This window comes from Cherax quadricarinatus, chromosome 13 (genome assembly GCF_038502225.1).
Source record: "Cherax quadricarinatus isolate ZL_2023a chromosome 13, ASM3850222v1, whole genome shotgun sequence".
Taxonomy (NCBI): Eukaryota; Metazoa; Arthropoda; class Malacostraca; order Decapoda; family Parastacidae; genus Cherax; species Cherax quadricarinatus.
Genome location: NC_091304.1, coordinates 12,271,206 through 12,409,539, shown reverse-complemented (window position 1 = coordinate 12,409,539; position 138,334 = coordinate 12,271,206). Strand labels below are relative to the sequence as shown.

At 41.4% G+C, this 138,334-nt stretch overlaps 2 protein-coding genes across 5 annotated transcripts; one reads left to right on the top strand and one right to left on the bottom strand.

Moving 5' to 3' along the window:
- The first annotated feature begins 21,120 nt into the window (after nt 1–21,120).
- Nucleotides 21,121–62,981, top strand: LOC128688634 (uncharacterized). Of its 4 annotated transcripts, XM_053776553.2 has the most exons (5): nt 21,155–21,276; nt 38,421–38,519; nt 55,268–55,359; nt 58,316–58,501; nt 58,690–62,981. In XM_053776553.2, the coding sequence occupies exons 4-5, from the start codon at nt 58,319–58,321 to the stop codon at nt 62,401–62,403; spliced, it is 3,897 nt and encodes a 1,298-aa protein (XP_053632528.2). In that variant the 5' UTR covers nt 21,155–21,276; nt 38,421–38,519; nt 55,268–55,359; nt 58,316–58,318; the 3' UTR covers nt 62,404–62,981. The 4 variants fall into 4 exon arrangements, with proteins under 4 accessions (XP_053632526.2, XP_053632527.2, XP_053632528.2 ...); XM_053776551.2 differs by lacking the exon at nt 38,421–38,519 and having other exon boundaries at nt 21,121–21,276; XM_053776554.2 differs by lacking the exons at nt 21,155–21,276; nt 38,421–38,519 and adding an exon at nt 21,401–21,501.
- An 18,986-nt stretch (nt 62,982–81,967) lies between these two features.
- On the bottom strand, nt 81,968–129,674 carry Cdc5 (cell division cycle protein 21). Its single transcript, XM_070084517.1, has 9 exons — nt 129,524–129,674; nt 122,052–122,317; nt 112,199–112,394; nt 109,856–110,263; nt 107,610–108,259; nt 105,333–105,565; nt 93,111–93,277; nt 83,292–83,489; nt 81,968–82,833 (listed from the first exon to the last, which is right to left on the bottom strand). The coding sequence occupies exons 1-9, from the start codon at nt 129,566–129,568 to the stop codon at nt 82,576–82,578; spliced, it is 2,421 nt and encodes an 806-aa protein (XP_069940618.1). The 5' UTR covers nt 129,569–129,674; the 3' UTR covers nt 81,968–82,575.
- Between the last annotated feature and the right edge of the window lie 8,660 nt (nt 129,675–138,334).

Here is a 138,334-nt window from a genome sequence, read left to right as displayed (position 1 = left end):
CAGTTACGGGGAAAGGTTGAAGCCTCTTGATTTGTACTCCTTGGAAAGCAGGCGAGAAAGATATATCATAATATACACCTAGGACTAATCCCAACTCTGCACACGGTAATGTTGCACGGCAGGCGGTGCAACATCCTCCTAATGAAAACCAGGGCACCATGCGATAAAATATGTGTCAGGGGGCCCAAGACTGTTCATCTGCCTCCCAGCATACATAAGAGGGATTACCAATAGACCCATATCCGCCTTCAAGATGGAGCTGGACAGACACTTGAAGTCAGTACCTGACCAGCCGGGCTGTGGCTCATTCGTTGGATTATATGCGGCAGGCAGTAACAGCCTGATCGATCAAGGCTTGATCCGTCGCTAGGTCTGGCCATGCACCGGGCTGCGGGTGCGTTGACCCCCCGGAACACCTTCCAGGTATACTCCAGGAAGAAAAAACAGATATCCCCGCTGGGATAGTTTAGATTTAGAAATAATAAAGGAAGCTATTTACCAATAGTTGTATAAGAGTGGAACAAACTATCAAACAACATAATAGAAATAAGTATTTTGGGTGGCATTAAAATAGCTTGGACAAATACAAGAGTGAGATTGGATGGATGTGAGTAAGATCTGCTTAGCATGGACCAGGACTAACAACGATGCTCCACTGTTATTATGTATGGCGGAGTGTGGCAGTGTGTATGTGTGTGGGAGCAGAGGATGCAGTTATCTAGACAGCACCGACACATATCTGCGATAAGGAGACCCAGACTTTCCAAGGCAAGTCCCGTCTCACACCACAACCACGTGTCTCCACACAGCTCCATGTGTATCATAAGAATCATTAGCAATGCCACTGCCTAAAATTCTAAACTCTTGCCTACATCTCCACTATTACCACTGCTTACATCTCCAATAGTACCACTGCCTACAGCTCTACTGTCTAAGGTTCTAACCGTTACGACTGTCTAAAGTTTTAAGCGCACCTCCACTGTATAAAGTTCTAAGCAGTTCCATCCCTTCTATAATGTTATATACAACATCAACAGATATTCCCTGCCTAAAGCTCTAAAATATAATTTTATTAGTTTAATATCTTTATTATGTACCCCATACCCATCCTGTGCACGGTAGCCAAATATATAACAGGCACATAATGAAGCCAGGGCCGCAAATTTTGATAGCCAAACAAGTTACAGTGGTAATGAAATATTGAACATCAAAATGGTATACAATACCGACAGGTTGGTAGGTAAGACACATAGGCAACAGTTAGGCAACTTTATTCCGAAACGTTTCGCCTACACAGTAGGCTTCTTCAGTCGAATACAGAAAGTAGGCAGGAACAGTAGAGATGTGAAGACGATGTAATCAGTCCATCACCCTTGAAGTCGTAGAATTTGAGGTTGTCAGTCCCTCAGCCTGGAGAAGTTCAGTTCCATAGTCAGGAACTATCTGAAGATCAAGCGACAGTGCGGAGACTTAAATACTGTCGGAAGGAGAGGTGCAGAGTAGTAGTAGTAGTGAGAATGTAGCCACTGAGAGGCCATGTCCCTCTCAGATCCGACAATTCTCACTTGAAAAGTTTGTCCAAGATGTTTTCAGTACCAAGATGCCATGTGTTGCAGTGTCGGTATTGTATACCATTTTGATGTTAATCTTGTCAGACACTGCAACACATGGCATCTTGGTACAGAAAACATCTTGGACAAACTTTTCAAGTGAGAATTGTCGGATCTAAGAGGGACATGACCTCTCAGTGGCTACATTCTCACTACTACTACTACTACTCTGCACCTCTCCTTCCGACAGTATTTAAGTCTCCGCACTGTCGCTTGATCTTCAGATAGTTCCTGACTATGGAACTGAACTTCTCCAGGCTGAGGGACTGACAACCTCAAATTCTACGACTTCAAGGGTGATGGACTGATTACATCGTCTTCACATCTCTACTGTTCCTGCCTACTTTCTGTATTCGACTGAAGAAGCCTACTGTGTAGGCGAAACGTTTCGGAATAAAGTTGCCTAACTGTTGCCTATGTGTCTTACCTACCAATGAAATATTGGTGTATATGGACTTCAGTAAGGCTTTTGACAGAGTCCCACATCAGAAACTATTGAGGAAAATTAAGGCACATGGAATAGGAAAAAAATTTTCCTGGATAGAGGCATGGTTGACAAACAGGCAGCAGAGAGTTTACATAAATGGGGAGAAATCAGAGTGGGGAAGCGTTGCAAGCGGTGTTCCACAGGGGTCAGTGTTGGGTCCCCTGTTGTTCACAATCTATATAAACGACATAGATGAGGGCATAGAGAGCGACATAAGCAAGTTTGCCGATGACACCAAAATAGGTCATCGAATTCATTCTGGCGAGGACATTAGAACAGTCCAGGAAGATTTGAATAGACTGATGCAGTGGTCGGAGAAGTGGCAGATGCAGTTTAATATAGACAAATGCAAAGTTCTACACATACGATAGGAAAATAACCATGCCACATATAAACTTAATAATGTAGATCTTAATATTACTGATTGCGAAAAGGATTTGGGAGTTCGAGTTAACAGCAATCAGAAACCAAGATAACAGTTTACCTGGAGAGAGTTTCGGGGGTCAACGCCCCCGCGGCCCGGTCTATGACCAGGCCTCCTGGTGAATCAGAGCCTGATCAACCAGGCTGTTACTGCTGGCTGCACGCAAACCAACGTACGAGCCACAGCCCGGCTGGTCAGGAACCGACTTTAGGTGCTTGTCCAGTGCCAGCTTGAAGACTGCCAGGGGTCTATTGGTAATCCCCCTTATGTAATGTATGCTGGGAGGCAGTTGAACAGTCTTGGACCCCTGACACTTATTGTATGGTCTCTTAACGTGCTAGTGACACCCCTGCTTTTCATTGGGGGGATGTTGTATCGTCTGCCAAGTCTTTTGCTTTCGTTGTGAGTGATTTTCGTGTGCAAGTTTGGTACTAGTCCCTCTAGGATTTTCCAGGTGTATATTATCATGTATCTCTCCCGCCTGCGTTCCAGGGAATACAGGTTCAGGAACTTCAAGCACTCCCAGTAACTGAGGTGTTTTATCTCCGTTATGCGCGCCGTGAAGGCTCTCTGTACATTTTCTAGGTCAGCAATTTTACCGGCCTTGAAAGGTGCTGTTAGTGTGCAGCAATATTCCAGCCTAGATAGAACAAGTGACCTGAACAGTGTAATCATGGGCTTGGCATCCCTAGTTTTGAAGGTTCTCATTATCCATCCTGTCATTTTTCTAGCAGCTGTGTTCGCAATAAAGGTAACAGAATCCTTGGCTTCATATCAAGAGGCACAAATAATAGGAGTCCTCAGGTTGTTCTTCAACTCTGTATATCTTTGGTTAGACCTCATTTAGATTATGTTGCACAGTTTTGGTCACAGTATTACAGAATGGATATAAATGCTCTGGAAAATGTACAAAGGAGGATGACAAAGTTGATCCCATGTATCAGAAATCTTTCCTATGAGGACAGACTGAGGGTCCTGAATTTGCACTCTCTAGAAAGGCGTAGAATTGGGGGGGATGTGATTGAGGTGTATAAATGGAAGACAGGGATAAATAAAGGGGATGTTAATAGTCCTGTCTAGCCTAGACAGGACTCGCAGCGGTGGTTTTAAGTTGGAGGAGTTCAGATTCAGGAAGGATATAGGAAAGTACTGGTTTGGTAATAGAGTTGTGGATGAGTGGAACAAACTCCCAAGTACAGTTACTGAGGCTAAAACGTTGTGTAGTTTTAAAAATAGGTTAGATAAATGCATGAGTGGGTGTGGGTAGGTGCGAGTTGGACCTGATTAGCTTGTGCTATTAGGTCAGTTGCCGTGTTCCTTCCTAAAGTGACTGTGACCTGACCTGACTAGGTTGGGGCATTGGCTTAAGCCGGTAGGAGACTTGGACCTGCCTCGCATGGGCCAGTATGCCTGCTGCAGTGTTCCTTCTTTCTTTTGTTCTTTTGTTTAACAGTATTTATCCACATTTAAAGTTGTGAAACATATTTGTTGAACATTAAGTACAAAATTTATGATGCAGTTTAGTTAGTTTATTATTTTTATTATGTACCCCATACCCATCCTGTGGGCGGTAGTCACACCATACCCATGTGTGTGATGAATGGTTTGAAAAACCGACAAGTTGAAGATTGAGACACTTATGCAGCATATGGGAATCTTTATTCAGGAAACGTTTCGCCACACAGTGGCTTCATCAGTCCAATACAAAGAGGAAGGCGTAAGGAGAGGAGGAGTATGAGGTAATCAGTCCCTCAGCCTGGAGTCGATGTGTTCAGTCCATCAAGATTGATGGACTGAACACATCGACTCCAGGCTGAGGGACTGATTACCTCATACTCCTCCTCTCCTTACGCCTTCCTCTTTGTATTGGACTGATGAAGCCACTGTGTGGCGAAACGTTTCCTGAATAAAGATTCCCATATGCTGCATAAGTGTCTCAATCCACACCATACCCATCCTGTGGGCGGTAGTCAAAAGATTACAAAGGTACATAATGGGTCCAGTGACTGGACCCCAAAGTTATGATAGCTGAACTAGTTACAAAGGTATTGAGCTCCAGGTAGATCTGGTCACAATCATGGCAAATTACAAAGGTAATGAATCAGCCTCACTCCTATACATGGTTACAGTCGTGAACAAATTACAATGTAATGAACCTCTGATACGTCCACACCTGGTCACAATTGTAATGAGTTATAAATACAAATATTAAGTGGGTCATACACCCACACGAGCGCACGCGCACACACATACACACATGAGGGCGCACGCACGGACATGTGCACACGAGCGTACAAATATATGCATACACACAAGCACACACACACAAAGGTTTGCAACAAGGCTAGTCCCAGAGCTCAAGGGAATGTCGTACGAGGAAAGGTTAAGGGAAATCGGACTGACGACACTGGAGGACAGAAGGGTCAGGGGAGACATGATAACGACATACAAGATACTGCGGGGAATAGACAAGGTGGACAGAGATAGGATGTTCCAGAGAGGGGACACAGGGACAAGGGGTCACAACTGGAAGCTGAAGACTCAGACGAGTCACAGGGACGTTAGGAAGTATTTCTTCAGTCATAGAGTTGTCAGCAAGTGGAATAGCCTAGCAAGTGAAGTAGTGGAGGCAGGAACCATACATAGTTTTAAGAAGAGGTATGACAAAGCTCAGGAAGCAGAGAGAGAGAGGACCCAGTAGCGATCAGTGAAGAGGCGGGGCCAGGAGCTGAGTCTCGACCCCTGCAACCACAATTAGGTGAGTACAATTAGGTGAGTACACACACACACACACACACACACACACACACACACACACACACACACACACACACACACACACACAACACACACACACATAACACACATACACAACACACACACACACATAACACACACACACACACACACACATGCATGCAACACACACACAACACACACACACACACACACACAACATACACACACACACACACACACACATTGCCAGACTCACACATACACTCCCCCCATCCCCCACCGACATCTCACTCCTTCACCTGATCCCTCCCCTCCCTCTTTCACCCTCCCCCTCCCCACCTCTCCCTCCTTCCCCCTCTCCCTCTCCCACTCACCCACTTGCTTCTCCCTCCTTCCTACTCCCCCTCCCCACTACTCTCCCACATAGCCACAGTTTTTCCACTACCTCCCCCCCCACACTCTGACATACACAATACTAACATAACATACAGAATTACATAGGTTTCCCACTCTGAGGCAATCAGGATAAAACAAAAATGGGTTACCAGAGAGCAACAAGAAAAACCAAGGGACAGGAGGAGGAAACTGCAAAGGAAGATTGGGCAGCAGAGCTCACAAAAAGGGAACATACATGGGAAAAGAAACTAGAAGAACTTAGCATGAGAATGGAAGAGAGGATAGACATGGAAAGCAGGAAGTGGGAGGTGCAAGTCAAAGCAGCAGAGGCCAGGATACAGAGTTTAGAAGAGGAACTGAAAAATCTGAAACAGCCTAAAGAACTAAAGAACATTTTGGGATTGACAACAGAGACTGCTACCTCAGCCACAAATAAGGGGACTGTAGGGAAAGAAGGAGCAAAACTGCATGTAGAAGCTCAATCAATAGAGACTGTAGTAAATGAAAGAGCTAAGCTATATGTGGAGGCCGTAACAGACCACAGCAGAGCCCAGGGAAAGCCGAGAAGGGAAAATGACAGGCCACTGAGCCCAAGTACATTAGCTAGTGAAACTGAAGAAAGGAAAGCTGCAATGGAGGAAATCAAATTGAATGAGGGGATACACAGGGATATGCAGTGGGAGAATGAAAGGGTGAGGTCAGTCTTTGTGTATGGGCTCCAGGAAGTTGAAGGGGAAACATATGAAGCAAGAAAACAAGGGGAAAAAAAAGCAATTGAAAGCATCATGAAAGCAATAGGAGAAGACGACATGACCCAGCTGGAAAATTTTGGGAGAATAGGGGGGTTTGTACAAAAAAGAACCCGGCCAGTGAAAGTGACCTTCAAGGCAGAATCGACTCGGAACAGGATCCTGCAGGAGAAAGCACGATTAAGGGACATGCCAGCATACAGGAAGGTGTATCTCGACCGCGACAGAACACAAGCAGAAAGGCAGAAACAGAGAGAGATGGTACAAAGGCGAAAGGAGGAAAGAGAGGGGATGGAGAATACAGACAGGAGATCCCAGACACATATACAGCCTCCCTCACAACTTCCTATAGAAGCCTCTCAACCAGGTCAACCCCAGTGCAACCAAACACTCTAAACCAAAACACCCATGCCACATCCAATGCCCCCACCCACTGCATTACAAACTCCACCCCAACAGCAACCACCCATAGTTCCTTATCAGGTCTCCCACTTCCCCAACCCCAATACACCTCCCAGACCACAATCTTAGAAAAGAAGTTGAAGGTGTGGTATACAAATGCAGATGGAATAACAAATAAGTATGAGGAGTGGCACGAAAGAATCAAGGAGACATCCCCAGACATAATAGCACTCACAGAAACAAAACTCACCAGAATAATAACAGATTCAATCTTTCCATCCAGAAATCAAATCCTCAGGAAAGACAGAGGGAGGAGAAGGGGAGGAGGAGTTGCACTGCTCATTAAAAACCAGTGGGGGGTTGAGAAAATGGAAGGAATGGATGGCATGGGCGAAAGGAACTACTTAGTATGAAAAATCCAGTCTGAGGGACATAAGGTGATAATTGCAGTAATGTACAACCCACCACAGAACTGCAGGAGGCCAAGAGAAGAATACGATGAGAGCAACAGAGCAATGGTCGACACACTAGCCGAGGTGGCCAGGAGAGCACACATGGGGGGAGCAAAGTTACTAGTTATGGGTGATTTCAATCACAAGGAGATTGACTGGGAAGACTTGGAGCCCCATGGGGGTCCCGAAACATGGAGAGCCAAGATAATGGATGTGGTACTGGAAAACCTCATGCATCAACATGTTAGAGACACTACCAGAGAGAGAGGAGAGGATGAACCAGCAAGACTGGACCTTGTATTCACCTTGAGTAGTTCTGACATCGAGGATATCATGTATGAAAGGCCCCTGGGAGCTAGTGATCATGTGGTTCTGTGCTTCGACTACATAGTTGAGCTCCAAGTGGAGAGAGCAGCAGGAATAGGGTGGGAAAAACCAAACTACAAAAGGGGAAACTACTCAGGCTTGAGGAACTTCCTTCAAGACATTCAGTGGGAGAGGGAACTGACAGGAAAACCAGTACAAGAAATGATGGACTATGTGGCAACAAAATGCAAGGAGGCAGAGGAGAGGTTTGTTCCCAAGGGAAACAGAAATAACGGGAAGAACAGAACGAGTCCTTGGTTCACCCAAAGGTGTAGGGAGGCAAAAACTAGGTGTACTAGAGAATGGAAAAGGTACAGAAGACAGAGAACTCAGGAAAATAAAGAGATTAGCCGAAGAGCCAGAAACGAATATGCACAGATAAGAAGGGAGGCTCAGCGGCAATACGAAAATGACATAGCATCGAAAGTCAAGACTGACCCGAAGCTGTTGTACAGCCACATCAGAAGGAAAACAACAGTCAAGGACCAGGTAATCAGACTGAGGAAGGGTGATGAGGAATTCACAAGAAACGACCGGGAGGTATGTCAGGAGCTCAACACAAGATTTAAAGAAGTATTTACAGTGGAAACCAGTAGGACTCCAGGAAATCAGAGCAGGGGGGGTGCACCAGCAAGTGCTGGATGAGGTACATATAACCAAGGAGGAGGTGAAGAAGCTGCTATGCGAACTTGACACCTCAAAGGCGGTGGGACCAGACAACATCTCTCCGTGGGTCCTTAAAGAGGGAGCAGAGATATTGTGTGTACCGTTAACAAAGATCTTCAACACATCATTTGAAACTGGGCAACTCCCCGAGGTATGGAAGATGGCAAATGTAGTCCCAATTTTTAAAAAGGGAGACAGACATGAGGCACTAAACCACAGACCTGTATCACTAACGTGTATAGTATGCAAGGTCATGGAGAAGATCATCAGGAGGAGAGTGGTGGAGCACCTGGAAAGAAACAAGTGTATAATTGACAACCAGCATGGTTTCAGGGAGGGAAAATCCTGTGTCACAAACCTACTAGAGTTTTATGACAAGGTGACAGAAGTAAGACAAGAGAGAGAGGGGTGGATCGACTGCATTTTTTTGGACTGCAAGAAGGCCTTCGACACAGTTCCTCACAAGAGGTTACTGCAAAAGCTAGAGGATCAGGTACACATAACAGGAAAGGCACTGCAATGGATCAGAGAATACCTGACAGGGAGGCAACAACGAGTCATGGTACGTGACGAGGTGTCAGAGTGGGCGCCTGTGACAAGCGAGGTTCCACAGGGGTCAGTCCTAGGACCTGTGCTGTTCTTGGTATATGTGAATGACATAACGGAAGGGATAGACTCAGAAGTGTCCTTGTTTGCAGACGATGTGAAGTTAATGAGAAGAATCAAATCGGACAAGGATCAGGCAGGACTACAAAGAGACCTGGACAGGCTACAAGCCTGGTCCAGCAACTGGCTCCTTGAGTTTAACCCTGCCAAATGCAAAGTCATGAATATTGAGGAAGGGCAAAGAAGACCGCAGATACAATACAGTTTAGATGGCGAAAGTCTGCAAACCTCACTCAAGGAAAAAGATCTGGGGGTGAGTATAACACCGAGCATATCTCCCGAGGCGCACATCAATCAGATAACTGCTGCAGTATACGGGCGCCTGGCAAACCTACGGATAGCGTTCCGATACCTCAGTAAGGATTCGTTCAAGACTCTGTATACCATTTACGTCAGGCCCATACTGGAGTATGCAGCATCAGTTTGGAATCCACACCTAGTCAAGCACGTCAAGAAATTAGAGAAAGTGCAAAGGTTTGCAACAAGACTAGTCCCAGAGCTACGGGGATTGTCCTACGAAGAAAGGTTGAGGGAAATCGGCCTGACGACACTGGAGGCCAGGAGGGTCAGAGAAGACATGATAACGACATATAAAATACTGCGCAGAATAGACGAGGTGGACAAAGACGGGATGTTCCAGAGATGGGGCACAGACACAAGAGGTCACAATTGGAAGTTGAAGACTCAGATGAATCAAAGGGATGTTAGGAAGTATTTCTTCAGTCATAGAGTAGTCAAGCCGTGGAATAGCCTAGAAAGTGAAGTAGTGGAGGCGGGAACCATACATAGTTTTAAGGCGAGGTATGATAAAGCTCATGGAGCAGGGAGAGAGAGGACCTAGTAGCAATCAGTGAAGAGGCGGGGCCAGGAGCTATGACTAGACCCCTGCAACCACAAATAGGTGAGTACACACACACACACACACACACACACACACGTGGTAATGCATTATTTACAGCTAGCAAAGTCAGAGTATTTCTCCAGAATGGTCTGTAATATACCACTGTGGATAAAATACTTTGCCATTTCTTGAACATTTCTGAGTGAGTTGTCTCTAAATTCATTAATCTGATCACACTCCAATACATAATGACGCAAGGTGTGACAATAGTCCATCTGGCAAAGTTTACATTTCTTTTGGTCTACATCTGGTGGTGGTGGTGATTTAACCTGCAAACGATTGCAAACAAACCATACCACGGGCGGGATTTGAACCCGCGGTCAGAGAATCTCAAAACTCCAGACCGCTACAGTCGAATTTCCCGCTAGCGGGAGATTCGTCTGTAAAAACTTGCATTTGTGGACACAGTGGTGCCTATGCTAGCCTTCCTATGGTGTAGAAATACACCTAGTTGGACGAATCTTATTGAAGCTAGCTGGCGCAGTGGCTAACGCGACGGTCTGGAGTTTTGAGACTCCGACCGCGGGTTCAAATCCCACCCGTGGTATGGTTTTTTTTTTTCTGCCATAGATGCTTGTAACCCAGCCGGAGCCAGGCGGTAGTGACATCCAAGAGACTGCTTATCTTGTTGGTTGCACCGTAGACATGTGGCTCCTCCTGCATGATGGTATGATGATAGATGGACTGACTTGTGTCAATCTCCCTAAGTCTTAAGTCAATAAAGTTCAATTGAAGTTCTTTTCGTATTATTGTTCTCAAACTGCTAACTGACAACCCAAGATTGTAATCTACCCCCTCTTTGAAAGTATACAGCTTAGCCAATTTATCAGTTCTATCATGCATCTGAAGACCAATGTGAGATGGAATCCACAGCATGAGCAATCTGACTCCACTGTCCACAATCTTACCATACCTATGTCTGGCTTCTGACACAAGCATGCCACAATTTATACTTAATGAGTTGAGAGCATTTATGGATGACAGAGAATCAGTTACAATTAAAGTGTCAACCTTAGATACATGGACGTATTTGAGTGCAAGGAGTATGGCAAAAAGTTCTGTTTGAAGGGTAGAGACCCAGTTATTGATGCATGCTCCAATTTCTTTATGAGAGCCATCCTGTGGGCAGTAGTCAAAATATTACAGAGGTACATAATGGGTCCAGGCAGTGGGCCGCAAAGTTTTGATAATTAAACAATTTACAGTGGTAATGAACTATTTACATGTTTATTTCTGGTTACAATCGTATTGAGTTATTTATGCAGACATAAATAAGGCTACACACATAGGTGGCCAAAGACTGTAAACCTCGTTCAAGGAGAAAGATCTTGGGGTGAGTATAACACCGAGCACGTCTCCGGAAACACATATTAACCAGATAACTGCTACAGCATATGGGCGCCTGGCAAACCTGAGAAAAGCGTTCCGATACCTTAGTAAGGAATCGTTCAAGACACTGTACACCGTGTACGTCAGGCCCATGCTGGAATATGCAACACCTCTTTGGAACCCGCACTTGATCAAGCACGCCAAGAAATTAGAGAAAGTGCAAAGGTTTGCGACAAGGTTAGTTCCAGAGCTAAGGGAAATGTCCTACGAAGAAAGGTTAAGGGAAATAGGTCTGACGACACTGGAGGACAGGAGGGCTAGGGGAGACATGATAACGACATACAAAATACTGCGTGGAATAGACAAGGTGGAAAGAGACAGGATGTTCCAGAGAGGGGACACAGAAACAAGGGGCCAAAATTGGAAGTTGAAGACCCAGTTGAGTTTACCTGGAGAGAGTTCCGGGGGTCAACGCCCCCGTGGCCCGGTCTGTGACCGTGCCTTATGGTGGATCAGAGCCTGATCAACCAGGCTGTTACTGCTGGCTGCACGCAAACCAACGTACGAGCCACAGCCCGGTTGGTCAGGTACCGACTTTAGGTGCTTGTCCAGTGCCTGCTTGAAGACAGCCAGGGGTCTATTGGTAATCCCCCTTATGTATGCTGGGAGGCAGTTGAACAGTCTCGGGCTCCTGACACTTACTGTGTTGTCTCTTAACGTGCTAGTGATCGGCATCGTCTGCCGAATCTTTTGCTTTCGTAGTGAGTGATTTTCGTGTGCAAGTTCGGTACTAGTTCCTCTAGGGTTTTCCAGGTGTATATAATCATGTATCTCTCCTGCCTGCTTTCCAGGGAGTACAGGCTCAAGAACTTCAAGTGCTCCCAGTAATTGAGGTGTTTTATCTCCGTTATGCGCGCCGTGAAGGTTCTCTGTACATTTTCTAGGTCAGCAATTTCACCTGCCTTGAAAGGTGCTGTTAGTGTGCAGCAGTATTCCAGCCTAGATAGAACGAGCGACCTGAAGTGTCATCATGGGCTTGGCATCCCTAGTTTTGAGGGTTCTCATTATCCATCCTGTCATTTTTTAGCAGATGCGATTGATATAATGGTATGGCCCTTGAAGGTGAGATCCTCCGACATGAACACTCCCAGGTCTTTGACGTTGGTTTTTCGCTCTATTTTGTGGCTGGAATTTGTTTTGTACTCTGATGAAGTTTTAATTCCTCATATTTACCATATCGGAGTAATTGAAATTTCTCATCGTTGAACTTCATATTGTTTTCTGCAGCCCATTGATAGATTTGGTTGATGTCCTCCTGGAGCCTTGCAGTGTCTGCAATGGAAGACACTGCCATGCAGATTCGGGTGTCATCTGCAAAGGAAGACGCGGTGCTGTGGCTGACATCCTTGTCTATGTCAGATATGAGGACGAGAAACAAGATGGGAGAGAGTACTGTGCCTTGCGGAACAGAGCTTTTCATCGTAGCCGCCTCAGACTTTACTCTATTGACTACTACTCTTTGTGTTCTGTTTGTGAGGAAATTATAGATCCATCTACCAAATTTTCCTGTTATTCCTTTAGCACGCATTTTGTGCGCTATTACGCCATGGTCACACTTGTCGAAGATTAGATTTAGATTTTGCCACCGAAGTGGCTAGTTTATTGTGCACCCCATATCCATCCTGTGGACGGTAGCGCAAGAGCATATGGATACACAAAAGGCCCAGGAACTAGGCCCCAACAATACATAGCTTTAAGATGAGGTATAATAAAGCTCGTGGAGCAGGGAGAGAGAGAGAGGACCTAGTAGCACTCAGTGAATAGGCGGGGCCAGGAGCTAAGTCTCGACCCCTGCAACCACAATTAGGTGAGGACAATTAGGTGAGTACACAGAAAAAAAATCGTAATGCGTCATTTACAGTTTACCTGGAGTTTACCTGGAGAGAGTTCCGGGGGTCAACGCCCCCGCGGCCCGGTCTGTGACCAGGCCTCCTGGTGGACCAGAGCCTGATCAACCAGGCTGTTGCTGCTGGCTGCACGCAAACCAACGTACGAGCCACAGCCGGGCTGATCAGGAACTGACTTTAGGTGCTTGTCCAGTGCCAGCTTGAAGACTGCCATGGGTCTGTTGGTAATCCCCCTTATGTGTGCTGGGAGGCAGTTGAACAGTCTCGGGCCCTTGACACTTATTGTATGGTCTCTTAACGTGCTAGTGACACCCCTGCTTTTCATTGGGGGGATGGTGCATCGTCTGCCAAGTCTTTTGCTTTCGTAGTGAGTGATTTTCGTGTGCAAGTTCGGTACTAGTCCCTCTAGGATTTTCCAGGTGTATATAATCATGTATCTCTCCCTCCTGCGTTCCAGGGAATACAGGTTTAGGAACCTCAAGCGCTCCCAGTAATTGAGGTGTTTTATCTCCGTTATGCGCGCCGTGAAAGTTCTCTGTACATTTTCTAGGTCGGCAATTTCACCTGCCTTGAAAGGTGCTGTTAGTGTGCAGCAGTATTCCAGCCTAGATAGAACAAGTGACCTGAAGAGTGTCATCATGGGCTTGGCCTCCCTAGTTTTGAAGGTTCTCATTATCCATCCTGTCATTTTTCTAGCAGATGCGATTGATACAATGTTATGGTCCTTGAAGGTGAGATCCTCCGACATGATCACTCCCAGGTCTTTGACGTTGGTGTTTCGCTCTATTTTGTGGCCAGAATTTGTTTTGTACTCTGATGAAGATTTAATTTCCTCATATTTACCATATCTGAGTAATTGAAATTTCTCATCGTTGAACTTCATATTGTTTTCTGCAGCCCACTGAAAGATTTGGTTGATGTCCGCCTGGAGCCTTGCAGTGTCTGCAATGGAAGACACTGTCATGCAGATTCGGGTGTCATCTGCAAAGGAAGACACGGTGCTGTGGCTGACATCCTTGTCTATGTCGGATATGAGGATGAGGAACAAGATGGGAGCGAGTACTGTGCCTTGTGGAACAGAGCTTTTCACCGTAGCTGCCTCGGACTTTACTCTGTTGACGACTACTCTCTGTGTTCTGTTAGTGAAGAAATTATAGATCCATCGACCGACTTTTCCTGTTATTCCTTTAGCACGCATTTTGTGCGCTATTACGCCATGGTCACACTTGTCGAAGGCTTTTGCAAAGTCTGTATATATTACATCTGCATTCTTTTTGTCTTCTAGTGCATTTAGGACCTTGTCGTAGTGATCCAATAGTTGAGACAGACAGGAGCGACCTGTTCTAAACCCATGTTGCCCTGGGTTGTGTAACTGATGGGTTTCTAGATGGGTGGTGATCTTGCTTCTTAGGACCCTTTCAAAGATTTTTATGATATGGGATGTTAGTGCTATTGGTCTGTAGTTCTTTGCTGTTGCTTTACTGCCCCCTTTGTGGAGTGGGGCTATGTCTGTTGTTTTTAGTAACTGTGGGACGACCCCCGTGTCCATGCTCCCTCTCCATAGGATGGAAAAGGCTCGTGATAGGGGCTTTTTGCAGTTCTTGATGAACACAGAGTTCCATGAGTCTGGCCCTGGGGCAGAGTGCATGGACAAATCATTTATCGCCTGTTCGAAGTCATTTGGCGTCAGGATAACATTGGATAGGCTTGTGTTAATCAAATTTTGTGGCTCTCTCATAAAAATTCATTTTGATCTTCGACTCTCAGTCTGGTTAGCGGCTTGCTAAAAACTGAGTCATATTGGGACTTGAGTAGCTCACTCATTTCCTTGCTGTCATCTGTGTAGGACCCATCTTGTTTAAGTAGGGGCCCAATACTGGACGTTGTTCTCGATTTTGATTTGGCATAGGAGAAGAAATACTTTGGGTTTCTTTCGATTTCATTTATGGCTTTTAGTTCTTCCCGCGATTCCTGACTCCCAAAGGATTCTTTTAGCTTAAGTTCGATGCTTGCTATTTCTCTGACCAGTGTCTCCCTACGCATTTCAGATATATTGACCTCTTTTAGCCGCTCTGTTATTCTTTTCCGTCGCCTGTAAAGGGAGCGCCTGTCTCTTTCTATTTTACATCTACTCCTCCTTTTTCTTAGAGGAATAAGCCTTGTGCATACATCGAGTGCCACCGAGTTAATCTGTTCTAGGCATAAGTTGGGGTCTGTGTTGCTTAGTATATCTTCCCAGCTTATATCGGTTAGGACTTGGTTTACTTGATCCCACTTTATGTTTTTGTTATTGAAGTTGAATTTGGTGAATGCTCCCTCGTGACTAGTCTCATTATGTCGGTCTGGGGCTCCACGCATACATGTCTGAACCTCAATTATGTTGTGATCTGAGTATATTGTTTTTGATATGGTGACATTTCTTATCAGATCATCATTGTTAGTGAAGATGAGGTCTAGTGTATTCTCCAGTCTAGTAGGCTCTATTATTTGCTGGTTTAAATTGAATTTTGTGCAGAGATTTAAAAGCTCGTGTGAGTGTGAGTTTTCATCAGAGCTGCCTCCTGGTGTTATTACTGCAACAATATTATTTGCTATATTCCTCCATTTTAGGTGCCTTAAGTTGAAATCCCCCAGGAGCAAGATGTTGGGTGCAGGAGCTGGAAGATTTTCCAGACAGTGGTCAATTTTTAACAGCTGTTCCTGGAATTGCTGAGATGTTGCATCCGGAGGCTTGTAGACTACCACAATGACTAGGTTTTGGTTCTCGACCTTTACTGCTAAAACTTCCACTACATCATTTGAGGCATTAAGCAGTTCTGTGCAAACAAGTGACTCTGCAATGTACAGGCCAACCCCCCCCTTTTGCCTGTTCACTCTGTCACATCTGTATAGGTTGTAACCTGGGATCCATATTTCGTTGTCCAAGTGATCCTTTATGTGGGTCTCAGTGAAAGCCGCGAACATTGCCTTTGCCTCTGCAAGCAGTCCACGGATGAAAGGTATTTTGTTGTTTTGTTGCTGGCTTTAGACCCTTCATATTTGCAAAGAAGAATGTTATCGGACTGGTGGTATTGTTGGTACTGGGGGGGGATTTTTTTTCCGGCATTAGTATCTGTATCTGTTGGTTTGGAGTGGAGGCCATCGACTGTGGTTCCACTCCAGGAATGACTGGATTTGGTGTACGATTTCTGCCATTTCCTGCCAGTTTTTTTTCCTTCCTGGCACTAAAAAACCTCTCCCTCTTGAGTGGTTGTGGCTACCCAGGTTTTCCCATGGCCTGGATGTTTTGTATCTTTTTGTCCCCTTTAGATGGTATGCCTGGCAATTTAAGTTATAGCACAGTCTTTCCTGTACTGAAGAGGTACACAGTTCAGGGTGAAACAGCTTACAGGAAGGGAGTTTGCATTTTCCTGTTGTCATATGGGCATGGCATTTTCTAGGGTGGTCATAGTTGCACGTCCCATCTGTTTTTCCAGATTTCCCATGCCAGCAGATACCAAGTGCATAGTATGTGCACAGGCTTGGTTTCCGTTTGCCTTGGGTTTCTGTGACTGTATTCCCTGTTGGTGCATGTTTCCGTCTTACTTCTATCATCCCTAGCACCAACAATGGAGCTCCCACCCGTTGTTTTTGGTAATATATCCTCACTATTGCTAGTGGAGTCCTCTTGTTTGCTATTTCCTGCGGTATTTCTAGTTTGCAATATTGGTTTTATCTTATCTTTGACTACACTTGTTTCCCTACTATGGCTCCTGTCCCCTATGAGGTCATTTATATGTATTCCTTCCTGCGTATAATTCCCGACTACCTGGACAAAATCTCCAGCTTCACCACTACTGTCTCCCAGGACAGCATCTCCAGCTTCACCATTACTGTCTCCCAGGACAGCACCTCCAGCTTCACCATTACTGTCTCCCAGGACAGCACCTCCAGCTTCACCATTACTGTCTCCCAGGACAGCACCTCCAGCTTCACCATTACTGTCTCCCAGGACAGCACCTCCAGCTTCACCATTACTGTCTCCCAGGACAGCACTATCAGTGGGCAAAGTCAGGGTATTTTTTCAGTACAGTTGGTAATATACCACTGTGGATAAAGTAGATAAGATAAGATTTGTTTGGATTTTTAACCCAGAATGTTAGCCACCCAGGATAACAAGAAAGTCAGTGCGTCATGGGGATTGTCTGTCTTATTTCCTTTAGGGTCCTTCAATCTTGTCCTCCAGTATGCGACCCACACCACTCGACTAACACCCCGGTACCTACTCACTGCTAGGTAAATAGAGAGAGCAGGTGTAAAGAAACAAGCGCAATGTTTCCACCCATGCTGGGGATTGAACCTTAGACACTCAGTGTGTGAGGCTAGAGCGTTGCCAACATTTCTAAGTGAGTTGCCTCTGAACTCATTAATTTTATCAAATTCCAATACATAATGACGCAATGTGTAACAAATGTCCATCTGGCAAAGTTTACAATTCGTTTGGTCTACATTTGGTAGTGGTGATTTAACCTCCCAGAGGTACTGGTAACCCAGCCGAAGCTGGGCAGTAGTGCCATCCAAGAGTTTAGTTAGTTTAATATGTTTATTATGCACCCCATACCCATCCTGTGGGCGGCAATCAAAAGATTACAGAGGTACATAATGGGTCAAGAGACTGGACCCCAAAGTTTTGATTGTTTCCTGACAAATCTTACAAATCTGACAAATCTTATCTTATCTTATAACGTAGCGTAGTATCATTCCTTTGTATTTGCTGAAGAGGACCTCAGCTCTTGGTCGAAATATGTAGACAACTATTCTTCCTTGTTTTTTTATTCATTTGGGTTTCCTCTCATACGTAGCTCATATTCATATATACATATGTTAACAAAACCTTATAAGTTTTAAGAGGTGTTAGTATCAACACTACGGCAGAATTTTTTTTCCATGCCCTTTTTTTATCAGCTTGTCTGCTCTATAACATAATTTTCAGAGATATTAATAGCTAAGAGAATATGATATGCTTTATCACAACAGAAGCAAAGACGGAGCGATAAGTTAATAAAAATGTACATCGCTCTGGTATTTATATTAGGCAGTCATATGTCTTTATTAAACTCCCGGAGCCAGTTGTTGAACCAGGCTTGGAGCTTCTCCAGATTCCTTTGTAGTTCTACCTGATTGTGGGAAAATTTTGATAGTTTTCCAGTAATTTGTATGTAAGAACTGATGGGGATAATAATGTTTATATGAAATTGTGTAGATGTGTATCTTTAGTGCGACTTTTTAAAAAGTATTGTCACGTGGAAACCTATATTACCTATAATTTCCTTATATACTCTAAGGAGTTGATCATAATTTTTAATAAGTATACAGTCCACAATTATAATAAATAAGCTAGGTTTATTTGCTTGAAATTCCTTTATTAATCAATATTCAAGACCTATTTCAGGTTCGGAAGTGAGAATTGCAGGACCTGAGCCGATGGGCATTGAAGAAGGAAAAATATCAGACCTGTTGTTCCTAAAGTCCCACATCTCTCCGAGGTACATCAATATCAGTAAGTATAATCTGTAATAGATGTGTCAGAGTTCTTCCCAGTTATGTGGGTGAAAGTTAATTTAAGAATGTATTTGTAAAATTGTAAAAAATCATCCACATAATTTCTCACACTGATCCTCATCCACTTCAATTCTCCACATTAACTTCATGTCGTCTGCAAACAGGGACACCTCTGAATCTATCCCTACCGTCTTGTCATTCACATATACCAGAAATAGCACTGGCCCTAGAATTGACCCTTGGGAAAACCCGCTCGTCACAGGCGCCCACTCTGACACTTCGTCCTGTACCATCATTCGTTGTTTCCTTTCTGTCAGGTATTCGCTGATCCATTGCAGTGCTTTTCCTGTTTTTTTCCTGCTCCTTTAGCTTTTGCACCAATCTCTTGTGCGAAACTGTTGAAAGCCTTCTTATAGTCCAAGAAAATGCAGTCTACCTACCCCTTTTTCTCCTGCCTCTGTGTGTGTACTCACCTAATTGTGATCGTAGGGGTCGATTTACAGCTCCTGCCCCCGCCTCTTCATTGGTCGCTACTAGGTCCGCTCTGCTTCAAGAACCTTATTTTACCAGTAAATCACTTGCCACATTATTCCACTTCTGACAACTCTATGACTGAAGAAATACTTCCTAACATCCCCGTGACTCATCTGAGCCTTTAACTTCCAGTTGTAACCCTTTGTTTCTGTGTCCCTTCTCTAGAACATCCTGTCCCTATCCACCCTGTCAGTTCCCCTCAGTATCTTCTCTTATGTCATTATCATGTCTTCCCTATCCCTCCTCTCGTTCAGTGTCGTCAGGTCGATTTCCCTTAACCTCTGTCTCTGTCCGTGTCATAATGTGAAAAAAAAATGCCCAATGTATATTACGATCGTATTTGTTGTTTACCTGGAGTTTACCTGGAGAGAGTTTCGGGGGTCAATGCCCCCGCGGCCCGGTCTGTGACCAGGCCTCCTGGTGGATCAGCGCCTGATCAACCAGGCTGTTGCTGCTGGCTGCACGCAAACCAACGTACGAGCCACAGCCCGGCTGATCAGGAACTGACTTTAGGTGCTTGTCCAGTGCCAGCTTGAAGACTGCCAGGGGTCTGTTGGTAATCCCCCTTATGTGTGCTGGGAGGCAGTTGAACAGTCTCGGGCCCCTGACACTTATTGTATGGTCTCTTAACGTGCTAGTGACACCCCTGCTTTTCATTGGGGGGATGGTGCATCGTCTGCCAAGTCTTTTGCTTTCGTAGTGAGTGATTTTCGTGTGCAAGTTCGGTACTAGTCCCTCTAGGATTTTCCAGGTGTATATAATCATGTATCTCTCCCTCCTGCGTTCCAGGGAATACAGGTTTAGAAACCTCAAGCGCTCCCAGTAATTGAGGTGTTTTATCTCCGTTATGCGCGCCGTGAAAGTTCTCTGTACATTTTCTAGGTCGGCAATTTCACCTGCCTTGAAAGGTGCTGTTAGAGTGCAGCAATATTCCAGCCTAGATAGAACAAGTGACCTTATTTTCTTATACATTTTTTATTGTGCGGATGTGAGCCTTTGGGGCTTATGTCAATATATTATTCTAAATTAATAATAAAAAATAATTATTGATCCCCGTGATTAATGTAACTCATTACAATTGTAACCAGATATCAACATGTGGTAGTTCATTACGACTTGAACTTGTTAAGCTATCAAAACTTTTTGGCCCAGTTCTTAGACCCATTATGTGCCTCTAATCTTTTGACTACTAGTTACACTCATGGATAGACACTTATGCAACATATGGGGATCTTCATTGAAGAAACGTTTCGCCACACAGTGGCTGCATCAGTCCAATACAAAGCAGAAAGGTAATCAGTCCCTCAGCCTGGAATCGATGTGTTCAGTACATCAGTCTTGTAGAAAGTAAAGCATATGGCCGAAGACCTACGTACATTAGTGAATGGTTCCACTGTGATCCCGCCTCCTCCTGCTTCCACTCACCTGACTACAGTATATAAGCCACTTATCCGGCCATATGCTGTACTTTCTACAAGAGTGATGGACCGAACACATCGATTCCAGACTGAGGGACTGATTACCTCAAACTCCTATCCTTACACCTCTCTGCTTTGCACTGGACAGATGAAGCCATTCATCACACATGGATATGGACAGCATAATAATGATATTAAACTAATGAAAACAAACCAGGAACTCTGTGTCTCAGATAATATTGAGTTTTAAATTCCAAATCAGTTATCTGAGTATGTCATTAGTTTAGCATTTATGTCTGTATATTCAGTTACCCGCAATCGATAATGTTAATATGGATTTTTTTTTGCAACTTATGTCTTATGTTCCCATTTAAAAAAAAATGCTTGTAACTGTATAACGTTAACTCTCTGGACATACGTTATAATATATACCCATGCTATATAACAACAAAAGATGTAATTTGAACGTATCAGAGCAAGTTTATATGAAAAAAAAGGCATATTTTGAATCCATAGTAGGCGCCAGGTGACGTCAGTCTCGCAGGTTCTCGCTCAGCGCGAGACAACATCAGTGGCAGCCCAGTTTTGGTTTGTGTGCGTTGTGGGATGAAATATTTCTCCTCTTTTCAGCGGATTTACCCTCCATAGGTGGATTCCTCTGCTAGGAAGACGTCGAGGGGCATTAACCCGTAAGTATCCAGTAAAATAAAAGGATGTTGGAAACCGTTCTCTGTATTTTTTGTGTGAAAATGGGAAATGTTTTGAAGGGAGAGAGACTGGGATTCCTGACGACGGCGACGCCTGCCCAAAATGTCCATTACAGTGTGTCTATTGATTTTCAAGCTTCTAGGTCATGTTTTGGCTTAGTTACATTGGTATCCTGGTAATTTAGGATGTATAGATAACGTGTGCAGGTGAATGTAGCTTTCACATGTCTGTTTGTTTACTTTAATTTGGGATTTAAGGAGAACGGGAAACGAAGTTGTGAATTTTTCTTTCATTAAGCAAATGATCGAGAATGGGAACTTTAAGAAAATAAATGTTGTATTTTAACGTTGTGATAGTCGTGTAAGATCTCTTTCAGGTAATTAAAAGCTTTAATATACCGTAGGCTATAAGCAGAAACGCAAAAAAGGCCCAGAAAAGGAGAAACTAAGCGATAATAGACAATAAAATATTGTGCTGGGGAGAACGGTGGATAAGAAAGAAAATGGCGACCTCCTCCCCCCTAGGATATGATTTACGGGTAATGTAAATAAAATGGTATTACCCAGACTGAATCTTTCAGATTTGCACTCTATTAAAAGTTGAAGCCGATACTTTTAGTACGTTAATGAACAGCAGCTAAGACATTAAAAACCCTATTTATTTCCTAAACCGATACATTTTAAGGATTTTTCCTGTATATTTGTTATGATGTTTTGTGTTATAATTTTCACTGGATGAAGTGCAAGGCAAACGGTAACACTTTTAACCACCTGTCGAGTAGCAGATTTATTTGGCTAGTGTTTTCACTCTGTTGTAATGCCTTTCATATTTTTGTTCACTTAACAAATATATACCTTATCGCTTACCTTATCCTTAGCTTTATTTTATGCAGCCAGAAGCCTAGACATAACAATCTACATATGCTTTGGGAAAGGGGAAAGTTCTTTTGAGGCGAGGCTGTACATAAATTATTACTAGTTACTTTTTCATTACCTATTTGTGTCAGGTGAAGTCATCAAATTTCCAAGTCTTCAACGTCAGCAGGTTATCCAGCCAGCAGGCTCAGTGACTTCATAAACTCGAGACACCAATTTTCAACAGCATAATTTAGGTTAGGTAATGTTATATTAGGGCAGTGGTTGCTGATAATTTTATGAAATTTGTATATGGGAGAACTTTTTGCCTGTATGAGTATATTGTGGACTTCTTACTGATCAGTGACTTGGTAGTGTCAGTGAGATCACTGGAACTGTATTCTGTTATATGCTTAGCTATATTTTCTACAATGGTCTTGATGGCTGACAATTGCTATATCCACATATATAGTGCATCATGTAGATTTAACCTAAGATGACCCAGTTAAGTTAGTGTGATTTACAGTATTTCCATTTGTTTATGATACTTACAGGTTTTCTTTATCTATCCTTTTTTTGTTTATTAAGGTTAGTATTATCCAAAGGTAGTATAGAACATATATGGCCCCCAAGACAGATTCCTTGATGCCAGTGAGGGGTTCTTGATCCAAGAATTAGGACCTGACCTCGTGGCTTGGTAGGCAACACTCGCCTCACATACTTAGTGTCCATGGTTCAATCCCCAGCAAGGTTGGAAACATTGGGCATGTTTCTTACACCTGCTGTCCCCATTCATCTAGCAAGTAAATAGATACATAGGTGTTAGCTGAATGGTGTGGGTCGCATCCTGAGGGACTCCAATGGAAATAAGGTACAGTCTTCGATGACGCACTGACTTTCTTGGGTTATCCTGGGTGGCTAACCCTCTGGGTTAAAAAATCTGAGCAAAATCTTATCTAGCACAGTTGCTTCCCATTCCCTGGGCACTGTATAACCCCTGTAGGTTTAGTGCTCCCTCATGACTAATAATAAGCTCAGTCACACATATAAGCAATTTGTATTCATATTTGTATCATAATTATAGTACACCTACCATCCGACTTACGACCTGCTCGAGATACGTCCACTCGACTTACGACCGTGCATCTGGCAGCTGGGCTGGGCCGGCTGATGCACACTGCTGTACAGTATTTGACGATACTCGCGGCGGAAATGCGTCATGCAGGCAGCATCAGTCTGAGTAACCCTGCCCTATCAGCAGCATCATACTGTATTAACTGTACTAACTGGACAGTAAATTTCACCATGGCCCCTAAGATGAAGTCTGAATCTTGCACTGGAGATTGTGGCAAGAAAGGCTCTTACTCTTGAACTCTATTTGTTTTCACTGTTGCACATAAACATGTCTGTATCTGTCTGCCTGTATCTCTGTGTGTCTGTTTATCTGTTTACCTGTTTGTCTGTCTTTACGTCTACCAGTGTGTCTGTCTTTACATCTACCTGTGTGTCTGTCTTTACGTCTACCAGTGTGTCTGTCTTTACGTCTACCTGTGTGTCTGTCTTTACGTCTACCTGTGTGTCTGTCTTTACGTCTACCTGCGTGTCTGTCTTTACATCTACCTGCGTGTCTGTCTTTACGTCTACCTGCGTGTCTGTTTTTATGTCTACCTGTGTGTGTCTGTCTACCTGTGTGTCTGTCTGTCTACCTGTGTGTGTCTTTCTGTCTGCTTGTCTGTCTCAGAGCCACTCATTAAGAGTGTAATTGATCTCGAAGATGCCATATTAATAATGATAATAACACAATAATAATCACTGAGGCGCATTAATTGCGTATAAAACGTTAATATAGACATTTTGCTTAATCCATCTATGATTTTTTTTTCAAAATTATATAATACAGTAGAACCTCAAAAATCGAACTTAATCCATTCCAGGAGCTAGTTCTAAATTCGAAAAGTCGGAAATTCGATTCAATATTTCCCATAAGAAATAATGGAAATACAATTAGTCCGTTCCAGAAACCCAAAAATATTCACACAAAAAATACATTTTATAGAGATTAATTACAGTTTTACATACAACAAATACTTTAGTTTTTAATTATGTATAGTAATACATATAAAATAACATTTTTACTTACCTTTATTGAAGATTGGGGATGGCATCTGGAAGATAGGGAGGAGGAGAGAGGGAGTTGGGGTTAGTGTTTGGAAGGAGAATCCCCCTCCATGAGGACTTCAGGTAAAGCCCTCTCTGGGGTTACTTCCCTTCTCTGTCTTTTAATGCCACTAGAACCAGCTTGAGAGTCACTGGACCCCTGTCTCACAAAATAACTGTCCACAGTCCTGTTTCTGGCGCCTCTTTAACATTTCCCTAAAATGGGACATGGTTCTGTCACTGAACTTGTTGCAAAGATGGCTTGTTTCAGCTTGCTCAGGGTGGTACTTCTGCACAAACATTTGGACATCATTCCACTTGGCACAAATCTCCTTGATCTTTGAAGAAGGCACCTCATCCACTCCCTCTTCCTCCTCCTCTGAAGCAAGTTCCTCAGCTGTGGTCTGATACTGCTCCAGATGAAGCTCTTGCAGCTCTTCAGTGGTTAGCTCTTCCCTGTGGTCCTCCACCAACTCTTCCACATCCTCGCCACTCACCTCCAACCCCAGGGTGTTCCCCAATGCCACAATAGTCCACAACAGGCAGAGAGTGAGCCGGGTCAGGGTCAGCCTCAAACCCTTCAAAATCCCTCTTTTGGACACAATCTGGCCACAAATGTCTCCAAGCAGAGTTCAAAGTCCTTACCTATAAGGCTTATGGAGTTGTAGATGTTGAAGTGATTCCTCCAGAACTCTCTTAGGGTCAACTTAGTGTCTGTGGTCACTTCAAAGCACTTTTCAAACACTGCTTTTGTGTAGAGTTATTTGAAGTTAGAAATGACCTGCTGGTCAATGGGCTGGAGGAGAGGAGTGGTGTTAGGAGGCAAGAACTACACTTTTATAAAACTGAAGTCCTTAGACAAGAGGTCTAATAAGTGTGGAAGATGAGCAGGAGCATTGTCCATTAACAGGAGGCACTTGAGTGGCAATTTCTTTTCCTGGGGGTATTTTTTCACACTGGGGCCAAACACTTCATAGACCCACTCTTTGAAAATTTGTCTTGTGACCCATGCCTTATGATTAGCTTTCGACAAGACACTTAACTTGTTCTTAAAGACATTGTTTTTCTTAAACACACTGGGATTTTCTGAATGATACACAAGTAAAGGCTTCACTTTAAAATCGCCACTAGCATTAGCACAGAATAAGAGTAAGCCTGTCTTTCATAGGCTTGTGTCCTGGCAGTGCCTTTTCCTCCTGTGTGATGAAGGTCCTTTTTGGCATTTTCTTCCAAAACAAGCCTGTTTTGTCACAAACACTTGTTCAGGTTTGAATTCTTCACTGTCTATGTACCCCTTAAACTCCTGTACAAACTTCTCAGCCGCCCGTTTGTCTGAACTGGCTGCCTCACCATGTCGTACAACATTGTGTATGCCACTACGCTTCTTAAATCTGTCAAACCAGCCTCTGCTGGCCTTCAATTCACTATCAGCACTGGTTCCAGGAGTTTTCTGTACCAGATTGGCATGCAACTTCCTTGCCTTTTCGCAAATAATCGTCTCTGAAACACTATCACCTGCAATCTCTTTTATCCTTGATCCACACCAGCAACAACTTCTCAACCTCTTCAACTATTTGTGGTCTTTTTTTGGTTAGCATATTAACACCTTTTGCAACATCAGCTTCCTTGATTTGTTTTTTCTTTGACAGGATAGAACCGATGGTCGACTTGTTTTTCCCATACATCCTGGCAAGCTCAACAAGTCTTACACCACCCTCATACTTCTGTATTATTTTCTTCTTCACATCTATGGTGTTTCTCACTTTCTTTACCACAGGGGTACTTTGGACCCATGGCAGCTTATTTCACAGTCCCACAAGCACTAAACACAACTAAATAATCGTAAAATATGTGAATGAGAGCGCAGGCTAATGTTCACTCAAGCATAAACAAAGCTAGACTGCTCATGGCGCCTGCGGGGGACGCAGACAGAGCGGGCTGGCAGACAGGTCCCATACCCGGCGGTCCGAAATTAGGAGCACGTTTGATAATAGGGACACAGTTTGTCCGAAAAAATGGTCCTATTTTCGAAACGTTCGATATGTGATACGTTCGATTTTTGAGGTTCCACTGTAAACATGCTACATAACATATAAACATATGAATTAACAAATATGAGATGTTTTTCTGGTCGGCTTGACAGTGAACAAAAACCATTCGTGTCTGGGCTGGCAACAACAACAACAACGTTTGTTTACATAACTCGTGAACCTTCTACACACTCATTCTCTCTCTCGTTTATTCATTTAATCTTGTTTACTCACCTCACTTTACATTAAGACTACAGATATTTTAAGGTAAGTAATGAGTGGACATGATTATTATATTATTATAAAAGTAAATTATGGTAAAAAGAATGAAATAATGATTGTACATTACATTACAGTATAATGTAGGTAGTTTATATACGAAACGTTTGACATTATGCCCTACTCAGTATGTCGGCAATTTTCAAAGGTTCGACTTACGTCCATTTTGACTTACGACCGGTTGGTCGGAACCAAGCTTGGTCGTAAGTCGGATGGTACCTGTACTTAGTCTTTATATTTACTAAAATATTATGACATCCTTGGATATTGTTTCTGACAAAGTTGCTGTGTTTTCACTTTACTAGTGTCAATGTGTTATCCAGACAACAGGTTCTGTGACTCGCTAAACTATAACCATGAGTTATCCAATATCATTGTTCAGGTTTGTTTAAGGCTAGGTTATGTCAAGAGTTTCAGCCAAGTAAAAAGTTCATTACCTCAAGGCACTGTCCTAGCACCTTTACTGTTTCTTATTGTTATAGCAGACAGATAAAAGTGCTAATCACAGTTTCACATCATCCTTTGAGGACAATACCAAAATAAGTATGAAAGTTGCCTCAATATCAAATACAGAAACATTAAATATCAGCAAGGCCTTCCTGCAGGCAATAAAAATAACACAAGATTCATTTATGACAATATTCAATTTAGATATGGGAAGATTGAAGGGCTCACATTGTGAATATAATTAGAAGCTAGGTTGGTGAGCATATCAAAAGGGGCCATTTTTGCCTAATAAATTTAATTATTTTTAGTACTGTACTTTTATTTAAGACAATTGACCATGATAAAGAATACTTATACGTACAGTGGACCCCCGAGTTTCGTGATTAATCCGTTCCAGAGAGCCCACCAAAGGTCGAAATTCATGAAACTCGAAACCATTTTCCCCATAAGAAATACGTAATGGAATAAAATTAATCCGTTCCAGACACCCAAAAATATTAAAATAATTTTTTTTTTTCAAATTAAATAAAGATTTACATAATGAAAACAATCAGAAATCAAGTACATACATGCATTTAAAATAAATAATAACAACATTACACTTACCTTTACTGAAGACTTCTGGGTGGATGGAAGACGGGAGGAGGTGATAGGAGGAAGGTGTACACTATTGTTTGGGAGAATCTCCTTCCATTAGGACTTTAGGTAGCAAGTCCTTATCTGGGGTTACTTCCCTTCTTATTTTAATGCCACTGGGAACAACTTGAGAGTCACTAGACCCCTGGAGCACAAAATATCTATCCAGAGAGGTCTTTTTCTGGCGTTTCTTTAAGATTTCCCTGAAGCGGGACACAACACTGTCATTGTACATGTTGCAGATATGGCTTGTTTCAGCTTGGTCAGGGTGATACTTTTCAACAAAACTTTGCAACTCATTCCACATTCCACACATGTCCTTAATCACTAAAGAAGGCATCTCATCCACTCCTTCTTCCTCCTCCTCTGCAGCAAGTTCCTCGGCTGTGGTCTGATGCTGTTCCAGTTGAAGCTCTTGCAGTTCGTCAGTGGTTAGCTCTTCCCTGTGGTCCTCCACCAACTCTTCCACATCCCTGTCACTCACTTTATTTACCAAAGGGCTTGCACTAGCTTTCCTTGGGTCCATGATGACTGACTTAGCAGTTGCAAGCACAAAAAACAATGGATTATTATGAAATGTATTGTATGAACCCGCGGGGTGATGGTCACATGTTGGTAAACAATGGCACACTGAGCGAGAATGGCATGGGAGACTGGCTTTGTGTGTGCGGTGACGGGTGGACGAGTACCGGATGGTCGCCGAAACACGAATTTTTTCACAAAACTCGAGGCCAAATTTTTCCAAAAAAACTCGCCGAAGGTCAAATTTCACAAAAGTCGAGGCTGCCGAAACTCGAGGGTCCACTGTACTTGGATTTCAGTAAGGTTTTCATAAGAGTCCTGCACAGAAAACTTGAAAGTGGCAGCACATAGTATTGAAGGAGAATTCAATCATGGATCAAGGCCAGGTTGAAAAATGGACAGCAGACAGTTTGTATAAAGAGGGTGATATCACAAGTGACATTCCACAAGGATCAGTTTTGGGCTTCTTGTTATTCGTATGAGTTTTATTAAAAGTGGTTATGAATAAGTGACACAAATTTGCTGAGAACACAAAAATAGGCCAAGAAATAAATGCAGAGGAATGTACCATTGATCTTCAGAATGATTTAAACAAGTTGATGGTGTGGTCAGAAAAGTGGCAGATAAAGTGCACTGTGCATCAAACTTGCCAAGACAAGTTTCTTTCTCACTTAAGTGCAGTATGGAAAAGTGCCAGATCCTAATCATTGGGAATAAATATAACTTGCAGTTAGCTATAAACTAAATTGTGTATTGGTACAGTGGACCCTCAGTTATCGGCCGTAATTCGTTCCAGAAGGTCGGTCTGAAAGTGAAATGGCCTAAAACCGAAATAATATTTCCCATAAGAATTAATGTAAATACGTACAGTTAATCCGTTCCAGACACCCAAAAATATTAACAAAAAAATACATTTTTTGAAAATTAATTATAGTTTTACATACACAAAACAATGAGAACTAAATAAAATAAATAAGCGAATATTTAAATCACCATTACATACCTTTACTGAAGACTCTTTTTGGCTTATGGAAGACAAAGAGGAGGAGAGAGGGAATCCCCCTCCATAAGGACTTCAGATATCAAAGCCCTCTCTGGGGTTACTTCCTTCCCTGCCTGCTACACTTCCTGCCTCCCTTCCACACTCCCTCCCTCCCTTCCACACTCCCTCCCTCCCTGCTGCACTCACTCCCTCCCTCCCTGCTACACTCACTCCCTCCCTGCTACACTCCTTCCCTCCCTACTACACTCCCTCCCTCCCTACTACACTCCCTCCCTCCCTGCTACACTCCCTCCCTCCCTGCTACACTCCCTCCCTCCCTGCTACACTCCCTCCCTGCCTGCTACACTCCCTCCCTCCCTGCTACACTCCCTCCCTCCCTGCTACACTCCCTGCCTCCAAGCTACACTCCCTGCCTCCCACCTACACCCCTTGCCTCCCTGCTACACTCCCTGCCTCCCAGCTACACTCCCTGCACCCCTGCTACACTTCTTCCCTCCCTGCTACACTCCCTGCCTCCAAGCTTCACTCCCTACCTCCCAGCTACACCCCTTGCCTCCCTGCTACACTCCCTCCCTGCTACACTCACTGCCTCCTTGGTGTACTTGCCTGCTACACTTCCTGCCTCCCTTCCACACTCCCTGTTTCCCTGCCTCCCACACTCCCTGATTCCTTGCTACACTCCCTTCATGCTACACTCACCACCACTTTCATACTTTTCAACAGTTTTTCTTAACCCTTTGACTGTTTACGTCATATATATATGTCTTACGCGCCACTGTTTCTGATGTATTTATACACGTAAATTTTAGCGGCTTCAAATCAAGCAGGAGAAAGCTGGTAGGCCCACATGGGTCTGTGTGGTCAGTGTGCACCACATAAAAAAAATCCTGCAGCACGCAGTGCATAATGAGAAAAAGAAACTGACTTTTTTTTTTTATTAAAACTCCAACTTTGAGGTGTATTTTTGTATAGTATTTATCGTTGTATTCTTGTTTTCATTGTCTCAGGTGATAAAATGGAAAGCATATTACAGAAATAAAGATGATTTTCATTACTTTCACGATGAAAACGACCTTGAAATTGAGCTCAAAGTAGCGGAAATGTTCGATTTTTACCAATGTTCAGGATTAAGCAAATTACACCACACGTCCAATACACGTCAACTGGGGGGTCTAATATTCTTTCACTAGTGCACTGATATTATTTATACCATTTTCACAATAATGCAGTAGTCTGCATAACAAAATTTTGTATTTTTTGTATGAAAAAAAATAAAAATAGAAAGCAATAGTAATATAAGAGGGGCCTAGAGACGTGACTAATGAACAAAGGATATGTTATTTTAGTGCCAAGAATGTCTACATTGTTTATTCTGGACGCTATTTTGAAATTGGCATCATTTTTAATTTGCGTGAAATTGGCCAAATTGCCAATTTCTGACCACTTTATTGGGTAGTTCAAATCAGTAAATGGGCGGTTTCTTGTACTCATCTGATAGAAAAAAATGGAGTTCTAAAGAAATAGCTATGAGTTTGGTCAACTGGAACAACGGAATTGGCCAAAAACAGGGCTCAAAGTCGGCGAAATTACCGATGCGTATATGTCGCTGAGACTGCTAACTTCGCAGGAGCATAATTCCGTGAGTTTCCGACCAAATTTCGTACTTTTGGTGTCATTACCATCGGGAAAGGATTCTCTATCATTTCATAAGAAAAAAACATTTTTTTTTCCAAAACTTTTGCGACATAGAATGACAGTTTTAGAAAGGGGCTTGTGACAGTCAAAGGGTTAAATTCCATTGCGTTTCTCACTTTCTTTACCAAAGAAACTTTACTAGGCACTTCCTTTGGGCCCATGGTTGCTTATTTTGCAGTTGCAATCAATCAATAACCATAAAAAACAATTGATTATAGCGAAATGTTTGGATGAATGAGTGGAAGCTTCCTCACCCTCCCAGAAACACAGCTAGACTGACTCACGAACGCGTGAGAGGCTGACAGGCCTGCGGGTTGATGTGTCCCATATGGCCGATATGCAAAATAATGGCCAATAACCAAAAGCCGAAAAACCGGCTGATAAGCAAGTTGGCTGATAAGCAGAATGGCCCATAACCGAGGGTCCACTGTACATATATGGAACTTGAGTTAGGAGTTAGGGTAGGCAGAAATCTAAAGCCAAGGCAGCAGTGCCTTAGCATTTGTTACAAGGCTTACAGATTATTGTATTTGTTTGGCTGTTAATTGATTGTACACGTTTCGAAATAAAGATACCTAACTGTTGCATATGTGTCTTACCTAACAACCTGTCGGTATTTTATACCATTTTAATGTTCATTGTACACTGTACTGATTACACAAGTCATTAAGGGTGCATATAACCAATTTACCACAAGGCAAGAATACTTTAATCCCTAATATAGGGACTACCCCATTCACTATCTTTTAAGATGAGATGATATTTGTTCGGATTTTTAACCTGGAGGGTTAACCACCCAGGATAACCCAAGAAAATCAGTGTGTCATCAAGGACTGTCTTACTTCCACTGAGGCCCTTCAGAATCTTGTCCCCCAGGATGCAACCTACACCAGCTGACTAACACCCAAGTACCTACTTACTGCTGGGTGAGCAGGGACAGCAGGTGTAAGGAAACACGCCCAACATTATCCACATGGCTGGGGATTCAACCACACACACATTGTGTGTGAGGTGAGAGTGTTGCCTACCGAGTCATGATAGATATACAATATTGACATCCTCAAATGTGCTGTGAGCAGTAAATTTTGGCATAGACATGAGAGAACGGTTCTGTACTTATATCTTTGATACACCTTTCATGAGTTCTGAGCGTTTTTCCTACTCCTAGAGCCTGGCCTTGGGCCAGGATTGTCTGGTGCTTGTCTGGTCAACTAGATTTGATGCTGGTGGCCAGCTGACCCACATATCCATCACAGCCTAGTTGATCTGGCACCTGGTGAATGGTGAGTGTGCACAGTATAAAAGAAAAATCTGGCCCCAAGCAGTACATGATGGGAAAACCAAACCTCTGACCATGTGTTTGGCATGCATAACTGAGATAAAACACCTCAATTACTCCTGGAATGCAGGTGGGAGAGATACATGATTATATGCACCTGGAAAATCCTAGAGGGACTAGTACCAAACTTGCAAGCGAAAATCACTCTGCGAAAGCAAAAGACTCGGCAGATGATGCAGCATCCCCCCAATGAAAAGCAGGGGTGTCACTAGCACGTTAAGAAACAACACAATAAGTGTCAGGGACCCAAGACTATTCAACTGCCTCCTAGCATACATAAGGGGGATTACCAATAGACCCCTGGCTGTCTTCAAGCAGGCACTGGACAAGCACCTGAAGTTGGTACCTGACCAGCCGGGCTGTGGCTCGTATGTCGGATTGCGTGCAGCCAGCAGTAACAGCCTGGTTGATCAGGCCCTGATCCACCATAAGGCATGGTCACAGTCGGGTCACGGGGGCGTTGACCCCCGGAACTCTCTCCAGGTAAACTCCAGGTGTTTTCTAGGATGGTTATTATGGTTTTATTGGTTGTTTCTTGGTATCAGTTTGAGGATCAGAAGTTGCTTGAAAAAGGCATCAAAGTAGTGGAAATGTTATATTTTTGAAGAATTTTCTGAGGAAGGGTAATGCCTTCCCATGCCTCCCCTCTGATCTGTTTCACGGGTTTTTTACTAGGTCTGTTTCAATTAATGGGACACCGTAAACCATGACCTATCATTCTTGGTTATGCTTTATTAATCTGAGAAATAGGGTAAAACTGATTTTTTTTAGAGAGAGAGAGATGGAAACAAAATGGAGGGCAAGTGTAATTATAGGAGAGGCCTGGAAATGTGATTAATGAAGAGAGGATGGTTTGCTGAAATGTCCACAGGGGTTATTTTTGGATTCTGTTTTTAAATTGGAATTTGTTGAATTTTGTGTACAATTGGCACTTTAGAGTTGTTCTGATAGTTAAATGGGCAAAATTGCTAAGAATTTGGTTGAATTCAGCAGTGGAATGGGCTTAAAATAGAACTCGAAGTGGGTGAAAATGTAAATACAGTGGACCCCCGGTTAACGAACTTTTTTCATTCCAGTAGTATGTTCAGGTGCCAGTACTGACCGAATTTTTTCCCATAAGGAATATTGTGAAGTAGATTAGTCCATTTCAGACCCCCAAACATACACGTACAAACGCACTTACATAAATACACTTACATAATTGGACGCATTTGGAGGTGATCGTTAAGCGGGGGTCCACTGTATGTACATAAATTGCACCAAGACTACCAACTTTGTGCATGCATAATTCCACAAGTTTTCCATCAGATTTCATATTTTTGGTGTCATCACCTTCAGAAAAACATTCTCTACCATTTCTAAAGAGAAAAAATATTTTTTAAACCCCAGTGTTGTCAGTACGTACTGCTAACCCTTTCACTGTCTTGCATAGATCTGCGTTATTGGTGATAGCATCGCTCATATGCAGTGCTAGTCACGGCATTATGCTGCCCCTCCCCCACACACATACCAAAACACAAACACACACCATGAAAGGTTATAATATATATATTTACAACTTACTGAGGTTTTAATACTTGGTGCTGCGTCCTTATGCTTAATCACTTCCCTCAGCCGTGTAGGAAGACTCACAAATTCTTGAGGGTTTGGGGAGGTATATTTTTCCATGCCTCATGTAGAGGAGCCTCCAGCAGCGAGATGGAACTGATATCCTTGCCCAGTAAGTTCATTTCACTATTGACCAGAGGTTCTCAATAGGGTTTAGGTCTGGGGATTTGCTCAGCCAGTCATCAAAGAACTTCACTTCACAGTCCTTAAGCCACTGAACTGCAGATTTGGCGGTATGACATGGTTCACCATCCTGCACAAAAACCGTAGCCCTACACTTGTCTAACGCCTCAGGGAAATTGTCACACAATAACTCCAGGTAATTATACTGGTTCATATACTGTACTGGTTTTTGGGAAGCACAATGAGTTCACCAGCACTCTGAGCACTGACACCCCCCCAAACCATGAACGAGTCTTGGTGTTTGGTGGTTCCACAGGTGTAGCATGGGTCTAGCAGGTCACTACCTCTCGGCTGGTACACGTCCCCCATGGTTACAGGTGACAGTGAAGGTTGCTTCATCACTCCAAAGTACTTCAGACCACTGTTGAGGATTCCAGTGAAGATATTTCTTTGCATAATCCAGCCTACGTTTCTTCTCTGGCTTGGAGAGGATCGGTTTCTTAGCCTGGCAGTGACTACTGTAGCCCAGTTCTGACACACATCTGTTAACAGTTCTTACAGACACCTCTGAGAGAAGATGTGGGTTCTGTTCTTTCAATTCTCTAGCAGTTTTCTTAGATGTACTCTCTAACTGCTGCTTTAACACAGCTAATGTATGAATAGATGTCTTCTTCAAGGGGCCAGGCTGAGGTTTGGCAGATGGTAACTTGGCACCGCCACCAGGCTTGAAACGCTGCACCCAGTTCCTCACTGAATGCTCACACACACCAACATTCTCTACTGTTTCTTTTATCTGTTGCCCAGCTTTGTGAAGCCCTATGATTTGAGCTATGGTTTCAGGTGTTAACCCTTTCAGGGTTTCGGCCGTATTAGTACGGCTTACACGCCAGTGTCCATAATGTACTAGTACTCATAAATTCTAGCGCCTTCAAATCTAGTGAGAGTAAGCTGGTAGGCCTACATATGAAAGAATGGGTCTATGTGGTCAGTGTGTTCAGTATAAAAAAAATCCTGCAGCACACAGTGCGTAATGAGAAAAAGAAAAACTTTGACCGTGTTTTTGGATTAAAACAGCGACTTTGCACTATATTTTCATTTGGTATTTATTGTTGTATTCTAGTTTTCCTGGTCTCATTGTATAGAATGGAAGACACATTACAGAAATTGAGATGATTTTGACTGGTTTTACAATGAAAAGTACCTTGAAATTGAGCTCAAAGTAGCAGAAATGTTCGATTTTTACCAAAGTTCAAAAGTAAACAAATCATGCTAAGCGTCCAATACACGTCAACTGGCGAGTCTAATATTCTTTCACAAGTGCGCCGATATTATTTATACCATTTCTACACTAATGCAGTAGTCTGCCTAACAGTAAATCTTATTTTTTTTTATGTGAGAATACAAATTTAAAGTGGAAAGCAAAAGAAATGTAAGAGGGGCCTGGGGACGTGACTAATGAACAGAGGAAATGTTATTTTAGTGCCAGGAATGTCTTTCTTGTTTATTCTGGACCCTATTTGGAAATTGGCATCTTTTGAAATTTGTGTGAAATTGGCAAAATTGCTAAATTCTGACCACTGTATTGGATAGTTGAAATCGGTAAATTGGTGGTTTCTTGTACTCATTCGATAGAAAAAATGGAGTTCTAGTGAAATAGTTATGATTTTTGTCGATTAGTACATTGCAGTTGGCCGAAAATAGGGCTCAAATTGGGCAAAATCGCCGATGCGTAAACATCATCGAGACCGCTAACTTCGCAAGAGCATAATTCCGTAAATTTTCCATCAAATTTCATAATTTTGGTGTCATTATGATCGGGAAAAGATTCTCTATCTTTTCATGAGAAGAAAAATAATTTTTCTTTTTTTAAATTTGGGGGACCCTGAGAACAAGTCTCTGAGAGGGCCTGTGGACCCTGAAAGGGTTAAAGACTTCCTTTTACCCATAATCAAACATGTATAGCCCCAAAACCAAAGGGAACACTGGACAAAAGATGGGGCGGATGAGAGACTAAAGTGCAACACTTACTCTCATCACGGCAGCCACGTGAGCACTGAGGAGTCACTGTGGAGTGTGGCGGCAGACCATGATGCCATGCTAACGGCTGCTATCCAGCATAATGCACTGATGAAAAAAAGACCTTCCTGTATGGTAGGCCTTTGATTTTTGTCACAGATCTCATTTTGTTGGTCAGGAGCCCTGCACATATATGTTTGTACTTCAATTACGTTGTGATCTAAGTGCAATGGCTGAAGTTGCTATATTTCGTACTAGATCATCATTATTAGTGAAGAAAAGGTCAAGTGTATTTTTCAGTCTTGTTAGCTCCATTATTTGCTATTTGCTGGCTTAACCCTTTGACTGTCGCAACCCCCAATCTTGAGGTGTCTCCTGGTGTCGCAAAATTTAAAAAAAAAAAAATTATTTTTTCTTATGAAATGATAGAGAATCTTTTCCCGATTGTAATGACACCAAAAAAACGAAATTTGATGGAAAACTGACGGAATTATGCTCTCGCGAATTTAGCGACTTCGGCACTGTTTACAAATCGGCGATTTCGCCCACTTTGAGCCCTATTTTCGGCTAATTCCATTGTTCCAGTCGCCCAAACTCATAGCTATTTCTTTAGAACTCCATTTTTTCTATCGATTGAGTACAAGAAACTGCCCATTTACCGATTTCAACTACCTAATAATGTGGTCAGAAATTTGCAATTTGGCCAATTTCACGAAAATAAAAAATATGACAATTTCAAAATAAGGTCCAGAATGAACAATGCAGACATTCCTGGCTCTAAAATAACATTTTCTTTGCTCATCAGTCATGTCTCCAGGCCCCTCTGATATTACTCTTGCTTTCTATTTTGAATTTTTATTCAAACAAAAAATTGAAGACTTACTATTATGCAGACTACTGCAATACTGTAATAATTGTATAAATAACATCAACCCATTCATGACTGCATATTAGAATGGCTAGTTGGACATTTATTGGACAATTGCATCATTTGTTTACTTTTGAACATTGGCAAAAATCAAACATTTTCCCTACTTTGAGCTCCATTTCTAGGTTCTTTTTATAGTAAAATCAATCAAAATCACCTCTATTTCTATAATATATTTTCCATTCTATCAAATGAGATCAAGAAAACGAGAATACAACCATAAATACTATACGAAAATAGACCACAAAGTCGGCATTTTAATTAAAAAAAAACGGTCGGAGTTTTTTTTTTTCTCATTATGCACTGCGTGCTCCAGGATTTTTTTTATGTGGTGCACACTGACCACACAGACCCATTCTCTCACATGTGGGCCTACCAGCTTTCTCCTGCTTGATTTGAAGCCGCTAGAATTTATGAGTACATATACGTCAAACACGGTACCTTGTAAGACGTATATATACGGCCGCGACAGTCAAAGGGTTAAGATGAATTTGTGGCAGAGTTTTAACAACTCGTGTGTGGATTTTGATCTGAGCTGCCTCCTGGGGTTATCTCTGCTAAAACATTATTTGCCACATTCCTCCATTTTAGGTGTCTTAAGTTTAAATCGCTCAACAAAAAAATATTTGGGGCTGGGGTTGAAAGATTTTTCCAGAAAGTGGTCAGTTTTCAAAGGCTGTGCCTTGAATTCTTGGGAAGTGTATCTGGTGGCTTGTATACAACCACAATGACAAGATTTTGGTTTTCAATTTTTATTGCCAAAACTTCAACTACATTTGTGGTTTTTAGTAATTTCAAGCAAATGAGCAACTGTGACATTAAAAAAAAAAAATCCAGCTCCACAGGGTGCACGATGAGAAGAGCAAACCTCTGACCTTGTGTTTGGTTTAGAATAGCAAATTTCAGGTGTTTTTCTAGGATGATTTTTATGGTTTGCTTGGCTGTTTCTTCATATCATTTGATAAAATGGAATGCTTTCTACTGAAGTACAGATGAATTTGGTTGGTTTCAGGACCGGAAGTAGTTTGAAGTCATGCTTAAAGTAGCGGAATTAATCAATAATTGGTGATTTGCCCGATGATAGGTAAGGCCCCTATCCCCTCCTGGTTTGTGTTATGGATTTTTACTAGGCCTGCTTCAATTACTGGGACACCCTAAATCATGACCAATCATTCCTAGTTACATTGTACTTAATCCTTTCACTGTCCATCATAACTGCTGGCTTGATCAAATGGTGGGTGGAATTGCCATCTGCTATTAGTCGATGACAATTCCACCCCCATTATGCAATAGCTCTACATGTTTCAGAGGTAAATATGGTGAATATATAATTGCTAACTTTTCAACCAAACACGCAAGGACTCCCATTACAGTTGGTGTAATATACAGGATACCACATACTAATATTCCAAGCTTTAGTGACAACCTAAAAAAAAAAAACCTAATAACTAACAAGCACCTAAATAAACATGTCCTATTACTTTCTAGTGACCTCAGCATTAACCTTGGCCTAGCTGAGGAGGCACCTATAACACGTCATAAGTAGTATGAACAACTCATTGCTCATACCAGCTATAATGAACCAAGGTAAACAGAGATGAGTTCAACCACAATTGATCATACATATGTGTATAAATATATTAGCTCCTCTCAAAGCAGGGATCGTCACAAACAGTACTACTGATCACTACCTCGCCTTCCTCATAACAAACGGTTGTAAACTACCACTTGAATATAGTAAGATATCATTTCATCTCCATGACAAGACATCCATAAATAACTTCACTACAGCTCTAAGTTAAATTCACTGGAGAACACAATTTGACAATGACAAGGGTGTTGATGGCTGGCTTAAAAAATTTTCCACAAAAAAATACAAAATCTTTACAACAAACATTGTCCTATAAAAGCTAAGCAGATTACAGCAGAGAGACTGAGTAGCCCATGGCTACGTAGTCTCTTTGTCACATCCATAGATAAGATACATATCTCCTAGTCACATCCATAGATAAGGTACATATCTACAAAAAACAATAGAGACTGAGCTTAATAACTAAAGAACATACCAAAAACTATTTGACAGTCCTTACTAAACTACTGTACTGTGTTAGGAGATTCAATGAAATGAGGTAATATGAAAAAGACCTGGAGCCGACCAAAATCAGATATTGTACTAACTAAACTCGGTGAACCACACCTCCAGGCTGTAGAAACAGCCAGTAAATTAAATGATTTGTTCTCTACTATAGGATTAAGTCTAGCTAATAAAATTCCTAGCACTAATACTTGAGCGAGTGATTATCTTGTTGGAAGCTTTCCAGCATCCCTTTATCTTGCTCCAGCTGAGCCCGCACAGATTATTAATTCGCTGAAAAACAAGTCAGGAAATTTAGATAAATTCCCACCACTGGTGCTCAAAAGAGCAACACACATCCTTTCACCCGCTATTACAGCATTGTGTTGCGAATCACTAGAAACAGTACTCAAAATAGCATGGGGCCAATATCATTATACAGTGGAACCTCAAATTTTGAACATATCACTTATCGAACTCTTCAAAAATCGAACGTTTTTTTCTAACCAGCTTTGTCCCTATTATTGAACTCGCCGCTACAGTGGACCCCCGGTTAACGATTTTAATCCGTGCAAGAGGGGTAATTGTTATGCGAAATAATCGCTATGTGAATGAATTTTCCCCATAAGAAATAATGGAAATCAAATTAATCCGTGCAAGACACCCAAAAGTATGAAAAAAAAAATTTTACCACATGAAATATACATTTTCCCACACACAAAGAGAAGGATACATGCACAATAGTAGAGTAGTACATGCACAGTATATATTGTGCATGTACTAGTCTACTAAATGAAGAATAAATGACACTTACCTTTATTGAAGATGCAGCAATGACTGATGAGACACTGTGTCCTGGGAGTGCCTTATCCTCCTGAGTACTGTAGGTCCTGTTTGGCATTTTCTTCCAGAACAGGCCTTATCACACTGTGTATGCCACTACGATTCTTAAATCTCTCAAACCAACCTTTGCTGGCTTTAAATTCACCAATATGAGCACTAGTTCCAGGCATTTTTCCCTGTTCACCTGGGTGTTAGTCGACTTGTGTGGGTTGCATCCTGGGAGACAAGATTAAGGACCCCAATGGAAATAAGTTAGACAGTCTTCGATGACACTGACTTTTTTGGGTTATCCTGGGTGGCAAATCCTCTGGGGTTAATTGTTTCTTGGTATTCTCAATAAGCCACACCAACAACGGTGCTACAGCAGCAGCAGCAGCTGACAGTGCAGCAGCAGCTGACAGTGCAGCAGCAGCAGCAGCAGCTGTACCACCAATAGTAGCGATGGTTGATTGGGGTTTATTATACAACCTGGCCAGCTCGGAGACATGCACTCCACTTTCATACTTATCAATGATCTTTTTCTTCATCTCTATTGTAATTCTCACCCTTATTGCTGTAGGGTTGGCACTAGAAGCTTTCTTGGGGCCCATGGTCACTTATTTTCCAGAAAAAGCACCGAAAACACTGTAATAATACGAAATATTCCGATTGTATGCTTGGATGTTACCGCGGAGGCTGGCTGGTAAACAATGCCACCAGCGGAACATGTGAGCGTGGCTCAGGCCGCACATTGGACGCGTCTCGGACGAAAATCGGTAAGCGGGTTTTTAAGCGGTATGTGAGGCAAAATTTTTGCAATTAAAGTAAGCGGTATGCGAAATAATCGCTATGTGATGCCATCGTTATGCGGGGGTCCACTGTATTTTCGAACTGCCGGGTACTGGACCTGTCCACGCCCCCGTGCAGGCGCTGTGAGCCAGTCTGGTTTTGTTGATGCTTGAGTGAACACTAACCTGCGCTCTCATTCAAACATTTTATGATTATATTTCGTTGTGTTTAGTGCTTGTGGGACTGTGAAATAAGCTGCCATGGGCCCAAAGAAACTTGCTAGTGGTACCTCTGTGGTAAAGAAAGTGAGAAACACCATAGATGTGAAGAAGAAAATAATACAGAAGTATGAGAGTGGCGTGAGACTTGTTGAGCTTGCCAGGATGTATGGGAAAAACAAGTCGACCATTGCTTCTATCCTGGCAAAGAAAGAACAAATCAAGGAAGCTGATGTTGCGAAAGGTGTTCATATGCTAACAAAAAAAAGACCACAGACAATTGATAAGGTTGAGAAGTTGTTGCTGGTGTGGATCAAGGATAAAGAGATGGCAGGTGATAGTGTTTCAGAGACCATTACATGTATTTGTGAAAAGGCAAGAAAGTTGCATGCCGATCTGGTAGTGAATTTAAGGCCAGCAGAGGCTAGTTTGACAGAGAAGGGAAGTAACCCCAGAGAGGGCTTTGATACCTGAAGCCCTCATGGAGGGGGATTCTCCTTTCAAACACTAACCCCAACTCCCTCTCTCCTCCTCCCTATCTTCCAGATGGCATCACTAATCTTCAATAAAGGTAAGTAAAAATGTTATTTTATATGTTTATTTACATTTATTAATACATAATTGAACACTATATTTGTTGTGTGTATGTAAAACTGGAATCAATCTCTATAAAATGTATTTTTTTGTGAATATTTTTGGGTTTCTGGAACGGATTGATTGTATTTCCATTATTTCTTATGGGAAATATTGCTTCGCTTTTCAGATTTTTCAAATTTAGAACTAGCTCCTGGAACGGATTAAGTTTGATATTTGAGGTTCCACTGTAATAGGACCACAGGGTAACTAAGTGGGTGAGGGCAGTTGCCCGACGTTCCATCCGAGAAGCTAAATGCACTTGTTGGCAGGATTGTTTCTTCAGTCACTTTTGACTTTGAGCGCAGTTTTGAAAAAATATGGAAATTGAGTGGCAAATACACTCCAGACCCAGCTCTGGTTCTTAGGGTTGCCAATGTCAGTATACTTAGCCCTCTTGAAGTTGTCACAGAAATTGGAATATCATCTTGTCCATATCTCTCAGGGGCTCCATCTATACCCCTCATTTCTTTCCTCCAAATCTGCCAGAGTTACTTTTCTAGCAGGGAAGAGTCTTATAATGTGCTTTTTTTTTTTGCTTCTAGAACTAGTCAACACTTTCCACTTGCTGATAGTTGGCAGCTGGACATGATGGCATTCATATTTATATTCTTCAGCATTTACATCTGTCTGCCCTTGTAGTCTGCTTACATCTTTTTAATCTTATTTGGTTGCAAGGAGTTCTTCCCCAGCTGTGGAAAACTTCCATTGTTCTGCCTTTTCGTAAACCAGGTACTTAGGGTCATAATGCCTCATATTATCATCCCATTGCTCTTACCAGTACAGTTGCAAGTTGATGGAATGTCTAATAGATAGATGTTTGGTGTGGTACTTAGACATGCAATAGCTTCTCCACTAGTCAGTTTGGCTTTTGTCAGGGCCACTCTGCTACTGACCCCTTACTCCACTTCAGTATTGACCCCCTTACTCCATGTAGATGCCTATGTTCGTAATGCTAGTGCTAGTAACCACTCGGTTATTGTAGTCTTTTTTTATCTTGAAAAGGCATAATGACACTACTAGGAGCTTTAACATTTTGGCCCAAGCTCATTCCTTAGGCCTCCAAGGCAGTCTGCCACTTTTCCTTAAAAACTTTTTATCTGAGGCACTTTTCTGTGTTCAGGTGGTTAATAATTTGCTTTCCTTAGACTGTCTAAGTTGAAGGTGTCCTGCAGGGATGTGTCCTTAACACCGCTCTTTTTCTATTTGCTATAAATGATCTCCCTGTATTCTCTCTATCTAATGTTTGGTCATCACTTTATATCGATGACTGCTGACTATTGCCTAGTACCAGCCTCACTCCAGAATGCTGTCAACCGTGTTTCCCATTGGACCATTACACGAGTTTAAATTTTATGACTCTGAAATGCACCAAATTACTTTCATCAGAGATTCTGTTGTTTCTGATACTTCATTATACCTGAATGGCTCCTTGAAAGTGGCATGGTCAGATTTCTCAGCCTTCTGTTTGACTGCCGACTGTAAAACTCTTGCTCATCTTTCATGGGGGCAGATCATCAACTCCTCTTCAACTGCATTCCGTCCTAATTTTATCGAAACTAGACTATGGCGACCAGATGTGTTCTGAAGCCTCTCCTGCAACTCCTTCTAAACTTGATCCCATTCATCATCAGGGATTACATTTATATCTAGGTGCTTTTCGCTTGTCCCCTGTTCTGAGCCTTTATGCAGAGGTGAATGTTCCATCCTTGAATGATTGCTGTGATGCCCATTGCCTCTGTTTTTTTTGTCCGCTCTCGTGACCTTCACGATCCTTCTACATACAGGATAATAATGGATGTTAGTAGAGATCCATTATTTGTTCACTGCCCCTGTTTACTCTGTCCCTTTCCTCTTCATCTTCACTCACTCTTGACTTCTCTTTAGTTGCCCTCTTCATATGTATGTACTTCTATCATCTAACTTTTCTCTTTCCTCCTTGGGAAGTTCCGACTGTTTGTATCTGTTCTTCCCCACTGTCATGCACAAAAACTCCATTACAGTATCAACAGTGGCTTTTTCCTCTCTTTTTCTTATCCACTTCTGGCCTCATTTTTGGGCTGTTGCAGTTTACACTGATGGTTCTAAATCCTCTGACGTTGTCAGGTTTGCAGTAGTGTTCCTGGACAGTGTTGTACAAGGTCATTTATTACTCGGCTAGTATCTTCACAGATGAACTGTATGCAATTCTCTTAGCAATTATCCGTATTGTGTCCAGGCCTACTTCATCGTTTATGTAGTCTTGGACTCCTTTAGTGCTTTGCAGCCTATCAAAAAATTTAAGTTGCCTCGTCCCCCAGTTCTATGTATACAACTTGGGTTGCACTGCATTTCTAGCAAAAAGCAAAGAAATTGTTTTCTTCTGGATACTTGGGCATGTTGATGTTCAGGGCAATGAGCAGGCAGACTCTGCTGCGCAATCAGTGGTATACGACCTTCCAATTTCATTTAGAGGTATTCCATTCTCAAATTATTTTGCTGTCATCTCTAGCCACCTTCACAGCTGTTGTCAGAAACATTGGTCTGAATTTATTCATAACAAATTACACCATCAAGCCGAGTTTAGGATCTTTGTCTGATCATTGATGTCGTGGTTGGGAGACTATGCTTTCTCATTCTTTGCATAAGACGCACACATCTCACTTGTGGGGTATCTCATGGAGAGGCACCCATTTCCACTGTGTGAATTGTGTTGTTCCGATTTCAGTTTGCCATATTCTGTTGGACTGTCCAGTCTGTCAGTGAGCATGCAAAATTTACCTTCTGCATCATCACTGCTCTAACATCCTTTATCTTCCCTCCTCACTGACAGCCTTACCTTTAACACAGACTCCCTCTTTGACTTTTTGACAGCAACAGATTTGTTATGCAACCTTTGATAATACTTCCTTTAGCACTCTTCACTGACCTTACAATCTCTACCCTGCAGTGCTGTATGATCCTGGTGGCTTAGCACTTAGTTTTGATTATACAGTGGACCCCCAGTTTTCATCCTTAATCTGTTTCAGAAGGTTTGTCAAAGTCTGAAATGGATGAAAACTGAAGTAATATTTCCCATAAGATATGATGTAAATTCAGTTAATTTGTTTCAGACACCCCGAACTATTAACAAAAAATAAATTAAGGTAGTAATAGAACTAGGCATTAAAAAACACAATAAAAAGTAAAATACATACACAGTACAGTGGTCCCTCGTTGTTCGTAATTAATCCGTTCCTGGAGCCGTTACTATAAACGAAATTTACGATTTACGAATCAGTTTTCCCCATAAGAAATAATGTAAATACAATTAATCCGTTCCTGACACCCAGAAGTATTAAAACAAAAAAAATTTTAACATGAAATATACATGTAGTACATAAACAATACAATGGGAAATGATGAATGAAACGTTAACAGCATAACACTTACCTTTATTGGAGATTCTTCTTAGTGTATGGGAGACTGGAGGAGGAGAGAGAGTGCATTGTTTATAGTTTGGAAGGGGAATCCCCTTCCATCAACACCTCAGGTACCATTTGCTTTTCTGGGGTTGCTTCTCTTCACTGTTTCTTAATGCCACTAGGACCACCTTGAGAGTCACTGGAGTCCTGTCTCACAAAATAACTGTGGAGAGAGCGCTGTTTCTGGCATCTCTTTAACACTTCCCTAAAATGGCCCAAGACTTTGTCACTGTACATGTTGCCAGCCTGGCTTGCAACAACCTTGTTAGGGTGGTGTTTCTCCATAAAGCTTTCCATCTTACCCCACATAGTAAAAATCTCTTTAATTTCTCAAGAAGGCACCTTCTTCCATCTCTCTTCCTCCTCCTCTGCAGCAAGATTCTGAGCTGCGGTATGTTGCTCTTCCTGCTGAAGCTCTTGCAGCTCCTCAGTGGTGAGCTCTTCATTGTGGTCTTCCACCAATTCTTCCACATCCTCCAAACTCACATCCAACCCCATGGAACTCCCCAGTGCCACAATTGATTTTACAACAGACATAGGCTCATTAGGGTCAGTCCCAAATCCTTCAAAATCCCTCTTGTCGACACAATCTGGCCACAATTTTCTCCAGGCAGAGTTCAAAGTCCTGGTAGTCACTCCCTCCCAAGCCATACTTATAAGGGTTATGCAGTGGAGGATGCTGAAGGGTTCTCTCCAAAATTCCCTTAGGGTCAAGTGAGCGTCTGTTGTCACAGTCAAGCACCTGTGAAGCATTGCTTTTGTGTAGAGCTTTTTAAAGTTTGCAATAACCTGCTGGTCCATGGGTTGGAGGAGAGGAGTGGTATTCGGGGGCAAGAACTTTACTGTGATGAACCCAAACTCCTCGAAAATTAGGTCATCCAAGTTTGGAGGATGAGCAGGTGCATTGTCCATTACTAGCATGCACTTGAGATCCAATTTCTTTTCCAGGAGATACTCCTTCACACTAGGGCCAAACACTTCATTGAACCACTCGATGAAAATTTCCCTCGTGACCCATGCCTTACTATTAGATTTCCAAAACACACACAATTTACTCTTCATAACATTGTTTTTCCTGAACACTCTGGGATTTTCAGAATGGTACACTAGTAATGGCTTCACTTTGAAATCCCCACTAGCATTAGCGCAGAACATTAGCGTCAGCCTGTCTTTCATAGGCTTATGTCCTGGCATTGCCTTTTCCTCTTGTGTAATGAAGGTCCTCTTTGGCATTTTCTTCCAAAAGAGGCCTGTTTTGTCACAATTGAACACTTGTTCAGGTTTCAGTCCTTCACTGTTTATGTACTCCTGGAATTCATGCACATATTTTTCAGCCGCCTGGTGGTCCGAACTGGCAGCCTCACCATGCCTTACCACACTGTGTATGCCAGTACGGTTCTTGAATCTCTCAAACCAGCCTTTGCTGGAGTTAAATCCACTCACTTCACCACTATTTGCAGGCAATTTCTTTACCAAATCTTCATGCGACTGCCTTGCCTTTTCACAAATAAACGAAGTCATAAGAGAATCTCCTGCTAATTGTTTCTCATTTATCCATACCAATAATAACTTCTCAACCTCTTCCAGTATTGGTGATCTCATTTTTGTCAGCATAGTTACTCCCTTTGCAACAACAGCATCCTTTATTTCATTTTTCTTGGCCACTATGGAACATAAGGTTGTGTAGGGTTTCTTATACATCCTGGACATTTCGGCCACACTTGTACCACTTTCATATCGTTCAATGACTTAAGAAATCGTAATGACACGATTGCAAATAAACCATACCCCCGGCCGGGATTGAACCCGCGGTCATAGAGTCTCAAAACTCCAGCCCGTCGCGTTAGCCACTAGACCAGCTAGCCACAATAAGATTCATCCAACTAGGTATATTTCTACACCATAGGAAAGTTAGCACAGGCACCTCTGTGACCACAAATGCAAGTTTTTACAGACGAATCTCCAGCTAGCGTGGCCGTGACGAACTCTAGCTCAAGTCCCTCCACTGCCGTCAACATGACTTAAGAAATCGTAATGACACGATTGCAAATAAACCATACCCCCGGCCGGGATTGAACCCGCGGTCATAGAGTCTCAAAACTCCAGCCCGTCGCGTTAGCCACCTAGTTGGATGAATCTTATTGTGGCTAGCTGGTCTAGTGGCTAACGCGACGGGCTGGAGTTTTGAGACTCTATGACCGCGGGTTCAATCCCAGCCGGGGGTATGGTTTATATCGTTCAATGATGGTTTTCTTAAATTCAGTCATATTTCTCACCTTCTTTACCACAGGCTTGGCACTAGGAACTTTCTTTGAAGCCATGATAGCTTATTTAGTACAATGGACCCTCGACTAACGCTATTAATCCGTTCCTGAGAGCTCATCGTTAGTCAAAATAATCATTAGTCAAGTTAATTTTCCCCATAAGAAATAATGGAAATCAAATTAATCAGTGCAAGACACCCAAAAGTATTGAAAAAAAAAATTTTAACACATGAAATATTAATTTTAATACACACAAACTGAAGAAGACATGCACAGTTACATGACACTTACCTTTATTGAAGATCTGGTGATGATTGATGGGATGGGAAGAGGAGAGTGTGTTGATGGTCTTAGTGTTTAGAAGGGGAATCCCCTTCCATTAGGACTTGAGGTGGCAAGTCCTTTTTCGGGGTTACTTCCCTTCTTTTAATGCCACTAGGACCAGCTTGAGAGTCACTGGACCTCTGTCGCACAACATATCTGCCCATAGAGGCCTGTACCTCCCGTTCCTTTATGACATTCCTAACGTGTTTCACAACATTGTCAGTGTCACCATTAAACACTTGTTCAGGTTTCAGTCCTTCACTGTTTATGTACTCCTTGAATTCCTGCACATATTTTTCAGCTGCTTTTTGGTCCAAACTGGCAGCCTCACCATGCCTTATCACACTATGTATGCCACTACGATTCTTAAATCTCTCAAACCAACCTTTGCTGGCCTTAAATTCACTCACATCACCACTAGTTGCTGGCATTTTTCTAATTAAATCGTCATGCAACTTCCTAGCCTTTTCACATATGATCGCTTGAGAGATGCTATCTCCTGCTATCTGTTTTTCATTTATCCATACCAATAACAGTCTCTCAACATCTTCTATCACTTGCGATCTTAGTTTCGAAAACATAGTTGCACCTTTGGCAAGAACAGCTTCCTTGATTGCCGTTTTCTTGGCCACAATAGTAGCGATGGTTGATTGGGGTTTTGTGTACAGCCTGGCCAGCTCGGAGACATGCACTCCACTTTCATACTTAGCAATGATCTCTTTCTTCATATCCATAGTAATTCTCACCCTTTTTGCTGTAGGGTTGGCACTAGAAGCTTTCTTGGGGCCCATGGTGACTTATTTTGCAGGTACAATCAATAAAAAGGCTGTGATAATATGAAATGTTCCGATTGTATACTTGGAAGCGACCGCGGTGGCTGGCTGGCTTGTAAACACTGGCCAGAAGTGGACGCGTCTCAGACGGAAGGAATAGTGTTGGTAGAGTTTTTTAGCGCTAATCGAGGCAAAATTTTTGCGATAAAATGTATCGCTAGTCAGATTTATCGTTAATCGATGCCATTGCTGGTCGAGGGTCCACTGTACAGTGGACCCCCGCATACCGTTGACATCACATAACGTTTAATCCGCATACCGCTCGCTTCTATCTCAAAAATTTTGCCTCGCATACCGCTCAAAAACCCACTCGCCGCTGTTCGTCCAAGACGCGTCCAATGTGCGCCCTTAGCCAGCCTCACATGTGCCGCCGGTGGCATTGTTTACCAGCCAGCCTCCGCGGTAACATCCAAGCATACAATCGGAACATTTCGTATTATTACAGTGTTTTTGGTGATTTTATCTGCAAAATAAGTGACCATGGGCCCCAAGAAAGCTTCTAGTGCCAACCCTACAGCAATAAGGGTGAGAATTACTATAGAGATGAAGAAAGAGATCATTGATAAGTATGAAAGTGGAGTGCGTGTCGCCGACCTGGCCAGGTTGTACAAGAAACCCAAATCAACCATCGCTACTATTGTGGGCAACAGAAAGGCAATCAAGGAAGCTGTTCTTGCCAAAGGTTTAACTGTGTTTTCGAAACAGAGATCGCAAGTGATGGAAGATGTTGAGAGACTCTTATTGGTGTGGATAAATGAAAAACAGCTAGCAGGAGATAGCGTCTCTCAAGCGATCATAAGCGAAAAGGCTAGGAAGTTGCATGAGGATTTAATTAAAAAAATGCCTGCAACTAGTGATGATGTGAGTGAATTTAAGGCCAGCAAAGGTTGGTTTGAGAGATTTAAGAAGCGTAGTGGCATACATAGTGTGATAAGGCATGGTGAGGCTGCCAGTTCGGACCACAAAGCAGCTGAAAAATATGTGCAGGAATTCAAGGAGTACATAGACAGTGAAGGACTGAAACCTGAACAAGTGTTTAATTGTGATGAAACAGGCCTGTTTTGGAAGAAAATGCCAAGCAGGACCTACATTACTCAGGAGGAAAAGGCACTCCCAGGACATAAGCCTATGAAAGACAGGCTTACTTTGTTGATGTGTTCCAATGCTACTGGTGATTGCAAAGTGAAGCCTTTATTAGTGTATCACTCTGAAACTCCCAGACCGTTCAGGCAAAAGAATGTCCTCAAGGAGAATTTGTGTGTGCTGTGGAGGGCAAACAGTAAGGCATGGGTCACTAGGGACTTTTTCTATGACTGGTTACACCATGCATTTGCCCCCAATGTGAAAGATTATCTAACTGAAAAGAAATTAGAACTTAAGTGCCTCCTGGTGTTAGACAATGCCCCTGGTCATCCTACAGACGTGGCAGAGCGACTTTATGGGGACATGAAATTCATTAAGGTGAAGTTTTTGCCTCCTAATACCACTCCTCTCCTGCAGCCCATGGACCAGCAGGTTATTGCAAACTTCAAAAAACTGTACACAAAAGCTCTGTTTGAAAGGTGCTTTGTAGTGACCTCAGAAACTCAACTGACTCTAAGAGAGTTTTGGAGAGAGCACTTTAATATCCTCAATTGTGTAAACCTTATAGGTAAGGCTTGGGAGGGAGTGACTAAGAAGACCTTGAACTCTGCTTGGAAGAAACTGTGGCCAGAATGTGTAGACAAAAGGGATTTTGAAGGGTTTGAGGCTAACCCTGAGAGGATTATGCCAGTTGAGGAATCCATTGTGGCATTGGGAAAGTCCTTGGGGTTGGAGGTTAGTGGGGAGGATGTGGAAGAGTTGGTGGAGGAGGACAATGAAGAACTAACCACTGATGAGCTGATAGATCAACTTCAACAGCAAGAGGCCATACCTGAGGAAACTGGTTCAGAGGAGGGGAGAGAGAAATTGAAGAAGTTGCCTACTACAAAGATTAAGGAAATCTGTGCAATGTGGCTGAAAATGCAAACCTGTATGGATGAGAATCACCCTCACACAGCTATTGCAAGCCGTGCTGGTGATTATTACACTGACAATGTTGTGAAACACTTTAGGGAAGTCATAAAGGAACGAGAGGTACAGGCCACTATGGACAGATATGTTGTGCGAAAGAAGTCCAGTGACTCTGAAGCTGGTCCTAGTGGCATTAAAAGAAGAAGGGAAGTAACCCCAGAAAAGGACTCGACACCTCAAGTCTTAATGGAAGGGGATTCCCCTTCTAAACACTAACACTCTCTCTCCCCTCCTCCCATCCCATCAATCATCACCAGATCTTCAATAAAAGTAAGTGTCATGTAATTGTGCATGCCTTTTTCAGTTTGTGTGTATTAAAATTTAACATTTCATGTGGTAAATTTTTTTTTTTTTCATACTTTTGGGTGTCTTGCACGGATTAATTTGATTTCCATTATTTCTTATGGGGAAAATTCATTCGCATACCGATCATTTCGCATAACAATGAGCCCTCTTGCACGGATTAAAATCGCTATGCGGGGGTCCACTGTACTTGCAAGCACTAAAATAAATGGAATATTATGAAATATTTCGCTGGAGCATGCGAGGGGACCTTTGCTCACTGGTAAACAATGCCAGACTGGCTGCCGCCCTGGCCCACGCCGTGCGTACGCGTCCCGGACGAACTACGACTCGCGAGTCAACCTATGAAAAGCAAGTCCATGTTTATACGAAAATACCCCTATGATTGGCGAATTTTACGATTGCCGGGAACTACGAAAAGCGGGGGACCACTGTACATTCATTACTTACCTTAAAATATTTGTAGTCTTAATGTAGGGAGAGAGACTGAGTAGCATTTATTAGTAGGAAGTCAGTATAGGTAGCCGGTAGGTGTAGCCCAGGTGGGCTACACCTACCGGCTACCTACACTGTGGCCCAGAGCCATATTATTACCATCGACATATTTCACTGAGTTTAATTGTTTCTAACCACTACCTTTAGATGCCATCATAAACAAAGGGAGAAGTAATGAATAATTTATGCCGAGAATTGTAAACAAAAGCGTCATGTATTAACCCGTAAACGGTCCAGACGTATATAGTATATGTTTTTTCAACATTTGAAAGTATGTAAAAAAAATAGATCTTTTTTTTTTAATTTGAAAACGTATAAAAAACTTTGATCTACTTTTGTTTTTTTGTTATACACGTATTTGAAAATATGTAAAAAAAAAAATAGATCTACTTTTGGAGCACTACGCATGTGAACATAGATCTGTTTGGACCGTTTACGGGTTAAGGGCGGTGACTGGGCCAACGCAGATTCATACATGTTTTCTCTAATGGTGGACCAGAGAAAACGTAATGTTCCCCCCCCCACTGACCACCACCCCTCCATAGCATATAAACATTGCATGCTTATATGCTATGTAACGTATTTCTTGTATAATTTTGAAGAAAATATCATAGATGGATTAATGAAAATGTCTATATTAACGTAAAATAAGACGGTAGCAGTAGTACTAGCAGCAGCAGTGTGATGGCAGCGTTTATTGTTTGGAGGAGAATTCTTGCTAATGCTTCTGAGATCTTGCATGCATTAATGTGTTCATTGAGACTGTGTATCGAGGTTTCTTGCTGTTTCACCTATGTATACAGTGCTCCCTCAATTATCGTCCTTAATCCATTCCTGGAAGTGGGACTATTATCGAAATAGACGATTTTCGAATCAATTTTCCCCATAAGAAATAATGTAAATCCAATTAATTTGTTCCAGACACCCAGAAGTATCAACAAAAAATTTTTTTTTACCTAAAAGATAGATTTACATGCACAAAAGAATGAACATTCAACATGACAATTACCTTTATTGAAGGCAGTTGATGAATGGAAGACAGGGAGGAGGAGAGAGGGAAGAGAGGTTATTGTTTGTAAGGGGAATCCCCCTCCATAAGGACTCTAGGTCACTTCAGGGGTCACTTCCCTAGTATAAATATAGATTTACATGCAGAAAAAAAGCCAAATAAATGTAAAGCACTAATAAAATGTATAAATGAACATTGGTAATAGGGGTAGTTGATGAGTGGAACGGTCTGCCTAGTAGGGTGATCCAAGCTAAAACATTGGGTAGTTTCAAATTTAGGCTGGATAAATTCATGAGTGAGAGGGGTTGGATTTGAGTCGGACTTGCACCTGAGCTTATTGCTTGGGTAGCATTTGTTCTGTTAGTGGGTTGGATTTGTGAAGGACCTGCCTAGTATGGGCCAGCAGGCCTGTTGCAGTGTTCCTCCTTTCTTATGTTCTAAAAGCTATAGCTTGGATAGTTTCAAATTTAGGTTGGATAAATACATGAGTGAGAAGGGTTGGATTTGAGTCGGACTTGCACCTGAGCTTATTGCTTGGGTAGCATTTGTTCTGTTAGTGGGTTGGATTTGTGAAGGACCGGCCTAGTATGGGCCAGCAGGCCTGTTGCAGTGTTCCTACTTTCTTAAGTTCTTATGTTCTTATTTAACATCACACTTACCAGTAGGGTGATCGAGGCTAGGACCTTGGGTAGCTTTAAGAACAGATTGGACAAATATATGAGTGGGAGGGGCTGAGTTTGATTTGTGTCATTGGGTATGGGAGTAAATTCTTGGGTAGTTTTGGGTAGAGGTCATTTTGATAAGGACCTGCCTTGTATGGGCCAGTGGACCTGCAGTGTTCTTCCATTGTTGTTCTTAGTGAGAAGGATTGTAAAGGACCTGCCTAGTATGGGCCAACAGGCCTACTGCAGTGTTCCTCTTTTCTTATGTTCTTATTGGAGACTTGTTAGGTAAGACACATATGCAACAGTTAGGTATCTTTATTGTGAAACGTTTCGCCTACACAGTAGGCTTCTTCAGTCAAGTACAGGAAAGGTTGATAGAAGCAGAAGATACTTGAAGACGATGTAATCAGTCCATCACCCTTAAAGTTTTGAGGTGGTCAGTCCCTCAGTCTGGAGAAGAGCATTGTTCCATAGTATGAAACAATATGGAGAAGAAGTGACAGGATGGAGCTTTTATAGCGCCAAGAGGTGAGACGTAGGAGAGGTAAGAACTCAGATGTTGAGAGATCCCTCTCAAATCCAGCCCCTCTCACTAGTGGAAGTTGCCGAAGTTGAAACGCTTCACAATAAAGATACCTAACTGTTGCATATGTGTCTTACCTAACAACCTGTCGGTATTTTATACCATTTTAATGTTCAATCTGTCAGACACTGCAACACAAGGGTATCTTGGTACAGACCTGCAATCAACTTCGGCAACTTCCACTAGTGAGAGGGGCTGGATTTGAGAGGGACCTCTCAACATCTGAGTTCTTACCTCTCCTACGTCTCACCTCTTGGCGCTATAAAAGCTCCATCCTGTCACTTCTTCTCCATATTGTTTCATACTATGGAACAATGCTCTTCTCCAGACTGAGGGACTGACCACCTCAAAACTTTAAGGGTGATGGACTGATTACATCGTCTTCAAGTATCTTCTGCTTCTATCAACCTTTCCTGTACTTGACTGAAGAAGCCTACTGTGTAGGCGAAACGTTTCACAATAAAGATACCTAACTGTTGCATATGTGTCTTACCTAACAACCTGTCGGTATTTTATACCATTTTAATGTTCAATCTTATTGGAGACTTGTTTATGTGAGGGAGGGATGGCAAGTTTATTGTTGGAGAATATGACACTAATATCAACTCTACGGCTTATTTATCTATCACAATTCAACTAATATGACATAATAAACAACATAGAAACATGGAATATACTCTAGAATGAATAAAATAAGTCATTACATATGTCACGAGAGGTGTTGTGTTGTGTTGTTGTTGGGTATATAAGGGCCACTGAAAGTAAGCCGTCCATAATGGTGGTGAAGCAGCAGCTGAGGCGGTGGTGTTTTCTGTAGCCCTATATAACTCCAACAACATTGGAGGAGTTGGTAGAATCGCTGAATCGCTAAAGCAGGAACCCTCTACCACCATCACTACTACCTTCTACCATCATCAACCACTATCACAACTGCTTCCACTCTACCACCACCACTACCTTTGTATTTTTCCACAAACTTTTTCATGAACATCAAAATGATATACAATATCGACAGGTTGGTAAGTAAGACAGTTCCTGACTATGGAACTGAACTTCTCCAGGCTGAGAGACTGACAACCTCAAATTCTACAACTTCAAGGGTGATGGACTGATTACATCGTCTTCACATCTCTACTGTTCCTGCCTACTTTCTGTATTCAACTGAAGAAGCCTACTGTGTAGGCGAAACGTTTCGGAATAAAGCTGCCTATGTGTCTTACTTACCAAACTTTTTAATAAATTATATGTGTTTCTCACATTCTTTACCAAAGGGCTGGCGCTAGAAGCTTTCTTTGGAGCCATGGTAGCTTATTTAACACTTACAAGCACTAAAATCAATGGGATATTATGAAATATTTCGTAGGAGCAAGTGAGGGGACCATCGCTCACTGGTAAACAATGGTACACTGGCTGGGAAGGCAGGCCCAGGCGGTTCAGAGCGTAAGTATGCATCCCGGACAAAGGACGATTAGCGAGTTAACGGACCATTTGCGAGCCAATGTTTAGACGAAATAACGGGACTATTTCCGAAATGGACAACTTTCAGGCTAGACGATTATTGAGGGACCACTGTATTTTGTTACAGCCTCCATAGGAAATAGCATAAACCCCTTCAACCCCTTCATTGACTGGTTCAAGGTTCTTCAATTTTGCCATAGTCAGATCTTTTATAAAGGTGCTGGTTGTGATGATGACTAGTGTTAGCTTGTACAAGTACTTTGGGGATGTCCAGTGTAACCTGGCTGTTGGGAAGGATTATAACTGTTAGAAGTGGTGTTAGTGCATAGAGAATTGATGATTGAAGGTCTCATTTTTTTTTTTTCAGTCTTTGATGAAAAAGGAAGGAAAGTGTAGCACAGTGACGGTTTGGTGTATGTATGCACACTCCACGTCAAGAAACTCTGGACTGCAAATTTGGTATGCTCTGAGGAACAATCCGATAATGATTCTTACAACAATTTTTTTAAAGTTTTACATCTCACTCTAATAGTCTATATATACCCCTCTTGTGTCCCTGTATTGTTTGTAATGGCTTAACAAAGCTCCTGGAGAGTGAAATCTTGCCACACTAAAATGTTGTATAAGTTACGTGTGTCCTTTTACCTAATATATTGTTGGTAATTCTGCCAACATTATTACAGTTTGCAATCTAGTTTGAAAGAGATAGTCTGTCTGCTTGTTTGTTTTTGTTTGTCATTAAGTAATACTACTGTAAACACACATCAACTCTACACTTCTCTAATTCAGCATCCCTCATTTCCTTTTTGAGTCAGTTATTTTTCAGATTAAATTTATTTTTGGAAATATAAAGTATGAAACTGTTATTGTGAATAGTCGCCGCCTTAAGAATTCGAGTTCCTGAATTTAATGTTGTCTAATGTAAAAAATATACCTATCCACTTACTACAACCCAAATAATTTTTCTTATACAGTAGGACCCCCATATCCATGAGGGATACATTTCAAGGGCCTGCCACAGATATTGAAACTGGATAGTAGTGAACCTTATGTACAAGTCTTTTTTATTTACATACATACCTATTATAAAGTTTAGTTAATAAATTATGCACAAGTGGAGAATTATTACTTTTTTATTGACGGGAAGCACTTCACGGCTTCTTAGGCTTTGAAGAACATCAGCCATCACTACTTTTGCACATTGAGGCCATTATTAAGCAAATTAAAGGTTATTTTCGGCTCATGGTAAACAGCAGATTAACTGAAACTGCGGATGCTAGACCCACGAATACGAGGGGTCCTACTCTAATCATGTACGTTGGGAAAGTGGAGAAGGATCCTTCCTCCATAAGCTGTGTGTGTCATAAGAGGCACCTAAAATGCCAAGAGCAAGAGGCTAGTAACCCCTTCTCCTGTATAAATTACTAAATATCAAAAGAAGAAAAAGTTTAATTTCTTCTTTTCTGGATCACCCTGCCTCGATGGGATGTGGTCAGTTATTTTTTTTTTTTTAACACATTGGCCATTCCCCCGAGGCAGGGCGACCCAAAAAGAAGGAAAAAACGTTCATCATTCAACACTTACCATCGCTCATATGTAATCACTGTCTTTGCAGAGGCACTCATCAAATACAGTGGACCCTCGGATATCGTAGTCTTCGGATTTCGTAATATTCGGAAATCGTAACGTTTTTTCGTCAAAATGTTGGCTCGGTGATTGTCATTGAGCTCAGTAATAGTCATTCGTCCCAAACACGTCCACACGGCAACAGCAGCCCGACACTCAGTGTGCCATTGTTTATCAGCCAGTGAGCACGATCCCACGCGTTCATGTGATATATTTCATATTATTCCATTCTTCTTAGTGCTTGCAACTGCTAAATAAGCCACCATGGGCCCAAAGAAAGTTCCTAGTGCCAGTCAGCCCTTTGGTAAAGGGTTGAGAGAGAGGGGAGAATGTGCCTTCTTCAGTGATTCTGCGATATGTACACTATTAAAGCAGCAGGAGTCAATAAAGGCTATAGCACCAGCCAGTGATAAACTGTAGCATTAACAGTGTAGCAAGTAAGTTAAGCGATTAATCGATAGAAAAAGGACAGCACGAAACTTATTCCTCCAATGTTGTTGGAGGTATATAGGGCTACTGACTAACACCGCCACCTCTGCTGCCGCCATCACCACCACTATATAAGGCTCATCTTTCAGTGGCCCTTATACACCCAACAACAAACAACACAACACTCATCACATACGTAATGACATATTTTATTCATTCTAGAGTATATATATCGTGTTTCTGTACTATTAATATTGTTTAATATGTCATATTAGATGAATTGTGCTAGATAAATAAACCATAGAGTTGATATTAGTGTCACATTGAAGGACTGTCTTGTCCTGTCTCCTAACACACTCCCCTGCCACTGCCACAGTTCCTAACATACACTAGAAACAGACCTCTCTGGAACACTTTTTTGAGCGAAAGGGGTCCAGTGACTCTCAAACTGGTCCTAGTGGCATTAAAAAACAAAGAAGGGAAGTAACCCCAGAAAAGGACTTGGTACCTGAAGTCTTTATGAATGGGGATTCCCCTTTCAAACAGTAATTTCTCCATCCTCTTCCCTCCTTCCATCTTCAATACACTAAGAAGAGTCTTTGATAAAGGTAAGTGTCATGTTATTATTGTTTTATTCTTCATGTCTCATTGTTTTCTGTGTAGGTAAATATATATTTCATGTAAATTTTTTTTTTTATTTTAATACTTTTGGGTGTCTGGAATAGATTAATTAGACTTACATTATTTCTTATGGGGAAAATGAATTCAGAAATCGTCAAATTCGGCTTTAGTCGCACTCTCTGGAACGGATTAATTACGATAACCAAGAGTCCACTGTACTTTCTTGTACGTATACATTTAATGACCTTAAATACATGTACTGTACATAATGTTTAATGCTTTTGTAGTCTAAAGATAGGCTTAAGCTTACCTGATTACCTGATCTGCATAACCATGGCATTCTACATGCTTTCATGTGTCGCACATTTCTGTATAAATATTGTATTATGTAGAAATAAACTTTGACTAATACTGTACCTTGAATTAGTTTATCTTGATTGCTGGAGCTACACTTATTATAAGTAATTTTCCTAAAATTCAGTCATGTAAAATAATGTAATGTACAAGTTTTAGCTGTCCAAAACAATATGGGTTTTCCAAAGGCAGTATTATCCCAGCCAAAATTGTAATACAGTACTCCGCAAACTATGTATTAACAAAATATTGTAGCAATGTTTGGAAATACTGTATAATTATTTGTGTATTATTTTTGTGTACAGTATAGTCTACCAGTCAGTTTTACTTTACTTTGAGCACTGAAAGTTTAGGCTTTCATACTATAAATTTGTTTGATTTTCAGGTCATGGCTTCATCTTCAATCGAGGTGATGGGCGTGGGCGGTGGGGAAGTGAAAGTAATGTTGATGGATGACAGCGTAGCTGAAGGAGATATTGAAGGATCAATGCATACTATCATTACTGCCAGTAATGAACAAGGTCATATGGTTTCTGCAGTAGAATCACAACCCCTCTCTGGTCAGGATGAGGTAGGCATTTTCTGGTACATTTTAATCTGTTATATAAGAATATCTTTATTAAACTGATTTATATTGTAAAGGATTTATTGTCAATGTAAGTAATGATAAATGGAATACATTAATTTATGGTAATTTTATATAATACTGTGGCTTTATTTATGTATTGAAATGTACTTAAAATTCTGAATCATTTCCAGGATTTCCCAAATATGGAAAGTGAATTTCATACTCTTGAAGGAATGGAGCCACCACCAGGCACTATCATCTTTTCTCCACAAGACCTTATGCGACCAACCAAACCTGCAACCCGTGGCAAAGGTAAAGGCGCACGTAGTAGTTTGGCTTCTGTCAAACGAGAACCAGGGATCCCTGCTGCCTTTGGTTCCAGCCAATCCTTGGAATTACCTGTTGACTGTGAAGTCTGTGGTAAAATGATGATGACAGGAAAGACACTTGTACAGCATATGGCCATACATTCTGATATGAAGCCATTTCAATGCCCACATTGCCCAAAATCATTTGCCCGCAAAGTACACCTTCAGGGACATTTGGTAATACATGGAATTGAAAAACAGTTTGAGTGTCCTGTTTGTCACCAAAGATTCAGTCGTCAAGATTGTGTTAAGGTTCACATGCGTCTTCACGACAAAAGTAAATGTGTATATTGTGATGTGTGTCACAAGGCCTTTCTCACAGTTGGGGCTTTAAATATTCATCTTCGTATTCACAGAGGTGAGAAGCCTTTTAAGTGTCATCTCTGCAGTAAATGTTTCACTCAAAAGAATCACCTCATTACGCACATTAAACGTCATACAAAGGTTATTGATGAACATTTTACCAAAAAATTGGGGCCTCGAATGTTCAAGTGTGAGCATTGTCCTCGTTCATTCATCCGCTTGAGTGATTATGAACGGCATGTCCAATGGAATCATGGCGCTGTAGCAGAAGGTAGTATTATTGATAAACTGCCTACAGTTGGCAATCTTTTGGATGGAGAACTCAGGCAGACTGGCCTTGCCCCACAAATATTTAAAGCTCCCAAAGATGCGCTGAACAATAAATCAAAAAGGAGAACTAGGAAGGTCATGTGCACAACTTCAACTCAAACTGATGAAGAAGGTGGCCGTGTCATTATTCCTCGTCAGTATCATGGGCAGGTGTCTACAAGCACCCAGGTTTCTGCTCCTCCAACACCACGTCCAGCAGATGATGACATGTATGAAAATGATATATTTGATGATGGTATGGATCGCAATTACAGCTCAGATGAAGAGGAGGACCAACAGAAGCAGCAGCAGCAGCAACAACAAAAGGAGGGAGAGGAACAGGTAGATCATAAAGTATTTGCTATGCCTGATTCAACAGAAATGGCATCTGATCCAGTACAGGATGCAGCATTTGATGCAATTGTGCAAGGAAGCTCAAAACCCTCTCAAGAGGATGTTGCAGAAGTTACACAGGATGAACATACACTAATACAACAAGTGGTTTCTTCTATGACTAAACAGGGTTTAGGTACAAAATTGCAAGATGAAAGAATAGAGCTGAAAGGACATGAAGAGGGAAATGATATGGTAGAAAAGGCTCAGAGTAATGAAAAAGAAGACCAAGGTAGCACTACCCAAGATACCTCTCTCAAGTCCAAAACAGATAACAGAGTAGAACTTCAAGACGAGTCTAAGGAGGAAACGCCATCATATTCAGCCAAACAAAAACAGAGAGAAAATGAACAGCAAGAGGTTGAAAACAAAACTCAAATAATTGATATACCAGGTTCTAAAGGCAGAGGTGTAACTGTTTGCATACCTATGAAGAGGCCAAGAGGTAGAGGTAGGAAAAAAATTTTCTTTGGGCTGTCAGGGGCTGCAGAATTGCGTGCTATAAGGAAGAGTATGATGAGAACTCTTTTGAATGCAGAGTCAGAAAAAGCAAAAGGTTTGAATGCCAATGGGACAGAAGAGTCAAGAACAAACATTGGAACAGATGATGGGAAAAATACAGTCACTGCACAAGAGGAAGGTGAAACAGAGGGGCGAGGTAAGCGTATTGCCAAAAACAAGCAGCATGGAAAAGATTTCGTGTGTAACATGAAGAACTGTGAAACGTGCTTCTCCTTATCAAAGCCAGGTATGAAAGCTCACACCAAAGTTAAAGTTAAGGTGAAGGAGAAAGACTTCCATGAGAAACCTGATATAGCATCACCAGTAAGAACAGTTGTACAAAATCCTTCAAAAGAACCAGTGAAGCAGATCTTAAAAGACATTACAAGACAACCAGAGAAGCGACCAATGAATATCTCAAATGCATCTCACACTATGATGAGCAGTGCTGATAAACCTCAAGATCACAGTGTTAAGAGAATGAGAATAGAAAATAAATCAGAGGATATGAAAATGAAAGTGGGTAATCGGGTTGGCTCTTATCCTGTTGATATCACAGCCAACCCACTTACGAATAAGTCAAAGAAGGAAGATTATTTTGTGACCACTAGCAATTCTGGAAATATAGTTTCCCCACCAGTTGAACTTATGTCATTTTGTATTCCCACATATTCTTGTAAATTGTGTAGCAGAGAATTTAGATTTGAAGGCAAGCTTCATCGTCACATAGAGTCGGTACATCAAAACAAACCAATTTTTTCTCCAGACGTGAAGCCTGGTCGCGGTTCCACCAAGCATGTTCCCAGTACCAGTCAGCCACAAATTATGGATGCACCACCTTTGGAGCCAGAAAATCCAGAAATTGCTGCATTACGATCAGAATGGGATGATGATGATGATGATGATGATGATATGGAGCCAACAGCAGTCAGTAGTGCTTCAATTATCAGCTATGCTCGTCCTCACCCAATAATGTCTATAGTTACTAGAGAAATAGCACCAGTAACCACAACTGTTACTGATGTGTACAGCTCTGGTGTAAAGGTTAATATGAATAAACTAGCAGGGCTTCTTCCACAGGTTGGAAAAACCATTCCAGTAAATTATGAAGGAAATAGATTAAATAATGAGAACACCAACAAAGTTTTATCAGTAATTGAACAGCCACATCCAAGAGAACCAGAAACTATCATGGCAGACACTTTAGACATGAAGTGCCGACGATTGTTAGAAAAGTTATTCGATCACGATTTACTTCTCAGTTGTGGGCTGTTGGAGGAGCATGTATCTGTGGTGCTGGGTAGGGTATTGCAGCATTATGGTGTAAAGATGATTGAAGACTATGGTCAAGGACAATATGAAGTACTCAAGTACAACTTATGGCGGCTAATTGAATGGAAAGTTACCATGGAACAAATGGAAGAGTTTTACACAGCAGGTAAGAGTGTTGAAGAAATGATGGATGATATAATGAATGAACAAGTGCCTCTAGTTTCTCATCACTTTGTGCCACAGGAACAGGCAGCTCAGGGACATGTACAGGTGAGCCAGGCTGGTCAGGTGACTCAAGTAGAGGCTGTAGATGTTGGTGATGGTCAAGTGGTGCTGCAGCATGTAGCTGGGGTATTAGGAGGTCAGATCAACTTACCTGAAGGTGTTGCACAAGTGGTACTGTCACAGGATGTCTCACCTGATCTCCTTCAAGGAGCTCACATAGTCACCATTGATCCTACCACAGGCCAGGTAATATCCCAGGTAACTGCTGACCAAGTTATTCTTGCTGATAGCATTACTGATGAGATAGAACATGTTGCAACCTTGGATGGTCAAGTAGTTGTGTCCCAGTCACATGTGAATCAGAATGTTAGTCAAGGAAATATAGTAGTAACTCACTCATCTGTGCCAGTGGATGCAAATCAGACACACATAAGTCACAGTCAAGTCATAGTGCAAGCGTCTCCAGAACAAGCAGTTAAGATAGAGACTGCAAGTAGTAGTGTGAACCATTCATCCCATCAGCAGCAACAGTGAAGCTGGTTTTATAATCTCACTGCCCTGTACAAAATAACAAAATGCTTGAAAAAACTTGTATTTAAGCTTTCTATATATATTATATAGATTATTCCTGATAACTGATCTTGTCCCTATCAGTTGACTTGTGCAGTTTTATCATATTTAAATTTAGCTGTAAAGCTAAAACAGTTTCAAGGAAATTTGCAATGTTTCCTCAGGTTCCTTGTAAATATATTCAACAATTGGCTATGATAAATTGTAGTGAGTGCCTTTCTTTACAAAACTACTTATGCATATCCACTTCTTCTCTTACAAATAGTTATTGTATACCGATTATAAGTTAAATATATTCACAACTGGTGATCTAATAATGCATTGGTTATCTACTAAAGTAATGAGAGGCATTCCTCTGTACTTTGATGTGTTGGCATTAATTTGTTAAATATGTCGCATTTTAAGTAAATTATTGTAAATTGGTTATCCCCTAAAGTTATGATTCTAGTTTTTTCTACAGTTGTGTAACACAGTGTGTGTAATGGAAACAAACATACTTGCACTTTATTTATATTCTAATAAAGATTATTAAATTAATATAACATTGTAATCTATCATTTTCCTTCTACACAAATTTTATATGAACTTGCCTTGCAAAAGTTGCTGCTTTAGTAACTTTATCTCTAATCAGAGCTAGTTGATGGTTTGGTCAGTCAAGCCTGTTGATGTTTACAGTTGAATCTCATACACTGCCTGTATTGTACTGTATACAATACACATACTATTTTTAATATCTGAATAACCATCATGCAATTTCTGTAGTGAAAGCAGAACTTGGTGTGTGGTGCCCCATCCTCAGGGCCAGATTAAGAAGTCTCCGGGCCCTAGGCTATTCAGATTGGCGGGGCCCCTTTGAGTTACGGGTAAGTGAAGCGACCCCTTCAAGTCTAGATAACTTGTAATTACTACAGAAAATTGAAGAGGAATCTCCCATACTCGCCCATTAGTGGGAAAACACAGCTGTTCTGATGTAAACAAAGGTGTGTTGAGTGTTGCCATCTATGGTTAGGTTTATTTATTTTTATTTTATTTTATTATTTATTTTTGTTTTGATTAATTTTCCTCTTCAAGGGGGGCTCCTTGGCGTGGTGAAGAGGCTCTTGGTCTGAGGAATTAGCCCTGTCGGTCTTCTTCCTCAGACCGAACCTAATTACCCCCCATTCTCCCCTCCCCTATCCCATCCTCCCCTTTTTCCATTCCTCCTCCTCCTCCCCACCCCTCCCTTTTGCCCTTCCTCTTTTTGGCCTTTGGGATTTCTCCCACAGGCGCGCTAGTTCCTAGGTAGGGGAAAGGACACCGGGGTCCATCCCATTCCGTTGAGGTTCTTGGCGGTGGCGTAGTTTGCCGTGGAATCTGGATTGCCTGGGGATGTCCCGATCCCTCTCCGATATCCCGGAGTAGCTTTGGGTATCTTTCGGGCGACGGGTGTATCTCTGGACGCCACCTTTCGGATTCCGGGGGTGGTGGCCGAAGGAGGTATGCTTTGTGGCGGATATCCGGCCGCCCTCTCTTTTGTCCACCGAGGTAGCTCGGCAGATGTGAGGTTGCTATCCCGGATTGCTGGTTTACTGGCATGAAGGGTAGGGTATGGCACGGGTTCCATGCTGCATCTGCGCTACTAGCGGTGTTGAGGTCCTCTTGGGCCCAGAGGGAGATTTCCGGCCCTTTCATTCCTCCTGGGAACTATTCCTCCCTGCTCCCCCCTTTTTTTATTCTTTTTTTTATTTTTATTTTCTTTTCTTCTTTCTTTTTTTTCTTAAAAACAAAAAGCAAAGGAGTAACCTAACCATGGCAGCCCTAGTCCATGAACCCACTACCCCCGGGCCCCTTCTTGATACCGCACCCCATTCTGACCCTGCCTTGTGTTTAGACCACTCTTCGGACAATCCTGATGCCCCTGTACCTCTTGCTGGTGCTGTTTCCTCACCTGCTTCAGGTACCGGGGCTTCGACTGACTCCTTCGATTTGTCTGAACTCCGCTCTCCTTTGACTATGCTTCCGGCTTCTCCCTCTACGGTACGGCAATTTTCGAATCGCCCGCCCATTTCACGCCGGACCAACTCAGGTCCTACTCCTAAACGCCAACGTCAATCTCCTGATGATGCTCCTTCGTTACCTTCCCATTCTACTCGGAAAAGACCGACACGTCAAGCACTCCCTCTTCACGCTCAGTTTCGGACCACACAATGGACTAAATTCTTTACTTTAAGACCGACTTCTTCTTCTGCCTACCTTTCGGACCATAGTATTGGCAAAGCGCTCCTGCGTCATGTTGGTAGAGATATTTCATTTCATGCTCTCAAGAGCGGTATGCGCATCGTCACTGTCCAGAATGCTACCCAAGCTCATGATCTTTCTCTCCTTTCGAATATCGATACTACTCCTATCACTATTGAAAAACATCTTTCTCTCAATTCTTGTAGTGGTACTGTCATTCTGCCCCATAGAAATTCCAACAGAATTTCCAGTCATGTGGCAATGACATTCTTGAACAGCTGGAACTCAGGATCTCCCAATCCTCAAAGGAGACACTTATGTCCTTCCTGCCCGTGGGCGGAGACGTTACCCTTGCAATGTAGCTCGTTTAACTTTTGATAGCCGAGAACTCCCATCCTCTGTATATGTCGCGGGACATCGGTTACAAGTTTGAAAGGTGATACCTAAACTGCAACAGTGTAGAAATTGCTGGCGTTTTGGTCACCCAGCGAAATATTGCAGATCTATGGCCGAATGCCCAGTCTGTGGTGCTGACGACCATTCTAATACATCTTGCAGTCAACCTCCATCTTGCCTTAATTGTAATGAAGCTCACCCTTCGTACTCCCGCCGTTGCCAGGTCTGCTTAAATGAACGTGAAATCCGTTGCCTCAAAGAGGCAGAAGGTCTCCCTTATGCTATGGCAGTTACTCATCTCCGCCTCCAAGGGAGACTACCCCGTGTTTCTTATTCTCGTGTTTCCAAACATCCCCCCACTTCCGGGGTCACATCTTCTGCAGCCTCCTCTGTTGTTACCCCTTCCATAGCCACTCCGGCATCTAATCCTTTTGCTGTCCTTGGCTCTGACGTCCCGACTACAACTCAGTCTGTTCTCACATCTTCGCGTCCTTCCTCACAAGCCCCAGTATCGACAAGACCTCGTACGATACCTAATACCAATCGCCCCTCTACTTCTCAGAAGTCAAAAAAATCCACATTGCTCAAGTCTTCTTTGCCCCTTCCTTCCCTTCTTCCACCTCCACACTTTACCTTTCCAGTCTCTGTACCTAGTTCTTCCCCTCTCTCTGGCTCTATTACGAGTGTGGAGATTCACCCTCCTCCTCGTACTATGCCTTCCACCCCCGTCCCCTCCCAAGTTTCTCCCTCTTCTGCCACCTCCCAGGTTTCTGCCTCTTCTGTCCCCCCCACACTTCATCTCCAGTCCCTTACACTCTTTCCTCCCCCTCTACTTTGGTACAGTCCATTACTGTCCCAATCTTTACTCACCCTCCCCCTTCTATCTCCAATATGGTCTCCCATACATCTTTGAATTCAGAAACACTTGAAGGCATTTCAGAATATATTGCAGAGACTCAACCTTCAATGGACACTGATTCACTTCCTGTTCCTTTTCTTCCCTCTCCTCCATCTTCACAACCCCATTCTTCGCAACGCTCCGTTCCTTCGCTACTTGAATATCTTCCAATGCCACCACACGTTGACTTTTCTAACCCCTCTAGTCCGTAGGTGCCTTTACCTACAGATTCCTGATATTTTCTTCATCGCCAATCATGGCCTATTTACAGTGGAATATCCGCGGCCTCAGGTAATCGGGGTGAGCTTCAGATGTTGCTTTCCAGGTTTTCCCCTGTTGGTGCTTGCTTACAAGAACCAAAATTACACTCGGCTGTTTTCCAACCTATCTCAGGCTATAATTTATTGTATTCTTCGGATCCTTTCTCAGATGGGACCGTTAATGAAAGTGCCCTTCTTCTATGCAATGATATTCTGTACTGTCAACTATTTGTCCATACCTCGCTGCATTACACTGCAGCCCGTATCCACTTGAATAAGTGGTTTACAATATGTTCTTTGTCTCTCTCCTTCTTGAGCATTTTCTATCCCAGACTTTACCTTTCTTGTTTCATCCTTACCACCACCACTTCTGTTACTTGGTGATTTTAATGCCCACCATTTCCTCTGGGGGGGGTCTCATTGTGACTCGCGTGGCATCCAGTTGGAGGCTTTTTTCGCCTCTCACCCCCTCCACGTTTTAAATACGGGTACTCCCACCCATTTTGATCCTCGTACTCACTCTCTCTTGCATTGATCTATCAGTCTGCTCTTCCTCCACCGCACTAGACTTCACCTGGTCTGTTCTACCGGACTTACATGACAGCGATCATTTTCCAATCATTCTTACTTCTCTTTCCTATTCACCACCATTCCGTAGCCCTCGCTGGCAATTTGATCGGGCAAATTGGGATCTTTACTCGCAACTCACTGCTTTTAGTGAGGTTCCTTCTTCATCCTCCATTGATGAGCTCCTACACCTCTTCTCGACGTCAGTTTATACCGCAGCTTCTCATTCTATACCCCAAACCTCAGGCAGGCATTCTCAGAAGTGCGTGCCTTGGTGGTCTCCTGCTTGTGCTCGTGCAGTACGTTTGAAACGCGCTGCATGGGGCAGGTACCAGTACAATAGAACCGCTGAGAGACTTCTTGATTTTAAGCAGACGCGTGCGATCGCTCGCCGTGTCATCTATGAAGCTAAATGCACTTGCTGGTGAGACTATGTTTCCACCATCACCTCTGCTTCTTTTATGAGTGCAGTCTGGAAAAAAGTGAGGAAAGTGAGTGGTAAATACTCTCCTGACCCGGCTCCTGTTCTACGGGTCGCTGGTGTTGATGTAGCAAACCCTCTCGACGTTTCCATTGAACTTGGCACACATCTGGTCCGTATTTCCCGGGGGCTCCATCTATGCCCCTCGTTTCTTTCTTCAAAGTCTGCCAGAGAGTTAGTACCCTTGGACTTTTCTTCTCTCAGAGAAGAACAGTATAATGTGCCTTTTACACTTCAAGAACTGGAGGCAACGCTCTCAGCTTGCAGATCATCGGCAGCTGGGCCTGACGACATTTATATTCGTATGTTATAACATATAAGTGAATGTATAGGAGCCTTTGAACCAAGTGAGAGAGTAATTGTGGTAGGGGACCTGAATGCTAAAGTAGGAGAAACTTTTAGAGAGGGTGTGGTAGGTAAGTTTGGGGTGCCAGGTGTAAATGATAATGGGAGCCCTTTGATTGAACTTTGTATAGAAAGGGGTTTAGTTATAGGTAATACATATTTTAAGAAAAAGAGGATAAATAAGTATACACGATATGATGTAGGGCGAAATGACAGTAGTTTGTTGGATTATGTATTGGTAGATAAAAGACTGTTGAGTAGACTTCAGGATGTACATGTTTATAGAGGGGCCACAGATATATCAGATCACTTTCTAGTTGTAGCTACACTGAGAGTAAAAGGTAGATGGGATACAAGGAGAATAGAAGCATCAGGGAAGAGAGAGGTGAAGGTTTATAAACTAAAAGAGGAGGCAGTTAGGGTAAGATATAAACAGCTATTGGAGGATAGATGGGCTAATGAGAGCATAGGCAATGGGGTCGAAGAGGTATGGGGTAGGTTTAAAAATGTAGTGTTAGAGTGTTCAGCAGAAGTTTGTGGTTACAGGAAAGTGGGTGCAGGAGGGAAGAGGAGCGATTGGTGGAATGATGATGTAAAGAGAGTAGTAAGGGAGAAAAAGTTAGCATATGAGAAGTTTTTACAAAGTAGAAGTGATGCAAGGAGGGAAGAGTATATGGAGAAAAAGAGAGAGGTTAAGAGAGTGGTGAAGCAATGTAAAAAGAGAGCAAATGAGAGAGTGGGTGAGATGTTATCAACAAATTTTGTTGAAAATAAGAAAAAGTTTTGGAGTGAGATTAACAAGTTAAGAAAGCCTAGAGAACAAATGGATTTGTCAGTTAAAAATAGGAGAGGAGAGTTATTAAATGGAGAGTTAGAGGTATTGAGAAGATGGAGGGAATATTTTGAGGAATTGTTAAATGTTGATGAAGATAGGGAAGCTGTGATTTCGTGTATAGGGCAAGGAGGAATAACATCTTGTAGGAGTGAGGAAGAGCCAGTTGTGAGTGTGGGGGAAGTTCGTGAGGCAGTAGGTAAAATGAAAGGGGGTAAGGCAGCCGGGATTGATGGGATAAAGATAGAAATGTTAAAAGCAGGTGGGGATATAGTTTTGGAGTTATTGGTGCAATTATTTAATAAATGTATGGAAGAGGGTAAGGTACCTAGGGATTGGCAGAGAGCATGCATAGTTCCTTTGTATAAAGGTAAAGGGGATAAAAGAGAGTGCAAAAATTATAGGGGGATAAGTCTGTTGAGTGTACCTGGTAAAGTGTATGGTAGAGTTACAATTGAAAGAATTAAGAGTAAGACGGAGAATAGGATAGCAGATGAACAAGGAGGCTTTAGGAAAGGTAGGGGGTGTGTGGACCAGGTGTTTACAGTGAAACATATAAGTGAACAGTATTTAGATAAGGCTAAAGAGGTCTTTGTGGCATTTATGGATTTGGAAAAGGCATATGACAGGGTGGATAGGGGGGCAATGTGGCAGATGTTGCAAGTGTATGGTGTAGGAAGTAGGTTACTGAAAGCAGTGAAGAGTTTTTACGAGGATAGTGAGGCTCAAGTTAGAGTATGTAGGAAAGAGGGAAATTATTTCCCAGTAAAAGTAGGCCTTAGACAAGGATGTGTGATGTCACCGTGGTTGTTTAATATATTTATAGATGGGGTTGTAAGAGAAGTAAATGCGAGGGTCTTGGCAAGAGGCGTGGAGTTAAAAGATAAAGAATCACACACAAAGTGGGAGTTGTCACAGCTGCTCTTTGCTGATGACACTGTGCTCTTGGGAGATTCTGAAGAGAAGCTGCAGAGATTGGTGGATGAATTTGGTAGGGTGTGCAAAAGAAGAAAATTAAAGGTGAATACAGGAAAGAGTAAGGTTATGAGGATAACAAAAAGATTAGGTGATGAAAGATTGAATATCAGATTGGAGGGAGAGAGTATGGAGGAGGTGAACGTATTCAGATATTTGGGAGTGGACGTGTCAGCGGATGGGTCTATGAAAGATGAGGTGAATCATAGAATTGATGAGGGAAAAAGAGTGAGTGGTGCACTTAGGAGTCTGTGGAGACAAAGAACTTTGTCCTTGGAGGCAAAGAGGGGAATGTATGAGAGTATAGTTTTACCAACGCTCTTATATGGGTGTGAAGCGTGGGTGATGAATGTTGCAGCGAGGAGAAGGCTGGAGGCAGTGGAGATGTCATGTCTGAGGGCAATGTGTGGTGTGAATATAATGCAGAGAATTCGTAGTTTGGAAGTTAGGAGGAGGTGCGGGATTACCAAAACTGTTGTCCAGAGGGCTGAGGAAGGGTTGTTGAGGTGGTTCGGACATGTAGAGAGAATGGAGCGAAACAGAATGACTTCAAGAGTGTATCAGTCTGTAGTGGAAGGAAGGCGGGGTAGGGGTCGGCCTAGGAAGGGTTGGAGGGAGGGGGTAAAGGAGGTTTTGTGTGCGAGGGGCTTGGACTTCCAGCAGGCATGCGTGAGCGTGGTTGATAGGAGTGAATGGAGACAAATGGTTTTTAATACTTGACGTGCTGTTGGAGTGTGAGCAAAGTAACATTTATGAAGGGATTCAGGGAAACCGGCAGGCCGGACTTGAGTCCTGGAGATGGGAAGTACAGTGCCTGCACTCTGAAGGAGGGGTGTTAATGTTGCAGTTTAAAAACTGTAGTGTAAAGCACCCTTCTGGCAAGACAGTGATGGAGTGAATGATGGTGAAAGTTTTTCTTTTTCGGGCCACCCTGCCTTGGTGGGAATCGGCCAGTGTGATAATAAAAAAAAATAATATGTTATAACATTTACATCGGTCAGCCCTTGTAGTCCTCTTACACCTCTTCAATCTTATTTGGGCACAAGGAGTTCTTCCCCAGCTGTGGAAATCTGCCATTGTTCTCCCTTTCCGCAAACCGGGTACTACAGGACATGATGCCTCCCACTATCGTCCCATCGCTCTTACTAGTGCAGGTTGCAAAGTGATGGAACGTCTCGTAAATCGACGTTTAATGTGGTATTTAGAGACACACAACAGTCTCTCCACTAGTCAATATGGCTTTCATAAGGGCCGTTCTACCATAGTCCCCTTACTACGCTTGGATACTTATGTTCGTAATGCCTTTGCGAATAATCACTCAGTTATTGCCATATTTTTTGACCTTGAGAAGGCATATGACACAACTTGGAGGTATAATATTTTGGCCCAGGCCCACTCCTTAGGCCTCCGAGGCAATCTACCATCCTTCCTTAAGAACTTTTTAACTGACAGACATTTCCGTGTTCGAGTCAATAATGTTCTTTCCCTGGACTTTGTCCAAGCTGAAGGTGTCCCTCAGGGATGTGTTCTAAGCACAACACTTTTTCTCCTTGCTATAAATGATTTGACCCCTGTTCTTCCACCCAATATTTGGTCATCACTCTATGTTGATGACTTCGCTATTGCTTGTGCAGGCGCTGACTGTCATCTCATTGCAGTTTCTCTCCAGCATGCGGTCGACCGTGTTTCCACTTGGGCCACCACGCATGGGTTTAAATTTTCAAGTACCAAAACTCACCAAATTACTTTCACTAGACACTCTGTCATCTCCGATCATCCTTTGTATCTCTATGGCTCCCGTATCCCCGAACATGATACAGTCAGGTTTCTAGGCCTTCTCTTTGACCGTAGGTTATCCTGGAAACCTCACATTACCTCTCTGAAGGCAACTTGTCACAGCCAGCTAAACCTTCTTAAAACCCTTGCTCATTTTTCCTGGGGAGCTGATCGTCGAACTCTGCTTCGCCTACATTCAGCCCTCGTTTTATCAAAACTCGATTATGGTGACCAGATTTATTCAGCGGCCTCTCCTGCTACTCTCTCTAGCCTTAACCCTATCCATCACCAAGGATTAGGTTTGTGCCTTGGTGCTTTTCGCTCTTCCCCTGTTAAGCGCCTCTATGCAGAAGCGAATGTTCCATCCTTCTCTGATCGCTGTGATGCCCATTGCCTTCGCTACTATGTACGCTCTTACGATCTCCACAATCCTTCCATTTATAGAATGGTCACCGATATTAGTAGACATTGTTTATTCGTTCACCGCCCCTGTTTGCTCTGTCCCTTTTCTCTTCGCCTATATTCACTCTTGTTTTCCCTTCAGTTACCACCTTTATATGTTCATGTAGCATCTCCCTTTTCCCTACCCCCCTGGGAAGTTCCAGCTGTTCGGGTCTGTTCTTTCTCACTCCCGTGCTCGAAAGCTCAACTGCCTACGGTGGCTTCCCGCTCTCTTTTTGTTGATCACTTCCACTCCCATTCTCATGCCATCGCTGTGTACACAGATGGCTCTAAGTCTTCAGACGGCGTCGGATTCGCAGCAGTGTTTCCAGACAGCGTCATGCGGGGGCATTTACTATCTTCAGCTAGCATTTTTATTGCTGAATTGTATGCCATTCTTGCAGCACTTATTCGTATCGCATCTATGCCTGTGTCATCATTTGTGGTAGTCTCAGACTCCCTTAGTGCTCTACATGCTATACGAAAATTTGATACATCTCACCCCCTAGTTCTCCGTATCCAACTTTGGCTACGCCATATCTCTACGAAGCATAAAGATATTATTTTTTGTTGGGTCCCTGGTCATGTCGACGTACAGGGCAATGAACAGGCAGACACTGCTGCGCGGTCAGCAGTACATGACCTACCAATTTTCTATAGAGGTGTTCCATTTCTGGACTATTTTGCTGCAATAGCTACCCATCTTCACGCCCGTTGGCAACAACGTTGGTCAACCCTGCTTGGTAACAAACTTCTTTCTATTAAACCGAGCATAGGTTACTGGCCGTCTTCTTGTCATCAGTGCCGTGGTTGGGAGACCACTCTCTCCCGTCTTCGCATTGGCCACACTCGTCTTACTCACGGGTATCTCATGGAGAGGCACCCTGTACCTCTCTGTGAGCAGTGTCAAGTTCCTGTATCGATTAGCCACATTCTGTTAGACTGCCCTCTCTATCAACGAGCACGCAGAATTTACCTCAAACGCCGTCTTCGTTCTACTACTCTCTCTTTACCTTCCCTTCTTGCTGATGGACCCTCCTTTAATCCTGACTCTCCCATTGACTTCTTGACAACGACTGATTTACTCCACAAACTCTGATGATGATACCTTACGCACTCCCCTCAGCCCTTTCTAGCTCAGTCTCTTGCTGCCCTTTACTCTTTCACCATCCACTGCTCCGCTGTTATCCGTAACCTATTACTCATCCACCTCCCTTTTGCCACCTGATGCCCTCGCTTGCTTCCTTCCTACCCTGCAGCGCTGTATAGCCCTTGTGGCTTAGCGCTTCTTTTTGATTATAATAATAATAATAATAATAATAATTTCCCATATCAGCTCCATTGATGGCACCCCTGTCAGATACAAACATTCCTTCTTCAATATTATTATAATAAAAAAGAAGTGCTAAACCTACAAGGGTCATACAGTGCAGTCATTCCTCAAGAGAACCGTGGTACTGTTTTCATTCCACACACTAGTTCAGCAAGAATTTTCTCTACATTATCTATACATTCAGGAGCAACTTGAACTCCAGTATCTCCCTTTACGAAAGTAGTACCTCTTCAAGGGGGGCTCCTTGGCGTGGTGAAGAGGCTCTTGGTCTGAGGAATTAGACCTATCGGTCTTCTTCCTCAGACCGAACCTAATTACCCCCCAATCTCCCCTCCCCTATCCCATCCTCCCCATCCTCCCCTTTTTCCTTTCCTCCTCCTCCTCCCCACTCCTCCCTTTTGCCCTTCCTCTTTTTGTCCTTTGGGATTTCTCCCACAGGCGCGCTAGTTCCTAGGTAGGAGAAAGGACACCGGGGTCCATCCCATTCCGTTGAGGTTTCTTGGCGGTGGCGTAGTTTGCCGTGGAATCTGGATTGCCTAGGGATGTCCCGATCCCTCTCCGGTATCCCGGAGTAGCTTTGGGTGTCTTTTGGGCGACGGGTGTAGCTCTGGAAGCCACCTTTCGGATTCCGGGGGTGGTGGCTGAAGGAGGTATGCTTTGTGGCGGATATCCGGCCGCCCTCTCTTTTGTCCACCGAGGTAGCTCGGCAGATGTGAGGTTGCTATCCCAGATTGCTGGTTTACTGGCATGAAGGGTAGGGTATGGCACGGGTTCCATGCTGCATCTGCGCTACTAGCGGTGTCGAGTCCTCTTGGGCGCGGAGGGAGATTTCTGGCCCTTTCATCCCTCCTAGGAACTATCCCTCCCCGGTCCCCCCTTTTTTTTTCTTTTTTTTATTTTTATTTTCTTTTCTTCTTTCTTTTTTTTTCTTAAAAACAAAAAGAAAGAAGTAACCTAACCATGGCAGCCCTAGTCCATGAACCTGGTACCCCCGGGCCCCTTCTTGATACCGCACCCCGTTCTGACCCCGCCTCGTCTTTGGACCACTCTTCAGACATTCCTCATGCCTCTGTACCTATTGCCGGTGCTGTTTCCTCACCCGCTTCAGGTACTGAGGCCTCGACTGACTCCTTCGATTTATCAGACCTTCGCTCTCCTCTGACTATGCTTCCGGCCTCTCCCTCTACGGTGCGGCAATTTTCAAATCGCCGACCCGTTCCACGTCGGACCAACTCTGGTCCCACGCCTAAACGTCAACGACAATTACCTGCTGATGATACTTCTCCACCTTCACCTTCTCGTTCTTCTCAGAAACGATCGACACGTCCTTCACTACCTTTCCACGCTCAGTTTCAGACTGAACAGTGGACTAAATTCTTCACTTTACGACCAACTTCCTCTACTGCCTATCTTTCTGACCATAGTATTGGCAAGGCACTCCTACGCCATGTTGGTAAAGATATTTCTTTTCATGCTCTTAAGAGCGGTACGCGCATCATTACCGTACAGAATGCTACCCAGGCTCGTGAGCTCTCTCGTCTTACCCATATAGATACTGTTCCTGTCACCCTTGAAAAACATCATTCCCTCAATTCTTGTAGTGGTACCGTTATTCTGCCCCATACCATAGTTCAACAAAATTTCCAGACATGTGGCACCGACATTCTAGAACAGCTGGAACTCCAAGATCTCCCAATCCTCAAGGTAGACACTTACGTTCTTCCTGCCCGTGGGCGGAGACGATACCCTAGCAATGTGGCTCGTTTAACTTTTGACAGCCGAGAACTCCCATCCTCCGTTTATATAGCAGGACATCGGTTACAAGTTCGAAAGGTGATCCCTACACCACAACAGTGTAGAAATTGCTGGCGATTTGGCCATCCAGCGAAATATTGCAGATCTATCGCCGAATGCCCAGTCTGTGGTGCCGATGACCATTCTAATACGTCTTGCAATCGATCTCCCTCTTGCCTTAACTGTCATGAGGCTCACCCTTCGTACTCTCGCCGTTGTCAGGTCTATTTAAACGAGCGGGAAATCCGTTACCTCAAAGAGACAGAAGGTCTCCCTTATGCCATGGCAGTTTCTCATCTCCGCCTCCAAGGGAGACTCCCACGTGTTTCTTATTCCCGTGTTTCAAAACGTCCCCCCACTTCTGGTATCCCATCTTCTACACCCACCTCTGTGGTTACCTCTCCCATAATCACTCCTGTATCTAATCCTTTTGCTGTCCTCGGCTCAGACGTCCCTACTTCAACGCCTCAGTCTAATCTCGCTTCTTCGAGTTCTCTCTTACAAGCCTCAGTATCGACGAGACCTCGTACGACACCTCTTCCCAATCGTCCCTCTACTTCTCAAAAGTCAAAAAAAGGTCCGGTAACACCTCCTACCCATCTTCCACCTCCTCATTTTACCCTCCCTGTCTCTGTCCCTAGTTCTTCCCCTCTCACTGGCTCAGTTACAAGTGCAGAGGTTCACCCTCCTCCTCGTAATGTACCTTCCTCCCCTGTTCCCTCCCAAGTTTCTTCCTCTTCTGCCACCTCCCAGGTTCCTGTCTCTTCTGTCCCCTGCCACGCTTCTCCAGTTCCCTCCACCCTTTCGCCCCCCCCTACCTTGGTACAGTCCAATACAGTTCCAATCTTTACTCATCCTCCCCCTACCATTCCCAATATTGTCTCCCATACGACATCTCTGAATTCCGAAACACTTGAAGCAATCTCTGAATATATTGCAGAGACCAAACCATCAATGGACACTGATCCACCTTCCGCTCTTCCTCTCTCCTCTGCTCCATCTGCGCAACTCCTTTCTTCACAGCGCACCGTTCCTTCGCTGCTTGAACATTTTCCACTGCCTCCGCATGTGGACTTTTCTAACCCTTCTAGTCCGTAGGAACCCTTACCTGCGGATTTCAAGTATCTTTATCAGTGCCAATCATGGCCTTTTTACAGTGGAATATACGCGGCCTCAGGGGTAATCGGGGTGAGCTTCAGATGTTACTCTCCCAGTTTGCCCCTGTTGGTGTTTGCTTACAGGAACCAAAATTACACTCTGCTGTTATTTCTCACATCTCAGGCTATAATTTATTGTATTCTTCAGATCCTTTTCCTGATGGGACCTTTAATGAAAGTGCCCTTCTTCTCCGCACTGATATTCCGTACCATCAGCTATTTGTTCATACTTCGCTGCATTACACAGCAGCCCGTATCCACTTACATAGGTGGTATACGCTCTGTTCTTTATATCTCTCTCCTTCTCGGGCATTATCTATTCCGGATTTTGCCTTCCTTGTTTCGTCATTACCGCCACCGATTCTGTTACTTGGTGATTTTAATGCCCACCATTTCCTCTGGGGAGGGTCTCACTGTGATTCCCGTGGAATTCAGTTAGAGGCTTTTCTTGCCACCCACCCCCTCCATGTTTTAAATACAGGTACTCACACCCATTTTGATCCTCGGACTCATACTCTCTCTTGCATCGATCTCTCAGTTTGCTCTTCCTCCGCCGCATTAGACTTTACTTGGTCTGTTCTCCCGGACTTACATGACAGTGATCATTTCCCAATCATTCTTACTTCCCCTTCATATTCGCCACCTCTTCGCACCCCACGCTGGCAATTTAATCGGGCAAATTGGAACCTTTACTCACACCTGACTGTTTTTAAAGAGGTTCCTTCTTCGTCCTCCATCGATGAGCTTTTACACCTCTTCTCGTCCTCCGTTTTCACCGCAGCTTCTCATTCTATACCCCAAACTTCGGGCAGGCATTCTCAGAAATGCGTGCCTTGGTGGTCTCCTGCTTGTGCTCGTGCAGTACGTTTGAAACGCGCTGCATGGGGCAGGTACCGGTACAATAGAACCACAGAGCGACTCCTTGATTTTAAACAGAAGCGTGCGATCGCTCGCCGTGTCATCCGTGACGCTAAACGCACTTGCTGGCGAGATTATGTCTCCACCATCACCTCTGCTTCCTCTATGAGTGCAGTCTGGAAAAAAGTACGAAAACTGAGTGGTAAATATTCTCCTGACCCGGCTCCTGTTCTGCGGGTTGCCGGTGTTGATATAGCAAACCCACTAGATGTTGCCAATGAAATTGGCAATCATCTGGTCCGTATTTCTCAGGGACTCCATCTATGCCCCTCATTTCTTTCCTCAAAGTCTGCCAGAGAGTTAGCACCCTTGGACTTTTCTTCTCTCAGAGAAGAACAGTATAATGTGCCTTTTACACTTCAAGAACTGGAGGCAACACTCTCAGCTTGTCGATCATCGGCAGCTGGGCCCGACGACATTCATATTCGTATGCTACAACATTTACATCAGTCAGCCCTTGCAGTCCTATTACACCTTTACAATCTTATTTGGTCACAAGGAGTTCTTCCACAGCTGTGGAAATCCGCCATTGTTCTCCCTTTCCGCAAACCAGGCACTACGGGACATGAAACCTCCCACTATCGTCCCATTGCTCTTACCAGTGCAGTTTGCAAAGTAATGGAACGTCTAGTAAATAGACGTTTAGTGTGGTATTTAGAGACACACAACAGTCTCTCCACTCGTCAATATGGCTTTCGTAAGGGACGTTCTACCATAGACCCCTTACTGCGCTTGGATACGTATGTTCGTAATGCCTTTGCGAATAACCACTCAGTTATTGCCATATTTTTTGACCTTGAGAAGGCATATGACACAACTTGGAGGTATAATATTTTAGCCCAAGCCCACTCCTTAGGCCTTCGAGGCAATCTACCATCCTTCCTTAAGAACTTTTTAACTGACAGGCATTTCCGTGTTCGGGTTAATAATGTGCTCTCCCCGGACTTTGTCCAAGCTGAAGGTGTCCCCCAGGGATGTGTTCTGAGCACAACACTTTTTCTCCTTGCTATTAATGATTTGGCCTCTAGTCTTCCATCAAATATTTGGTCATCACTCTATGTTGATGACTTTGCTATTGCCTGTGCAGGCGCTGACTGTCACCTCCTTACAGTTTCTCTCCAGCATGCAGTCGACCGTGTTTCCAATTGGGCCACCACACATGGGTTTAAATTTTCCAGCACTAAAACCCACCAAATCACTTTCACTAGACGCTCTGTCATCTCTGATCATCCTTTGTACCTCTATGGCTCACGTATCCCTGAACGTGATACAGTCAAGTTTCTGGGCCTCCTCTTTGATCGTAGGTTATCCTGGAAACCTCACATTACCTCTCTGAAGGCAACTTGTCACAGCCGGCTGAACCTTCTTAAAACCCTTGCTCATCTTTCGTGGGGAGCTGATCGTCGAACCCTCCTTCACCTACATTCCACCCTTATTTTATCGAAACTTGATTATGGTGACCAGATCTATTCAGCGGCATCTCCTGCTACTCTCTCTAGCCTTAACCCCATTCATCACCAAGGATTACGTTTATGCCTTGGTGCTTTTCGCTCTTCCCCTGTCGAAAGCCTCTATGCAGAAGCGAACGTTCCATCCTTATCCGATCGCCGTGATGCCCATTGCCTGCGCTACTATGTACGCTCTCATGATCTCCGCAATCCTTCCATTTATAGAATGGTCACTGATATTAGTAGACATTCTTTATTTGTTCGCCGCCCCTGCTTACTCCGTCCCTTCTCTCTTCGCCTTCATTCGCTCTTGTCTTCTCTTCAACTACCACCTTTCTATGTACATGTAGCATCTCACTTTTCCCTACCCCCCTGGGAGGTCCCAGCTGTTCGAGTCTGTTCTTTCTCCCTCCCTTGCTCGAAAGCCCAACTGTCTACGGTCGCTTCCCGCTCTCTTTTTCTTGACCACTTTCACTCTCATTCTCATGCCATTGCTGTGTACACAGATGGCTCTAAGTCTTCTGACGGCGTAGGATTCGCAGCAGTGTTTCCGGACAGCGTCGTACAAGGGCATTTACTATCTTCAGCTAGTATTTTTACTGCTGAATTATATGCCATCCTTACAGCACTTATCCGTATTGCATCTATGCCTGTGTCATCATTTGTGGTTGTCTCAGACTCCCTTAGTGCTTTACAGGCTATACAAAAATTTGATACACCTCACCCCTTAGTCCTCCGTATCCAACTTTGGCTACGCCGCATCTTTACTAAGCATAAAGATATTGTTTTTTGTTGGGTCCCTGGTCATGTTGACGTACAGGGCAATGAACAGGCAGACACTGCTGCGCGGTCAGCAGTACATGACCTACCAGTTTCTTACAGAGGTATTCCATGTACGGACTATTTTGCTGTAATATCTTCCCACCTTCACACCCGTTGGCAACAACGTTGGTCTACTATGCTCGGCAACAAACTTCAGTCTATTAAACCGAGTATAGGTTACTGGCCGTCTTCTTATCACCAGTGTCGAGGTTGGGAGACTACTCTCTCCCGTCTTCGCATTGGCCATACTCGTCTTACTCATGGATATCTCATGGAGAGGCGTCTTGCTCCTCTCTGTGAGAATTGCCAAGCTCCATTATCAGTCAGCCACATTCTGTTGGACTGCCCACTTTATCAACGAGCACGCAGAATTTACCTCTGTCGTCGTCTTCGCCCCGCTGCTCTCTCTTTACCTTCCCTTCTCGCTGATGGACCCACCTTTCATCCGGACTCTCTTATTGACTTTTTGACAACGACTGACTTACTTCACAAATTCTGATACTTTCAGCCCTTTCTACTTGTATCTCTTGCTACCCTCTACCCCCGTACTATCCCCTGCCCCGCTGTTTTCTGTAACCTGCTGATCATCCCCCCTCCCTCCTGCCATCCAATTCCCTTGCTTCCTTCCCTACCCTGCAGCGCTGTATAGCCCTTGTGGCTTAGCGCTTCTTTTTGATTATAATAATAATACGAAAGTAGTAACTTATACATGTAGTGATGCCCAACTGACCTCTAATTACCAGGACCTTCCATACTTGGTTTACATTGTGGGTCAGTGCTTAAAGGGTATGGGAGCTGAATCAAAATCCTCAACAAGGCAGACATTGCTGGTACTTTGGGTATCTGGCCAAATACTGCAAATCACCTGCAGAATGCCCAGTCAGCAGTACAATTGGTCATGATTCATCCTGCAGCCAGCCCACCAGTTACCTTAACTGTAATGAAACTTGCCCTGTCTATTCCTGCCACTGCCCAGTTTTTTACGAGAGTGAAATTCGGTCTCTAGGAAAAGGAGAACCTATCAAATACTATAACTGAATTATGTCTCCTAGCACTTCTTTTTTATTATAATAATAATAATAATGTCTCCAAGGAAGATTTCCATGATTCTCCTACTCTAGAGCTGCTTGGCAACCACAGGTTCCTGTTATACCCTCTCCCACAGCCACCTGTGTCCAATCCTTTCAAAATTCTCACCTCTGTTCCTATCTCTTCACCTACTCCCATACAACATGTGTCTAATTTATCAACATGTCGGTTCTTTGAACCATTCATCTACAAACTTTTTTTATTTTCCATTTTCCATGTTTATACATAGAGCTTCACCCAGCTAGACCTTCCACTCTTCAAAACCTCAAAGACCCAAACTTCACTAGTAACCAGTGCTGTATATGGCCCATATGGGTTTAGTGCTTAGTTATGATTATAATAATCAGTAACCAAAACACCTTACCAACCTCTTGTTCCTGTGTGCTTAACTTTTCCTGTCTACATGTCCTGCTCCTTGCTTCCTGTATCTGCAATAGTTGTCTACATGACTCATGCAGGTTTATTGCTACCCGATTATAATAATAATGCAACAGTTGCAAAAATCTATCAAACTTGCATATTGCCTTTCCCCCAGATTTCTTCATCGCAGATACTTATGCCCTTGTCTCTTCCTATTGTGACATCTGCCACACACTGCTCCATATCAAAGTTATCAAGTGACTTGGAAACAGCCCTGACCTGAATTCCATGGAAAATTGTTGGAATGACTTGAAAGGCTACATTCTAAAAAACATCCTCAGTACCACACTTAACTTAAGATAAAAAGATCTGGATTTAAGAAATGGACTCTAATTTAAAAACTTAATGATTTTATGCCTGACTGCTTAAATGTGGAAATCAAATCGCATAGAAACATAACCAGAAAGTAAAGTGAAATTGGGTTTTTCTTATCCTGTTACTAGAAATTCCTTTACAGTTTGGCAGTGGCCCAACATCATTTGTGAAGTCTATATCTTTTGAGCACAAATAGAAGACAAATTTGACCTATGAGTACTGAACATTCACATTATAATTATTATTATATTCATGTGTAAAGTGCTAAACCCATAGGAGTCATACTGATCCAAGGGGAGCCCAGATTATGTCCTTATATTAAAAACCTCTCACTGGCATCAAGGAACTTTCTTTGAGGTTTTTAAACATTTAAATTTTTTCATCAATAAATGTATATATATTGTATATATCTGTATATATATTGGCAGTTTGGAAGGATATATTGTGTATTTTTATACATATATACTTCTAAACTATTGTATTCTGGGCACCTCTGCAAAAACAGTGATTATGTGTGAGTGAGGTGAAAGTGTTGAATGATGATGAAAGTATTTTCTTTTTGGGTCACCCTGCCTTGGTGGGAGACGGCCGACTTGTTGAAAAATATATATATATATATATATACCCTGCAAAGCATACCTAAGCAGGATAAGCTGGTAATGTGGCCCACCAGCCAAAACAATTGCCCACCCCTGCACTAGAGTATACTACTGAATGTCATGTTTCAATGCTACTCTGCATCTTTCATGTAGTTCTTTATATTCCTCTCTACTTACTACACCGCATCCATATGCTATTTTAGTTTATTTAAAAATCCTTAATTTACAGTTTTTTTAATTCAGTGTCAATATTTAGTGAGGAATGTTATTAAAAAAATTAAGACATGCAAAGAGTACAGCCAAAGAAAACAACCATCAATGGAATTTGTGCCCTTTACTTAACCTATTAAAATGTTTCCATAGGCAAATGTACCTATGCCTACAGTGACTTAATTTTTTTTAAAATCATATTTTTTTTGAACAGGTTACATTATAAAAACTTAAAGAGTTCTTAATCAAATTTATGTTCTCATTTTCATAATTCCCATACAGTACTTTCAAATCAAACCATTTTCTTTTTGTCAACATATTTTTATAAAGTATCTTAACTTCTTGTTCACTATGGTACTTCCTTTCCTTATTATGAGGGCAGATGCCTCAAGTATAATTTTTTCTACATATTCCAAATGCATTAAAATATTAAAGACCAAAAAACACATGAAAAATATGCCAAAGAATTCCAATGGCTGGTTAGGCCCTTATACAAATGAAACAGTTGTCAGTGATAAACAAGAATATGTAAAAAGAATAAAGAAATCCTCACCAAGTACATGAGCAACAAAGCTTCAAAAAACATGAAGAGCAAAAAATTTCATGATAATTACAAAAGAAAGCAGTATTTACTGAGAGGGCAGGTCTGTCATAAGATTAATTATAAAACTCTAATATTTCCAATATTACAAAACATTTGATATTTTTACAAAAATACAATGAATTATGGTGACAAAGACATTATATTTGCAGGGGAATCTTTATTATGACACCATGCAAACATAGTCTTTCTCACTACCTGTCAGCTTATGCCATTCTTTATCAATGATGAATTATTCCAGGCTACTGACTATCACCAACAGTTTTTGCTGTGGGTCCTTTAAGATCTTGAAGAGTGCATTGTAACTGATCATATCTCCTTTGAAGCTCTTTTTCCCTCTCTGTCTGTCGTGCAACATCCTCAGAGATGGTAGCTAACCTGCGAGGTATAGCTACAGTTTCCATCTGCTTGAGGAAAGTAAATGTTGAAAGTTCCAATAAAGCTGTTTCCACCTGAGCCACACAATCTTGGAGACTTGCAGCTAATGAAGCAGCCCGTGCCTGAAGAAAGAAAAATGTACTCTAAATATTCTAATAATCATGGGAACATGCTAAATCCACTGGGGTCATACAGTGCCTAGGAAATGCAAGATAATCAGATTTGATCAAGGGAGGGAAGAGGCCATGTCCAATTCATTGGATCAAGAGCTCCTCAATGGCATCAGAGGAACCTCCCTTCAGAGGCTGCAAGGTATAGTCAGCCTGTTTTGATAAATAGCTGTTAAACAAAAGTGTGCAATTCTAAATTAAAAAAAAAAATACAAATATATTACAAGGCTTTTTTAAGGGCTGTTAAAGGACCAAAAAAATGTGAGGCAAGTATTGAATACAGAAAGAAGTAACAAAATTAAAAGACAAGAATAATTAATGCTTTTAGACAGGTGGAGTAGAAAACAATTTGCAATAAAAAGGATGGTATAATACCTGCTATAAATATTACAAATAATCTAGAATTTTACCTGATATCCACCCATTAATATTTTGAGCTTCTTTTCTAATTTAGCTGCTAACTTAGCTTGTTTTGCCATGTGCTGTCTATTCTGTTCCAGTCGTTTTTCTAAAGATTCAATCCGGTCCTTCTTGCTTGCTAAACTTGCTCGAGTGTATTTGCTCTGACTTGGCAGGAACAACACTTGGGCTAAACACTCTTCCCAAACCTGTAAAAACAAAATAGGCATAAATTTTAATAAAGTAAAACTGCATTCTTCATGATGCCAACAAGGGGCCCAGGCCCTTCTTGAAAGGAATGTACTAAGAGTGCAAGCAATATGAATAAGCAACTCATTTGTAAAACCTCCCATGGAGTACTCTGCATCTAGTTTGCATAACAGCTGAAGTATAGCTGTGGATATTCTGCAAGTGAGACAGTTCAAGTTTGTGTGATGCCAGAAATTAAGGAGGAAAATATGAAGGTTTGAATGGTATCTTTTTTTTTAGACTCCTTTCTATATAGTTATTTGCATTCTGGGCTAATACTTCCTCACTCAGGCAGTGATTAAGACCCATATACAGTAGACCACTGGTTAAGACGGTAGTTACGTTCCTGAAAAAGTGAAAGATGAAACCGTGTTAAATGAACTGAATTTTATTATTATTTTTATTATTATCACACTGGCCGATTCCCACCAAGACAGGGTGGCCCGAAAAAGAAAAACTTTCACCATCATTCACTCCATCACTGTCTTGCCAGAAGGGTGCTTTACACTACAGTTTTTAAACTGCAACATTAACACCCCTCCTTCAGAGTGCAGGCACTGTACTTCCCATCTCCAGGACTCAAGTCCGGCCTGCCGGTTTCCCTGAACCCCTTCATAAATGTTACTTTGCTCACACTCCAACAGCACGTCAAGTATTAAAAACCATTTGTCTCCATTCACTCCTATCAAACATGCTCATGCCTGCTGGAAGTCCAAGCCCCTCGCACACAAAACCTCCTTTACCCCCTCCCTCCAACCTTTCCTAGGCTGACCCCTACCCCGCCTTCCTTCCACTACAGACTGATACACTCTTGAAGTCATTCTGTTTCGCTCCATTCTATCTACATGTCCGAACCACCTTAACAACCCTTCCTCAGCCCTCTGGACAACAGTTTTGGTAATCCCGCACCTCCTCCTAACTTCCAAACTACGAATTCTCTGCATTATATTCACACCACACATTGCCCTCAGACATGATATCTCCACTGCCTCCAGCCTTCTCCTCGCTGCAACATTCATCACCCATGCTTCACACTCGTATAAGAGCGTTGGTAAAACTATACTCTCATACATTTCCCTCTTTGCCTCCAAGGACAAAGTTCTTTGTCTCCACAGACTCCTAAGTGCACCACTCACCCTTTTCCCCTCATCAATTCTATGATTCACCTCATCTTTCATAGACCCATCCGCTGACACGTCCACTCCCAAATATCTGAATACATTCACCTCCTCCATACTCTCTCCCTCCAATCTGATATCCAATCTTTCATCACCTAATCTTTTTGTTATCCTCATAACCTTACTCTTTCCTGTATTCACTTTTAATTTTCTTCTTTTGCATACCCTACCAAATTCATTCACCAATCTCTGCAACTTCTCTTCAGAATCTCCCAAGAGCACAGTGTCATCAGCAAAGAGCAACTGTGACAACTCCCACTTTATGTGTGATTCTTTATCTTTTAACTCCACGCCTTTTGCCAAGACCCTCACATTTACTTCTCTTACAACCCCATCTATAAATATATTAAACAACCACGGTGACATCACACATCCTTGTCTAAGGCCTACTTTTACTGGGAAATAATTTCCCTCTTTCCTATGGAAAAACTAGGGTTATGTTCCTTGAAAACCCAAAAATGGCAAACAAACTTTGTTTAGGTCTCCAAACCATAAAAAAATAAAAATGATAATGTAATTGTAGTTCATTGTCGTGATGTATTCTGTTTAATGTACAGTGGTCCCTCGTTCTTCGTAAGGGCCAAAAGTTGTAATTTTCGAAAATCGTAACGTTTGACTCGCAAATAGTTGTTTGTCTTGGACGCATACGCACATCCCCAAGCCACCTCACACTACACTCCGAGCCAGTGTGCCACTGTTTATCAACGAGTAACCATCCCCTTGTGTGTTCATACGAAATATTCAATATTCTATTCACTTTAGTGCTTGGAACTGCTAAATAAGCTACCATGGCTCCAAAGAAAGCTCCTAGTGCCATGCCTGTGGTAAAGGTGAGAAATATGACTGAATTCAAGAAAAACATCATTGAACAATACAAAAGTGGCATACGTGTGGCAGAGCTGGCCAGGATTTATAAGAAACCACATACAACCATAGCTTCCATTGTGGCCAAGACAAAGGAAATCAAGGAAGCTGTTGTTGCAAAAAGGGTAAATATGCTGACGAAAATGAGATCACCAGTACTCGAAGATGTTGAGAAGTTATTGTTGGTGTGGATCAACGAGAAACAATTAGCAGGAGATAGTCTTATGCAGTCGATTATTTGTGAAAAGGCAAGGCAGTTGCATGACGATCTCGTAAAGAAATTGCCTGCAATGAGTAATGATATTTGTGAATTAAAGGCCAGCAAAGGCTGGTTTGAGAGATTTAAGAACCGTAGTGGCATACACAGTGTGATAAAGCATGGTGAGGCTGCCAGTTCTGACAAAAATCCAGCTACAAAATTCGTAAGTGAATTCAAGGAGTACATAGAGGCTGAAGGATTTGTCCCCCCACAGGCCTCTTTTGGAAGAAAATGCCAAAGAGGATCTACATTACTCAGGAGGAAAAGGCACTGCCAGGACACAAGCCTATGAAAGACAGGCTAACTCTCATGTTTTGTAGTAATGCTAGTGGGGATTTCAAAGTGAAGCCGTTACTAGTGTATCATTCTGAAAATCCCAAAGTGTTCAAGAAAAACAATGTCGTGAAGAGTACATTGTGTGTTTTGGAAAGCTAATAATAAGGCATAGGTCACGAGGAACATTTTCCTTGAGTGGTTCAACGAAGTGTTTGGCCCCAGTGTGAAGAAATACCTCCTGGAAAATAAACTGGAACTCAAGTGCCTCCTGCTAATGGACAATGCATCTGCTCATCCTCCAAGCTTGGATGACCTAATTGTGGAGGAGCTTGGTTTCATCACAGTGAAGTTCTTGCCCCTTAATACCATTCCTCTCCTTCAGCCCATGGACCTGCAGATCATTTCAAACTTTAAAAAACTACACCAAAGCAATGTTTCAAAGGTGCTTTAATGTGACCTCTGACACTCAACTGACCCTAAGAGAGTTTTGGAAAGATCACTTCAGTATCCTCCATTGCATAAGCCTTGAGGTAAGGCTTGGGAGGGAGTGACTACCAGGACTTTGAACTCTGCTTGGAGAAATTTGTGGCCAGATTGTGTCCTCAAGAGGGATTTTGAAGGGTTTGGAGCTGACCCTGAGGACCCTATGCCAGTTGTGGAATCTATTGTGGTATTGGGGAGTTCCATGGGGTTGGATGTGAGTTTGGAGGATGTGGAAGAGTTGGTGGAGGACCACAACGAAGAGCTAACCACTGAAGAGCTGCAAGAGCTTCAGCTGGAACAGCAACAGACGACAGCTCAGCATATGGCTTCAGAGGAGCGAGAGAGATAGAAGAAGGTGCCTTCTTCAGAAATTAACAAGATTTTTGCAGTGTGGAGTAAAATGTTAAGATTTATGGAGAAACATCACCCTGACAAAGCTGTTGCAAGCCACGTCGGCAACATGTACAGTGACAAAGTCTTGTCCCATTTTAGGGAAATTTTAAAGAGATGCCAGAAACAGAGCTCTCTGGACAAGTACAGTGGACCCCCACCTTACAATATTAAGCCGTTCCTGAAAGCTCATCGTATGCTAAAATTATCGTAAGGTAAATTAATTTTCCCCATAAGAAATAATGGAAATCAAATTAATCCGTTCCTGACACCCCAAAGTATGAAAAAAAAAAATTTTTTTACCACATGAAATGTTAATTTTAATACACACAAACTGACACTTACCTTTATTGAAGATCTGGTGATGAGTGATGGGATGGGAGGAGGGAGAGTGTGGAAGTTGTTAATGTTTATAAGAGGAATCCCCTTCCATTAGGACTTTAGGTAGCACGTCCTTTTCCAGGGTTACTTCCCTTCTTCTTTCAATGCCACTAGGACCAGTTTGAGTCACTGGACCTCTGTTGCACAACATATCTGTCCATAGAGGCCTGTACCTCCCGTTCCTTTATGATTTGTCTAAAGTGGTTCACAACATTGTCATTGTAATAGTCACCAGCACAGCTTGCAATAGCTGTGTGAGGGTGATTTTCATCCATAAAGGTTTGCACTTCAAGCCACTTCGCACATATTTCCTTAATCTTTGAAGTAGGCAACTTCTTCAATTTCTCTCTCCCCTCCTCCGAAGCAGATTCCTCAGGTCTGGCTTCTTGCTGTTGAAGATGATCTTGCAGCTCATCAGTGGTTAGTTCTTCATTGTCCTCTTCCACCAACTCTTCCACATCCTCCCCACTAACCTCCAACCCCAAGGACTTATCCAATGCCACAACTGATTCCACAACTGGCATACACTTCTCAGGGTTAGCCTCAAATCCTTCAAAATCCCTTTTGTCTACACATTCTGGCCACAGTTTCTTCCAAGCAGAGTTCAAGGTCCTCTTAGTCACTTCCTCCCAAGCCTTACCTATAAGGTTTACACAATTGAGGATGCTAAAGTGATCTTTCCAAAACCCTCTTAGAGTCAATCGAGTGTCTGTGGTCACTACAAAGCACTTTTGAAACATAGCTTTTGTGTAGAGTTTTTTGAAGTTTGAAATGACCTGCTGGTCCATGGGCTGCAGGAGAGCAGTGGTATTAGGAGGCAAAAACTTGACCTTAATGAAACTCATGTCCCCAGAAAGTCTCTCTGCCAAGTCTGAAGGATGACCAGGAGCATTGTCTAATACCAGGAGGCACTTAAGGTCCAATTTATTTTCCAGGAGGTAAGTTTTCACAGTGGGGGCAAATGCATGGTGTAACCAGTCATAGAAAAGGTCTCTAGTGACCCATGCCTTACTGTTGCCCTCCACATCACACACAAATTAGCCTTGAGGACATTGTTTTGCCTGAACACTCTGGGAGTTTCAGAGTGATACACCAATAAAGGCTTCACTTTGCAATCACCACTAGCATTAGTACACATCAAGATAGTAAGCCTGTCTTTCATAGGCTTATGTCCTGGGAGTGCCTTTTCCTCCTGAGTAATGTAGGTCCTGTTTGGCATTTTCTTCCAAAACAGGCCTGTTTCATCACAATTAAACACTTGTTCAGGTTTCAATTCTTCACTGTCTATGTAATCCTTGAATTCCTTCACATATTTTTCAGCCGCTTTTTGGTCCGAACTGGCAGCCTCATCATGCCTTATCACACTATGCATACCACTACGTTTCTTAAATCTCTCAAACCAACTTTTGCTGGCCTTAAATTCACTCACATCACCACTAGTTGCAGGCATTTTTCTAATTAAATCATCATGCAACTTCCTAGCCTTTTCACATATGATTGCTTGAGAGATGCTATCTCCTGCTACCTGTTTTTCGTTTATCCACACCAATAACAGTCTCTCAACATCTTTGAGTACTACTTGCGATCTCTTATTCGAAAACAAAGTTGCACCTTTTGCAAGAACAGCTTTCTTGATTGCTGCTTTCTTGGCCACAATAGTAGCGATGGTTGATTGGGGTTTGGTATACAACCTGGCCAGCTCCGAGACACGCAATCCACTTTCGTACTTAGCAATTATCTCTTTCTTCATTTCCATAATAATTTTCACCTTTTTTATCGCACAGTTGGCACTAGAAGCTTTCTTGGGTCCCATGATGACTTATTTTGCAGGTATAATCACTAAAAACGCTGTGATAATATGAAATGTTCTGATTGTATGCGTGGATGCGACCGCACTGGCTGGCACATAAACACTGGCACCCACGGGGCAGCTGAGGCGCGCTCAGGCCACACGTGGACGCGTCTCGGACGATTCGCTTGAGGTGAGGCAAAATTTTTGCGTTAAAATGTATCGTATGGTGGATTTAATGTAAGGTGATGCCATTGTATGGTGGGGGTCCACTGTATTTAGTGTCACAGGTGTGCAGTGACTCAAGCTGGTCCTAGGGGCATTAAAAAACAAAGAAGGGAAGTAACCCCAGAAAAGGACTTGGTACCTGAAGTCTTTATGGAAGGGGATTCCCTTTCCAAACAGTAAATAATCCAACCTCTACCCTCCTCCAGTCTTCCATACATGAAGAAGAATCGCCAATAAAGGTAAGTGTTATGCTGTTAATGTTTCAATCTTCATGTCTCATTGTTTTCTGTGTATGTACATCTATATTTCATGTAAAAAAATTTTTATTTTAATACTTCTGGGTGTCTGAAATGGATTAATTGTATTTACATTATTTCTTATGGGGAAAATGGATTCGCAAATCATCAATTCCGATAATAGTCACACTCTCTGGAACGAATTAATTATGAAAAATGATGGTCCATAGTATTGCTTAAGGCTACAAATATTACAGAAATAATATTTCTTACCTTATATAGTGGATGCTGGTGTATGTCAATGATTCTGAACATAGTGGAGAGGGATGCTGTGGCCCTACTGGGCTGAGGTGGAAGGCTGTGGATTGTTTGCTGAGGTGGATGATTGAGGCTTTGGCACTAAAGTTGACAGTCGTATTGGAATAGTCAGAAATTCTATACAATACGTGTGCAAAAATATGACAAAATATGATCAGGCGCTGATCCACCAGGAGGCCTGGTCACAGACCGGGCCGCGGGGGCGTTGACCCCCGAAACTCTCTCCAGGTAAACTCCAGGTAAACAGGCTATAATTTGCTCTCGGCTATCACTTGCATATATCAGCAAAAAATACCATATTTTATCAGCTAAGACATGATTTTTTACTAAATAAATGTGTCCAGAGTAATACACACCATAATATAAATACAAGCTATCTATGAAAACATGAAAATAATATCACGAAAAAAGCTTTTCAATATTATCGGCATGTGTTGTTATTGTTGGGCTGATGGCTGTGATGGCCCCCAGGGCTGTTGTATCTCACTGTGAAATGAACTACCAGAAAGCTTTTACAAATATAAACTATTTTTTTTTTTAACACATCAGCCAACTCCTACCGAGACAAGGTGATGCTCCCCCCCCCCCCAAAAAAAAAGAAACACTTTCATCATCAGTCAACACCTTCACCATCATTCACACAATCACTTGTCTTTGCAGGGGTGCCCAGATACAACAGTTCAGATGTCACACCAAACAGCCAATATCTCAAATCCCTCCTTCAAAGTGCAGGCACTGTGCTTCCCACCTCCAGGACTCAAGTCCAGCTAACTGGTTTCCCTGAATCCCTTCACAAAATATTACCCTGCTCACACTCCAACAGCTCATGGGGTCCCAAAAACCATTAGTCTCCATTGACTCCTATCTAACATGCTCACATATGCCTACTGCATGTTCAGGCCCCTTGCACACTAAACTTCTTTTACCCTGGCCCACGGCTGGGCTCTGAGAGTAGTGAAACTCTTGCAATTTTTCAAAGGTACCCTGTCCCTCCATCCTTTCCTTGGATGACCCCTACCCCTCCTCTACAGATTTACACACCCTCCAAGTCAGCTTATTATGCTCCAGCCTCTCTAAATGACCAAACCACATCAATAACCCCCTCTTCAGCCCTCTGAATAATACTTTTAGTAACTCCTCCTAATTTCCACACTACAAATTATCTACATAATATTTACACCACACACTTCCCTAAGACATGACATCTCCACTGCCTCCAGCCTCCTTTTCACAGCAGCATTCACAACCCATGCTTCATACCCATAAAAGTGTGTTGGTACCACTATACTCGCATACATTCCCTTCTTTGCCTCCATAGATAACGTTTGTTTGTCTCCACAGATACCTCAATGCACCACTCACCTTTCTTCTTTCATCAATTCTATGGTTAACCTAGTCCTTCATAAACCCATCAGCTGACAAATCTACTCCCAAATATCTGAACACACACTTCTTCCATGCCCCCTCCCTCCAATATGACATCCACTTTTTCTTTACCTAACTTTTTTGATACTCTTATCACCCTACTCTTTAATCCCACCCCTCCCTCCCCAACACCCTAGCATTTACTTCTATATTACATATTAATAAATTTACTACAATAAAGGAATATACTGTATTAACATTATCATTTCCCTTGTATTTTCAATAATAAAATTATCTGTATAAGGAAGGGTGGGTGGGTGGGTGGTATGCTCATGGGCTGTTAGCCCTTAACCCCCAACGACAAACTCTCACAGACATCCTAAAACAAACAATATACGTACGAGTGTACCAGCTAAACTGATACACAGATATAAATGAAGCAGGTACTGTATACACATTACATCCAGGTTCTTTCCATCTTTTAACCTTCATTATGCAAAGGAAGATAAAGAGAGGTGTATATAAACACTGGGAAGGTCCCTCACATGGACAGGTGCAGTTAGTGTCTGCCCTCTCAATTTGTATATCAACACTGTCTCCAGCAAGCTCACCTTTGAGCACAATAAGTTTATTTAGGCACAAGTGCATGTAACTATTATCCAGAGGGCTGAAGAGTGGTTATTGAGGTGGTTCAGACATGTAGAGAAGATGAAACGAAATAGAATGACTTCGAGTGTATAAACCTGTAGTGGAGGGAAGGCAGGATAGGAGTTGGCCTAGGAAAGGTTGGGGGAGGGGGTAAAGGAGGTTTTGTGTGTGAGGGGCTTAGACTTCCAGCAAGCATGTGTGAGTATGTTAGATAGGAGTGAATGGAGACAAATGGTTTTTAGGACTTGACATGCTGTTGGAGTGTGTGCAAGGTAACATTTATTGTTATTGAGGCTAGGACTTTGGGTAGTTTCAAATTTAGGTTGGATAAGTACATGAGTGGGAGGGGTTGGATTTGAGTGGGACTTGCACATCAGAGCTTATTTCTTGGGTAGCATTGAAAATTGGGTTAGGCAAATGTTTTGTTAGTGGGATAAATTGTAAAGGACCTGCCTAGTATGGGCCAACAGGCCTGCTGCAGTGTTCCTCCTTTCTTATGTTCTTATGTTCTCTTATGAAAGGATTCAGGGAAACTGGCGAGCCGGACTTGAGTCCTGGAGATGGGAAGTGCCTGCATTCTGAAGGAGGGGTGTTAATGTTGCAGTTTCATAACTGTAGTGCAAGCACGCCTCTGACAAGACAGTGATGGAGTGAATGATGATGAAAGTTTTTCTTTCTCGGGCAACCCTGCCTTGGTGGGAAACAGCCGATGTGTGAATAAATAAAAAAAAAAATAATACACATAAATATAATTATCATAGTGTAAATTGCCTAGGATAACCCAAAGAGGTTAAACAAAGTGACTTATTGATATGAAAACACTGCATGTATTGACTGGTATGCAGGAATCAACAAATTTAATCACAATCACAGATCTGAGAGTCATGTGGGACATGTATGTATGAACCAGTGAGAGGTGGGATGGGGGAGGAAGGTAGGTCTCCCTCACAAAGACAATGGACTGACCCACAGGCAGGATGCCCACGAGCCCACTAGATGGAGGGGAAAAATTCCACAGTCCAGCTTGCAGCTCTCCAAATTTTTTCCCCAAAAGTAACACTGTGTTAAAATGAAGATAACCAAGGTTTCTCATTCATTCCTAAAAGTTACAATTTTAGTAAAGTCTGTCAGCTTACCATATATCAACAATTCAGCAATATTCATACCTGAGAATATGCATCAAGTGTAAGATCACCATGACCCATTCCTTGCTTAACAACATTCATTTCCATCTTGAGCATTTCCCTAGACTCTTCTATTTCACTTTCACTGTAACGTTTATATGGATGTCTTTCAAGGTGATCACGGTGCTGTGCCTCCGCAGCTACACTACCTGCAATATATTTTTCCATTATTTCACCAACTGCTGTTAAGTTACCACAAGGCATTTTTATAGCAGAATAACATGGTATAATTTGAATTAAAATGATTCAGTCAGCAAATACAAGTACAATATACTACTAGTTTTTGAAGAACAACCTCTCCTCACTTAACATTGGCGTTACGTTCCTAAGACCACGTCAGTGAATGAATTCGTTGCTAAGTGAGGAGCATACTATAATGGCAGTGGGTTTGTGTCATCCATCTCTGATATTGTTTTAATGTCACTTCTGCACCATTTATAACATTTCTGGTATTTTTTAAATGTTTATACAGTAGTATTCTGTACACTGTAATAAACAGAATAGAGGAAATCAGTTCTAATATACATTACTTAGGTATGCATTCTGGTCAGACTGCCCATCCTAAGTCTGAGTCGTCAGTAAACGAGTACATCGCTAAGTGAGGAGAGGCTGTACTGTATAATATTAAACAAAATGCATTGTCTATAAAAATAAAAAAGTTTCTGCCAAATGAATTCAATCTTAACTTTGTTTTTAAATACTATTTTGATCTAATCAGGCATTATGGAATACATATACAGTAAATACAGTCAAACCTCGGTTTTCATATGCCCTAATTTTCGTATGATTCGGTTTTTGACGACTTTTTTCGTCAAAATTTTGTCCTAGTTTTCGTACATCCACTCAGTTTTCGTGCAGTTGAAAATGGTCCGTACCAAACTCGTCCGCCTGCACGTGTGACTTGGCCACTCATTTCCCAGAATTGAGCGCCCACACAAAGTATCCCATGCGTTCTTGACTCAGTCTGCCTTTGTTTCTCGTTGAGTGAGCATCACCCCGTGCGTTCATCCAAAACATTTTGTAATAATCCATTGTTTTTTGTACCTGTTTATTGAGTGCAACTGCTAAATAAGCCACCATAGGGCCAAAGAAAGTTCCGAGTGCCAGTCCTTTGATAAAGAAGGCAAGAAAGAATTCGTAGCAAAGTACAAAAGTGGCGTAGGTGTGGCCGATCTTGCCAGGATGTATGGAAAGTCCACATCAATGATTAGTTCCATCCTACCGAAGAAAAAAGAAATCGAGGAAGCTGATGATGCAAAAGGGGTAAATGTGCTAAAGAAACAGAGATCGCAAACAATCGAAGAGGTTGAGAAGTTGTTGCTGGTGTGGATCAACGAAAAAGAGTTAGCGGGAGATAGTGTTTTAGAGGCAATAATTTGCGAAAAGGCAAGGCAGTTGCATGCATATCTAAGAGAGTTCTGGAGGAATCACTTCAATATCCTCAACTGCATGAGCCTTACAGATAAGGCTTAGCAGGAAGTGACTTCCAGGACTTTGAACTCTGCTTGGAGAAAATTGTGGCCCGAATGTGTCCTCGAGAAAGATTTTGAAGGGTTTGAGGCTGACCCTGACGACCCTATGCCTGTTGTGGAATCTATTGTCTTTGGGGAAGCCCATGGGGTTGGGTGTGAGTGGTCAGGATGTGGAAGAGCTGGTGGACAACCACAGGGAAGAGCTAACCACTGAAGAGCTGCAAGACCTTCAACTGGAACAGCAACAGACTGCAGCTGAGGAATTGCTTCAGAGGAGGAGGAAGAGAGAAGGGAGAATGTGCTTTCTTCAGTGATTAAGGACATGTGTGCAAAGTGGAATGAGTTGCAAAGTTTTGTGGAGAAATATCACCCTAACAAAGCTGTTGCAAGCCGTGTCTACATGTTCAATGACAATGCATTGTCCCATTTTAGGCAAATCTTAAAGAGATGCCAGAAACAGACCTCACTGGACAGATTTTTCTATGCGACAGGGGCCCAGTGACTCTCAAGCTGGTCCTAGTGCCAGTAAAAGACAAAGAAGGGAAGTAACCTCAGATAGGGCCTTGATACCTGAATTCTTTATGGACGGGGATTTCCCTTCCAAACAATAACCTCTCCTTCTCCCTCTCCCCTCCTCGCCGTCTTTCATATGCCAACAAGAGTCTTCAATAAAGGTAAAAGTGATGTTAAATGTTCATTTATCCATTTCATTAGTCATTTATATTTATTTCTCATTGTTTCTGTATGTAAAACTATAGTTATTCTCTATAAAATGTATTTTCTGTTAATATTTTTGGGTATCTGGAACAGATTAATTGGATTTACATCATTTCTCATGGGAAATATTGCTTCAGTTTTCATACAATTTAGTTTTCATTAGACTTTTTGGAACAGATTACCCACGAAAACCGAGGTTCCACTGTATATACAGGTTGGACCTCACTAGTCTGCCGTTCACTGGTTTGGCAGCTTCGATAGTTTGGGAGAGTGATATGAATCTTGTGGTCATTAGTTTGCATAACTGCCACTTGGCCAACTGTGGCACCACTGCTGCCCCATACTGTTTATGTCTGCCACAGCACTTTTACAGTGATTGAAGCTCCTATATTACCTTGGATTACTAAAATTTTACCCTTAATTGCAGGGCCTGCACAAAGAAATTTTATACCTGAACAACAAGTGACGAGTGTGTGTACAATAAGAAATGCTCTTGTCAAAGAAAGGCATAAATATATGAAGCAACTAACACTACAAGGCATGTTTCAGAGGATTACTAACAAGAAGCACAGTAGTAGCAACTAGAATCCTCTTCCCAGCACTTCAGCTCCAGAAAACACAGCTGATGACCCACATGTCCAGCAAGATAATCCAGATACCCCAGATGTAGACCTTCCAGACATTACTCAACTTTAATTTATATTGCATATAGAAACATAAATACATTTTGGAAGTGGATTTACAGTAATACATTACAGTATATACATTATCTTGCCTTCATTTTTTTTACCCTAAGCTTCACTGGTTTTAAAAATCTGCTAGTCCACTACCTGTCTGGTTCCAAGCTTGCTGGACTATTGAGGTTCAACCTATGCATGCTTGCACGTGTATGCATATGCGTGAATGAGTGTGCACATGAGTGCACACATTCACATTTGTCTGGTGTGGTGTTCTGTGAGTTATATTCATATACACCTACCATCCGACTTACGACCTGCTCGACATATGTCCACTCGACTTTCAACCGTACATCTGGCAGCTGGGCTGGGATGGCTGATACATGCCACTGTACAATATTTGACGGTACTCACGGCAGCAATGCGCCATGCAGGCAGCATCAGTTTGAGTTACCCTGCCCTATCAGTAGCATCATATGCACTGTATTAACTGGGCAGTAAATTTCACCATGGTCCCTAAGAGGAAGTCTGAATTTTGCACTGGAGAATGTGGCAAGAAGGCAAGAAAGGCTCTTACACTCGAACTCTATTTGTTTTCACTGTTGCACATAAATCTGTCTGTATCTGTCTGCCTGTATATCTGTCTGTCTGTATCTGTCTCTGTCTGTCTATCTGTCTTTTGTCTTCCTGTGTGTCTGTCTGTCTACCTGTGTGTCTGTCTGTCTTTCTGTCTGCTTGTCGCTCTGTCTCAGAGCCGCTCATGAACCAACAGGTATTACACACAAAGCAGAGTTGTCACATCTTCAATATGATGCTAATATCACTATACAGCTTATTTATCTATCACAATTCATCTAATATGACATAATAAACAATATAACATAAAAACCTGATATACACTCCAGAATGGACGCCATATTAATAATGATAATAATAACACAACAATAATCACTCTGAGGTGCATTAAATGTGTATAAAACGTTAATATAGACATTTTGCTTAATCCATCTATGATTTTTTTTCAAAATTATATAATAAACACACTATGTAACATATAAATTAACATAAATATGAGATGTTTTTCCAGTCGGCTTGACAGAGTGAACAAAAACCATTTGTGTCCGGGCTGGTAACAACAACTAGTTTGTTTACAAAACTCGCGAACCTTCTACACTCATTCTCTCTCTCGTTTATTCATTTAATCTTGTTTACTCACCTCTCACTCTACATTAAGACTACAGATATTTTAAGGTAAGTAATGAGTAAACACTATATTATATTATAGTTTAATATTATTATTATTATTATTATTATTATTATCATTATTATTAATATTAGTACATGCGTATTATTGTAATAACAATACGTAATAATAATTATTAATATTATTATTTAGGGCACTGGAGCACAGATCCACCGTATAGCACTTTGTCTGGATTTCTGGGGTTACTCTAGGTAATTTACACTATGTATGATAACTTTACTTATGTGTACCTGTGTGTGAGAGAGATACGTATATATATATATAGAGTGGGAGACGGCCGACTTGTTGAAAAAAAAAAAAAAAAAAAAAAATATATCGTGTATCAGATATTCTAGCACTCCTGAGGAGCTCAGTGACTCTTCGTCGTCTTCTGTAGAGGGATCATCTTTCTCTCTCTAGTTTACTCCTGCTCTTCTTCTTTCTTAGGGGAATATGCCTAGAACATATATATATATATATATATATATATATATATATATATATATATATATATATATATATATATATATATTAGGTAGTAGGTTGGTAGACAGCAACCACCCAGGGAGGTACTACCGTCCTGCCAAGTGAGTGTAAAACGAAGCCTGTGATTGTTTTACATGATGGTAGGATTGCTGATGTCTTTTGTCTGTCTCATAAATATGCAAGATTACAGGCATGTCTTGCTACTTCTACTTACACTTAGGTCACACTACACATACATGTACACATTTATTTATACACACTCATCTGAGTTTTCTTTGATTTTATCTTAATAGTTCTTGGTCTTATTAATTTTCCTTTTATATCCATGGGGAAGTGGAATAAGAATCTTTCCTCCGTAAGCCATGCGTGTTGTAAAAGTCAACTAAAATGCCGGGAACAATGGGCTAGTAACCCCATTTCCTGTAAAGATTACTAAAAAGAATAAGAAGAAGAAAATTGTCAAAGTGGGAAGTCTGAATGTGCGTGGATGTTGTGCAGATGATAAGAAAGAGATGATTGTGGATGTTATGAATGAGAAGAAGCTGGATGTCCTGGCTTTAAGTGAAACAAAGCTGAAGGGGGTGGGAGAGTTTCAGTGGAGAGGTTTCAAATAGAGTTAGAGCTAAAGAAGGAGTAGCAATAATGTTGAAGGATAAGCTATGGCAGGAAAAGAGGGACTATAAATGTATTAATTCAAGGATTATGTGGAGTAAAATAAAGATTGGATGTGAAAAGTGGGTTATAATAAGCGTGTATGCACCTGGAGAAGAGAGAAGTGTAGAGGAGAGAGAGAGATTTTGGGAAATGTTGAGTGAATGCGTGGGGAGTTTTGAATCAAGTGTGAGAGTAATGGTGGTTGGGGATTTCAATGCTAAAGTGGGTAAAAATGTTATGGAAGGAGTAGTAGGTAAATTTGGGGTGCCAGGGGTAAATGTAAATGGGGAGCCTTTAATTGAGCTATGTGTAGAAAGAAATTTGGTAATAAGTAATACATATTTTATGAAAAAGAGGATAAATAAATATACAAGGTATGATGTAGCACGTAATGAAAGTAGTTTATTAGATTATGTATTGGTGGATAAAAGGTTGATGGGTAGGCTCCAGGATGTACATGTTTATAGAGGGGCAACTGATATATCGGATCATTATTTAGTTGTAGCTACAGTTAGAGTAAGAGGTAGATGGGAAAAGAGGAAGGTGGCAACAACAAGTAAGAGGGAGGTGAAAGTGTATAAACTAAGGGAGGAGGAAGTTCGGGTGAGATATAAGCGACTATTGGCAGAAAGGTGGGCTAGTGCAAAGATGAGTAGTGGGGGGGTTGAAGAGGGTTGGAATAGTTTTAAAAATGCAGTATTAGAATGTGGGGCAGAAGTTTGTGGTTATAGGAGGGTGGGGGCAGGAGGAAAGAGGAGTGATTGGTGGAATGATGAAGTAAAGGGTGTGATAAAAGAGAAAAAGGTAACTTATGAGAGGTTTTTACAAAGCAGAAGTGTTATAAGAAGAGCAGAGTATATGGAGAGTAAAAGAAAGGTAAAGAGAGTGGTGAGAGAGTGCAAAAGGAGAGCAGATGATAGAGTGGGAGAGGCACTGTCAAGAAATTTTAATGAAAATAAGAAAAAATTTTGGAGTGAGTTAAACAAGTTAAGAAAGCCTAGGGAAAATATGGATTTGTCAGTTAAAAACAGAGTAGGGGAGTTAGTAGATGGGGAGATGGAGGTATTGGGTAGATGGCGAGAATATTTTGAGGAACTTTTAAATGTTAAGGAAGAAACAGAGGCAGTAATTTCATGCACTGGTCAGGGAGGTATACCATCTTTTAGGAGTGAAGAAGAGCAGAATGTAAGTGTGGGGGAGGTACGTGAGGCATTACGTAAAATGAAAGGGGGTAAAGCAGCTGGAACTGATGGGATCATGACAGAAATGTTAAAAGCAGGGGGGGATATAGTGTTGGAGTGGTTGGTGCTTTTGTTTAATAAATGTATGAAAGAGGGGAAGGTACCTAGGGATTGGCAGAGAGCATGTATAGTCCCTTTATATAAAGGGAAAGGGGACAAAAGAGACTGTAAAAATTATAGAGGAATAAACTTACTGAGTATACCAGGAAAAGTGTACGGTAGGGTTATAATTGAAAGAATTAGAGGTAAGACAGAATGTAGGATTGCGGATGAGCAAGGAGGTTTTAGAGTGGGTAGGGGATGTGTAGATCAGGTGTTTACATTGAAGCATATATGTGAACAGTATTTAGATAAAGATAGGGAAGTTTTTATTGCATTTATGGATTTAGAAAAGGCATATGATAGAGTGGATAGAGGAGCAATGTGGCAGATGTTGCAAGTATATGGAATAGGTGGTAAGTTATTAAATGCTGTAAAGAGTTTTTATGAGGATAGTGAGGCTCAGGTTAGGGTGTGTAGAAGAGAGGGAGACTACTTCCCGGTAAAAGTAGGTCTTAGACAGGGATGTGTAATGTCACCATGGTTGTTTAATATATTTATAGATGGGGTTGTAAAGGAAGTAAATGCTAGGGTGTTTGGGAGAGGGGTGGGATTAAATTATGGGGAATCAAATTCAAAATGGGAATTGACACAGTTACTTTTTGCTGATGATACTGTGCTTATGGGAGATTCTAAAGAAAAATTGCAAAGGTTAGTGGATGAGTTTGGGAATGTGTGTAAAGGTAGAAAGTTGAAAGTGAACATAGAAAAGAGTAAGGTGATGAGGGTGTCAAATGATTTAGATAAAGAAAAATTGGATATCAAATTGGGGAGGAGGAGTATGGAAGAAGTGAATGTTTTCAGATACTTGGGAGTTGACGTGTCGGCGGATGGATTTATGAAGGATGAGGTTAATCATAGAATTGATGAGGGAAAAAAGGTGAGTGGTGCGTTGAGGTATATGTGGAGTCAAAAAACGTTATCTCTGGAGGCAAAGAAGGGAATGTATGAAAGTATAGTAGTACCAACACTCTTATATGGGTGTGAAGCTTGGGTGGTAAATGCAGCAGCGAGGAGACGGTTGGAGGCAGTGGAGATGTCCTGTTTAAGGGCAATGTGTGGTGTAAATATTATGCAGAAAATTCGGAGTGTGGAAATTAGGAGAAGGTGTGGAGTTAATAAAAGTATTAGTCAGAGGGCAGAAGAGGGGTTGTTGAGGTGGTTTGGTCATTTAGAGAGAATGGATCAAAGTAGAATGACATGGAAAGCATATAAATCTATAGGGGAAGGAAGGCGGGGTAGGGGTCGTCCTCGAAAGGGTTGGAGAGAGGGGGTAAAGGAGGTTTTGTGGGTAAGGGGCTTGGACTTCCAGCAAGCGTGCGTGAGCGTGTTAGATAGGAGTGAATGGAGACGAATGGTACTTGGGACCTGACGATCTGTTGGAGTGTGAGCAGGGTAATATTTAGTGAAGGGATTCAGGGAAACCGGTTATTTTCATATAGTCGGACTTGAGTCCTGGAAATGGGAAGTACAATGCCTGCACTTTAAAGGAGGGGTTTGGGATATTGGCAGTTTGGAGGGGTATGTTGTGTATCTTTATATGTGTATGCTTCTAGAATGTTGTATTCTGAGCACCTCTGCAAAAACAGTGATAATGTGCGAGTGTGGTGAAAGTGTTGAATGATGATGAAAGTATTTTCTTTTTGGGGATTTTCTTTCTTTTTTTGGGTCACCCTGCCTCAGTGGGAGACGGCCGACTTGTTGAAAAAAAAAAAAAAAAAAAAATATAGAGAGAGAGATACAGATATATATATATATATATATATATATATATATATATATATATATATATATATATATATATATATATATATATATATATATTTTCAACAAGTCGGTCGTCTCCCACCGAGGCAGGGTGACCCAAAAAAGAAAGAAAATCCCCAAAAAGAAAATACTTTCATCATCATTCAACACTTTCACCACACTCACACATTATCACTACTTTTGCAGAGGTGCTCAGAATACAACAGCTTAGAAGCATATACGTATAAAGATACACAACATATCCCTCCAAACTGCCAATATCCCAAACCCCTCCTTTAAAGTGCAGGCATTGTACTTCCCATTTCCAGGACTCAAGTCTGACTATATGAAAATAACCGGTTTCCCTGAATCCCTTCACTAAATATTACCCTGCTCACACTCCAACAGATCGTCAGGTCCCAAGTATCATTCGTCTCCATTCACTCCTATCTAACACGCTCATGCACGCTTGCTGGAAGTCCAAGCCCCTCGCCCACAAAACCTCCTTTACCCCCTCTTTCCAACCCTTTCGAGGACGACCCCTACCACTCTTTCCTTCCCCTATAGATTTATATGCTTTCCATATATATATATATATATATATATATATATATATATATATATATATATATATATATACAGTGGACCCCCGCATAACGATTACCTCCGAATGCGACCAATTATGTAAGTGTATTTAAGTAAGTGCGTTTGTACGTGTATGTTTGGGGGTCTGAAATGGACTAATCTACTTCACAATATTTCTTATGGGAACAAATTCGGTCAGTACTGGCACCTGAACATACTTCTGAAGTGAAAAAATATCGTTAACCGGGGGTCCACTGTATATATATATATATATATATATATATATATATATATATATATATATATATATATATATATATATATATATATACAGTGGACCCCCGCATACCGATGGCATCACATAGCGATTAATCCGCATACCGCTTGCTTTAATCGCCAAAATTTTGCCTCACATACCGCTTAAAAACCCGCTCACCGATTTTCGTCCGAGACGCGTCCAATGTGCGGCCTGAGCCACGCTCACATGTTCCGCCGGTGGCATTGTTTACCAGCCAGCCTCCGCGGTAACATCCAAGCATACAATCGGAATATTTCGTATTATTACAGTGTTTTCGGTGCTTTTTCTGGAAAATAAGTGACCATGGGCCCCAAGAAAGCTTCTAGTGCCAACCCTACAGCAATAAGGGTGAGAATTACAATAGAGATGAAGAAAAAGATCATTGATAAGTATGAAAGTGGAGTGCATGTCTCCGAGCTGGCCAGGTTGTATAATAAACCCCAATCAACCATCGCTACTATTGGTGGTACAGCTGCTGCTGCTGCTGCTGCACTGTCAGCTGCTGCTGCTGCTGCACTGTCAGCTGCTGATGCTGCTGTAGCATCGTCTGCTGCTGCTGTAACATCGTCTGTTGCTGCTGTAGCATCGTCTGTTGCTGCTGTACCACCGTCAGCTGCTGCTGCTGCTGTAGCATCATCTGCTGCTGCTGCTGCTGTAGCATCATCTGCTGCTGCTGTAACATCGTCTGTTGCTGCTGTAGCATCGTCTGTTGCTGCTGTACCACCGTCAGCTGCTGCTGCTGCTGTAGCATCGTCTGCTGCTGCTGTAACATCGTCTGTTGCTGCTGTAGCATCGTCTGTTGCTGCTGTACCACCGTCAGCTGCTGCTGCTGCTGTAGCATCGTCTGCTGCTGCTGTAACATCGTCTGTTGCTGCTGTAGCATCGTCTGTTGCTGCTGTACCACCGTCAGCTGCTGCTGCTGCTGTAGCATCGTCTGCTGCTGCTGTAACATCGTCTGTTGCTGCTGTAGCATCGTCTGCTGCTGCTGTAGCATCGTCTGTTGCTGCTGTACCACCGTCAGCTGCTGCTGCTGCTGTAGCACCGTTGTTGGTGTGGCTTATTGAGAATACCAAGAAACAATTAACCCCAGAGGATTTGCCACCCAGGATAACCCAAAAAAGTCAGTGTCATCAAAGACTGTCTAACTTATTTCCATTGGGGTCCTTAATCTTGTCTCCCAGGATGCAACCCACACAAGTCGACTAACACCCAGGTGAACAGGGAAAAATGCCTGGAACTAGTGCTCATATTGGTGAATTTAAAGCCAGCAAAGGTTGGTTTGAGAGATTTAAGAATCGTAGTGGCATACACAGTGTGATAAGGCCTGTTCTGGAAGAAAATGCCAAACAGGACCTACAGTACTCAGGAGGAAAAGGCACTCCCAGGACACAGTGTCTCATCAGTCATTGCTGCATCTTCAATAAAGGTAAGTGTCATTTATTCTTCATTTAGTAGACTAGTACATGCACAATATATACTGTGCATGTACTACTCTACTATTGTGCATGTATCCTTCTCTTTGTGTGTGGGAAAATGTATATTTCATGTGGTAAAAAATTTTTTTTTTCATACTTTTGGGTGTCTTGCACGGATTAATTTTATTTCCATTATTTCTTATGGGGAAAATTCATTCACATAGCGATTATTTCGCATAACAATTACCCCTCTTGCATGGATTAAAATCGTTATGCGGGGGTCCACTGTATATATTTTTTTTTTTTTTTTTCAACAAGTCGGCCGTCTCCCACCGAGGCAGGGTGACCCAAAAAAGAAAGAAAATCCCCAAAAAGAAAATACTTTCATCATCATTCAACACTTTCACCACACTCGCACATTATCACTGTTTTTGCAGAGGTGCTCAGAATACAACAGTCTAGAAGCATACACATATAAAGATACACAACATATCCCTCCAAACTGCCAATATCCCAAACCCCTCCTTTAAAGTGCAGGCATTGTACTTCCCATTTCCAGGACTCAAGTCCGACTATATGAAAATAACCGGTTTCCCTGAATCCCTTCACTAAATATTACCCTGGTAGACAGCAACCACCCAGGGAGGTACTACCGTCCTGCCAAGTGAGTGTAAAACGAAAGCCTGTAATTGTTTTACATGATGGTAGGATTGCTGGTGTCTTTTGTCTGTCTCACAAATAAGCAAGATTACAGGTACGTCTTGCTACTTCTACTTACACTTAGGTCACACTACACATACACGTTTATTTATACACACTCATCTGAGTTTTCTTTGATTTTATCATAATAGTTCTTGGTCTTATTACTTTTCCTTTTATATCCATGGGGAAGTGGAATAAGAATCTTTCCTCCGTAAGCCATGCGTGCTGTAAAAGTCAACTAAAATGCCGGGAACAATGGGCTAGTAACCCCTTTTCCTGTAAAGATTACTAAAAAGAATAAGATATATATATATATATATAGAGAGAGAGAGAGAGAGATCCAAATTCATTCATTCATTCATTCATTCAGCCAGCCGGCCAGCCGGCCAGCCGGCCAGCCGGCCAGCCGGCCAGCCGGCCAGCCAGCCAGCCAGCCAGCCAGCTTATATAGCAAAGGTTTGACATTATGCCCTACCCAGTGTGTCAGCAATTTTCAAAGGTTCGACTTACGTCCATTTTGACTTACGACCAGTTTTTCGGAACCAAGCTCGGTCGTAAGTCGGATGGTACTTGTACATATGTTTTGTGTACGAAAGGCTTCTACATCCAACAGACATGTGTGAACACATTAGATAAGAGTAAGTGGATGGCAAATGGTTTTTGGATTGAACAGGGAAACTGGTTAGCCAGACTTGAATCCTGGAAGTGGGAAGTACAATGCCTGCACTCTGATGGAGGGGTGGGGATATTTGCAGTCTGGAGAGGACACCGAATTGTGGTATCGGCCTGCCTCTGGGAGTGAATGACGGTGAAAGTGTTTCTTCTTTTGCAGGTCACCCTACCTTGGTGGGCAATGGTCAGTGTCTAACCTTTGCGACTTGGAAGACCAGCTGGGGTGTGTAAGGCATCATAATGGAGCATGGTCACCATTTCCCGCTTAATTAATTCCTCTGCTTTCTGCTGATCTGAGAGGTGAATATCAGCATGCATGGGCCTTAACACTGATGAGTTCACTTCTTGAGGCCGTGGCAAGTTTCTTTGTACTGCCTGTGAACGCTTTTTCATTTCAGCATCTCGGCGGGCAGCTGCATCAGCTACAGCCCTAAAATGCAGTAAGTGTCACAGTATATCTCTTAGTAATAAACCTAATTTTATAAAGTAATGTCAGGATTTTTTTGAAATGGAATATATGATACAATTTGAAAATATACTTATTTAATGTCAACTAAGGCTAATATATAGATGAACAATAATTTATGTTTATAAGATTTTTTAAATATGACCACCATCATTTTAATAGCATTCATTATTTTCTTTATCAAATGGCTCCTTTATTCCAATACAGACCTTAAAAAGAATCAAGCACATTGAAAACTCATCACACCAAACTCATTCACTAATACAGTGGAACCTCAAATATCGAACTTTCTTCGGTCCAGAAGGCTGTTCGAGTGCCTTTACCGAATGAATTTATTCCCATCAGGAATAATGTAAATTAGATTAGTCCATTTCAGACCCTCAAAAATACACTTATAAAAGCACTTACAAAAATACACTTACATAATTGGTCGTGTTGGGAGCAGTTCGATTTTTGAGGTTCCACTGTACACCATCTTTCAATCTTTAAAAGTTAAGACCCTACAGCAATACTTAACATCTGCTAGCTTTCTTCCAGTGCCTCTTCCAAAACATCTGCTTTGAAGGAAAGAGAGATACTGGGGGATATGGCAGGGAATGAGAAGTGGAGACGATGAGGGAAAGGCATCATTATAATTATTATTAATTTTATGTGAAGAGCTAAACCCATATGGACCATTAAGTGGATGAAGAGATAAAGGCTTGACCCTCCATATGGTAAGTGGATGATACGCACACTATTTGTACATGCCTAGTTGCGTAGCAGGAAGAACATCAGCTGAAAGGATGGGGGGTGTCCCATTATAAACAACACTTTTAACAATTCCACTTGCAAACTGCTAGAAAGTAAGGTTAACTTTTTTTAAAAGAATTGGGTGATAATTAGAGATCAGGAATTATCTGTCCCTCCATTAGTTTGGCTATTGGAATCAAGAGAGTTTATTCCACCACATACCATTCATTTTGCCTTAAACATCCATAGTAATTAATGCCTCTGATGTACTATTATTACTCATGGCAATCTGAGAGTGCTTTCTTTGTTGCTGTAAACTGTTGGAAACAGTATTCTTGGCACCACATACTGGTCACACCAGATTCACCGAGGAGCCATCTCACGGAGAGGTTCCCAGTGCCACTGGGAGAATTTTTGTAATAATAGTCCAATATCTTTTGAAAGACTGCCTTCCTTTTCAACTTCTCTTTTAAAGCCCAGGAATGTTTTAACACCTTTCCTCTCCGTAACCTCTCAACTTCAATGCTTATTCTCTTTGAATAACACCGATTTATTGTTCATGCCTGTGTACTCACCTTCCACCCTTCATCTTTCTTTTTAAACATGCTTACCTTTCCTTGCATCACTGAATGCCCCACATGGGTTCAGTACTTTTTTGTGAATAATAATAATCAGCAAAATAATAATATTAAAAATAATAATTATTTAAGGCTAAAAAACTCTTTTACAACCTCATATCCCTTTTAGAGAGATGCCTTGGTGCTGGCAAAGGGCTCTTGATCTAAGAAATTAAAGCTATCTTCCCCTTCCTCAGATTGAACCTGTTTCCATTCTCCAAACATTGTATAATAATTATAAATTTAGCACTTATCAATTAATTTATTAATAATATTAATTCAAAACCACATATACAGATGATACTGGTGTCTATATTGGCTTCCTGAACAGTTAAGACTCAACCATTTTATATTCACAAGGGTTCTCAAAGCACCCACCATGCTTTGTTATTTCACTATGCTTTTGAACTTTCTATTAACATCCTTACTAAACATAATTCTCAGCTATCAATATTTCTTTATCTAGACAAATATTACACTTTTACAGCACATGTAAAGTACCTTTCTCTTGATTGCTTTTACTCCCCTTTGAAAGTTTTACATAATTATACCAAACCTGCTGATGCTTTAATCAAATAAAACACCTTATGACACACCTTCAGTTTAATAGTTAACTTTTCATTCATAATACCATTAACCGTAACTTTCACACAAGTTACCTTGCATCCAAATCTGCTTGGTCTTCCACCACAGGCTCTCCTCGTTCCTTGTCTTCATCTCCTGGCTGACCATCTTCCTGATCAGGTACAACGATCTCAAAATCATTCTTGGGTGCAGGAAGGGATTTGAGACCTGACTGGAGAGCTTCTCTCATATTACGTTGGTATGCTTTAAGAGCTTGGCGATCATCTATGGGTACTAGGGCACCTTCCTCATTTATATTTAGCTTATCTCTAATGGGTGTTGCACCTGGAGTTGATCCTGGGGGTAATGGCTGACCTCTTGGTGTGAGTGCTCCAGGTGTGCGGCCTGGAGTAGTTATCTGAGTGCCTGAGGGTGTTCGGAATGGAGTACCTAAAACTATATTGGGGGTTTGAATTGCAGCTTTGCTGGGCTCAACACCACCAAAGTCTTGCTGATTGAGGGGAGTATTTATACCCCCTTTCAGTGGTGTATCAACATGAGTCAAAGCCATTATGTCATGTGCTCCCTGCATTACACGATCCATGTCAGCTGGTGTACGAGGAGTGCGAATGGCCTGACCAGGAGTCACATTGTATTCAGCTAATAAAGCCTGAGATGCACCACTTCCTCCAACTTCTTCTGCCAGTTCTCTTGCAGCTTCTGAAGCCTTTCCCAATTTTACAACCTAGAAAAAATTCATGAAACTAAGTTTTTCATCTGAATAATGTAATACATGTATATACTTCAGTTTTCAGCTGATCAGCACAATTCTTGGTTAGAAAGAGGATAGACTTTCAGTCCTATGTACAAAAAAACAATTGTGATATAGCAAGAATAATCACTACTTTCAAGATTTATAAAAATGAAGGAATCACATGTAGTAATACAGTATTGTATTCCCATACTGAAATTACAGTATATGACATTTATTCAGAAATTTACATATAAATTATAGGTTACTACATGAAAATTTGCAATAGTAAGACAAAGACTTTACACTCAATATACACTACAATTTCAACACAAGGCATATCTGTCACACATTTTTCACCCAGACCACCAAATAGAACACCAAGAACCCAGTAATTGCTGCTACTTTGGTTCACCATAGGGCCAATGGCTACCCCACTTTCATGAATTCACATGCATAATGTCAAAATTCTGTTCCACTTCCATGGGGAAGTGAAACAGAATTCTTCCTCTGTAAGCCATGTGTATTGTAGGAGGCGACTAAAATGCTGGGAGCAAGGGGCTAGTAACCCCTTCTCCTGTATAAATTACTAAATTTAAAAAGAAAAACTTTCATTTTTCTTTTTAGGTCACCCTGCCTTGGTGGGATACGGCTGGTTCGTTGAAGGAAGAAAGAATGCTGATAGTTTATGGGAATGAAGACTCTACGTGTATACAAATCAAAGATTTTTACATTTTATTTAGGGTAGCTCCACCCTGAGCAAAATGTCCCAGTTAAAGATTGTTCTGCATATTCTGTCTTTATACCCATGCCCCACCTTCATATCCGTGTCCTTAGACATCACCATTCCTAGAACCACATTATTAATTATAAAGCACCTCTACTATAGGTCTAGCACTTTCAAATGGGCATTCATTTAACAAAGGCTCATGTCTGGTGATTTTGCATGCTAGAGTTCTTCCTTTTCATATGTCCCTGTTTTATTCTATAAAACACTGCCAATAAAAAACTTAAAATCTAAAGTTTCATGATTTTTACAATGACTAGTTTAAATCGTAGTCCAGAATGCAATGGGATAAAAAACTAAGAGATTCAATAAAGAAGCAAAGTGAAGGTAATATATGGGAGACCAGAAGCAAAATGGTAGCTGAAAATATGAAAAGCTTACTTCATAGGCAAGGCAACATCAGCTGTGGAAAGAATATACACATGCCAGAAACAAAGAAGTGTTTTATCCATTACTGATTTGGAATTATCTCCCACTTAACAGTCCCAGATCAGACATCATAAGATGAAACAGAAATATTTTAGAATTAAGAGCTAATAACATAATTACAGGAAAGAAAAGCATGTGCATACTGAAAGTAAGTGGAAGTTTAAGGTTTACTTATCATTTTTACATGAAACAAAAAAAAAAACAACAATCTTTCCAGAGTGCAAAACATTTAACAAGCTTTCATTGCACACTCATACAAGACAATAGTACCTTCCTGGATGGTTGCTGTCCACGAACCAGTATACTATCTTATTAGTCAATATGCTGGATACATATGTGAAAGGTATTAAAAAAAAACAAGACCGCTTTCTCACCTGTTCTAATTCTTCTTCAGATATCTGTGGTGAAGACAATACCAGTTTACTCCTTTTGGTTTTTGCCTCTCCATTCTCAAACACAGAGTTAGGAACGCCTTGTTCTTTTCGGTCCTTTAATTTTTGTTTATCCTTTTTTCTCTCCCGATCCTCTTTTTCAGACCGCAGATCACCATCAAGGTGCTGTTGCCGAAGGCGTTTAAAGTTGGGTTGCATAGGGTCATAAGTTTCTTGTGAAGTATCATAAAAGCCTGGTGCTGGTTTTTTCTCAAACGGTATTTCTTCATTGTAATCAACTCCTTTTCGCTTTTTTCGTTTCTGAGGTAGATCAATGCCAGCAGCTCTGAGCTCCCTACGTTTCTGCAAAGCAGCTAATCTTCTTGCCTCTTCAAGTTGCTTTTCACGAGCCTAAAGAAAAAAATTCAATGAAATTATTAATGCAGGTTCAGCCTGTAATAGTATCTTAATTTTTTTTTTTTTAACAAGTCAGCCGTCTCCCACCGAGGCAGGGTGACCCAAAAAGAAAGAAAATCCCCAAAAAGAAAATACTTTCATCATTCAACTCTTTCACCTCACACACACATAATCACTGTTTTTGCAGAGGTGCCCAGAACACAACAGCTTAGAAGCATATATGTATAAAGATACACAACATATCCCTCCAAACTGCCAATATCCCAAACCCCTCCTTTAGAGTGCAGGCATTGTACTTCCCATTTTCAGGACTCAAGTCCGGCTATATAAAAATAACCAGTTTCCCTGAATCCCTTCACTAAATATTACCCTGCTCACACCCCAACAGATCGTCAGGTCCCAAATACCATTTGTCTCCATTCATTCCTATCAAACACACTCATGCACGCCTGCTGGAAGTCCAAGCCCCTCGCCCACAAACCCTCCCTTACCCCTTCCTTCCAATCTTTTCGAGGACGACAGCTACCCCGCCTTCCTTCTCCTACAGATTTAAATGCTCTCCATGTCATTCTACTTTGATCCATTCTCTGTAAATGACCAAACCACCTCAACAACCCCTCTTCAGCCCTCTGACTAATACTTTTATTAACTCCACACCTCCTAATTTCCACACTCCAAATTTTCTGCATAATATTTACACCACACATTACCCTTAGACAGGACATCTCCACTGCCTCCAACCGCCTCCTCGCTGTTGCATTCACAACCCAAGCTTCACACCCATATAAGAGTGTTGGTACTACTATACTTTAATACATTCCCTTCTTTGCCTCCATAAATAAAGTTTTTTTAGTCTCCACATATACCTCAACACACCACTCACCTTTTTTCCTTCATCAATTCTATGATTAACCTTATCCTCCATAAATCCATCCGCCGACACGTCAACTCCCAAGTATCTGAAAACATTCACTTCTTCCATACTCCTCCTCCCCAATTTGATATCCAATTTTTCTTTAACTAAATCATTTGATACCCTCATCACCTTACTCTTTTCTATGTTCACTTTCAACTTTCTACCTTTACACACACTCCCAAACTTGTCCACTAACCTTTGCAGTTTTTCTTTAGAATCTCCCATAAGCACAGTATCATCAGCAAAAAGCAACTGTGTCAATTCCCATTTTGTATTTGATTCCCCATAATTTAATCCCACCCCTCTCCTGAACACCCTAGCATTTACTTCTTTTACAACCCCATCTATAAATATATTAAACAACCATGGTGACATTACACATCCCTGTCTAAGACCTACTTTTACTGGGAAGTAGTCTCCCTCTCTTCCACACGCCCTAACCTGAGCCTCACTATCCTCATAAAAACTCTTTGCAGCATTTAGTATCTTAATTATACTGTATTAATAGACTTATCTGGATACTGAAGTCTTATAGGAGAACCAATAGGGACAGAAAAAATACAAGAACCATTTTCTTTAAGCTTCATTAGCTAACTTTTTAGAAAGTTATATGTCTATCTGCATTTTCTGAATTTGTAAACAGAACTGTCCTGAATTTCTTTTCCACAAAGATACTATAGCTAGAAATTTTTTTAACATACCAACCTTCTCCCATTAAGGTGTGCCGGCACTACTGCTCAGATTCTTTTTTAAGGCTGTTTTAAGATTTAGCTACTACAGTATATTTTAAAATATTGTATGATAAAACATGAAAAGAATTGCTTATAATAATAAGTTGTCAGCCTATTCTTTCCTGAGATACAAGGTGCTGTATTGCATAGAAAAACTGGCTGACAGGGACATAAAAATGTTTGAATAATGTTGTTTGAGTTGTTTAGGGGGAATCCCATATTCCATTTTTCTAAATTTGAAGAACAGCATCAACTATATTTAATAAAATGAGCAAGTTTTACCTTCCTCTTGGCTTTTTTGCCCTGGGTGTTGGCCAGACGTGCACGGGCTTCAGACAACATTTCTAACTCATCTTCATCCATATCTTTTGGGTCAGGTCGAGCAGGCTTTGTTTCTGGATTTGGGTCAATTTCTCCAGGTTTGAGCTTCCTAGGGTCATCAACACTTTCATCATCTTCCCCTTTCTGAGCTTGGTCTCTAAAATGATTGCAAAATATTAATAACATTACAGTAGGAGTATGACTGTGAGCTGACAAGTGGTGGAAAAGACATGTATAGGAATAAGAGAATTTTTATTATCCCAGCATTTCACCTATAAAGCTTCTAATAGCAAAATGTCATAACAATAAATGATCTCATTTTGATATGTCTTTTTTTTCCACCAATAAAGCCATATTCAAATTAGTAAAAAAGTAATGACAATTAAATTTTCAAACACTAGCAAAGTAGCCAGTGTTAGGTGACTTACAACCAAATGGTATTCGGTTCAAATTCCACACAGGGCGAGACATGTAGGCAAGTTTTTTTACACCTGCAACCACATTCACCTTGCAGTAAACAGATACCCGAGCGTTAGATGACTGTGGTAGGCCACTTCCTGTGATAGCCTAATACTTTGCTTCATAAACCAAGCTAAGCTCTGGTGGCCTGGTGGTTAACGCTCTCGCTTCACACGGTGAGGGCCTGGGTTCGATTCCCAGCAAGAGTAGAAACATTGGACGTGTTTCTTTCCACCTGTTGTCTATGTTCCCCATCAGTAAAATGGGTACCTGGGTGTTAGTCGACTGGTGTGGGTCGCATCCTGGGACACTGACCTAAGGAGGCCTGGTCACAGACCGGGCCGCGGGGGCGTTGACCCCCGGAACTCTCTCCAGGTAAACTCCAGGTAAGCCAAGAGTTTACAGTTACTGAAAAACATAGACTATGTACTTTACAGGATATCATATACGTTCAGTCTGCCCATTCAAGAATTTTCAATCATCCTGGTAATCATTTATTAACTCTATAAAAAAAAAAAAGTTTTAACATGAACCAGTTTGTCCATTTCGGGCTTAATTCGGGAGGTGTTCATTTTCATTGTTCCTGGACAGCAGGGCCAGTGATTCAGTTCATGTTAGTTTTTTCTGTCTGTGCATGCGCTCACATACTGTCATCATTGTGTCTCCAATGTCTCCCTGGGTTTACAGTGTTTTCCAAAACTTTATTAACCCCTTCTCTTTTTCCAGATCCCTAAAATAAAACTTGTTCTCAATATCAAAAAACTGAAATAGTAGAGAATTTTTTCCTGAATGTAATGACACCAAAAGTACAAAATTTGATGGAAAACTCACGGAATTACTTAGGTGCAAAGCTAACGATCTTGGCACAATTTATCCAAATTCTTCGCTATTTCACTAGTATTCCTTCCATTCTATCGAATGAGCATAAGAAACAGCCCATTCATCTATTTCAACTACCCAATAAAGTGATCTGAATTTGGTAATTTGGCCAATTTCATACAAAATAAAAAAAATAACAATTTAAAAATAAAGTCCATAATAAACAATATAGACATTCCTGGCACTAAAACAACATTTCCTCTCTTATATTATCCTTGCTTTTCATTTTGAAATCTTATTCACACAAAAATAGCTTTACTCTATTTCTTGGATAATAAAATATAACCAGGAAAGCTTGTTCATGGTTTATAGTATCCCAATAATTGAATCAGACCTATAAAGAGCCCATAAAATAGTCTCATATCAGCAAAAATCAAATATTTTCACTATTAGACTTCAGTTTCAAGCTAGTTCCAGTCCTGAAACCAATAAAAATCATCTCTGTTTCAGTAATATGTCTTCCATTTTATCAAATGATACCAAGAACAGCCACTAAAACCATAAAAATTCTGAAAAAAAAAAAAAACACAGTTGCTATTTTAAACCATATATACAGTCAAAAGTTTTGTTTTCCCATCATGCACCATTTGGGGCAGGATTTTTTTTATATGTGCACTTACTGCACAGACCCAGTCTCTCATATCCATGCCAAAATTTACTGCGAACAGTTAGCTTATTTGAGTGAGTTGAGCTCATGACGTAGAACTTTGTCAGGGACCCTGGCTTCAATGACACAGATCTACATAACTGACAGCAAAAGAGTTAAAGTACCCTGAAAAGTGCTGGTAACTCAAATTCACAGTTTCAAATTTGGTGCAAGAAGCACAAGCAGCCCACACAACAAAGAATGGGTGTGTGCAGTAGGTGTGCACTATTGAGAAAAAATCCCAGCCTGCAAGTGCATTGTGGGAACCACATGTTGCTATGACTTTGTTTACCACTCTCTGATACCATGTTTCAAAGACTTCCACACACTACAACAGTTCTAAGAAAATAACCAGCACCTGTAAATAGTAATAATATCTAACAGAACATCACAAACAATAAATATAAACAAAACATTATAAAGTAATACTTTGCATAGTATGGTTTTGAACAGTACTGGATTTGATATAATACAGTTTATAAATTTAATAATATAAATTTTATTTAACCGCATTATGCACCGATATTGGACTGCTGCTATGTACCGGACTAGCACGATGCGAACGTCAGTATCGCTCGACTCCAAGCAGTGAAGTCACGTAGTTTTACACAGTACGTACATGCACAATTTTTTTTATTATATAAACTACCAGTACCCCTTTTATGCACAAATATAAGTGGAAAGAGGAAATGCAATGATGCTGAGCATTCTAGTAAACATAAATTGTTAACATTACATAAATACATAAAAACTAGAAATTATAAAATATAAAGATGGTACAGTGTATGCTAAAACAGCACATGATAAGAAAATGAATGAAGCATCAGTATATGTGCATATAAGGAATAAAGATAAATAAAATAACATGGAGTGGCTACAACATCTCTTATGTCAAAAGTGATTCTTAAAAATCGAAATTCTGAAATGGATAATGTGGACCATCTTTTAATGTTATGGAGTGAAGACTGCAGCCAGAAAAGAATTCCATTAAGTCAGATGACGATTCAAGCTAAAGCAACAAGTCTCTATTCAATGTTGAAAAAAATAAAATGGCAATATATAATAATAATATTGTAATAATAATAATAATATATTTATTTCTACAAGTACAGTGGACCCCCGGTTAACGATATTTTTTCACTCCATAAGTATGTTCAGGTGCCAGTACTGACCGAATTTATTCCCATAAGGAATATTGTGAAGTAGATTAGTCCATTTTAGACCCCCAAACATACACGTACAAACGCACTTACATAAATACACTTACATAATTGGTCGCATTCGGAGGTAATCGTTATGCGGGGATCCACTGTACATGCATAAGGTATACAGGCCTAGCTGACATCAGTGACATACCACTATACAGAAAACTCCTTATTATGCAGAGCATTTCGGGTAAATTAAATCAATTTTGTCCCAAAATGTGACCCACACCAGTCAACTAACAACCAGGTACCCATTTTACTGATGGGGGAATACGGCAACAGGTGTCTTGTGGAAACACATCCTAATGTTTTCCAGTTTTTTGTCCAGTTGTGGCTGGTTTTACAACTTTAAAAAGCATATGGGATTCCATAATATTCAAATTACAGGTCAAAGTGCCAGTGCAGACAATGAGGCAGCTACAAGATTTCCTAATGATCTAAAAAAAAAAATGACTGGAGAAAATGACAACAATGATGCAAATTTTTAAAGCAGACAAAATAGGTTTGTTTCAGAAGAATATGTCATCAAGCAATGCATCACCGCATTGTTTCAATGATTTTGCCGGTTTTGAAACTTCTATTGAAACTTTCTGTGAAAACATTGTGCAGCTTGGGAAAGATCATCTTAGATTAGAAGCTTTGGATAGAGAAAATGTGCATCAATTGACTCACATTTCAATGACCTTGATGATGCAACATTTGTAGAAATGGATCAGCAACACTTACATGAAGAAACAGAGGAATATCAAGAAGAAAATGCTAAGCTCCAAAAGAATTCATATTATATGAACTATCAATGTAAACTGTGAAAGTAGAAGATGCCTGTGACAATAATGAACACAGATCCAAACACTGAACGAGGCATTAGAGTTAGGCAGGCATTACAAAATGATATTCATTGCTATACAGATATGTATGCGATAAAAAGAAGAAAAACTGTGCAAACTATGTTCTTTAACTAATTTTCAAAATAAAAATTATCTTTTTCTTTATGTGGTACATTGTTTATTTACAACTGTAATAAAAATCTTTAGTACTACTATTTTTTCATTATTATCTTTTATAACCTCTTTATTTGTAAGTGTGTGCAAGAGTTTTGTGTGCACTGATTTGTACTAAGCAAACAGCTAAATACTTTTGTGATCTGACACATTTAACTGCACTGTTGGAACACATTACATTAAAACACATTATAATAATACCTTGATCAGTATGTTATTGCACAGTACAGTATTTTTTCACACACAATAACTGTATTATGTAAGGTATTGCTGCATATTTTCAGTGAATATGATGTAAATAATGTTTAAGTTTTGAAGCACTGTTTTTACATGTAAATAATCCATAAGAATTAAAGTTTTACCCAATATTAGTGACAACAAAGCAAAAAAGAGTACATTTATTGAAGAAAAAGTTGAAAAATTATCAGTTACATTATTACATATTGAGGGGGCACTACCTGATGGTGCCACACCAAGTTCCAAAAGTGCCAACTTTGCAGTTGCATAATTATGTAAGCACTGCTTGCATTTCAGTTCTGTTTTATTACCACCAGATTTTTCAACATTTAATAGATATGGTATTTTTTTTTTTTTTAGCCTCTCAGCACTTTAAGAGCTAACAATGGCCTCCAAAGCAAGTGATGGTGCTTGTATATCTCCCACACTATTTGCAATGTTACTCTTGGAGCTGTGTGGTTCCTCTGACTCAGGAAAAGGTACAGCTATACTATAAAGTACTGTACTGTAATATTATATTCTTGTATATTTTAAGTATGTCCAGTAGTCAATCAATACAATCAGCCAAATACATTTCATTGGGAGTTTGTCTGTGTCTGGACTAAGGAGACTATGTCCACTGAAACGAAACTTTCAATATCCTACAGTGAAACTTCTCATTAACGGACTAATAGGGAAGAGTGGGGTGTATAATAATGCCAATTGTCCACAACCTCCAAGTTATAAAATACTAAATATTTTATGATCGTCCAACTGTCTTCTGAAATAGTGGACTTGGTCCACTGATGTAGTACTAGTGCTATTCTATTGTAATTTGTAACATTAGTGCTATTCTATTACAACTTGTAGTACTAGTAAAGTGGTACCTTGACTTACGAGTGCCCCAACTTACGAGTTTTCTGAGTTACGAGCTGTCGCTCGGTCGATTTTTTGTTTTGAGTTGCGAGCCAAAATCCGAGTTACGAGCGAGCTTCAGATATGCCGCCACTAGTTGGTACGTACTTATAAAACAATGCTAGTGCGATGTTCTCACTGGAGGTAATCGTGTAATTATCTTTAGTTATTCTACAAAAAATAAAATAAAGTTGCTAAGTTTTTGACATTTGCAAAATATTTTGCCCTTTACTCCCGCACAAATCCCAAAATATTTGGAATATTTCCAATATTCCACAAGCCAATTGTAGAACAATCATTTTTTTATGATTCCTGTCAATATTATTGCATTTACTTCAATAATAAATGGTGGGCTTCAAGAAATAAGTCAATAATTTACTTCCAAGATATTCACCAGGAATGCGGGCCAGCCTCCTGTCTCGGGAAAAAAATTTTCCCAAGAAAATCGCTTTTGTTTGTGTTTTCCTTATAAAACTAGTGATCTAGTGTAGTTAGCCTCTGAAAACTCCATTTTCTCTTGCCCAGGACCAAAGAACACGTTATAGGAAGGAGCAGTAATGATTTTATATGCTTGGACTGGTCCTGGGCACTCGCCATATTATGGCCTATTTTATTCATTCTAGAGTATATATCATCTTTCTATGTTACTTATAGTGTTTATGTCATATTAGATCAATTTTGATAGATAAATAAGCCATAGAGTTGATATTTCTTATTTATAAAAACAGTAGGGCCTGCTTTACGGCGTTCCACCAATACGGCAATTTCAAATTATTCCCAAAATTTACTATACAGCTCCGTCTTTCTAATATGGCGCCCCACCCGGTTTGTTTACATTCCCCGTGAGCACATCTCTCTATTATGTCTGGAAACTTTCAAAAATTTCAAGTGTTTTAAAGTTATTGCATATTTTAAATGTGTACCTGTACCTAAATATACTTACACACTGTGCTGGGGTGCAGGTACACATTAAAATCACTAAGAGAGTCCCTCTAGTCTTAACGCCATAGTAATAATACAAATACGTAATAATAATCACTCTTGGGGACATTATATGTCTTATTTTACGTTAATATAGACATTTTCATTAATCCTTCTATGATATTTTCTTCAAAATTATATAAGAAACACGTTACGTAGCACATAAACATACCATGTTTATATGCTATGGAGGTGTGGTAGCCAGGCAAAGGAAAAACACTAAGTTTTCTCTGGTCCATCACCAGAGAAAACGTGTATGAATCTGCTTTTGTTTACAACTCTCGGCATGAATTATTCATTACTTCTCCCTTCATTTATGATGGCATCTAAAGAAATGATTAAACTCAGTGGACAAGGTATGCAGATGGTAATAATGTGGCTCTGGGCTGCATTAAATATGTGCAGGCATGTAGCCAGGTGGACTATATAGCTACATCTACTGGCTACCTACACCTGACTTCCTACAAATAACTACTACTCACCTCTCATCCTACATTAAGATTACACATATTTTGAGGTAAATAATGAGTGTACTGTATGCATATTTTATCTCTCTGGGCTGCTTTAAATAACGTAAATTAAGTTTGGGATGGGGAGCCAGGGCTACCTACACCTAACTTCCTACAAATAAGTACATACTACTCCTCTCTCACCCTACATTAAGACTACAAATATTTTAAGGTAAGTAATGAATGTACCGTGTATGTATTTTACTTTTTTTGTGTTTTTTAATGCCTAGTTCTATTACTAACTTAATATAAGTTAGTGTAAATTTGTTGTCTGGCATTTACGTACAGTGGATCCCCAAGTTTCGGCAGCCTCGACTTTCGTGAAATTCGACCTTTGGCGAGTTTTTTTGGAAAAATTTGGCCTCGAGTTTCGTGAAAAGACTCATGTTTCGGAGACCGTCCGGTACCTGTCCGCCCGTCACCGCGCACACCAAGCCAGTCTCCCACACCATTCATGCTCAGTGTGCCATTGTTTACCAACACGTGACCATCACCCCGTGGGTTCACACAATACATTTTATAATACAGTGGACCCCCGGTTAACGAACTTTTTTCATTCCAGTAGTATGTTCAGGTGCCAGTACTGACCGAATTTTTTCCCATAAGGAATATTGTGAAGTAGATTAGTCCATTTCAGACCCCCAAACATACACGTACAAACGCACTTACATAAATACACTTACATAATTGGTCGCATTTGGAGGTGATCGTTAAGCGGGGGTCCACTGTATTCCATTGTTTTTTGTGCTTTCAACTGCTAAATAAGTCATCATGGACCCAAGGAAAGCTAGTGCAAGCCCTTTGGTAAATAAAGTGAGGAACACGATCCAGAGGGATTTTGACGGGGATGTGGAAGAGTTGGTGGAGGACCACAGGGAAGAGCTAACCACTGACGAACTGCAAGAGCTTCAATTGGAACAGCATCAGACCACAGCCGAGGAACTTGCTTCAGAGGAGGAGGAAGAGGGATTGGATGAGGTGCCTTCTTCAAAGATTAAGGAGATTTGTGCAATGTGGAATGAGTTGCAAAGTTTTGTTGAAAACTATCACCCTGACCAAGCTGAAACAAGTCATATCTGCAACATGTACAATGACAGTGCTGTGTCCCACTTCAGGGAAATCTTAAAGAAACGCCAGAAAAAGACCTCTCTGGACAGATATTTTGTGTGACAGGAGTCCAGTGACTCTCAAGCTGTTCCCAGTGGCATTAAAAGAAGAAGGGAAGTAACCCCAGATAAGAACTTGCCACCTAAAGTCCTAATGGAAGGAGATTCTCCTTCCAAACAATAGTGTACACCTTCCTCCTATCCCCTCCTCCCGTCTTCCATCCACCCAGAAGTCTTCAGTAAAGGTAAGTGTAATGTTATTATTATTTTTTTAAATGCATGTACGTACTTGATTCCTGATTGTTTTCATTTTGTAAATCTTTATTTAATTTGAAAAAAAATATTTTATTTTAATATTTTTGGGTGTCTGGAATGGATTAATTTTATTTCCATTATTTCTTATGGGGAAAATGGTTTCGAGTTTTGTGAATTTCGACCTTCGGCGGGCTCTCTGGAACAGATTAATCACGAAACTCGGGGGTCCACTGTATATGCATTTATAAGTGGAAAAAATGGCGTTCTGCTTTCCAGTGATGTCTGCTTTCCGGCAGTAGCCTGGAACCTAAACTGCTGTACAAGTGGGGCCCTACTGTATATTTTTCTTATTTAAAAACCCGTAACAAACAATTGGGGTGGTTTTTAGTGGGGGCTGGAATGAATTAATGGCATTTCAATTAATTTCAATGAGGTAAATTGATTTGATATACGTAAGAGCAAATTGACTTACGAGCTCGGTCACAGAATGAATTAAACTCGTAAGTCAAGGTAAGTAAGTAAGTAAGTTTATTCAGGTATACACAAATACAGTTACACAGAATTATCATACATAGCAGCATATGTGTAGAGAACCTAGGATAACCCGAAAAAGTCAGACAGAGTCACTTATTTCCATTGGGGTCCTTTAAGGTACCACTGTACTATTTTAACTTGTAGTACTAGTGCTATTCTATTGTAATTTATAGAAATAGTGCTACATGTATTTTACTCAAAACTTGAGGAGGGAAATGATAAAAACTAACGCTTTAACATAAAACTATGGGAGCATTTCAGCAGACCTGCTGTACTTGCTCATGCTAGGTAGGTTCTACTCATTACATTACATTAGAGCATTACAGTAGGTCTTTTGGCCTATGCTAGGCAAGTCCTAGTGAAATACAATCTTTCTCACGCTTAAATTTGTCCAGCCTGTTTTTCAAGTTACCCAACATTTTAGCTTCAATGATCAAGGAGGGCACGGCAGGCAAGACAAACAGATTGGACAAGCAGGCAGGCAGGTGGCCAGGCAGGTGGCCAGGCAGCCAGCCAGGCAGCCAGCCAGGCAGCCAGCCAGGCAGCCGGCCAGGCAGCCAACTAGAGAGCCCACCAGCCACGATGCATACCTGCCTGGTTGGTCTGCCTGTACTGTCCACCAGGCCAAGCAAGGTGGCCTACAGCTCAGTGAAAAATGAAAACAGACAAATCCTGGACATGGCCACTCTGGGCAAATGTCAGAGTCATCAGGCTTGGTCTGATAATTTAGAGGACAACCAGATACTATTGCTATGGACAAAATTACAGACTTTTGTCCATTGTATTCAATAATTAGAGCATTTGTCCAGCTAATTTTGTCCAAAATTGCAGAAATCTGTTAATGAGAGGTTTTACTGGAATGAATTTTTGCTAAAGCGAAGACCCCTTCCAGCCTATTAGTTTGTTTTTATGGAGTTTTCACTGTACTATACCCTCAAAAAGTTATAAAGACATTTTTAAAATTAACACAATTTTAACACCTAGTGCACTTTTTAACTGGACAGTGAAAAGTAACAAGTTTTAAAAACAATAACAAATTAAAACAGTTCTTAAAAAGCATTCAAAATATTCTTCATGATATCACTAATTACTGTGATGTTCCACTTACAGTAAATACTCATAACGTTCAAGACACTGAGCAGCTGTACGACCAATGATGGGTGCAATAGTTCTCCACTGTGTTGGCATAAGCTTTGCCAAATGCAACAACTTCTCATCTTCCTCACGGCTCCATTCTGTCTTCTTAATGCTTGGATCCAGCCACTCAAACCATCGTGCCTTGCACTGCTTGGCAGACTTACGGTGAAGTAGTGAGGCAATACGTGACCACTGATTCTTGCCATATTTCATAACAGCTGCTTTGAGGATTTCATCCTGAAAATTTTTAAAAGAAATACAATAGCATCAAATTTGCTCTTGAAAGAATTTTTTAATGCCATAATGTATCTACCTAAAAAAACAAATGAACCCTACACAAATGCACCTAAATAATTATTGTACAAAAAATGGATCTGATTAACAAGTAATGAGGAAGAATATACACCTGCACCACAAGTGAATATATTTATAGTATAGGAAAGAGTAAGGTGATGAGGATAACAAAAAAAAATTAGGTAATGGAAGATTGGATATCAGATTGGAGGGAGAGAGTATGGAAGAAGTGAATGTGTTCAGAAACATATTTGGGAGTGGACATGTCAGCAGATGGATCTATGAAGGATGAGGTGAATCACAGAACTGACGAGGGAAAAAAGGCGAGTGGTGCACTGAGGAGTCTGTGGAGACAAACAACTTTATCCATGAAAGCAAAGAGGGGAATGTATGAGAGCATAGTTATACCAACTCTCCTGTATGGGTGTGAGGCATGGAGTGTGAATGTTGCAACAAGAAGAAGGCTGGTGGGATTCAAGGGAAACCGGCAGGCCGGACTTGAATCCTGGAGATGGGAGGTACAGTGCTGGCACTCTGAAGGAGGGGTGTTAATGTTGCAGTTTTATAACTGTATTGTAAGCATGCCTCTGGCAAGACAGTGATGGAGTGAATGATGGTGAAAGTTTTTCTTTTTCAGATCACCCTGCCTTGGTGGGAAACAGCCAATGTGTTAATAAAAAATAATAAAATAGTAGACCCTCATATTACACGAACTTATTTGGTACATTTTGGTTATTACACTATTGAAAAATGGCAGCATAATTTTATACAACACTTCGTAAAATTAACTTAACATGGTTCGGTTTGCGAGAGGGGAAAAAATTAGAAGTATCACCTGCCGGATATTTCCCTAGCTCAGGCCACCGCCTGTCTGTGGGTGAGACTACTGTCTCCACAGGGCTGTACCAGGCTTCAAGGCAGCAAAGGATCACTTCACCTTGCTCCTCTGTGGTAATGCATCAGGTGATTTCAAGTGTAAGCTCATGGTTATTTACCACTCTAAGAATCCTCATGCTTTGAAAGGTGTAGATAAAAACACCTTACCAGTAATTTGGAGGGCAAACCAGTCAGCTTGGGTGACAGAGGAACTATTTATTGACTGGTTTAAGCATCACTATTCCTGAAGTCAAGTTTTACCTGCACAGCAAGAACCTTGAATTCAAGGCTCTCTTCATTCTTGATAATTCCCAAACTCATCCAGAAGCTTTGCTGGATGTGACCCCACATGTAAAAGTTGTATTTTTACCTCCAAAGACAACATCTTTAATACAGCCACTGGATTGGGGAGTTATTAAGTCATTGTGTAACTACACAAGAAAAGTGATGAAACAACTAGTTGCATCAATGGACTCTGACTCCAACCTGGCAGTACCAAGCTTCTGGAATAATGTATAATGTACTGCAGGGTAAAAGAAGCCAGAGATCCATTACAAAATTTATGTGCACTCCAATACAACCATCGACTTTCGTAGCAGAACCTCAACCATCCACTTCTACCGACAACCAACAACCATCCACCTCAGCCCAGTATGTCCACACCATGCATCTTCACTCTCTTCACAATCACTGACATACACCAGCAACCACAATTTAAAGTAAATATTATTATATCTGTTGCATTTGTAGTTTTAGGCAACAAAAACGACATCATTATTTTTATTTTTGAAAGATCTGGATGTTTAAAAAAAGTTTTTTTTTGGCTGTTGGGGGGTGTCCCAGGAACATAACCCTATTTTCCCCATAAATTCTTCAGTTTATATAACACGGATTTTTATCTACACAGCATTTTCAGGATTGTAACTACTGTGTACTATGAGGGTCTACTGTATTACATTACATAAATTTTACCAAGGCAAAGTAGTTGGGACTGCAACTTTGCTTGAAATCTTTTTAGGTCATCCTCTACTAAAATATCACTATTATACACACCAAGAGTCACTGTGAGGAAAAACTTTAAATTTGCACACATTATGCTACTGGTTCTGAAATGTGTGAATAAAATTAGAGCAAGAGGATTACAGAGAATTCAGAGAATATTGTGATTTGTTTGATTTGGAATGTGGTGATCTCATCCTTCATTGTGAGGTGTGCTAGCTTTCTAGGACAGGTTCTGACAGGAAACTTTTATGTAATAACAAATGGCTGTTTGTTATCAAATAAAAGGTTTAAAATTTTTAAGAGATGTTACCAGCCATCCCAATGATCTAAATTTGAAACTGCAGGGCAAGAACAAACTGTTTCCTAGCTTAGTATATATCAGGGCATTCAAGATGAAGTTAAAACTGTTTACCTCTCATTTAGAAAATGAGGATTTGAGCCAGTTTCCACATTTAAAAGAACAGAGTGAATGTATTGAAGATAATGGCAGTTTTACAGAATATACGGAAAAAATCAGATTATTGCAAGAGTCTCTGAAAGCCATTTTAGTGATTTTGCTAAAGAAGACTGCATACTTGCATTCTTACTTAGTGAACAGAAACCCTCAAGATGCCTAGTAAACTACATATAACTGTGACTTATTGATCTGAAAACAAATTCATTATTGAAAATGAAATTTGATGAGCTTTCCTCAGTTCCATAAGTAAATTTAGCAAAACTATTGCCAAGCACAAACAAAATCCAATATAATGTAATATAACATAACATGACCTACCTTGACCTAAACTAAATCTGGTCATTATGTACATTTTTCCAGGGACAGAAATCCTTTATTATTTTATATTATAAATAACAACCCTGTTATCTACTGTACAGGAAAAATAGTTATTATTTATTATTTTATTATCACACCGGCCGATTCCCACCAAGGCAGGGTGGCCCGAAAAAGAAAAACTTTCACCATCATTCACTCCATCACTGTCTTGCCAGAAGGGTGCTTTACACTACAGTTTTTAAACTGCAACATTAACACCCCTCCTTCAGAGTGCAGGCACTGTACTTCCCATCTCCAGGACTCAAGTCCGGCCTGCCGGTTTCCCTGAATCCCTTCATAAATGTTACTTTGCTCACACTCCAACAGCACGTCAAGTATTAAAAACCATTTGTCTCCATTCACTCCTATCAAACACGCTCACGCATGCCTGCTGGAAGTCCAAGCCCCTCGCACACAAAACCTCCTTTACCCCCTCCCTCCAACCCTTCCTAGGCCGACCCCTACCCCGCCTTCCTTCCACTACAGACTGATACACTCTTGAAGTCATTCTGTTTCGCTCCATTCTCTCTACATGTCCGAACCACCTCAACAACCCTTCCTCAGCCCTCTGGACAACAGTTTTGGTAATCCCGCACCTCCTCCTAACTTCCAAACTACGAATTCTCTGCATTATATTCACACCACACATTGCCCTCAGACATGACATCTCCACTGCCTCCAGCCTTCTCCTCGCTGCAACATTCATCACCCACGCTTCACACCCATATAAGAGCGTTGGTAAAACTATACTCTCATACATTCCCCTCTTTGCCTCCAAGGACAAAGTTCTTTGTCTCCACAGACTCCTAAGTGCACCACTCACTCTTTTTCCCTCATCAATTCTATGATTCACCTCATCTTTCATAGACCCATCCGCTGACACGTCCACTCCCAAATATCTGATAAAAAGGCAAAATAAGAATATCATTTTCTGGGGCATTTAGAAGGGAGAGCAGTGAATGTAATCCTGTAACACAGGATTGAAGAGGTGTGGGATTAAAAGATAAAGAATCTAAAGTGGGAGTTGTCACAGTTACTATTTTGCTGATGACACTGTACTTTTGGGAGATTCTGACGAGAAGTTGTATAGGTTGGTGGACGAGTTTGATAGGGTATGTAAAAGGAAATTAAAAGTGAACATAGGAAAGAGTAAGATAAGGATAACAAAAAATTTTAGGTAATGAAAGATTGGATGTTAGATTGGAGGGAGGGGATATGGAGAAAGTGAATATATACAGATATTTGGAGTGGAATTGTCAGCAGATGGGCCTATGAAAGACAATGGGAATAACAGAACTGATGAGGGAAAAAGGTGAGTGGTGCACTGAGGAGCCTGTGGAGACAAAGAATGTTATCCAGGGAAGGACAGTGGAATGTATGAGAATATAATTATACCAACGCTCTAATATGGGTGATGAATGCTGCAACAAGAAGGTTGGAGGTAGTGGAGATGTTGTGTCTGAGGGCAACATGTAGTGTGAATATAATGCAGAGAATCCATAGTTTGGAAATTAGGAGGAGGTGCAGGGTTACTAAAAGTATTATCCAGAGGGCTAAGAAAGGGTTGTTGAGGTGATTCAGACATTTAGAGATGATGGAACGAAACTGAACAACTTGGAGAGCATATACATCTGTAGAGGAAGACGGGGTAGGGGTTGGCCTAGGAAACGTTGGAGAGAGGGGGTAAAGTAGGTTTTGCGTACAAGGGGCTTGAATTTCCAGGAAGCGTGTACAAGCGTGTTAGATAGGAGCGATGGATATGAATGGTTTTTACGACTTGACGTATTGTTGGAGTATGAGCAAAGTAACATTTATGAAGGGATACAGGGAAATTGGCAAGCTAGACTTGAGTCCTGGAGGTGGGAAGTAGAGTACCTGTGCTCTGAAGGAGGGGTGTTGATATGTCATAGTTTTTTACCTGTAGTGAAGGCTCACCTCTGGCAAGACGGTGATTGAATGAATGATGATGATTAAACTGTTTCTTTTCTTTTGGGTCACCCTGGCTTGCCAAAGTGTTAATAGTAAATAATAAAAAAGTAATTTATACTTTTGTGGTTTGTGGCATCTACTGTTCTGTTTTTGTTGGGAGATCGTGTGCACTTTTTTTTTTTTTTTTGGTCTTCTAATTCTCCTTCAACCAGCGGCAACAATTATGGGATTCTAGACAAAGTATATAGTATATGGAGTGGAATGGCTAGAAGATCGAGAGGTCTTAGCCAAGAGGTTTCTGGCAGAACATTTTTTTTCTGCTAGGGCAGGTGTTCTGAGCAAGCATGATGGTGTTTCCATAGGTGAGGACAGAACCCTTTAACCGTTCATGAATCTCCTTGGAGATGCTGAAAGCAATATTAATTTTGGTGGTCTGGACAATGAAAGGGTTAAATACAAAGTATTTACTGTGACTGCTTACTAATATAATTTTGTAGCCATTTGACAAGAAAGAGGTCCCCTTTGAAACTGACAGTCCAAGGAGTGAGCAAAATTATTAAATGTGTACAATGATCTATGTGCTAAGAATGTGAGTGCATATGACAATCTGCAGATTAGTGCTGGGCAAAGTTGTGGCATCAGTATGCAACAATGATGTAGAAGTGTCACAACTATTTTATGTAGAGAATACTAACAGAAATTTGGTGGTGAAGATCTTGTGCTCCAAGTCAGTATCTGTCTATCTGGATTAGAGGAATCTTCTAAACTTAATAAACTGGACAGTCCTGAGGAAGTGTTTGAATTTTTTTTTGTAGATTCCAATAAACCTATCTGAAGCATCATAGTAATGATTCACTGATTCACTTAATGAGTAATGCTAATCTCAAATTTGTTAAAGCTAGACCGGTTCCTTTTTATCAGACAGAAATGATTGGAGTACCTTCAGACAAATTATTAATTAGGAAGTTATTGAATCTCTCTCATACTGTGCCAGTTCTAAAGCCTGATTCAAAAGCTATGATGATTTGTGAATTGAAGAGTTATTGTCTGTAGTGGGTAATGGTAAGATATTTTCCAAAATTGACTTGCAGAATGCTTATTTGCAAATACTGATCACTGAGGAAAAACCAAGAGATTTTGATGATCAGTACCCTTAAAGGGTTTTAAAGTTTAATAGGTTACCATTTGGGATTTCATCCTCCTGGTATTTTTTCAAGATTCACTTCCCAATTGTCTGCTAAGATGGAGGGTGTTGCCTCCTACTTAGATGATGATATTTGCGGTTCAGATGAGCTAAGCATGATGGTAGGTTTAGACAAGTTTTACAGATTTTGCATAATCATAATGTAGTAATTTACAGTACAATATAATTTTAATTTCTTTATGTGATACAAATAATGCAGGTTACATGTAAGAAAACATTAGGAGGGACAAAAGAAAGCCACTAATATGCAATGCATTTTGGGCAAACTAATCCTAATGCTTAAAAGTTACTTAAGATTTAGACACAGATTATTAAGGAGATTTTATGCACTTAACTACAATCATATGTACAATACGAAAGGTAGCTAATGAAGAAATAGTAGTTTCAAAAGAATGACTCATTATTTTAAAATGATTCAATGATCTTCAGTTTTGTGGAGTGACTGAACAGAGGTGGTGAAGATACAGCAAGTTACTTAGTTACAACAGAAATACAATGGGACAAGATGTGTTAATAAGTCACTTAATACTGGAGAATTTACATTAAAAAACACAACCTAAACCTAAATTTTGTTGTTAGATAACTCGTGGTTATATTTTAACAAGTCACCAAACCTTCGGAATCACTCACAGACTTCAAGTATCATAGAGGCCTGTGATACTTTTAATGAAAACTATGGCAATAAGTTTGCAACCAACTTTAATTTCACACTATATAAGATCACAGCTCCAATTGCAACCTAACCCATAGTATAATGCTTGATGATATCCCTATCACCTTATTGAAGTCATCCAGCTCAGGCTAATAGTCTTCATTACCTTAAGTGAAAATACATTTTGTCTGGAGAGCAAACCATCCTGTACGATGGTTGTTAAGTAAGCAATTAGTTTCCCTACTTTTGTAAAAATATTTTACACATTAGGGTAGTCGGTTCCTGACCAGCCGGGCTGTGGCTCGTACGTTGGTTTGCGTGCAGCCAGCAGTAACAGCCTGGTTGATCAGGCTCTGAGCCACCAGGAGGCCTGGTCACAGACCGGGCCGCGGGGGCGTTGACCCCCGGAACTCTCTCCAGGTAAACTCCAGGTAAACAATGTAGTACATTTTAGTTTAATAATATAAACCCCATTTCCAAACTTTTATTGCTAGGTTTAGAATGTACCAAATACTGCTCAACAAGCAACTGAAAAATATAAAAAATACTATGATAAACCATGATTACTAAGGTATTGAAAAAATTAAGTCTACATGCAAGCTTGAAAATAAGAGCAGTGATGTTTCCCATGATAAACACTGTATTTTCCATACATTTTTATCTGTCACTTACTTCTGTGTTCCTCCAAACACCTCCCTTAATCATAACACGAGGCATCTTGACTGTAGAGTGTCAAGAGAGAAGCAGAGTAGTGTAGTAGCACAGCAGCCTCGGTGCCACCAACGTTTGTTTACTATAAGTTACCACAACACCTGAACCTCAACATGCGCACTGTCTCCATTTATTTATTATTTTTTTAGTCATACTTCACAAATACAAGTCCCCTCAAGGAAGGTTCCTTGATGTTGGTGAGGGGCTCTTGATTTAGGGAATTGGATCTGTGCTCAAGTTCCCCGAATTAAGCCTGAATGCCTTCCACATCCCCCCCAGGCACTGTATAATCCTCCGGGTTTAGCGCTTCCCCCTTGATTATAATAATAATAATAATAATCACAAATACAAATACGAATTCTTATTTCTTTATGTGGTACAAAATAAATTTGTTTATATGTGATGAAACATTGGTAGACACAAAAGACAGCCATTAGAATGCAATGTATTTCTTGGAAACTAATCCTAATGATTCTAAAGATTACTTGAGATTTGGATATAAATTATTAAGTAAGATTTCTTATACAGTTAACTATAATCAAATATACAATAAGAAAGGTAGCTAATGAACAAATGGTACAATTTCATAAGTATGACTTATTATTTCGAACTGATTCAATTATCTTCAGTTTAGCGGAGTGACTGAATAGAGATAAGATAAGATTTCATTCGGATTTTTAACCCCGGAGGGTTAGCCACCCAGGCCAATATGCACTCAGCCCCAGACCCAGATTCGTGGAACTCTGTTTTCATTAAGAACTGCAAGGAACCCCTTTCACGTGCCCTAAGTACACTATGGAGAAGGAGCTTGGACATGGGTGAAATTCCAGTCACTTAAAACAACGGATATAGTCCCATTCCATTAAGGTGACAGCAAAGCATTAGCTAAGAACTATAGACCAATAGCTCTAACGTCCTACATAAAAATCTTTGAAAGAGTGCTGAGAAGCAGGATTGCAAACCACCTAGATTCTCAAAAACAGCATAATCCATGGCAACATGGGTTCAGGGCAGGTTGCTCCTCCCTCTCACAACTACTGGATCACTATGATATGGTCTTGGATGGACTGGAAGAAAATCAGACTCCAGATGTAATATACACAGAAGTTTGCAAAAGCGTTTGACAAATGCGATCATGGCGTAATAGCGCACAAAATACGTGCTAAAGGAATAACTGGGAAAGTGGGGAGATGGATCTTCAACTTCCTAACCAATCGAACACAAAGAGTAGTGGTCAACAGAGTTAAATGGGAGGCTGCCATAGTGAAGAGCTCTGTTCTACAAGGCACAGTACTCGCCCCCATCCTATTCCTCATCCTCATATCAGACATAGACAGAGATATAACCCACAACACCGTATCATCCTTTGCAGATGATACTAGGATCTGCATGAGGCTGTCATCTATTGAGGACACAGTTAACCTCTAAGAAGATATAAACACAGTTTTCCAGTGGGCAACGGAAAACAATATGGTGTTCAGTGAGGGAGTAGTAATGTCTGAGGATCTCACTTTCAAGGATCACAACAGTGCCACGATCACAAGTGCAAAGAAAATGATAAGAAGGATAATGAGAACGTTCAAAACGAGAGATGCCAAGCCAATGATGATCCTTTTTAAATCATTTGTTCTCTCTAGACTGGAATACTGCTGTACATTAACATCTCCGTTCAAAGCAGGTGAAATTGCAGATCTAGAGAGTGTACAGAGAACCTTTACTGCACGTATAAGTTCTGTCAAGCACCTTAACTACTGGGAACGCTTGGAAGCACTTGATTGTACTCGTTGGAACGAAGGAGAGAGAGATATATCATAATCTACACTTGGAAAATCCTGGAAGGAATGGTCCTGAATCTGCACACAGAAATCACTCCCTACGAAAGTAAAAGACTGGGCAGGCGATGCAAAATACCCCCAATTAAAAGTAGGGGCGCCATTGGTACACTAAGAGAAAACACCATAAGTGTCCGGGGCCCAAGACTGTTCAACAGCCTCCCACCAGTACTAAGAGGCATTACCGGTAGACCCTTGGTTGTCTTGAAGAGAGAGCTGGACAGATACCTAAAGTCAGTGCCGGATCAGCCGGGCTGTGGTTCGTACGTTGGACTGCGTGCGGCCAGCAGTAACAGCCTGGTCGTGGACCGGGCCACAGGGGCGTTGATCCCCGGAATAATCTCCAGGTAGGATAAACCAAGAAAGTTAGTGCGTCATCGAGGACTGTCTAACTTATTTCCATTGGGGTCCTCAATCTTGCCCCCCAGGATGCGACCCACACCAGTCGACTAACACCCTTGTACCTATTTGCTGCTAGGTGAACAGGACAACATGTGTAAGGAAACGTGTCAAAATGTTTCCACCTCCAGGAATCGAACCCGGGCCCTCCGTGTGTGAAGCGGGAGCTTTAGCCACCAGGTCACCGGGCCACCCATACTGAAGATTCAGGAAGTTACTTAAAAGTACAAATATAATGGTACAAGATGTGTAACCAATTTTCTGTGGGTGTTGAAGGAAGACTGGAAGACAGGACATAGTTTGATGACCTGGCTTTACTTGACAGTGTATTGCTGTTTCAGTTACGTTAGGGAGATGAGGTGCTTTTTAACAATAGCCCTGAACCGATTGGCAAACAGGAGACCTTTAGATGTTTCATTCGATGAATTTCAGATTTTAGGGCCTTTTATGTGTATTGAGTTATTGTATAAGTTGAGTCGGACACGGGGATGTCAGTGTGTTTGGTGTCTTGTGTTATACCTGTGTGTTGTGTTTCACTTGTCAAGGAAAAATTTCAGAGAAGAGTTTATATTGATGGTTCTGTATACATAGGACCCCCTCAAGGAAGGTTCCTTGATGTTGGTGAGGGGCTCTTGATTTAGGGAATTGGATCTGTGCTCCAGTTCATATATTCACAATTGTTAAAATAATCAAGGTGCTATTCTCAGGTGCTAAAGTGTAATAAGTTCACAATTTTGCCATTATATTCCAAAACTCATTTATTTGATTACCACTTTATTGTTCACCACAACTTATATTAGTCCCTTTTATATTATAATTTTATATTATAATTCTAACTTTAAAGAATTACCTTTAAAGTACTACCTACTATCATATTCCCAAGCTCCATTATTTGATCATCACTTTATTTGTTCACCGCAATTTTTTTTAGTCCCTTTTATATTGTCTCCTTTATTTTAGCTTTAAAAAACTACCTTAGTTCATTATTTTTACATTTGTTAAATAATTCAGGTGCTATTTTTTAGCTTTAGACTATTTACTTTGTTTTATACTTAATTCTAACTATAGATTCACTACAAATCTTATGATAACAAGCATTGATCCTGATACCAACCTCTTATTTAATGACTTAAATGAATCAAACAGTTACTGTAATTACTACACAGCAGAACAATCAAAGGCACTTCTCAGAGCCAACAACAATATAACTGTCTTAAACTACAATATCAGATCTTTAAGCAAGCATTACGATGACCTCATAGCATTACTAAATTCCTTGCATGCCAATATGTCCATCATTACACTAACTGAAACCTGGCTAAAGCCTGATATTACTGATGTCTATGTAATTCCTGGTTACACAGCCATACACAACTGTAGGGCAGACCAACAAGGGGGTGGCACAGCCATATACTACTCAGACCAACTAGAATGTATCACTAATACTTGTACAAGGGATGAACATAGGGAATATATAATAGCTAAATTCAAATCCAAATACCTACAAAAACCTCTCACAGTGATAAACATCTACAGAGTTCCACAGTCAAACATTAGCCAATTTAGTCAAAACCTAGGAAGTATGATAACTGATGCACGCATGAACAAAGATCACTTACTACTCACAGGTGACTTCAATATAAATCTCCTGCAAGACCAGGACCCACATGTTACTGAATTCACAAACACAATGAGTAACTGCATGTTGCTACCAACAGTAACAAAACCTACAAGAGTTACGGAGACTAGTGTTTCCCTACTTGACCACATCTGGACCAACACCATATCCCCTTTAAAATCAGGCATAATCACAGATAATACCACAGACCACTACCCTACTTTCCTCATAACAACTCTTGGTAAATTACCCCAAGACACTACTAAAGTCACCTTCAGACTTCACAATGAGGCAGCCATTAATAACTTCACAACAGCAGTAACAGACATTGACTGGCACACTGAGCTAGAAATCTATACAGATATTGACGAATGTATTAATAATTTTCTAAAAAAGACCCAATATCTCTATAACAAGCACTGCCCTAAAAAAAACTAAACAGATGACAGCTAAGAGACTGAACAGTCCCTGGCTAACACCCAGCATTCTCAAATCCATAACTACAAAACACCGATATGAAAAACAGTACAGAATGGGTCACATGACCCGAGACCAAACAAAACGTTACTCGTCAATCCTAACCAGCCTGATAAGAACGGCAAACAAATTGTATTATGAGAACAGATTATCCAACTTACGAGATGATATAAAAAAGACCTGGAAAACCGTATCAGAAATTCTAGGAACAAAAAAGATATCACGAAATAGCGAAATAAAATTAGCAAAATCAGATGAACCCCAACTCCCACCAACAGAAACAGCAAACAGACTCAATGATTTCTTCTCCACTATAGGACAAAACCTTGCCAATAAAATCCCAAGCTCAGATACCCCACCAAATGACTACCTCACTGGCAACTACCCGAACACACTGTTCCTAGCTCCGACTAACCCATACGAAGTCTCCCTTATTATAAACGCACTAAAAAACAAGGCAGGAGATTTAAATACCTTACCACCCTTTATATACAAAAAAGTGTCACAAGTGCTATCACCAATCATTGCAACACTCTTTAACAAATCCATTGAATCCTCCACCTTCCCTACAGTTCTCAAAATAGCAAGGGTCACCCTGATCCATAAAGGAGGAGACCAAACAGAGTTGAATAACTATAGGCCAATATCCAACTTACACCCTCTCTCAAAAATCTTCGAAAAATTAATTCATAAACGAATCTACTCCTACCTCATCTCCCAAAACATACCCAACCCCTGCCAATTTGGATTCAGGCCTAATAAAAATACTAATGATGCTATTATACACATGCTAGAACATATATACACTGCAATAGAGAAAAAAGAAGTCCCACTGGGGATCTTCATTGACTTACATAAAGCTTTTGATACAGTTGACCATGACTTGCTCCACATAAAATTGTCACACTGTGGTATAAGAGGGCACTCCCTCAACTACCTCAAGTCAACAATACCACCAGTCCGATAACATTCTTCTTTGCAAATATACAGGGTCTAAAGCCAGCAACAAAGAACAAAATACCTTTCATCCGTGGACTGCTTGCAGAGGCAAAGGCAATGTTCGCGGCTTTCACTGAGACCCACATAAAGGATCACTTGGACAACGAAATATGGATCCCAGGTTACAACCTATACAGATGTGACAGAGTGAACAGGCAAAAGGGGGGGATGTTGGCCTGTACATTGCAGAGCCACTTGTTTGCACAGAACTGCTTAATGCCTCAAATGATGTTTACCTGGAGTTTACCTGGAAGTTTTAGCAGTAAAGGTCGAGAACCAAAACCTAGTCATTGTGGTAGTCTACAAGCCTCCGGATGCAACATCCCAGCAATTCCAGGAACAGCTGTTAAAAATTGACCACTGTCTGGAAAATCTTCCAGCTCCTGCACCCAACATCTTGCTCCTGGGGGATTTCAACTTAAGGCACCTAAAATGGAGGAATATAGCAAATAATATTGTTGCAGTAATAACACCAGGAGGCAGCTCTGATGAAAACTCACACTCACACGAGCTTTTAAATCTCTGCACAAAATTCAATTTAAACCAGCAAATAATAGAGCCTACTAGACTGGAGAATACACTAGACCTCATCTTCACTAACAATGATGATCTGATAAGAAATGTCACCATATCAAAAACAATATACTCAGATCACAACATAATTGAGGTTTAGACATGTATGCGTGGAGCCCCAGACCGACATAATGAGACTAGTCACGAGGGAGCATTCACCAAATTCAACTTCAATAACAAAAACATAAAGTGGGACCAAGTAAACCAAGTCCTAACCGATATAAGCTGGGAAGATATACTAAGCAACACAGACCCCAACTTATGCCTAGAACAGATTAACTCGGTGGCACTCGATGTATGCACAAGGCTTATTCCTCTAAGAAAAAGGAGGAGTAGATGTAAAATAGAAAGAGACAGGCGCTCCCTTTACAGGCGACGGAAAAGAATAACAGAGCGGCTAAAAGAGGTCAATATATCTGAAATGCGTAGGGAGACACTGGTCAGAGAAATAGCAAGCATCGAACTTAAGCTAAAAGAATCCTTTAGGAGTCAGGAATCGCGGGAAGAACTAAAAGCCATAAATGAAATCGAAAGAAACCCAAAGTATTTCTTCTCCTATGCCAAATCAAAATCGAGAACAACGTCCAGTATTGGGCCCCTACTTAAACAAGATGGGTCCTACACAGATGACAGCAAGGAAATGAGTGAGCTACTCAAGTCCCAATATGACTTCGAACAGGCGATAAATGACATGCCCATGCACTCTGCCCCAGGGCCAGACTCATGGAACTCTGTGTTCATCAAGAACTGCAAGAAGCCCCTATCACGAGCATTTTCCATCCTATGGAGAGGGAGCATGGACACGGGGGTCGTCCCACAGTTACTAAAAACAACAGACATAGCCCCACTCCACAAAGGGGGCAGTAAAGCAACAGCAAAGAACTACAGACCAATAGCACTAACATCCCATATCATAAAAATCTTTGAAAGGGTCCTAAGAAGCAAGATCACCACCCATCTAGAAACCCATCAGTTACACAACCCAGGGCAACATGGGTTTAGAACAGGTCGCTCCTGTCTGTCTCAACTATTGGATCACTACGACAAGGTCCTAAATGCACTAGAAGACAAAAAGAATGCAGATGTAATATATACAGACTTTGTAAAAGCCTTCGACAAGTGTGACCATGGCGTAATAGCGCACAAAATGCGTGCTAAAGGAATAACAGGAAAAGTCGGTCGATGGATCTATAATTTCCTCACTAACAGAACACAGAGAGTAGTCGTCAACAGAGTAAAGTCCGAGGCAGCTACGGTGAAAAGGTCTGGTCCACAAGGCACAGTACTCGCTCCCATCTTGTTCCTCATCCTCATATCCGACATAGACAAGGATGTCAGCCACAGCACCGTGTCTTCCTTTGCAGATGACACCCGAATCTGCATGACAGTGTCTTCCATTGCAGACACTGCAAGGCTCCAGGCGGACATCAACCAAATCTTTCAGTGGGCTGCAGAAAACAATATGAAGTTCAACGATGAGAAATTTCAATTACTCAGATATGGTAAACATGAGGAAATTAAATCTTCATCAGAGTACAAAACAAATTCTGGCCACAAAATAGAGCGAAACACCAACGTCAAAGACCTGGGAGTGATCATGTCGGAGGATCTCACCTTCAAGGACCATAACATTGTATCAATCGCATCTGCTAGAAAAATGACAGGATGGATAATGAGAACCTTCAAAACTAGGGAGGCCAAGCTCATGATGACACTCTTCAGGTCACTTGTTCTATCTAGGCTGGAATATTGCTGCACACTAACAGCACCTTTCAAGGCAGGTGAAATTGCCGACCTAGAAAATGTACAGAGAACTTTCACGGCGCGCATAACGGAGATAAAACACCTCAATTACTGGGAGCGCTTGAGGTTCCTAAACCTGTATTCCCTGGAACGCAGGAGGGAGAGATACATGATTATATACACCTGGAAAATCCTAGAGGGACTAGTACCGAACTTGCACACGAAAATCACTCACTACGAAAGCAAAAGACTTGGCAGACGATGCACCATCCCCCCAATGAAAAGCAGGGGTGTCACTAGCACGTTAAGAGACCATACAATAAGTGTCAGGGGCCCGAGACTTTTCAACTGCCTCCCAGCACACATAAGGGGGATTACCGACAGACCCCTGGCAGTCTTCAAGCTGGCACTGGACAAGCACCTAAAGTCAGTTCCTGATCAGCCGGGCTGTGGCTCGTACGTTGGTTTGCGTGCAGCCAGCAGCAACAGCCTGGTTGATCAGGCTCTGATCCACCAGGAGGCTTGGTCACAGACCGGGCCGCGGGGGCGTTGACCCCCGGAACTCTCTCCAGGTAAACTCCAGGTAATACCTCAGCAAGAGAAGCCAATATGTGCACGCAAATGGGGCAAACTCTTCCGCACAACCAATTACAGTTGGTGTCCCACAGGGAAGTGTCCTTGGCCCTCTTCTCCTTCTCCTATACATAAATGACCTACCAAATGCTTCGCAATTACTCAAACTCACACTATTTGTAGATGACACTACATACGTCTTCTCTCACCCGAGCCCAGTCACGCTAGCCAATACTGTAAATACCGAATTACAGAAAATATCTACCTGGATGAGGACTAACAAACTTACACTAAACATTGACAAAACCTACTTCATTCAGTTTGGTAACAGAGCTACAGATGTCCCTCTTAACATAATGATAAACGGATCACCTATCACAAAGATAACAGAGGGAAAATTCTTAGGAATCCACCTTGATAATAGACTCAAATTTCATACACATATACAACAAATTTCTAAGAAAATTTCCAAGGTCGTAGGCATACTATCGAAGATACGGTACTATGTTCCACAGTCAGCCCTCCTGGCCCTATATCACTCTCTTATTTACCCCTATC

What these genes read in the sequence shown, in the direction of transcription:
- Cdc5 (XM_070084517.1), bottom strand. Translation starts at nt 129,568, where the DNA reads ATGCCTCGTGTTATGATTAAGGGAGGTGTTTGGAGGAACACAGAA. An exon ending in GTGTTTGGAGGAACACAGAA is followed by an intron (nt 122,318 to 129,523) that starts GTAAGTGACAGA and finishes AAAAATTTTCAG; the next exon opens with GATGAAATCCTCAAAGCAGC. An exon ending in TATTAATGGGTGGATATCAG is followed by an intron (nt 82,834 to 83,291) that starts GTAAAATTCTAG and finishes TTCTTTCTTCAG; the next exon opens with GCACGGGCTGCTTCATTAGC.
- LOC128688634 (XM_053776551.2), top strand. Translation starts at nt 58,319, where the DNA reads ATGGCTTCATCTTCAATCGAGGTGATGGGCGTGGGCGGTGGGGAAGTG. An exon ending in CCCTCTCTGGTCAGGATGAG is followed by an intron (nt 58,502 to 58,689) that starts GTAGGCATTTTC and finishes AATCATTTCCAG; the next exon opens with GATTTCCCAAATATGGAAAG.